Source organism: Pleurodeles waltl, chromosome 2_1, assembly GCF_031143425.1.
Source record: "Pleurodeles waltl isolate 20211129_DDA chromosome 2_1, aPleWal1.hap1.20221129, whole genome shotgun sequence".
NCBI classification, from domain to species: Eukaryota; Metazoa; Chordata; class Amphibia; order Caudata; family Salamandridae; genus Pleurodeles; species Pleurodeles waltl.
Window position 1 is genome coordinate 540851554 of NC_090438.1, and position 144179 is coordinate 540995732.

General features: G+C 44.7%; 1 protein-coding gene across 2 annotated transcripts; it reads right to left on the bottom strand.

Moving 5' to 3' along the window:
- Positions 1-16455: 16455 nt before the first annotated feature.
- Positions 16456-107943, bottom strand: LOC138266015 (C-C chemokine receptor type 5-like). Of its 2 annotated transcripts, XM_069214331.1 has the most exons (3): positions 107604-107943; positions 54572-54635; positions 16456-20013 (listed from the first exon to the last, which is right to left on the bottom strand). In XM_069214331.1, the coding sequence occupies exon 3, from the start codon at positions 20000-20002 to the stop codon at positions 18944-18946; it is 1059 nt and encodes a 352-aa protein (XP_069070432.1). In that variant the 5' UTR covers positions 20003-20013; positions 54572-54635; positions 107604-107943; the 3' UTR covers positions 16456-18943. The 2 variants fall into 2 exon arrangements, with proteins under 2 accessions (XP_069070432.1, XP_069070425.1); XM_069214324.1 differs by lacking the exon at positions 54572-54635.
- Positions 107944-144179: the final 36236 nt, after the last annotated feature.

Here is a 144179-nt window from a genome sequence, read left to right on the forward strand (position 1 = left end):
GTAGGAGCTTTACATTTCTCCTTGTTCAGCCTAAGCTGCTCTGCTATAGCTACCTCTATCAGCCTAAGCTGCAAGAATACTACTAATCTACTAATAAGGGATAAATGGACCTGGCACAAGGTGTAAGTACCATCAGGTACCCACTATAAGCCAGGCCAGCCTCCTACACTCTGCCCAGGATTTTACTTGATCCAACAACATCTTTGTGAAACCTTTTTTGCCAGCGTCCAATAAACCAGTTAAGCGATACTTTTTTGTTTGAGTTGGGTCATCTTTTTTATATATCGGCCTAATTATAGCATCCTTCCAATTCTCAGGAAAACTACTTGTGTCAAGGATTTATTGATATATACCATAGAAGAGATCAGTCCACCAGTCCAAATTTATTTTTATTATCGTAGTGGGGAGGTTATCCGGGCCCGCTGCTTTAGTTAGTTTAAGCCCTGCTATAGTTCCTTTTATCTTTTGCAGAGCAAAAGCTGATCTTACACTCCTACCCGTCTTTCTTTTTCCATATTCTCCCTCCATATCCTTGCTTCCATATATATTGCCTATGTGTTTGCTCTAGTCGTCTTCACCAACCAAACACAGCATATTTCCTGTTGCTTTCCCCTCCTTCACCAACTGCCAAAACACCCTTATATTGCGTGTGTTTATAACTTCTACCATTGCCTCCCAATTTTTGTTTAAATACTCCTGTTTCCGCAGCCTTAAGATTGTTTTACAGCCTTGCCTTTCTAAGCAAGCTTGCGTTCTACATCTAGGGTGCGTTTTTTCTTAAATTCTCTTTCTAATCTCCTCACCTTCAGCTTTTTGCTCCTACACTCTTGATCGTACCAAGTGTTTTTATTTGACTTATTTGCTTCTCCCTTCATCTTACACTCCAAGGCCATTTTTAATTTTACTTTCAAGCAGCCTACTAATAACTCTATTATCCCCTGAAAATATCGTTGGGGTCTTCCTCTATCTTAGGTCTCTATAGTTTAATAAAAATTAATTGAGCATTTTTAGGCTACTTTCAGTAATACAGGTCATTATCCTACGTGGGAACTCTACCTGTAGTGGCAGCACTTTTTCTCTTTTTATTTGGCCATTAATTTCTGAGCCAGTTGTTAACGGCAGGGGCCAATGATCACTGCCCTCGAACTGCACAATCCTGAAATCTTGCACCTCTCTAAAGTGCCAGGTGTTTATAAAGGCATAATCAATGGGGCATATTTGATTGCCTATTCGAAAGGTTTGCTTTGCCAGGCGATCTGTCTTCAGGTGGCCATTAATGCAAAAGAAACCTAAAGATCCTAAAGTTCTTACTAGCGACTTATCACATGGAGTGCAGACTGTGTTGGGGAAAATGCTTTGCAGGATCCGTGCTGCTGTCAACAATTCCTAAAACTGTTTATCACTACTAGTGGGATCAAGTTTATGGTTAAAATACCCCAATGATAATATAGGGAGTTCTGCTTTGCTGGTAAAAATCGCTTCCAGATCTTCCTCAAATAGCCCCCGTTGAACATCATAATCTAATGTCATCCCTGGCTGAATATAGACATTAATTAATCAGAAGTTGCATAAACCCCCCAATAGTATTGTATAGGTCAATGTATCCCTCCAGAATTCAACGACATTTTGTTTTGACTTCTATAAATCTATTGCCTATTCTAGTTGAGGCCAGGGTAATTAGGCCCCCTGAGGTGTGTCATTGGCCCTGACGTGTAGCTCCCTTGAAAAGTCTCATGAATCCATCTACTGGTTAGGGTTCTTCTCACAGCCAAGTTTCTTGGAGGTATACTATATCATACTTTCACAGCCTTCCCTTAAATAAATCTTGTTTTAGATGTTTTTTGGAGCCACCTAGGTTCAAAGAGAAAATCCGAAAGCTATGCAAAGAGGTTAATTCCTAATCCAGGTCATTCAGCAAGGACCCTCACTCTAGTCAGGGTAAAAGAGAATCACCCTCAGCTAACCCCTGCTTACCCCAAGGTAGCTTGGCAGAGCAGTAGGCTTAACTTCAGAGTGCTAGGTGTAAAGTATTTGTACCAACACACACAGCAACTTAATGAAAACACTAAAGAATGACATCACACAGGTTTAGAAAAATAGAAAATATTTTTCTAAACAAAACAAGACCAAAACAACATTACCTTCCGTAACTCCCTCACCTTCCTTTCCCAACCAATGAGGCTCCCTGCCTCCCCCTAGACCCCTCCCCTTTTGAAAAGCCCTCCTCCACCCCCACCACCTCCTGTTCTTTTGTCTAGCCCGCTAGACTTACCTTTTTCTTTCTCCTCCACGATGGGGCCTGGGGGGGCCTCGCGTTGACTCTCGGTGAGCGCAGTGCTTCTCGCGGTGGGTCTCCCGGTGGTCGCTTCTTCATATGGTCGGCGGCGCTGCCTTGGGAGACGCGTCTTCGGAGTCGGCTGATGGAGTCGTCGGCTCTCTGGTGGCTGGGGCTGTACTTCCGGATCTTCGCCTCGCATATGCTGGACTGATTTGCCGGTTGTGTGGATTTGATCTTTATGGTAGGGGGGGTGTTTCTGCCTGCATTTTTTATTATTTTTGGGTTAATTGCTGCGCTTTTCTCATTTGCTGCTTTTGGATGGGGGGGGGGCTTTCTCCTTTATTTTACTGGATGCTGTCGGCCTGTTGGGTACATTTCTTGTTTGGATTATGTTGAGGTAGGTTCCTTCCAAGCGGCACAGGATTGTCTCTTCTTCTTCGGAGGAGGAGGATGTTGCGGTTCCCCTTACCACTCCTGGTGGACACCAGGTTGCGCTGGGAGTTCCTGCATCTCTCATGTCCAGGGAGGAGGTTCAGGACATGATTGAGGTGGCTGTGTCTTGTGCTCTTCAGGCTGGAGCACCTAGGCCTGGACTTTTCTCCTGCCTCCCGTCCTTCGGGGGGCAGCGGAGGGGTCCTCTTCATCGGATGATGACGCCCCTTCTACTTCTTCTGGTGGGAAGTATGTCTGCAGGGAGGAGATGTGGGATGTTCTGACGCATGTTTGGGACAATTTAGGGTTTCCTGTTTTTCAGTCTTTGAGGACTGATTCCCACTTGTTCCCTCAATATCAAACGCCTTCGCGGTTTGCCATGCCTTTCCAGGGCCCTGTTAAGGATATGCTGTTCCGTGAGTGGAAGGATGTGGACAAGTCTCAGGTTCTGCGCTTCCTTCAGAAATTGTACTTTCTGGAGGGGGAGGAGGTGTTGCCCCCTTCCGTTAAGCTAGATTCCATTTTAACTACTTTGATTGGCAAGACGGCGGTCAATCTGGAGGACTGCATTCCTGCTGATGCCACTGACAGGAAGGTGGATTCGGGTCTGAAGAGGGCATTTGCTGCAGAAAATTTGGCCTCAGAGCTGGTATTTTTTCTGCTTATTCTGCCCAATCCTTGGTGCAGGATTTTGATAAACTGGCGGTGGCTGTTCAGGAGGGTTCGGAGTGTTCGGAGCTGCTGGCGGTTCTGGAACAACAGGCCAGGTTGCTGGCTCACATGCCGTCTGATGTTGTCCGTACTTCAGCTCTGGCTTCGGGGCTTTGATTGGGGCTCGTAGGTCCCTCTGATTAAGGATGTGGAAGGCGAATCCAGGGGAGAAGTCTGCTCTCCTGCGGCTTCCTTTTGAAGGACGCAATTTGTTTGGGGATCAGTTGCCTTCCATGCTTTCGAAAGCTTTTAAGGAGAGGAAGCACACCTTGCCTTACAAAGGTGGTTCTTCTTCTGGCAAGGGTTGGCGGAAGCATTCTCGTTCTTCTCCCAAGTTTGATTCCAAGTCTTTTTCTTCCAGGAAGCGTAGTTTTCAGCCCTGTTTTTACTCGTAAGAAGTCTGCTCCTTCGGGTCAGGGTGGCAAGAAGGGTTCCTGACAATCACTGTGGGCCTGGCAGCGGGCCGGTTGGGGGTCGGCTGAGACACTTTCTTCACGTTCGGCAGGAGGATGTCAACGATCGCTGGGTGCTGGACATTGTGAGCAATGGCTATGCCATAGACTTCGACGTGGATCCTCCAGATACAGGGGTTCGTCCTACACCACTGCCTGCGAACGGGGCCCAGAGGAGGGCATTGTTGGAGGGGGTCCGGGACTTGCTCATCAAGGGGGCCATCTCCCATGTTCCTGTGGGGGAGAGGGGTCTGGGCACTTATTCCATCTTGTTCCTGGTTCCAAAGGTGCAGGGGGTTTTCGTCCAGTCCTCATTCTCAAGTGGGTGAATTCCTGGATAAAGACTGTGCATTTCCGTATGCTTTCCATTCAGTCAATTTATCCTCTGGCCGTTCCAGGGAATTTCCTGGGGTCTCTGGATCTGCAGGATGCTTACCTGCATGTTCCAGTGGCCCTGTCTTCTCAAAGGTTCCTCCACTTTGCTGTAGGCCAGGACCATTTTCAGTTCTGTGTTCTGCCGTTTGGCCTCAAATCCTCTCCCCGGATTTTCACCAAGGTGCTGGCTCCTCTGGTAGCTCTTCTACATTCGAGGGTGTGTTTGTCCATCCTCATTTGGACAATATTCTGATTCAAGCTCCCAATCAGGTTCTGTTAAGGAGTCATGTGGCCCGGTTACTGTTGGTCCTGCAAAATCACGTTTTTTTGGTCAACTGGGGAAGTCAGATTTGGTCCCTTCCCAGGATCTGGTTTTTCTCGGGCCCCGATTTCTGACTCTTCAAGGCTTGGTGACTATGTCGGAGAAACGGTTGTTGTGCCTCCTCCAGTCGCAGGTGTTGTCGATCTGGTTGCAGAATGCTCCCAGAGCCCTTCAGTGGTAGCGTCTGCAGGGTCATTTGGCGTCAGTGTTTTTTCTGGTACCTTGGGCGCGGTTTCATCTTCTTTGCCTGATGAACTGGTTTCTCGTTCGTTTGTCTCCGGTGTCGGGATCTCTTCAGACAAGGACTGTGTCGGGGTTTGTTCGCAGGGAGTTGGGTTGGTGGCTGGTGCCGGCTCATCTTCGATTGGGATGTCTTTGTCTCCTGCTCGGCCAGTGGTAGTGACGACCGATGCCAGCCTCTCCAGATGGGGAGCTTGGCTGGGGTCGGCTCAGGTCCAGGGGTTTTGGTCACCTCTGGAGGCAAGACGCTCCTCGAATTGGAGGGAGTTGAAGGCATTTCTTCTTGCTCTGGTTCATTTTCAGGAATCCCTGAAGGGATTGGACGTTCTTATCCGGACGGACAACTTGGTGACCAAATCTTACGTGAACAGGAAGGGTGGGACCAGGTCGCGGTCACTGTTTCGGATTGCAAGGGACATTTTTGTTTGGGCTCAGGAGTGGGTTCTGTCTCTGCGAGCCACCTACATTCAGGTGGTGGTCAATGTTTGAGCGGATCTGCTGAGCCGGGTCATTCCTTCATCCAAGCTTTTCTCCCTCCCATTGTCTCTGTTCCGTCAACTGGTTCGCCTGTGGGGTCTTCTGGTGTTGGATGTGTTTGCCTCCCCAGAGAATGCGAAGGTGAGGAGCTTTTGCTCCCGGTTTCGTTGTCATCAGGTTTGGGCGGTGGACGGGATGTTGTGTCCTTGGCCTCAGGATCGTCTGTACGCATTCCCGCCCTTCCAGTTGCTCTGTGCTTTTCTGGTGAGGATACGTCTTCTAAAGGCCAGGGTTCTCTTGATCACGCCGCATTGGCCACGGGTGAATTGGTTTCTGTTGCTTCGGTTGATGGCCTCCGGTCACATGTGGACTCTCCCTTTCTGTCCCTCGCCTCTGGAGTTTGCTTGCTTCCCTCTAGGGTCGTTGCGGCGGTTGCACTTGATGGCTTGGAAGTTGAACGGAAGGGATTGATGAGCTTGGGGGTTCCAGTCACTTTGACTTCGACTTTGCTGGCTTCTCGGCATCATTCCACGTTGCTGTCTTATGGTCGGCAGTGGAATGTATTTTCTGCCTGGTGTTTGTGGCATCGGTTGGATCCTGCGGCAGCTTCTCTGTTTGAGGTGATGCAGCTTCTGCAAGATGGGGCCCAGTTGGGTTTGTCTGTGGCTTTGCTGCGTGTGCAGTGGGCTGCGATTCAGGCTTTTAGGGGTCCGTGGCATAATCTGTCTGATGAAGGTCATTTGATGCCTAGGTTTTTTTAGGACCTTCTTAACTTGTTTCCTCGTCCGGTGCGGGCCTTTCCTTCCTGGGATCTTTCTTTGGTGTTGGAAGCCTTGACTGTTCCTTCCTTTGAGCCTCTGGAATCATGTGACTTGCGTCATCTGACGTTGAAAACTTTTTTTCTGGTGGCCATTACTTCAGCCCGCCGTTTGGGGGAGTTGGGGGCTATGGGCTGCTCTTTTCCTTTTTGTAAGGTTTTTCCAGATCGGGTTGTGCTTGTACCTGTTCCCTCGTTTGTTCCCAAAGTGAATTCCGCTTTCCATGCTCGGCAGGAGGTTATCCTGCCTGCTTTCTGTCCCGATCCTTCCTCGGCTGAGGAGGTTCGGTTTCATTCTTTGGATGTACGTAGGGCATTGTTTGAATATCTACGGGGGTTGCTCCTTTCCGGAAAGGTGATTCCTTGTTTGTTAATTTTGGTCCACTGCTTCCTTGAGTCGTTGGGTCCGCTCTCTAATTTTGATGGCTTATTCTTTGCAAGGGGTTGTGCCGCCACCGGGGATACAGGGCCGTTCTACCCGGGGTATGGCTGCTACGGTGGCTGAATTACAGGGCGCTTCTGTGGTGGAAATTTGCAGGGCAGCTACTTGGGCCTCTCCTTCTACTTTTGTTCGTCATTACAGGCTGGCGGACTTGGGGGGTTTGGAGTTGGTATTGGGTCACTGTGTCTTGTCCTCTATGATGCAATAAGGGGGTTGTTGTCCAGTGTCCTATTTGGTTGTAATTAAACTTGTTGCAACTCAGTGTCTGTCTCCTGTGTTTCTCTTGCTATGTCTCATTGGTTGGGAAAGAAAGACGAGGGAGGGACGGGAGGTAATGTGTTCATTACTTACCGGGAATGGCATTACTCCTAGTCCTTCTCCCTCGCTTTCCTTTCCGTTCCCTCCTGCCCTCCCAGTACGGAATGCCTGAGTTGCTGTTTGGGCTTGGTTCTGTACAGGAGGTGGTGGGGGTGGGGGGGGCTTTTCAAAAGGGAAGGGAGGGGTCTAGGGGGAGGCAGGGAGCCTCATTGGTTGGGAAAGGAAGGCGAGGGATTAGGACTAGGAGTAATGCCATTACCGGTAAGTAATGGATGCAAAACCCACAATGCACAAGTCAAGTTATCAATTAAAACTCAAAAAGAGTCTTTAAGAAGTTTCAAACACACACTAACACTGTTAGGGTGCAAATGTACCTTGGGTGAGTCAAAAAGAACCCCACACAGCCGAGTGCGTGTCAAAAAGGGCTTGTGATGCGTTGATTCCACTCACGAGCAGGACCATGCGTTGTTTCTCCTTTTGCCGGGTCAGGCGCGTCGTTTCTTCTCCCCGCAGGAGAGCGATGCGTCGATCCAGTCAGCACTCTCAGGTCCGGGCAGGCCTTGCGTTGTTTTTACACGCCCAGCGGTACTTGAGTCGGAAATCCAGCTGCACGATGATCTGAAAACCACGCAGCATGGGTTGCGATCTCCCAGCCTCTGTCAGCGATGCTGCACATCGTTTCTCCTGCTCCGTGCACCGATTCTTCAGTCTCGTTTCCGGCGAGCGCCGATTTTCAGCTGCGGAGTTGGCGGCGCCTTGTTTCTTCAGCCGCAGATCGGAGTCACGTTGATCTTTTCCCCGCACGGCGCCCTGTGCGTGGATTTCCTTTTCTTTATGCTGCCAGCTTCTCCTTTCAGGGTCCCAGGAACTGGATGGGCACCACAGGGCAGAGTATAAGTCTCTCCAGAGACTCCAGGTGCTGGCAGAGAGGAGTCGTTGCTGTCCCTGAGGCTTCAAACAACAGGAGGCAAGCTCTAAATCAAGTCCTTGGAGAGTTCTTCTCAAGATAGAAGACACACAAAGTCCAGCCTTTGCCCTCTGGCAGAAGCAGCAACTACAGGATAGCTCCACAAAGCACAGTCACAGCCAGGGCAGCTCTTCTTCCTCAGCTCTTCTCCAGGCAGAAGTTCCTCTTGTTTCTAGAAGAGTTTTCTACCGTCTGTGGTTTTGGGTGCCCTTCTTATACCCAATTTCTCCTTTAAAGTAGGCCTACATCAAAGTAAAGTCTCTTTTGAATGTGAAATCCTGCCTTGCCCAGGCCAGACCACAGACACTCACCAGGGGGTTGGAGACTGCATTGTGTGAGGGCAGGCACAGCCCTTTCAGGTGTGAGTGACCACTCCTCTTCACCCTCCTAGCACAAATGACTCATCAGGAAATGCAGACTACACCCCAGCTCCCTTTGTGTCAATGTCTAGTGTAAGGTGCAACCAGTCCAACTGTCAAACTGACCCAGACAGGTAATCCACAAACAGGCAGAGTCACACAAATGGTATAAGCGAGAAAATACCCACTTTCTAAAAGTGGCATTTTCAAACACACAATCTTAAAATCAACTTTACTAAAACATGTATTTTTAAATTGTGAACTCAGAGACCCCAAACTCCACATTTCCATCCACTCTCAAAGGGAATCTATACTTTAATCAGATTTAAAGGTAGCCCCATGTTAACCTATGAGAGGGACAGGCCTTGCAACAGTGAAAAATGAATTTAGCAATATTTCACTGTCAGGACATGTAAAAACACATTATTATATGTCCTACCTTAACCATACACTATACCCTGCCCTTGGGGCTACCTGGGCCCACCTTAGGGGTGTCTGACATGTAAGAAAAAGGAAGATTTAGGCCTGGCAAGTGGGTACACTTTCCAAGTCGAATTTACAGTTACAACTGCACACACAGACACTGCAATAGCAGGTCTAAGACATGATTACCGAGCTACTTATGTGACTGGCACAACCAGTGCTGCAGGCCCACTAGTAGCATTTGATTTACAGGCCCTGGGCACCTCTAGTGCACTCTACTAGGGACTTACTAGTAAATCAAATATGCCAATCATGGATTAACCAATTACATACACCTTTTGTAAAGGAGCACTTGCACTTTAGCGCTGGTTAGCAGTGGTAAAGTTCCCAGAGTAACAAAAACAGTAAATTCAGAGTCCAGCACGCATCAACAACCTGGGGAACAGAGGCAAAAAGTTACGAGAGACCACGCCAAGGAAGTAAAAGTCTAACACCACTGAAAACATCAACACAATCTCAACATGAGGATTTGTGGTCAGGCCAGTTTCTGCACTCGCATTCAATCCTGTACACACCATGAAGAACTGCAAGCTCCAATCCTGCAGGAGAACCCCTGCAAGCAATAGAGAATGCAGCAAATACTTTGAATACCTTTTGAAGAACATGTGCCACAATCAATTTCTATTTTCCAGGACTGTATGCATCAGGTGTTGAATTGGAGGAGCAGGGACTCACTTAAACTTAACATCAGCAAAAATGAAGTCCAGCTCATCGCTGGGCGTAATGATGCCTTCTGGCCTGCTCAACTCCCACACCGGTGAACTTGGGCACGAATGTTGACTTTAAGCTGGACCATGACCTTTCTTTAATATCCCAGGTCAATGAATTCACCTTCCAATGGCTTATGATTTTGCGCATATGCTGTAAAGGTCTTCCTTATCTGCCTGCTCCTTCGGGACAAGCTGTGAAACTGGTGTCAATGCTCAGTCTTCCTGACAATTGTAATTTTATATTTTGGACTTTCCTGTATTCATCCTCCAGTGCATTTAATGCTTACAGAATGCAGCTGCTCATTTGGCACTTGCCATATTGTGAAGATCCCCTGCATCTAAGGTTTTCTCGAAATTACATTAGCTCCAGTTTATGTAAGGATTACTTAGGTTTCTACAAGTTAATCACACAACATGGCGACAGCAGTAACTATTAATATATGTATAATAGTTGATAAAAGAGCATGTCAGAAGTGCTGTTGCTTAAAAGAATATGTCATTGCTCTCGTGCTATATGCTGATATTCTAGCAAAAGGTGTGCATGCACTATTGTTAGGGCCACTGGAATTATGCAATTGTGCAGCAGTGACGATTTTTGCATAATTACAGATTTGCCACACTTACCACATAATCCATCTGCTGCAAAATCTGCACACTAACCCAAAAAATGTTTCTAGCTCAAACGGTTCAAAAGTTATCACATTTGCAGAGAGGTGTTGCTGCACAGTGAGAGGTCCTTTGAAAAACTGGACTGGTCATCTTTTTGTTGCTTATTGCTACGTTTAAAATGGTACTTACGAGGTGCAACCAATTCCCAGAAAGTGTTATGACGTTTAAAAATGTTGAAATAATGAAGTAAAATTATTACGAAATGCGCCACATTGTGCCGCATAATTTACCTTTCCTGCCGCATAATTTATGGAACCCTGCCGCATAGTTAGGCCCTCTCGTATCGCATAATTCCAGTGGCCCTGGTTATCGCCAATTGTGATAGTAATACGTAATGTGGTATAACAATGTGAAAAATAAAAAAGAAATCAAAATACAACGATTGCTTTAAAAAATCCATCAAACGAATACTTTAGAAACTCTTCCCCGTGTTTTGAAGGCTGGGTCCTTCCTATATACATTATTGCTTATTCCATTATCTCCCTCTGAGCTCTGCTCCTCCCCATCAATGCTCGGGCCTTCCAGTGTACACAATTACGAAACTCTTTGCAAGGCTGAGCCTGTCTTTGATCATTCCCCAAGATCATGCTGTTCAGATTCAGTAAAACACTACAAACATGGCTGTTTTCTCAGAGCTAGGTTAGTGCAGTGCTTTTCCTCCCCCGTCTTTCTGTTCTAGCACCAGGAAGCCTTCGTTTGTAAATGCACGAATACCTACATTCATGGAAACCACATATTGAATCCGAAATGACTCTGATAGCTTAGCCAACCACAAATAAGCGGAAAATTCGAGCACTGCGGTTTCGCGGAGCTTTGTGCAAGACGTATCCAAAATCTAGCAAGCATTTGCAATGCAATGGGTCTCGTGTTTGCTCGAATTAGAGCTTTTAGGTTGTAAATTCCTAAATTGAATTTTTTGTTACATAAATTGGAAATAAAAAGCAAAATAGTTGACAAAGCCAATTCGCCTCGGGCTGCCGTGAGCGCAAAGGAGGACGCAAAAGGAAAAAGAAGTTCGCTCGAGCAAACGTGCAATTATCCATGTAACAGAGTCGATGGAGAAGGCTTAACAAAACTGCCCCAAGGAAGGACAAACGTAAAGCATTTACCAATTATAACACAGGATGTTTGAAAGGCAAGCCTGTGAAGGAGTAACAGTGATGGGCCTAGTGGGCATGGTGGGCCTACGTGAGCTGGTTAAAAGCCCACAGATAGATTACATCACGTCGGGTCCACGCTCGACCTAAAATGGAATCTTTCTTTCTTATAACTTGACAAAGCCATTTGATCTGACGCTAGTGAGGTGGCAATTGTCCACATTTCACGAGTCAACAAATTGCTGGTTAACTTGGACCGATCAATACATAAATGACACAACAATCAGTGAAAAACGGGGATGGCATTTTGCCCTCTACTTGTAGACACCATGGCAGCTCTGCTGCACAATTAAAGCTGCTTCTGGCAAACCAATGAGAAATGAAGCATGAGTGATTTCAAGCTGTGATATTAAATTTCCAGGAGGTAGTTAAATGAGTACATAAGGTATTGGTTACTTGAAATTTTTTTAGAAAAGAGCAGAATTATAGAAGGTTTGTATTTCGGTAATCTTTCAAACCCTAGTTATAACCTCACAAATGCCCAAATGTTTAGTCGTTTTAATATTAAAAAAACTTTAATTCAACATTTAAGGCCAGAAAAACAAGCAGATAGGAATGTACATTTACCTTAATTAAATACCCAATTAGTAGAGACAATCGTTTTGGCATACGAAGAATTGCAACATGTTTTACACTTCCAGCAACAAAATATGACCGAGCTCCACTGATTACAAAATGCACAAGATGTAACAGAGGAAGGGAGGGTTGCATATTTAACCAATAGAACAAAGAGTATCAGTAGTACAAAACACCTTCCTGTATACTTAAGTGGTGCAATATTCCAGAGTTTCTTTATTCATTAGCCTGCATTGTATACCAATACTCAAATATAACAGTCCAAGAAGCCCTCTTAAAGTATACAGAACATAATGTCTGCGTGCTGTCTCCCAATTGATAGTTCTCAGGTTGATTTTGATTGGGTTTCTGCTGTAAGTGAAAAGGGGCTTAGCAATATTCACACCAGAGTAGGAAAGGGATGGCCAACGCCCCAAAACGTTGTACCAGTGCAGATATGATAGTCCATTAATAAGGTTTTCTCATTAGCAACGAACATATGTGGGTAACTTATTAGAATTTTGCTGACAACTCTGAAAAACTTAAATTGATAAATCTGCTAGCTTACCTGCCATGGGGTCTGTTGGTGTACATACTAGTGGAACACTACATGAAAAGCATCCAAATCACCCATAAAAAGTAGTACTAGGTCTGATGATTGTCTTAATAAGGACATCATGCTGAGTTAAGGGATGACAGCAAAGTCATGATGCAGTGATTTAAACCCTCTGAAGATTCGTCAGAGTCTCCATGGTACAGAAAAAGAGGATTTGGCTGCAATATAGACTCTTAGGGGTTTTGGTCTAACCACTTGCCGAATTATAAATGAGGCCCTTAGTCACCAATTCACAAGGCCTTTTCTGTGGGTAGTTTTGTTTTACCGCTGATTAAGATGTAACTACCGCCATAATTTTGAAGAGTATGGCAACTGCTAATCAAAAAATAACCTTTTATGAGCAAGGCCCTTAATAATCATAGCCTTGCGTTGCATGAAATGTGAGACTTTTCTCCTCTTGAGGTCAACTTTGTCTAGTCGACAGGAGTTGCAGAAGGCATACAAACACCCAAACAACTTGTTACTGAACTATAGGCAAAGTTTTGGTTTGTTTGAGATGCCCATGTCTTATCTTGACCAGATCATGTGTGGTTGGGTTACATGTATCCTGCTACCCTGCCTTCTGTGGAGAAAAAACTGGAAAACGTCAGACCCATCATGGCCTTCAAGGAAAAACAACCCACATTATTTAATTCTCAAACTTGTTGCTGCTAAACTATTTTTTTAAATTGGAAGGCCACCTGCCTCATAATTATTTTTGTTTATTCCTTGTAAAAAGAAAAAGAAATGTGAGAACTAGTAAACAAGCAACAGCTCTTTGTACAGTTTTTAGAAGAGCCCAATTACCTTGGTCCTACCTTCGAGTCTACTCCAACCCCAGTCTAGGCCAGTTACCTTGTAGTTGGAAATCTTGAACAACCTGGTGGTAAGGTGTGTTAATAGACAAATCTATAGAGATTGAGGCCTCGGCTTGGATAGATGAGGTAAGGGATAGGGGTTGTACGGTGGTTTAGTTTGATACTGCGGCAGTTTCTGTCTCATCAGTACGAAAGGTGGCAGTATGGGAGGACGAGGGCAAGCTGGAAATAGATGGCAAAAGACAGCAATATAAAGTTTACAAAATTGCCCATGTATTCCTGGACATCTTACTGCAGGCCAGCCTTTCCATCTACAATCTATTGCACGCTGGAAACTTAGTCCAATTCTTTCAACTGAGGTGAACCAGGGCAACAGCCCCTAAAACGCATTGGGTGTTTATATGAAGACTCAGTGTGCGGAAAAATGTATCCAAAGTGACATGGACTTTATACAGCTGCATCCCTGAAGCAGGAAAAAATAAAGAAATAACATAACGGTACTGCAGTTTGTGGGAACTGAAGATCACTTCCAGATAAGAGATAAGTTAAAAGTTGGGCTCTTCTCTCTGGATTATTCCTGATGAAGTAAAACCAGATACAGTCTCTGACTGATCAGCAAATGGATGCAGGCTGGATCTGCAGGGCAACATGTTTAGAGCAGCATGGGCTGAGTGACGAAGATAGCAACCATTGAAGCAATGGATGCAAGGTCAGTGACTGACAGCTACATCACCACAGTCCAAGGAAAATACGGACCTCTCCCACCTTTTAGGCAGTTTTCAATGTTCTGACAGCAGTTGAAGATAGGTCTCAAGTCACAGAGGATCAGCACAGGAATATATAGTCTCTGGATGAATCACTCGAATGTCAGGTCGAACCAATACATCAGTGGTGTAAAGCCCCCTTGTCTCAAGGTGACTGCCAGCAGTGACGGCCCATCTAAAGAGAGGGGAAGTGCTGGAAGTAATGCATATCAGGCCTACTGTGGTCTACCGCCACAGAATAGTTACAACCCGTTTCGTTCTCCAACTATGAGTCTACTCAGAAGATATATATTATGGTTTCCGATATATATTGTGGTTACCTCTTATCACCTTTTGATTCTTAATTCACCTTCTTACTAAGTCTTTAGAATTTTGACAAGATGAGGCTGCAAGTTACTTTAATAATGTATTTTAACTGTTCTATTGTAGTGGTGCTATGTATTATGTGTATACGATTTTCCCTAGTGTGTATTGTTTAAATTAGTTTGGAAGTACGTTATGCTATGGAATTAAAAATATTATCGTTACTGTTTCGAATGAGAGAGAGAGTCACGAGTATAAGAAAAAAATGTGTGGTCCCATCGGCAGTATTCATCAAAGCACAGAGTTAAACAGGACAGAAATCAATCACATTTGATTTCAAAGATAAATATATAAAAGCTGTGCATGGAGTTAAACATTTACTTGCATTGAAGGCTGAGCTTCGGGTTAGCTGTGTGAAATCCATTTGCTGATGATTTAACATATTACTATGGGGTTCAGAGCCTGCGAGGAGGTCATTAGACTCACCACACATCCTTCAGTAAATGTTTAAGTGTTTTTTCTGAAACAATATTCAGTGCTTAATTTGAGCCAGTGGTTTCCGGTGCAGGGCACCGACAGTTATTTTTGAGGGTCGGCACTTAATTTTCTCTCCTCAAGCTTTTACTGTGAGCAAAAGACACTTATGGGAAGGACGGAGAAAGAGAAAAATGAAAAAGTGTCACAAACGAGAAAACAGAAAGCTGCGAGACTGAACTGAAGTGGCAGGGAGTGGTTGTACATAAATTAAAGAGGCCCTGAGATGGCTTTAGGATTACACTACCTCAGTATTTCGTGCTAGCACATTTAGGCCCGTATTTATACTTTTTGACGCTAAACTGCGCTAACGCAGTTTAGCGTCAAAAAATTTTGCGCCGGCTAACGCCATTCTGAAGCGCCATGCGGGCGCCGTATTTATTGAATGGCGTTAGCCGGCGCAAGCAGACCGGCGCTGCCTGGAAAAAAACCACGTACACCAGGCAGCGCCGGCGTAGGGAAAAATGGCACTAGGGCGTCTTAAAAATGGTGCAAGTCAGGTTGACGCAAAAAATCGCCTCCACCCGATTTGCGCCATTTTTAACGACGCCCAGACGCCATTTACATGACTCCTGTCTTAGTAAAGACAGGAGTCATGCCCCCTTGCCCCCTTGCCCAATGGCCATGCCCAGGGGACTTATGTCCCCTGGGCATGGTCATTGGGCATTGAGGCATGTAGGGGGGCACAAATCAGGCCCCCCTATGCCACAAAAAATATATAAAAAAAAAATATTTATACTTACCTGAACTTACCTGAATGTCCCTGGGGTGGGTCCCTCCATCCTTGGGTGTCCTCCTGGGGTGGGCAAGGGTGGCAGGGGGGGTCCCTGGGGGCACGCTAAAAAATGACGCTCTTTACTCATACTTTGGCGCTAGACGCGTCTAGCGCCAAAGTATAAATATGGCGTTAGTTTTGCGCCGAATTTGCGTCGAAAAAAACGACGCTAATTCGGCGCAAACGGAGTATAAATATGCCCCTTAATTGCAGAACCTGCGTGTTTCAGAGGAGAGCTTTGGGCACCGGCACATTTTTATTTACAAATTAAGCACTAACAATATTGCAAATTAGTATTTGGAAAATACCACTGCCTTTTACTAATTCCAACAGTTGATTTTATTATTATCCTAATTTCCAAACATCCACAAGATGGAGATTTGTTCCTCAATTGTTAATTCCTTCAGACTGAAAAAGATACTAAAATGTAGCTTTGCTTCTTTTTAAGTCGGAATTGATAGCTAATCCTAGCTGGCTTTATGTTATCAATAACATACTAGCGTTAGGAAGCACTACTGAGAAAGGGGTTTTGGATCAGCTCACAAGATGATTTCCTTAATTGGGCTGAAGTTGTTTACTTCCACTGATAAATAGTGATTGTGTGGTGCTATCTGCCTTGCTGGGAGTGTTATGTGCAATAGAGCAGGACTAACAGCCTATTGTGTCGCTCCGGTGGTGCTGTGCGCTCCACCGTATTTACAAGGTGGCATTAAGTGACTTCTTGTGGCTTAACGCCACCTTGTAAATACGGCCCCTTCACACACAGCACTTTGCATGGCAGGGGTGTGCAATGGGTGTTGCTGTGGGCATTCCACAGCAGCACCCATTGCCTTTTGACGCTGCCCCAGAGTTACGAGATTTCATAAATCTGAGGCAGCGCCAAAAACTAAGGCCACCCCAGGGGTTGTGTTAGCATGGCGCAATGAGGAGAAATGCCATTTAAGGTTGTTTTGTGCACAAAAACAATCTCCCCCACAACACAGCCCTCCTTGCAGCATGGCGCAAGGGTGGTTGAGTTGGCACTCAGCAACAACTTTAGCACCAGAGCAGGGGGAAACACAGGATGCCTTGTAGTCCTGTTAATATGGCACATCCATGCGTTCCTAAAGTGACGCAGCGTGGCACAGCTGATTTTGGCGCAGCACCACACTGCGCCACTTTATTGTAAAATTGGCCCTTAGTTGCTTATGCTAAGGAATGACCAAGCCTATACTGATCTGTTTATTATGAGATGAAAAAATACAAAAAAGGTAGTAGGTCTGATTTGTGTATTGCGAAAGCAAATGTGAAAGCCAATAGGCCTTTAAGGACAGCTTGTCATTGCATAACGGTAAAGCATGGTAAAAGGTATGTTTTCTTTACATGGAATCTCACATAGTAGGCATGGGTTTCTATGTTGGGTACCCATTTTTACAAACCTTTATGGTGCACTTTGAAAATCCTTGCTTGTTATGCCTTTTAAGAAGGGTTGTATACATTTCCCAACTGTAATTTGGTACATATATGTGATTTTATGACTGTATAACAGTATAGTGCCTTGTGGTATAGTTGATGCAGAATACAGTGGACCAGAATTGTTCAATGATAACAGCTAAAGTATTGTTCGATTTAAAAAAGTGTTATGTCAGGGGCCATAGATTTAATTTTTTCATTATGCAAATGTACAAAAACATAGATCTGATTTATTTATTTGTTAAAATCATAAGTTAAAACAGATAAGCCTCTGAGGGTGGGTTAATATTAAACTAGGTTAAAGTCTGCTGACCGGTATTGTGCTACAAGGATTCTCAGAGATTACTGTAGTAGGTAAGGGTTTGATGATGCTTTCCCCCTCTGGTTTCGCCCTGTGACAAACTCTGACAACAGCTGTCTCGGGAGAAAGCTAAGGATCGATGTAGTAGACATGAGCTGGTTGCACCAATAATCCAGTGACAAAGGTCACAGGCTTGAATAGTTCAGTAGAAAAGGTTATGTCAGTTGCCATAGATCCTATCTGTTTATTATGAAAAATAACAACAAAGACAGAATTCCTGACTTATCGTTTGTTATTGGAGTTTTTAGCGGTGTTTCCCTTCACAATGAATGGTTGCATGGCTTGCGTGTGTTTTCTTTGAATCCCATGTTCTACTTCAGTCCCTGGGCAAACGTAATGATTTGTCATTTTTAGACTTTGAATACCTGGGACATTATAAATGTCGAGTGCTTTTATGTTATATTTATTTACACTCGAGCAGGAAGCTCAGAATTGCAACCACATATTTCTATGCGAGCATTGCGTCCATGGAAGGCACCAGCTTTGCCAAATAAATGGTGGACAACGAGTTTGGGCACATCCAAGGCCAGAGGCAGCAATCATGTTTCAGCTAACTCTTTGCACAATTGCAAAATACAAACTGACGGTGGTGGAGACAGTATCTCGGAACTAAAAAGTTTAGAAAACGATTACAGTTTTCTTGTTTTCAAAGTTTTGCATTCTCTTACAGGTAGCTCTGCTGCGGATCTTTTCAATATATGTAGAAAGGATTTCAAAAGAGTCAGATGGCACGCAGGTTTATGATGTAAGATAGGCCAGTAAGGAGATATTTTTGAAGAGCACTTGGGAAGACACAGGGCGTCATTTCTATCCAGACACTGTTACCTTCTGTGCTAACGCCAATCCCATTCTCGTTTCGGTTTCCATCATCTGGTCAATGCAGAGTTCTGAGCGCTCAGGGTACGTGCCCTTGCACTTTTTCAAGTTACAATGCCGGTGAACAGTTCAAAACCTCAGGAATCAATATGTGAAACAAGAAAGAGTGCTCGGCCTGACTGGGCTTGTCCTTTACAGCTTTGCGTTTTCGGGAATTTATATTGTTATATATCAAGTTCTTATGGTCATTAGTCACTGCGTGCCCAGAATGATCCAGCACAGAACATTTATTTTTTTAAGGACGAATGTTATTTGTCATATAACGTTCTGATGTGTGCTTTATTTAAACCAACAGATTATAAACATTTTAAACAACACAACAAAGTACACGGCTTAGAGCTAAGGACTGTGGCTCAAATTGTATAAAACCATCAGGGGTATGTTGTCTCATCCTCCCAATCCTTAATCCACAATCTTTAGCCTGTACTCCTATACTTTGTGGTGCTCCATGACCCACAGTATTTTTTCTATTACTCTGTATTTTGCAGTTCTGAAAATCAAAGCTTTGTTGGGTCGTTTCCATTTGGACATACAGCTGGGAATTTGTCTTCATAAAACAGCATAAGAAGGCTTTTGCTTTGATACTTTTTAGCAAGGAGAATGTGTCTGACAGCACAACACATATGTAATTACTGGAATATCAACACCCATCTGTAGCTGAAGTCCATGAACCTGTTGGCCAAGATAGCGGTGGATTAAGTCTACATGATGGCTGAGGTGTCCTGCTCGGTGGAAGGCGTGTATACAGAACTTTGCCGCTCCAGTCTCTCTCTATCAGACACTGGGCAGTAAGGACACATTGCCCATTTTGGCATCAGTTTCATGAGATATTTTCTGAACTTTTCCCCTACAAAGGCATAGATGACAGGATTCAGACAGCAGTGAATAAAAGCAATTGATTCTGTCCATTGCACTGCCCGGTCTAGCGTCTTGCTTATCTCACAGGTATTCAAAGCTTGGGAGTCCTGAAATGTGAACAAGACAAGAACTATATTGTAGGGCGTCCAGAACAGGAAGAACATAATCATTATGATGAAGATCAGCTTGACTGCTTTCTGCTTCTTCTCGTTCTTGCATTTCGATAGAGTTTTGAGTATCCTTGTGTAGCAGAATATCATCATGGCCATGGGAAGTAAGAGACCCAGGATATTCATCTTAAATGTCACAACGAGTTTCCACGTCTTCACATTGTGCAGTGGGTAATGAGGGCTGCAGGTGGTGGTTTCATTTTCCTTTTGAGCTTTGTAAAAGACGAATCCTGGAAGCGATGCGAGCAGAGCCACAACCCAGGTGAACACGCTTGTGATTATACCATATGATACGGTCCGGGCTCTGAAAGCAAGCACGGCATGTACTATTGCTAGGTATCTGTCTAATGTAAGAAGAATTATAAACAACAAGCCACTGTAGAACCCAACAAAGTAGATGCCGGAGAGAAGTTTGCAAAACCCATTGCCAAACACCCACTGGTCTTTAGCATAATGTGCCCAAAATGGTAATGACATAACGAAGAGCAAGTCTGAAATCGCCAGGTTCAGAAGATATATATCAGTCATGCTTTTGAGCCGCTTGTATTTTATCAGAACCAGGATTACTAGAGCGTTACCAAAAAAGCCAAACAGAAACACAAGAGAGTAGACAACTGGTAGAAACTGTGCTGCAAATTTTTTCACATCGCCTTTTTGACATGGCTCTGCATAGTCATAGTTATATTCTGTAGACACCGGCATGTCAGGTTCTGCTTCTGTTGTTGAGCTCATCTTGAAAAGACCTGGAAATAAAGACAGGGAACTATCAGTGAGAGCTTCAATGATATGAACGGCTTCAGAGTGGATCATACTTTCAAGCAGAACTCTTAGACCAAACATTACTGTGTCAACCTCGTAACCATAATTTTTACATCTCTTGAGATAGTTTAATAAAATAATGGTATCCTTTTAAGCAGTGAAATTTGATTTACCTCATGCACTGTAAGCCAACAGTCAAGACTACAATATTAATAATTTCTATGAAAAAATCATAGGAGTGCAGGGCTCAAAACACACATTTGGGAAGATACAATAGGAGTTTTATTGTTGACTTCACACTTTAAAATTGTGTTGCCCATATGGACATGTGAATAACCATAACTTAAATATTGTGGGTGATCATACATTTTCATTGATGGCCTGTGCTCCAAGCTCTGTTGAGCTCTCTTCTGACATCACCTGTAATATCATTTGTTTGCACATCACAGAGGGAGATGTTACTACACACTCCTTATGAGGGATGGCATGAGCCATACCTTTATTTTTTTCTTTTGCATCAATTCTTTATTGTTATTCATTGATGCCACACTCCTGATACAGTTTATAGAGAATATCAGAAATAAAGCACACATTTTCAAAAAAAGTACAAAAGAGAACATCAGACACTCGGTCCGCCAGGTGAGAAGCAAATCCAACAACGCAATAGAGTAACTATAGAGTAACACTATGTAGGGTAGTCAAGCTGAACAAAGAGAGGGCAAGGCTGTCTCCCAATATATGGGATTATAGCTGGAAGATGTGCAGTGGAACAAGGTGTCACCCCAGCAAATGTCAGTGAGTTCTATTCCCGGGTATGGTGTTTAAGGATGACCACAGGCCCCCGCCCAGATCTTAAAAAAAAAAAAGAATTTTAAAATATGGATATATGTACATTCAAAAGGGCTTTCCGACAGCCGTCTTCATCCATTGGTCTTTTATCTCCTTTCATAGTGAGTGATGGCATTTATCTTGAAAGAGTTTCCATTCAATGCAAGAGTTTGGTTTTGCAATGTGTCCTTGTTTTTTTTTTACAAAACGTTATCCTTTTTAACATTGTTTTAAATGTTTTATTATTTATGAAGTCGTAGCAGCTCCCAAGAAACTGCTAGCAGGCTCTTGCTGCTGCTTGCAGCATGTCACACCTAATACATGGGGTGCTTAACTTCGAATGGGCATATTCACCAAAGATGGCTGCCTGTGCATGCACATGATTTCACATGGTTGGACATGAATGGGCATCTTTGAAATTATTTTTATACGTTACCTGATTTTTATACTTTACCAGAAACAAGTTCAAAATGCACACCAGCGCATGTGGTGACATGCACTAGCAACCATTGTTAACTGGTTTCACTATTCTGTAACAAAAAAAGTGCAAGATGTCGCTCCTTCCATCCACATGCTGTCCATGCAGATTGCCATCTTTGAATGTTTTTTGTTGTTCCTGACAAATGTTAGTCAAAGAAAAAAGCACTGGCATAACCTAACACTTTGCACCAAAGACAGTCCTATAGGCATTGCCAGTGCTTGTTACTTTTGCAGTGGTGAAATGTATTGTTAATATTTAGAGAGTCAGATTTGGGGACTGTATCTATTGCCCCTTCTCCCAAAGAATGTGTTGATCCCCCTTTGCCTATGCCTGCAATCCTCCTCCTTCTCTTTCCTCGGTTAGGCGAGTGGGTGTGCTCACAACTGCCCATGCCCACCTGCCGCCAGTCATTGGCTGCAGCTTGTTTTTATCCTATGTCTCTGTGTGTATTCTACTTAACCCACAGCCATTCATTATGTTCTAAGTACAAGGAGTAACTCGCCGTGTTGTTTCAACCCAGAGTGGTACCAGTAGTGGTTGAGGTCTTTGTATCGACCTCCCACCAACCTCCCATCAACTACAGACCTCAAACTCGAAGACTAGTCTTGGCTGATCCTGGCTCAAGTCTGTCTCCTTCAGGCTGCCTGCCCATCAGGTCGAACCTGTTCCAGCTTTCCTTTGTTCTGCGCTTCACCACTGTGAGGCAAGTGCTGCTATCTGTTTAGTGAATGCTATTTAATTTGTAAAGCTTAATGATAGTGAGTGCGTGATCTCACTTTTAGTCCATTACAAAAGCACAATCCCAGGAAGCCCAGGCTTTTAAACATCATCTTTTCAGCATGTATTCTTTATGTGTCTGCGAGTAAGATGCCTACTAGTACAAAGAGACCTGGGGTTGTTGGAAAGTGGTTTATTAGTAAGTGCAGGTAGGTGCCTACAGCTAGTAATAAGGCCACAATCACACAAAAGACCCAGTCAAGGTCTCAATAAATTAACCCTTGCTCAACCCTTGATAGCTTGGCTCATGAGCAGTCAGGCTTAATTTAGGAGACAGGTGTGTAAAGCATTTAATAACACCAAAACATTAAATAAGTAAGACACAAAACAAAATAAGATCCATACAACAATTTATAAAAACATAACTTATATTTTTATGAACAGACTGACACCAAAACTACAAACATCCAACATAGGGAACCAGAGATCTTAATTTATAAAGATTAAAAGTAAAACTAGTGCTTAGAAGCAAATAGTGTTCAAAGGGTTAAAAAGGTTGCGCTGGTCCAGGACAAAGTCAAGAGTTCAGGTCGCCCGCAATGTAAAACTTTTACACTTACTTCCAGAAGTGTTTCTTGATGTGGCCAAGGGTTAAGAGGCTCTGGGTTGCTTCTTGGGGTCTGGGTCTACAACTCCCACAATGCACCTGGTCAATCCAAGTAAAATCCAGGTGAAGCTTGTCAGCTGGAGTTGTGCTTGTGGTTGTTGTTGCAGGTAGCCCTTCCAGCACTTTTCTACCTGTTGCTGATCAGGGAGTCCACTCCTTATCCTTCAAGAAAGACCGTCCTTTTGTTGTGAAGCCTTGTGAGTGCAGCAGGTGCAATTCTTATGAGTGCAGTCTTCTCTTGTGCAGTCCAAGGATCCAGCAGGGCAGGGCAGTCCTTCTTCTCCAGATGTTTATTTTGAGGCTTTGAGGGTCCATAACACCAGCCAAGGATCCAGAAGCTCTGATCTGCCTCTTGGAGATTGGGGACTACAATTCCCATAATACTCCTGGTCAAATTCTTAAAAGTCCACTAGACGTTGTTCAGTTGGGATCATCTTGGTCGAGTTGATGTTTGTGACTTCTTGAAGCTCTTTTGTACCTGTCGCTTACAGGGGGTCTTCTCCTTCCACTTTCAAAGAAAGTTAAAGTCCTTTTTGGCTAAAGACCAATGTGTGCAGCAGGTGCAGCCCTGAAGAGTGCAGTCCTCTCTCATTCAGTCCAAAGGTCGATCAGGGCAGTCCTTCTTCTTCTTGTAGTTTCCAGGCAGGGATCTGAGTTGCTGGGAAGCTCTCCCATTTTTATCCATACTTCTGGGGTGACAAGCGGGGAGGGGGCTTGCCAATGGGATGCAGGGTGCCACCCTCAGGTATGACATCTTCCTCCAAAAGTATGGCATACTCTTGTCGCAGAAAGCACTGTTCTTTAAAATTTAAAATAGGGAATATCTCTATTAGAACTTACGGTCTGGCTAACCCAACCTACTAGTGTGGCTAACTTTTCCTAACATTCCCTTCCAGTCCCTCTGCTAATTCAGTTACTGGGACTCCCATCTGACTGGGGGAGCAGGAAATAGGGGAGGTCTGGTTTCTGTGCCAACTGTCTTTCCTCCTTTGAAGACCAGTATGGCCAGCCCACCCCTTCCTGTTCTGGCCTCTGCTGCTGCAGTTCTCCACCCACCAGATGGTTTCTTTGTCTCAGCCCAGGCCCTATATTATTCCATCTACCAAGTGAGGACATTTCCTCACAATTCAATTTCACAAGTGCAGATATGGCTGCCTCAATTAGGAATTTTGTAGGCAGGCATTACAAACTAAAGGAAAATGTGTCTTTAAATATTGCCCCCCCTGCACATGAAGGAAGAACACGTTTTTCAACATCATCTTATTACCACAATGGGTAAAGTGGAACTCTCCAACTATTTTTGGAGTGCCCAAACCCACACTTGTCTTTGTTAAAGGAAGGAGAGCAGACGGTGGGGAATGAAAGAGTTAAAACTCCCCTAAAAATAACAGACATATATTTGGAATATTAAGGAAGGTCAGCACCGGGGCAGAAAAAAGCTGATGGCTGGTACAATCTCAATGATATGAACACCATCAGGAACCTGGAAATCCAGCGTGATCATCAGCATATTCTATGCTCATGATGGACATGCTCCGTTTAATGCAAGAAACCTTACAGGCTATCCTAGAAACTTTAGGAGTAAATAATGAGGGGGTACAAATAGCGTACTTTCTGCTGAAAGCTATAGCCAGAGATGTAAGCTCAATAAATGCCAGTATGCCTCAGTTAGTGAGGCCACTGGCTAATCAAAAGGTGGATGGAATATAAACAAGGAAATCTATAGAGGGTGGAGAAATAGTGTAAATTTCAAAAGTCCCAATGATGACAAAAAGAATAGGTGAATAGGTATATATATTTAAAAAGTCTTAATGTTGATAAAAAAGAATAGGTGCTCGTTGTGAGAAACTTACTTCCCTAGGAAGATCAGGCTTAAGAAATCTTTCGGGAGGGAGGTTAAATCAGAAACGGGAGCAAAAAAGAGGCAACCTGAACTCAAATAAATTAGAAAAAAAATGAAAATTAGGCAGAAATTCCCAGAATTGAATTCAGGACCTCCCAAATCAGAGAAAGAAGGTAAGACGAGCCTGCCAATTTATGGGTCTAACCATTGAGCCAAGGTGGTGGCACCTGAAGTGCCAAATTAGGAAAGTGTTTTTTGGTATATTACCCAATAGTAGTCACTGTTTTTTTGAATTTTTGCATTCCTGTTAGTGTGAAACAAGGTGCACAAAATCATTGCGTAGCATTTATATATCTGTGTGGTATTTGACTGCCTAGACCATACCCTACTTTGAGAAGAACTAAACGACTTAGACACCACAGTACTGCATTTAATTAGAGCCCTTTAAAACAAACCTTGGCTTACAGAGAAATTGGGCAACCAAGGTACTATGTTTGTACAAATTAAACTAAAAAAATACTTACACAGGTCTTCACTGTCACATCCATGCTATCTTACTTTTTAGGTTGTTGATGTGGTCCACCTTCAGCAGCACGTAAAAAATCGTTCTCTCAAGATTGGATAACATCCCTAAGTCAGTACTAACACATGCAGACAGCATGCTTTTACTAATTCAAATTAGTGTTGTGTTGCCGTTTCTATCTGGTGCATTGGTCAGTTTTAGTAATATGATTTCACCTCAAATTGCCAGCGATCAAAAATGATTACATTCGTTAGAATGTGTTAGAAATGGGGTCTTTGGTTGACAGTCAGGTTACCCCCTCTTCAAGCAAGGACCCTCCCCCCAGATGTAAGAGGTACCTCTACTACACCACTGTTTAGACTCTGCACTTCCCGATCCATATCTTCTGTGTGCCCCCCAGCTTCCTTGACTTTCACCCAGGCCCTCAATGCCTCTTGCAGCTCCCCCTTCCTGGCGGAGCTCTGAACGGGACAGGCAAGATCTTCACAGAACTGTTTCAATTGAGCAACTGAGTACATCTTCAGTTTTCCTAATTCAAACACAGCTCCAGCTGTTGCATCTCCAGATTGAGACATGATGGCAACAAGTGCAAAGTTCCAACGGCAGAAAACAAGTTTCCAATGAAGTAAAAAGAATCAGTCTAGGGATCAGCAAAATCATGGAAGTAGAACAAAAAGGAGTCCCAAAGAGAAAAATGAAAGATCACCAAACAAGTAGTATGTGGTCACGTAGTGGTCTGAGATCAAAACAGTAGTGTACACTTAATCACTGTATGTCAAGTACAAATACAAGTCCAAATCCCACCCGCTGATCACCAATGTTAGAAATGGGGTCTTTGGTTGACAGTCAGGTTACCCCCTGTTCAAGCAAGGACCCTCACTGAGATTGCCCTCATTTGTGCTGCCTTTTAATACAGGGAAGAGTTAGGAAGAGCCAGACCACCCGCCAGTCTAAGCAGTATGAGCACTCTCTATGGGAGTTGGGCTCTCCCCTTTTGCCAAATATATTTGAGTAGGAGGGATGGAAGTGTGGTGAAGAAACTGGCTTCTATCGGGATAGGGAGCTCCTGAAAGAGAGAGAGAAATCTAGACAGGACCGTCATCTTCATTGCCTGAATGTGCCCTAACCAAGTCAAGTAAAGTGGAGCCCGTCTTTTTAGATCTATCTTAAGTTGTTGGAGCAACGGGGGATAGTTGGCTTTAAATAAGTCAGAAATTTGTGGAGTAAGTTTGATGCATAGATATGTTAGTTCTCTCTTTTCCCATTGAAATGAAGAGCCAAGCACCAGGTGCTCCATCTCATTAGAGGACAGAGTCAGATTGAGGATATATGACTTGGTCAGATTAACCCAATATCCCATCACCCTATCAAATTGGGCGAGATCACACTGTAGAGCTAGGAGTGAGGTTGGTGGGTTGGTGGGGATTATAAGGTCAATAGAACATCATCCGAAAAAAGAAAGATCTTATGATTTGCCAAGTCGAAGGGTATACCCTTGATCTCCCCTCCCGTTGCACCTGCGCAGCTGGAGGTTCTATACTCAGCGCATACAGGAGAGGGGAGAGTGGGCAGCCCTGGCGTGTCCCGCTCCCCAGGTCAAACGTTTCAGAACCCACTCCATTCACCAGGACTCTGGCAACTGGAGCAGTGTAATTTGCTCTCACCATAGTGATAAATCTCTCACTGATACCAAGGTCTCACATGGTGTGAAATAGAAAGGACCAATTCACCCTGTCGAATGCCTTCTCTTCATCTAATGTGACTAACACTGCAGATATGCATTTCTTAGTGGCTTTTTCAATTAAGTGAGTTACCCTCCGTGGATTATCATGCGTTTGTCTCCCTTTTATGAAACCAGACTGATCTGGATGTATCAGATCCGGTAGGATTCCCTCTAAACGGTGGCCAGTATTTTAGTGTAGGCGTGTGCATCTGGATTTATCAGTGCTATGGGTCTGTAAAAGGAGCAGTAATGCGGGTCTTTCCCAGGTTTAGGGATGATCAATATAAAAGTTTCACACATAGACCGTGTGACTCCTGGTTCTGTAGCTACATGATTAAGCAGCCTAGTTAAGTGTGGTATTAGTTCCAAATTAAACATTTTATAGAATTGGGCTGTTAAGCCATCTGGTAGGGGCGACTTATAAAGTTTAAGGGAGGCTATTGCTCACCACACCTCATCTTCATCAATAGGTTCACTTAAAGTCTCATTTTGTTCCTGAGTCACTTGCGGAAGGCTAATCCCATCTAAGTGTTTTAGCTGTTCAGACTCCTGCAGTTTATCTGCTGTCTACTGACCTTGATATAAGTCTCGAAAAGCATTCACCTTTTCATGTTCAGCCTGTGCTATCGCCCCATTTCCTAAGTTAATATGTCAGATATAGCTTTTTTCTTGCTTAACCGTCAGTTTCCTTGCCAGCCGTGTTCCAACCTTATTAACCTGCGTATCTGTCACATGTTTGAGGTGTAGTATAGTGATTTCGGCTCTATTAGTGTTAAGTGCATGTCATTTCCCCCTAATACCCGTGACTTTTCTTCGGGCCTGGAAGGAGGGGTCTGCTCATTTTAGCTCCTTTTCTAGTGTAAGGCATTCCGAGTCTTCTGCTCAGAGAGAGCAGACCCCCGAGAAATACATTTCTCCCTAGTAGCAACCTTAAATGCATCCCAAATATTTGCGCTATTAGAATCTCGGGGATCATTCAAAGCTAAAAACTCCCTAATACATTTATGTAGGTAATCAAAGAGCAACCTTTCTCGTGTAAGGGTAGTTGGAAGAACCATCTATGTTGTTTAGAAGCTCCCAGATTCCAATCCAAATTAAGCACTACTGGGGCATGATCAGAAATTACTATAGAGTGGCAGTTTGATACTAAAATAGTAGGAATGAGGGATTGACTGATAAATATATAATCTAGGTGGGAGTAAGTACTGTGAGAGTGAGAGAAATAGGTATAATCCCTTTTCTCTGGGTGTATGTATCTCCAGGTATCAATCAACCCTATTTCTTGAAATAAGGTTTTCAAGGGTGTCGGGAAGCTCAAGGTTTGTGTAAGTGTATGTGTTGGATGGAATCTATCAATAGTCGGGTTCCAGGTTAAATTAAAATCCCCCAAGAGGATGATGTCTCCCTCTGCGAATTCCCCCAGCTGTTGAAGGCAAGACCACATGACAACTCTTTGAGCCATATTAGGGGCATGAATTGTAGCAAACGTGCATGTGCGGCCAGCTATCACACAGTTTAACATTAAAAATCTACCCTCCTTTTCTGATTTGAAAGCAGAGGGTTGAAAGGCAGTGGAGGAATGGAAAAGCAGCGCCACCCCATCATGTTTAGTAATATGTGAAGACTTATATACAGTAGGATATCACTTGTGCCTAAGTCTGTGGTCTTCACTGCGTTTAAGATGGGTTTCTTGTAAAGCTACTACATTGTATTTCGCATCCAAGAGGTATTTCCAGACCTTCTGTCTTTTAGCCGGGGAATTACGACTTCTCACATTCCATGTCAGAGTGACTAACACCATGTTAAGTCATCCCATTTGGTTGTGCCTCATAATCTCTCCTCTCTACCCCCCAGATCTTCCCTCCTCCCTCTCTTCCCACTAACAACTTCTGATAGGAACTCCTGTGGTTTTATTTCACAGATTCTCCAAAGGGAATACTCATGGTGAACAAGAAAATTTACAAACTAGAACATTCAGGAACTGAAATCCTATAAGTTGTCATACTATGTCATAACAATATAACATCACTGGTGGTCCGGTCAGTTCCCGCCTTCGCCTTCTTAACATGTAATCAGATATGTAAGGCGTGGGAGTAACAATAAGGTGAGCCATTGCAAATAGGTCAAGACCCCTTCCAAAATTGCTCGAGGCTCCAATGTGTTGCAAATTTTACTACCTCCCCACTGTCCAGAAATCCTCCCCCGTCTCCCATCTCATGCGGCACCTCAAAAAGAAAAAGGTGGGGGGGATAGCACCTGTAAGCCCTAAAAGCTTGATTGCCATTAGTTCACCTAGGGATGTCTGAAGCCTCGCGGTTTTCTCTTCTGCCCTAGTTTTTATTACGTTGTGGGATCTGCCATGTACTTCTGTCTCCGTTGGTAGTGGATTTCATAAGGTTGGTACCACTGGTTCCTCCTCGATGGGCATCTTTTGGTAGCGAGAGGCCCAGAAGAGTCTCTGCCTCTCCCACGTCTGTAAAATTAGGTGGTTTGTTCAGATCGGAGAAAGCTAGCCCAAAGGAAAGGTTTATCTATATTTCACCTTGATCTTGTGTAGTTCGTCTGTTACCAGTCGGAATTGGAGTCTTCTAGCTAATGTGGCGGGCGCTAGTCTTGGTAAAGCGAACAGGTAACCCTCTGGAAGGAGATTGCCTCTGTTTTCCCGGCTGCTTAGAGTATTGCCTCTTTCACTTTAAACAAATGTAGTTTCACCAAGACATCGCTAGGTCCCTACCCCAGCATTGCAGGCCCCATCATGTGTACTCTCTCTATTTTGATTTGTGCTTGAGAGTCTCCTAAGATTTCGGTCAAAAGCCCCAGGATGAAAGCCTCTAAGTCTGGCCCTTCCTCTCCCTCCTCTAAATTCCAGAGGCGGACGTTGTCCCTCCTCGAGCGGTTTTCCAGATCTTCACATTTTAAGAGGCCAATTTGTATATGATCTCGAATCTGGTTAGAAGAGTCTCCCATTTTCTCAATGCCTGCTCCATTGCCTGGCATTTTGTTTCCAAGTCCATTGTGCACTCTCCTACTGTATCTACTTCTTGCCTCACCATTGTGAGTCTGGTAGTAAGGTCGGAGTGAAGGGTCTCCAGAGAACTATCCATGTCCACCTTTAACTCCTCCGTCAGTTCTTTCTTAAACTCTTGTTATCAGGCCAAGAGATTTTCCTTCGTCAACGTCATAGTATCCCTTTATGGTGGCAGTGGATGTGACTCCCTGGCTTCTGCAGGTTGGAAGTAGCTAGAAACTCTATTGTGCTGCTGTTTTTGGGTGGGATATAGAACCATAGCTGATCAGTTTATGACTGGGTGTGAACATCAAAGCTTGTACACACTTTACCCTTGTCCTGCCAGATATTTAGGTATAGTGCTCTGCCAAGGACTGAATTCAACAGTGCTTTCATAGGTCACAGTAGCACTATGTCAAGGGGGTACAGCCTCGCCTGGGGGTTCATATGTCCTCCGTATGTTCCGGACCTCACATCTTTCCCCAAGGCTCCTCAGAGACCCCCTTTCATCAAACGTGCATTGATCAATACTGTTCCTGCAGTCAAAAGATTATTGGGCCCCTGATGTTGTTAGCTCTCTCCCTCTGTCAGTCGCCACTCAGAAACGCCTTCCCCTGGGTTAGGCAAGGGGCCCTACAAACAGATGGGACACCAGACCCCCCTAGTTCTGAGCTTGAGGAGATATGAGTGAGTTGTGGGGGCTGTCGATGTGTTCCACTGGTACTTTCAAGGTGGTAATTCGCCTCTGGCACTTCTAACTGTCACGATGCCCTCTCCACTGTCCCGGCAGATGTCATCTTAGAGTCAGGCATCCCCCTCTGCCCTTTTGATGCCACCCCTCTGGATTTCTCTATAGTGGGGCATTCTGCCTTGCCTCTTAACAAGTCTCTTCTCCTCTTGCCTGCAGGTGAGATGGTCCCTTGGTTCCAGTTGCCCTGCCTCACTCACACTCATTGCTCCTCCTCATAGATGTAGGAAATGGTGACTGTGGCCTACTCTGAGAAAAGCCCCTCTCTGCTCCAGTCCATGTGTAGTGAAATAGGAACCTAACCCTCTTAAGTGCTGAGTCCCAGGAGTACTCAAGCTGTTCTGACCAGCGTTACAGGCACTTTATACATGCATAAGCTCCTACAGCCTCCATTTTTCTGATGTATGCGGCGGAGTTCGGGTGGATTAGGTCCACACGGCCATGGTGTGTGGCCTCGCCCCACCAGTGACTGTTTAATGATTCCAAACTCCAGCCTGATCTGCGCAGGCAATAAATAGGAAGGTAGCTGGAAGATTGACCTGTATACCTTGAGTAGCTCTTTGTCTACTCTTGCACTGTCCCGTGCCTCACCTCTGTAGGTCAGTGATGAAAGAAGCTTTGCTTTGGACACCTGCAGAATTGGCATGAATGATGATCCTTTCAATTTTCTAGAAAGTGACCCAAGGCTGAAAGCCAGGGCCCTTTCTCTTGATTTCTTCAATCTGTTCGCCAACTCTCCTATTTTCATTGAAGTGAACACCAAGATACGTTTTTACTAGCCCTAGTTTTTCTTTGTCCAGGAACCACATGGGCTTTTGATTTCAAGAGCCTTTGATTGCTATGATTTTTGTCATGTTTCTGTTGATTGTCAGACCATTCCTAATAGAGTAGGCCAAGGTAACATCAAGAAGGTGCCGGAAGCTGACCTTGGTTCTACTAATCAGGACAAGGTTGTTCACATACAGCAGATTCAAAAGCCAAATGCCCTATAATTTAGGGAAATGGAATTAACTGCATTTAGAGACAAGGAGAGATCTAAAAGGAATAGGTTAAATATTGTAGAAGCAAGGATGCAGCCCTGCTTGAGGCCTTGTATAGTTTGTATGCAGAAGCATGAGCGCCCTCAACAGGACATCCCGGATGATTTGGTTGTCCAGGTTCTGCCACAGCTTCCCCCTATAGAATCTATCAAATGCAGATTTGTAGTCGGTGAAGCCCAGATAAACTGGCTGGCTGTAGGACATTGCTTGTCAGTTAACAGGGAGAGTGACGTGTTAACTGAAGTCCCTGTATTCCTTGTGAAGTCAGGTTGATTTGGTGGAATAATGTCATTAGCCTCAGCCCAGTGCTGCAGCTCTTTTCGTAGCATCCCTGCAAAGTATTTAGCGTCATTATTGATTAAACTTCTACTGATTCTCTTGTGATGCGGGAATTGCACTTGCAAGTTGGGTAAAATCCCTCTCAGGTCCTAAGCATATGGAGATATCTCATTCTTGTTGCTGAGTTCGAAGCTAAGGGTAGGGTGAGGCCCCTTAGAGCAAGTATGTAATCCAGAGGACGTTATTCCCTGAGCTGTCGACGGTTGCTGGAGATCCACTTTGCCAGTTGCTACTGACTCCGTAATTTCCTGTGAGGCTGTTGCTTGTGCAGTTTTGGCCTTGATGGGTGAATGCATCATTGGTCACCAGAGATGGACCCATATCTGCCAGGACCACCGCAGGGACCCTGATTGGTTCGTCTTGATCTTGATCCTGTACAGAGAAAGATGAGCTTTTCCTTGAGGGAAAATTTAGGTGAGCTGCCAAGTTGTGGTCTGTTTTTATTGTGACCCTTCCTTTTGTTTTGCTCTCTTATGTTTAGGCTCCCCTCCCATTGCATTCCCTGACAGGTTCCCAGGTACTTGGGGTCTAGGCGGGTGTATCCCCGGGGCTAGTTCCATTGGTAATCACACTTTGGCAATTGTGTTAATTGGGGTTATCCCTGGAGTTTTCTAGATGCCATGCCCCAGCCTCATTTATAGTTGCATCAGTTATAATATCTCTGTGCCCTGGCTGGTTTATAACCGCTCTCTGCCCTAACTGGTTTCCAAGAATGCCATCACTTCCTTCTTGCAGGTATTCTGTATCTTTGCTGGGCTCCCTGCTGACCACATCTTTGAGTTCATCAAGTAGCTTTAACATAGTCTCTGATAATGTAGATAAGTTGTCAGTTGCACACCTGATCTTGGGCCTGTGCGTCCACTTGTGCTCTTTTGATTAGGTTGTTTAAGTTGGCAATCTTTTCATCAATTCCAGCTACATACATTGGTATTGTATTCAGGAGCCTGATCTGTAAATCCATTTTATTTGCCTGGAAATTCATTGCTTCCACTGATCTATGCAAATTCTAAGCATTGTTTTCCAAAGTGGCTTTTGTGGCCAGTGCGGTTCTTTAATTCATTTGTAATGGGGCTGGAATTTGTTGATGCATTGTTGCCGTACGTTGTCAGCATGTTTTCCCATTCCTTGGAATGTAGGTAAGAGAGAGCTTTAGAAATGACATGTGAATCATCCACAGATGGGCTATTTGATCAGCTCAGTTTTCCTGAATGCAGGCTGACTAAATAACCCTGCGAGTTAGAGGGATGGATGCTAATGGAAATAGAAAGAGGGAGAGTGTCAGAGTTCTGACTTTCAAAGGGCATGAGATTCAGTCCAAAGCTAAATCCTTGATTCCATGGAGTCTGCACTGTAGAATGGAATGGTTGATGATATCTTGACTACTGAAAGGTCCAAAATATTAAGGACTGAAATAAGGCATACAAGCCACTAATGAACTCATCCAGCATGGCAACCACGGAGGATATAGTACTGTGGACAAACACATTTCTTATGTCATTGAGGAGTGGAGACTACTCGTGCATTTTTAGATCTGGGGAGAAACTCCTCATCCCATGATGTCTACTGATATAGAAGGATATGTGGATCAAAAGGCAGTCTTTAAGAAAAGGGATCAAAAGACCCCATGTAAAGGCTACTTGAACTACTACCGATCTAAAAGGTCAGAGATGATTTAGAAGGTATTTTATGGGTAGAGCAATAGGTTGTGACTTTTTTAGTGTTTTACTACGAAATGGGCAACCTGGACTTGATAAAAACAATGTCTTTCTTCTCCTCTGCAGCGTTTAAGTCTAAGAATAAAAGAGAGAAAAATAATTTCAAATTGATGTCTTGCCTCTCACGCTGGCGTGGAAAGTGGCAGCCTTTCTCCTGGCATGTGGAAAAGCCTCCCAAATTTTTCAAATTGAGCGAAGGAAGAATTCATAGAGGCCCGGATAAAACAAGGATTCACATAATTTTTTATATCTTTAAATGAATTTGAAATTGATCCGCTGTGTCAATGACTTAGAACAATGGCCTTGCTTGCTTCAGCTAGCAGTTTCCCACCCCAAAGCTTTTACTGTGCACATATTTGGTTGTGCTTAAAAATCATAGTATAGTTGTTGAAAGAAATGCATTGTCTCACTTGCAAATATTGAGTTATCCTCATTCCACAATCATATAGTCTACTTTATATCCTTTCCAAAGCACATGGCCTCAGCGAAAAAATACCTCAAAGGAATATAATACCATGAGTAGTGCTTGGGGGTTAATCTGGTGGTTTATGGCAAGCAGCAACAAAAGTTTGTTTTAGGATAAACAACAGTAGGATGTGTTTCTAAGGAGATATGTTTTGGCTGGTGTGGTAGTTGTGGCATGTCCTAGTTCTCGTTCCGTTGTTGTGATGCAATATGTAATATTCTGGTTCCTTGTAGCTGGTGGGATTAGAAAGGAGATCTAAAGAAATGCGACGAAACAGGAGCCACAACAAGGCAGAAATACAGTCTTCTCTCGAGTCACAGTTGCCTGCAATTTTATTGAGTCATCAATGAAACCACTGAATGCTTCGAGTTCTCAAGGAATAATACAAATTCTCAGAGAAACTGTTAAATGTTATGGGGCCGTTCTTGGCTAGAACAACTTGCTTGGGTAATGCACCTTTTATTAGGAGAGTCAGGTGGAGAAAAAGTTACATTAAACGCGCATAATTCTACTAGAAATGTGGAGATGCTGAGCTATGGCTCGGTCCCTACCAATGAGAAGTACATATAATTTTCTAAAACGGACACTGTCTTCCAAAACATATTTATATTCATTGTGAGTCAAAAAGGGCTAATTGTGTTGTTCCATGGTAACAAAATCGCCTCTTCCTCTTTTGGTTATATTTGTGGTTAGCAATAGTAAAAAGTCGACTTTACTTCCTCTTTTCGCAACAGTGGAAAACACAGATTCATCAATTTCTCTCAACCCTATCCATTATTAGGTCTGGCTACAAATAGCTTTAGCATTTTTTGTTGTGAGAGCTCATATCATCACCTTTTCAAAATAAACAAAATTAACTATATGGAGAGAGCAGGCTTTGGATCAGCTTCCCTCAGCCTTTGGCTTTCCTGCTTTTTTATGAGTTAGACATGGTTTGGGTGGCGTGCCAAACAAGTCTGCAGCATTTCACGGATGTTTACATTGTATCCTTAACTTTACACTACAGCTTTGGTGATGGTGTAAAAGCAGTCCCTTACTGCGGCAGCACCACTTTCGCACAGTCTTTTTGCACTATGGTGAATCCTCGCATAAATGGGCACATCATCAACCAGCAGCGACGCTCTGGCCTCTTCAGAGCCACCATGAACCCTCCGATGTTGGGCCACTGTGAAGCTCCTTTCAGTGCAGAGCCTTTCAGGCTTGGATTTGAGTGCCCTCTTCTCTTCCTCCATTTATGTTGCTACAGTGTGCTGATCCTCCCCATGCATTTGGTGAACACTGTGGAGTCACCCTCCATACACCTCTCCTCATATTGCTCCAAGCATTAAAGAGTGTCACCTCTTCAGCGTGGGTGTGCGCACTATGCGGCTTCGCCGACTCTTTCCGCGGCTAAGCTGCTTCTCCTGCTGTCCTGCCTGCTCACCTCACTGGCCGCATATATCTGAATTAGAATGCCCCAGGAAAGAAAGCATTAACTAGTGATGCTGTTGGGTGGGAGGAGGTGTCTGCCATTTGGGTTCTCTGCTCCTCACACAGTTAAACTTGCTCATCCCATTGGCCAGCCTGGTCCTCCTTTTGGCGGCTCAGTACATATTCAGACATTCAGAATATGTGGCAGAAGCAAGCATTAAATAGTGCCACCCACTACCACCCAACTCTTTACAGCGTGGGGCTCCAGGGGCGTTTGGTCAGTGCTGAAGTTTGACATAGACCCCTGTGGTAAATAACTTGATGTTCACAAAGTCACATCACGTTCGCAAGTAGAGAATAACTATTAATGTTTTATGATGTTCAGTAAACAACGGGAATGCGCACCTTTTGCAGAGGTTGAAGTATAGTGTGTTAGTAACAAAGGCAATCCAATTAAGGCCAAAGTTATGAATGTTTTGGGTCGCCCTTGTGCCACACAAGAAGACGCAAACCCTAGATTCAGATTTACTGAGCCACGCAAAGCCACCTTGCGTCACCCTGTGTGGCTTGGCAAATGTGGTGTAGCACAAGGCAACGCAAGTCACTGTCTTGAATTACACTACAGGTATGGGTGTTACATGGTAGAGTGTGGGTGTTCTCTCGCATCCATCCATGTGTTCTGATGCTTTCCCAGATACACCAACAGTGGTAGACCTAGGCATGGGTGAGAATTGTGTCTTTCCACCAGAGGCGCAGCGTGGAGAGGTATCTTCATTTCTCCTCATTGTTTCCTCTTTCTAAATGGCACAAGGGTGCCTGCATTGGTGCAAGGCAGCACATTGTATGCTAGCACAAGGAGAGAACACGAATGCACCATATAATGTTAAATATGGTGCATTCCTACACTCTCCCTTTCACACATCGCAGTGCAGCAAGGTGTTTCGCTACTCTGTGATGCATGAAAAATTGATAAATCGGCCCAAAGTGTTTTAGACACTGTATGGTCAGAACCGATTGTGAGATCAAGGAAACTAACAAGTTTATCTAGTTTTATTTGTGCACAGGCTTTTATACTGAAGATTTCTAAAATTGTGAATTTACACCCAAAGCCAGTATCACCAACCAACCCATCTGTTATAATGTGGAGGTTTCATGAATTTCCAGGAAATGTTTGGAGAAATGACATGACCCCCAAATGATATAATGTTGGGAGAGCATAGAGTGTCAATAACTGTCCTTGATCACTGAGTTGGTCCCTGTGATAATTGGTGTTGGACATGGCCCTTAGGGAATTTTACTGAAATGTTTTGCTTTTTCCTTCCAGTTTCTGCTGACTCTCCTTGCATGGCCTTGGACTCTGGGCACTTTCCCACTGTACTGCAGCGGGAAAGTGCACACACCATTCCTACTCATGCCAGGAAGGGGCGCTTACATGATTGGTTGAGGTGCTGTACCCAGGAGTGCCCTATAAAAAGGTACACCACATACGCAGGACAAGAATGGCACTGGCCACTAGTGAGATGCTGCACTCAGTGTGTCACCCACCAAAGTAGCATGGCCAACATGTAATAGGCCTTATAGTGCAGGCCTGTGGAGGTGCAATCCTTTGTCAACACTGAGTACCCCTAGAACACCCCCTAGAGGGCAGAGCAAGTGGTTGGCAGGGCATCTACACAAGTGTGTCCCATGCCCTGGTAAGGGAAAACCCCCACGTGAGTTTCCTCAACTTCCCTGAGGTTTTACTGATCCTTTTTGTGTGGCCTTAGGGCACTGGATGCTTTCCCACTGTAAGTGCAGTGTGAAAGTGTGCACCCCCTTCCTACATATGTTAGGAAGTGGCGCCTACCAGTATGCGCACACTTTCACAATAGTGGTTTCATACATACTGGGCTTGGCACAGCTTGCCAGCATGTGCACATTTACACAATGGTGTTGTCATATATATACTTAGTCTGGCAAAGCTTACCAGGATGTGCACACTTGTACATTGGTATTTTCATGTGAGCCTGACATAGCTTACTAGTATGTGCACACTTGCACAATGGTGATTTCATACATACTGATGCTGGCAGAGCTTGCCATCATGTGCACATTTGCACAATAGTGTTTTCATATATATACTGAGCGTCAAAGAACATGCCTGTATGTGCACCTTTGCACAATAGTGTTTTCATATATATACTAAGCCAGACACAGCTTGCAAGTATGTGCACATTGCACAGTGATGTTTTCATATATATATTGAGCCTGTCACAGCAGGCCTATATGGGCACACTTACACCTTAGTGGTTGTTAGAAATGGGGTTTCTGGTTGGCTAGGGTATGCACCTCAGCCAGAACTTACCCACTCTAGTCAGGGCAAGGGAGTTACACGTCCAAGATAACCCCTGCTCACCCCCTTGGTAGCTTGGCACGAGCAGTCAGGCTTAACCCAGAGGCAATGTGTAAAGCGTTTGCACAACACACACAACACACGTGACGCAATATTCCCACCACAAAGGAAAAACAACACCAGATTATATGAAAATATACTGTATTGTACACAAGGCAATTATCAGACCAAACATCACATATCAGTACTATCCTGCTGCCTTAGCAGTTGTCAGAACGTTACACATTAGTTACTCTGCAACCTAGCAGTGGTCATACATAACACACAGGTTACTCAGTATTCTGCAACATAAGCAGTAGTCAGGAAAATACGTTATTACATCACAGCACTTGTCATAAGAATATCATAAAATGCCCATAGTAGGAACATTAGAAAACATATGGCAAGTTAGAAAAACATATTAGCAAGCATGTCCATAAAAGGAACATTTGCATACACATATGTAAAAACATCAAACGCAGGTAGGTAATATATGAATCAAACAAAAGTCTGTAGAAAGAACTTTGGATTGCAACTACTGTATATTGGTCCTTTAAACAGTACCTGGTTGGATGAAGGCACCTCCAGTGCCTAGAAGGTGAACAATGGGCCCCCCGGCGCCCCTATGCGCAAAACGGGGGCCTCCCTTATACTCTGGGTTCAGAGGAGGGCGACATGCACCTCCTCTCTTTTATAGACAGGCCCCTCGGGGACTGTGATTACTGGGGGCCCCCCAGGGCCTCAACCAGCCCTAACGAGGGGGGCCAAAGCCAGCAAAAACAACTTAGGGCAGGAGGGGGGCACCACTCACCCCCTCCGGTTTAATGACAGGCCCCTCCCAGAACGCGCGATCTCTGGGGACCCCCCCCGAGCCTCCACTGGCCCTTCCACCAAGGGGGGGGGGGCACAATAATGCCCGTTTTACCTAACAGCAGAAAAGGAGCGTCCTGCTCCTAACGCAGAGGCCAGGGGGGAGGGGCACTCCCCGCGCCTTCCCCTGGTCCTGCCGTGAAGCCACAAGAAGATCGGACCCATCCTGGGGCCGGAGCAGACACTTGCCTGCACCCGATGCGGTGCACGAGTGTTCTTCCAGCTTCCCGGGCCGCTGCGGTGATCTTATTTAAAGGGGCACAATGCAGCAAGGAGCCTACGAGCTCCCAAGGCTCCATAAGCGTGCTTCAATCAGCGCTATGGCAGCCGCAACCACAGAGAAGCACCCCTCGTGAAGAAATGGATGCAGGGGTCAGGGGCCACAGCACCCTGCCCCTGGGGAGCAGAATCTTAAGACAAGGTCCTCAGGTGGAGGGCCCAGCTACAGGCCAGCACAAGGGAAAGGCAGCAAGTGGCAAGTCCTTCACAGTGACTAGGCAGGTCACAGGTCAGCACAGCAGCAGCAGTCCATGGCGGTTCCCGGTGAGTCCTTTCAGCCTTTGGTGTCCAGTTCCAAGATGATTCCAAGAGTCTCCAAATTGTGGAGAAAATTCCCCTGTACTGATAGTCAGTTCTTACAGTGTTTTACAATGGTAGGGAGAGGAGGTTCCAGCCAGTTACAACTGGTTCTGGGAGCGCCCCCTCTCTCCTTTCAGCACAGGCTCCAAACATCAGTGGGGGGTTAACGACCCTATTGTGTGAGGCCAGGGCACAGTCTTTACAAATGCAGGTGTGCCCCGCCTCTCCCTTCTCTCAGCCCAGGAAGACTATTCAGTATGCAGATGCACCTCTCTGACACCTCCACCCTCCCTGTGTACAGGCTGTCTGAAAAGTATGCACAAAGCCCTAACAGTCACTCTGCTCAGACGTGGATTGGAGTCAAGCTGCAAAACACCAGAGTCATAAGCACAGATAAATGCGCACTTTCTAGAAGTGGCATTTCTGTGATAGTAATAAAAAATACACCCACACCAGTAAGCAGCATTTATTATCACCATCACAACCATACCAAACACGCCTACGCTACCCCTCATAAATCAGACAATACCCCTTACACATAAGGCAGGGCATTTCTAATGCAATCCTATGAGAAGGCAGCACTCACAGCAGTGAGACACCAAGTTAGGCTGTTTGTCACTCTTAGGACAGGCCATGCAATATGGCACATGTCCTGTCTTTCTACATACATGGCACCCTGCCCATAGGGCTAGCTATGGCGTACCTTAGGGGTGACTTACATGTAGTAAAAGGGGAGTTCTGGGCCTGGCAAGTAAATTTAGATGCCAGGTCCCTGTGGCAGAAAACTGCGCACACAGGCCCTGCGCTAGCAGGCCTGAGACAGGTTTGAAAGTCTACTTCAGTGGGTGGCGCAAGCAGCGCTGCAGGCCCACTAGTAGTAATTAATTTACAGGCCCTGGGTATAGAAATACCACTGTACAAGGGACTTATAGGTAAATTAAATATGCCAATTAGGTATAAGCCAATCATACCAACTTTAGATGGGAGAGCACCTGCACTTTAGCACTGGTCAGCAGTGATAAAGTGCTCAGAGTCCTAGAGCCAACAGCGAGAGGTCAGAAAAACCAGGAGGAAGGAGGCAAAAAGACTGGGGATGACCCTGCGTAAGGCAAAAAGTCCAACAGTGGTGTTCTTAAAATTTGTGTCCAATCTGTAGGCTTATGCGTGCACCAGGGCACAGGGGCTCAAGAAATGAGAAATACCCATGTGTGTTTTGCATGAGAGTTGCTTTGCCCATAGGTTAATATGGGGACATTTTTACAATGAATCCTAACTGATACAGTGGATTGCAGTGGATCGGCCTCATAATGTTTACTCTCATTGGATTTACAATTACATAAATATTTTCCAGTGGTAAAGTTGGCTTTGTCATTAATGCCTTGGAAATGTCACTTCTAGAAAGTGTGCATTTCTGTATTCTAAAACGCTTTTTGTGCACCTTTTTAATTCAGCTTCATTCTAGGTGGGTGGAAACACACCTGTGCATTCCCCAGCGACAGCTATAAAACTTGGGCAACTGGGACAACAGACTTCTGCCATTTGAGGGCCTGGCTGAATGGACTGTAGGCGAGGTTTTGAAACTTGGCCTCTTGGAGCCAGATCATGGACTCATTTAAGATAAAGATCTGCATTCCACGGCCCTATGGCAGACAGGTCTGAAATTTAGAGAAGTCATATGTTGTTCAATGAGGAACCCTTTGAACCACTCCCAACTTCAAAGGCACGAAAACTGAGAGATATACTTACAAGAAAGTGGAGCAGAGACCCTGAACTGCGTGGTGCATACTGTCAAAGGCATCTGTTGTGCAGGGAGTACTTACTGTCCTGGGAAGGGACCGTGCACACTTCCTGCAATGTGGCTGGCCTGGGAAAACTGCTTGCTGCAGTGTGGTACTCTGAAGTGTACTTTCCAAGGGCTTGTTTGCTTGCCTTTTGTTCTTTGTGGAGGTCTGAGGGACATCAAAGACCTTTTGCAAGGGACCCACACTTCTACATGTGTCATCTGGAAAGCGGTGTCCTCCTATGCCTGTATGTTGCCTGCTGGATTCCACCGGTAGCAGCAGTCTGAAGGTAGAACTAAGCAATTGTGCTTGGAGACCAGATTTGCCTGGTGCGGAGCCTTCATCAAGGGGTCATGATATGCATAAGCGTCTCATTGGTAGTGAGCAGATTCACCAGTTGCAAGACCCCACAAAGTCCACTTTTTTATGGTGCTGCATTTCTCTTGTGCAATACCTGACTTCCTGCTCTATGTGTGAGGTGTCCATGTCACTGGTTGCGACCCTCAGAAGTGAGAGCGTACCCGGAGCAGTGTCACATTCTACCATGTGCGGCACCACTGAACTTGTGTCTCTGTGTGTGTGACCAGATTTGTCTGGTGCGGCTCAAGTCATTGTGCACCAGACATTGTGCCTCATTCCAAGGATGTACGGAATTGGAATTTATCGTGTGTTCAGAATTGCCAGGTGAGACTCAAGTTACCAGGCACAGGACTTTTGTGATTCATTCCAGGGAGGCGCTTTATTGAAACTATTCATTTGCATACTGAATTTTCTGGTGTGACTCAAATTATCGAGCACTAGACACTGTGCCTCATTCCAGGGAGGGGCTGAATTGGAAACATTTTGTGAGCAAACGGAATTGTCTGGTGTGACTCTAGTTATCATGCTCCCGATGTTGCGCTTTCTTTCAGGAGGTGCAAATTTGGTAACTCTTTGTGTGCAACAGGGATGCCTGGGGCAGCTCAAGGCATCTCGCCCAGACGTGGTGCCTCCATTCCTGGGAGGTGTGGAATTGGTAACTATTTGTGGATTGGAGTGCCTGGCTTGGTTGGGCACCACTGAGAACAGCGTGTGTCTGAAGGCAACCTCCCCTCATGCTTTGCAAACCAGGGCCCGTGAAGGAAGGCCGACGTGGAGACCCCTGAGTGAACTTCCAGAGTTATGACCAAACCTCCATTTGTCAACTGCTGCCTAAACAGCCATTCTCTTTTTCTTCACCTTCCTTTGCCCCGGGATCCTGAATAAGTGTATCTACCGACCATGAGAAGCCTAGTATCAGGTGAAAGGTTCTGCATCTTTAGCTCTTGGGGCGGGAAATGGTTGGAAGGTGATGGAAAGTTTGGGCCCAAGAGGAATCTGGAAACTCATTGACAACTCACCTGCCAATTGTCAAAGCACTGCATTAGGGCACTGGAAGTGAGTGTGGGAGATTGTGTGTATACTAGCCTGCCTGATATCTGTGGTACGGCATGGCGCTGCATAGTGAGTGTGTGGAATGATTGCCTGGGATTGACCACACCGCTTGGTGCAGTGCACGTTGTTAACTGTTACTGTTGACTTTGAAGTTTACTTGTGCAGCCTAGGCTGCGGAGCCATTTTAAAAGTGCTGAGATTCTCTGTATGTACACATGGCTGCTATCGTTGAGCAGCAGGATGCATCCTATAGCTGTCTGATCTTGAATTGGGAGTGATCCCTAGGGTGGATCTCATGCTGCCAACATGGTTGCACAGCATGAGGGTGTTGGGAGGGAAAGTATTATTGTTTTTCTCTTGTGTACATAGTGGTAATGTCGTCTTACACCGTTGAGCCTAGTACTACCAGTTATATTTTTTAATGTGATTGAGGCTCAGATTCACATGATGTTCTTGTTGTGTTAATTAATGTGTGTGTTGAAATACAAACTTGATTTACATACACCTCATGTGAAGTCTCTTTTGTGTCACTCAGTGTAGTTGTTGTGTGGTAATGCTATGCCAATGCTTTACACATTGCCCCTGTGACAAGCCTGACTGCTCTGTGCCAAGCTACCCAAGGGTGAGTGCAGGTTATACAGTGTGTGTAATCACCCACCCCTGACAGGAGTGGTAAGTTCTGCCTGGCTAGGGCCTCGCCTCAGGCAACCACAAAGTGATGCCTCCAAAAGTGGGTTAATATTTTGATTTGTCTAACCTGGGTCAAAGTCTATGTGCATGTGCAAAGAGGAAAAAACATTGATTAAACTACAATGCCAAAATATACCCACCAAGTGACCGTGACCAACTTGTTGAAATGAATGGCAGTGTCAGGGGAGACTCCTCCTGTGAAGGCTAAAATATTTCAAAACATTTTTTTTAGAGGTCTGATTTCTATCTGTGCTATTGTTCTATTCATAAGTTGCCAGGGATGTAAATCTCAGATCATTAGAAACACTTTTTGCAAACATATAAAACACCAAAGAATTACAAGTGGATAGAGTTTAAAAGCGGAAAGCTATGTTGCCAGAAAACAGTGTTGTAACAGCAGTATTTACATGGATGGAGAGGTAGTGCCCACTGATAAAAAGACGAACAACTTCTTGCTCAATTATAGTAGCCACTAACCTCAGTATATTCAGACAAAACCTCACATACGTTATACACTATGTCATGGACAAATCAACCCTGCATCTTATCAGTTCCACTGACACTGGGTTTATTGAATGGGAAGACCTAACAGAACTCCTTACAACTGGGATGAAGACAATAAATTGGATCTAACACTTCCATTTCCATCCCAAATGCCATAGCAGAACCAAAAGCAAGGTTCTGCTTTAGTTCCACTTTGTCTTTTAAGTGGGGGAGACCTCAAAAGAGACCTTTGAAGATCACAAGGTCCCTTCCTTCACTGGATCCACACACTCTACAGGTGATATGCAGCCCTTTGTGTGAAGAGAGGCACTGCCCTATTCAAGTATAGGTGCCAGCTCCTCCCTCCCACCTAACCCAGAAAGACCCATCAGCCAGATGATGGGCCATCAGGATGTAAATGTCACACCCAAGCTTCAGTTGTATGTGACTGCCTAGAGGTAATGCACAAAGTCCAGCTGTCACTTTCCCCCAGATGTGTATTCAGAGACAGAGAGAGACACAGACTGGTTAAAGTAAGAAAATGCTGACTTTATAAAAGTGGCATTTTCAGACTTATAATTTAAAATCCGATTTCACCATAAGTTGTGTTTTTAAATTGTGAATCAAGGGACACCAAACTCCATGTTTTTATCTCTTCCCAATTGGAAATTACAATTAAAGAATGTTTTAAGGCAACCCCAATGTTAAGCTATGGGAGAAATAGGCCTTGCAGTAGTGGAAAAATAATGTGAGAGGTTTTTACTTTCTGGACATGCTAAACTAAAAGGTACATGTCCAACTTTTCAAATACACTACACCCTGCCCATGGGGCTAACCAGGGCCCACCTTAGGGTCTGGCAAGTGTGTACACTGGCCTGGTTGAAACAGCAGTTTAAAACTGCAACCACAGGTCCTGCAGTGGCAGGCCTGAGACATGTTTGAAGGCTATTGTAAGGGATGACACAATCAGTGGTGCAGCCCACTGGTAGCACTTAATTTACAGGCCCAGGGACTTACAACTAAATCAAATATACCAAATGTGGATAAGGTAATGTTACCATGTTTACAGTACAGAACACCCGTACTTTAGCACTTGTCAGCAGTGGTAAAGTTCACAGAATCCTAAAAACCACAAGAAATGAGTCAGAAATAAAGGAGGTTAGAGGAAAACAAGTTAGAAAGAACCACACCAAGGTTTCCAGGCCTAACAGTAAGGTTGCACAATCACACCATATAATAATTCACATTTCTCAGATAGTGCTTCATAATTCAAGCTTTTGTTGCTCTGAAACTCTCACGGATTGCAGAGGTGTGGTATTTTATTTATATGAAGCAAGTTGCGTGGTATGTTAGATCTATTGGGAGTGGGATGAAATGCACAGAAATAATCAAGACACTTAGGGGCATATTTACAAGCCTCAAAGTGCCACCATAACATCACTTTTTGTGACGCTTGCGTGGCGCGGTGCACTAAGAATATTTATAAGGCGGTGCTTAGCCACTTTTTGTAGCTTAACAGCGGCTTGTAAATATGCCCCTGATGCAGTTTTCTGCAGCAGAGGGGTGTGAAACAGGTGTTGCTGTGAGCATTTCATTACAACACCCATTGCTTTTGAGGCTCCCCCAGATTTACAAGAATCTGTAAATCTGTGGCATTGCCAAAAACTACCACCATAAGGATTTTCGCTTCTGCATTACACATAGAAAGAGGAAACCCACCATAAATAAGGGACACCTTCTTGAACATAAACAATCAATCCCCTCAACGCAGACACCCTTGCACTATGGCGCTGGCAGCTAAATTTAGTGCGGGTGCAGGGGAAAATGCTGGGGTGCAGCATATTCTTGTAAATATGGCACATCCCTGTGTTTCAGAACTGACGCAGCAAGGAGCTGCTGATTTTAAAGCAGCACTGCACTTCTCCAATTTGTTGTAAATCTGCCTCTTAATCGTTATTGTTAGAAATGGGGTCTTTGGTTGACAGTCAGGTTACCCCCTGTTCAAGCAAGGACCCTCACTCTAGTTAGGATAAAAGAGAATCACCCTCAGCTAACCCCTGCTTACCCCCTTGGTAGCTTGGCAGAGCAGTAGGCTTAACCTCAGAGTGCTGGGCGTAAAGTATTTGTACCAACACACACAGTAACTTAATGAAAACACTACAAAATGACACAACACCAGTTTAGAAAAATAGGAAATATTTATCTAGACAAAACAAGACCAAAACGACAAAAATCCAACATACACAAGTCAAGTTATGATTTTTTAAAGGTTTAAAATAAAAAGAGTCTTTAGGTAGTTGTAACAACACACTAGCGCTGCTAGCGTGAAAATGTACCTGGTTTGCGTCAAAAATAACCCCGCACGGGCGGTGTGCGTCGAAAGTAACCCTGCACGGCTGTGTGCGTCGAAAACAACTCGGCACGGCGGTGCGCGTTGAAAAAGCCAGCCACACGACGATCCGAAAGTCCCGCGGCGCAGGGTGCGATCTCTCAGCCTCCGTCAGCGATGCTGCGCGTCGTTTCTCCTGCTCCGGGCGTCGGTTTTTCGGTCGCGTTTCCTGCGGCGTCGTTTCTCAGCTGCGGAACCGGCGTCGCGTCGTTTTCTCAGCCGCGATCGGATTCGCGTCGATCTTTTCTCCGCACGGCGCTCGGTGCGTGTATTTTTGTCCTTAGGCTGCCAGCCTCTCCTTTCAGGGTCCCAGGAACTGGAAGGGCACCACAGAGCAGAGTAGGGGTCTCTCCAGAGACTCCAGGTGCTGGCAGGAAGAAGTCTTTGCTATCCCTGAGACTTCAACAACAGGAGGCAAGCTCTACATCAAGCCCTTGGAGATTTCTTCTTCAAGATGGAAGGCACACAAAGTCCAGTCTTTGCCCTCTTACTCTGGCAGAAGCAGCACTGCAGGAAAGCTCCACAAAGCACAGTCACAGGCAGGGCAGCACTTGTTCCTCAGCGATCAGCTCTTCTCCAGGCAGAGGTTCCCCTTGATTCCAGAAGTGTTTCTAAAGTTTGTAAGTTTGGGTGCCCTTCTTATACCCATTTTAGTCTTTGAAGTCACCTTCCTTCAAAGGGGACTCACACCCTCTTGTGAAATCCTGCCTTGCCCAGGCAAGGCCTCAGACACACACCAGGGGGCTGGAGACAGCATTGTCAGAGGCAGGCACAGTCCTTTCAGATGAGAGTGACCACTCCACCCCTCCCTCCTAGCAGAGATGGCTAATCAGGAATGCAGATCACACCCCAGCTCCCTTTGTGTCACTGTCTGGTGTGAGGTGAAAAACAACCCAACTGTCAAACTGACCCAGACAGGGAATCCACAAACAAGGCAGAGTCACAGAATGGTTTAAGCAAGAAAATGCTCACTTTCTAAAAGTGGCATTTCCAAACTCACAATCTTAAAATCAACTTTACTAAAAGATGTATTTTTAAATTGTGAGTTCAGGGATCCCAAACTCCACATGTCCATCTACTCTCTAGGGGAATCTACACTTTAATCATATTTAAAGGTAGCCCCCCATATTATCCTATGAGAGAGACAGACCTTGCAACAGTGAAAACGAAATTGGCAGTATTTCACTGTCAGGACATATAAACCACATTACTATATGTCCTACCTCATCCATACACTGCACCCTGCCCTTGGGGCTACCTAGGGCCTACCTTAGGGGTGCCTTACATGTAAGGAAAGGGAAGGTTTAGGCCTGGCAAGTGGGTACACTTGCCAAGTCGAATTTACAGTGTAAAATTACACATACAGACACTGCAGTGGCAGGTCTGAGACATGATTACAGAGCTACTTATGTGGGTGGCACAACCAGTGCTGCAGGCCCACTAGTAGCATTTGATTTACAGGCCCTGGCACCTCTAGTGCACCTTACTAGGGACTTACTAGTAAATCAAATATGCCAATCATGGATAAACCACTTACATACAATTTAAACAGGAGAGCATATGCACTTTAGCACTGGTTAGCAGTGGTAAAGTGCTCAGAGTTGAAAAGCCAACAGCAACATGTCAGAAAAATATAGGAGGCAGGAGGCAAAAAAGTCTGGGGATGACCCTGCAAAAGCAAAAGTCCAACACGACCCCCTACCAGCCTAAAGCCAGGGGAGAACAATCAATACCTTGATGTACTTCCCTGATTGGGGCGATAGAACAGGGACCCAGGCCCACAACAGCAGGGGCATGTTCCAGTTCTACGCCTTCCTGACTCCAGTTGAATCCCTCTGTCCATACTCTCAGGGCCCACTAAGCTAACCCATGGGGAACCCTTCTCCACATCTACAGACACCATCTGTGCAGCACCTAACTTTACTTTGCTCACAGATGAATTGCAATGGGCAGATAGTACCACCAGGGCCAACACAGTGGAGTTGCCCACTCCACCCCCGGGGTGTGACTCTCGTCCTCCCCCCCCCAGGGGCAACTCTGTCCACCAGGACAGCAAGCCACAGTGGCCCCAGACAACTGTCAGGGATGAGAGCCCGACCTCAGGCCTCTCTAACCACTGTGACTGTGGAGAGTGGGGGGTGGTAGCCCCAGGTGCCTGGCACCCTTTGACCACTCTCTCTTCCACCAGGTCAGGGATGACAACCTGACCCTGGTCCTCCCCTCTGGGGCTCTGTACCCTCCCTGCAGAAGCGGCACCCCCAGAGTCCAAAACTGTCAGGGTGCTTGTAGAAGCAGTCCTGCACAATTCTTCCATCAGTGCAGGAATGTTAACCTGCAACTGATCCTCCAACCTGGGGTCTGTACCTTCAGGTTGGACCAGGGCCAGGGGTGAGGCTTCCCTCCCCCTGCCCTCTCTTCTGGGGTCCTGAACCACCCAACTAGGAGCGGCCCCCCCAGAAGACAACATGGTAGGGGTACTGTTAGCAGTAGCCCCTTCCTCCAGGTCAGGGGGGACACCCTTAACCTGGCCTCCCAATCCAGGGTCTGTACCCACAGACTGGATCACTGCCTGGCAACCCAGGACTTCCTGGGGGGCATACCTACCCCCTACCAGGTCAGAGTTTACCCTCTGAACCTGGTCATCCAACCCAGGGTCACCACCCTGCGGTTGACCCACTGCCTGGCACACCAGGACTTCCTTGGGAGCACACTTACCCCCCATCAGGTCAGAGTTTACCCCCTGAACCTGATCATTCAACCCAGAGTCACCACCCTGCGGTTGAACCATTGCCTGGCACACCAGGACTTCCAGGGGAGCACACCTACCCCCTACCAGATCAGAGCTTACCCCCTGAATCTGGCAATCCAACCCAGAGTCACTACCCTGCGGTTGAACCACTGCCTGGCACACCAGGACTTCCTTGGGAGCACACGTACTCCCCATCAGGTCAGAGTTTACCCCCTGAACCTGATCATCCAACCCAGAGTCACCATCCTGCGGTTGAATCATTGCCTGGCGCACCAGGACTTCCTGGGGGGCACACCTACCCCCCACAAGGGAAACACTTTCCCCAAGGGCCATACAAGAGTCTGGCTGGCGCAGGTCTCCTGACCTCTGCCCATCTGACAGAGTCTGGATTCCCCCCAGCCCAGAAATGGTCTCACCAAGGTCATTCCTGGGGGGCTCTGCACTCAGAGCTGACCCCTGACCCTCCAGGTTCTCCACTGGGGCCCGCAACCCCCTCTCAACCCTCTGTCTGGACTTCTGCAACCCCTCACTAGGAGTGGTACTGCCAGACACCAGAACTGGTGGGACGCTGGCTACAGCCGCCCCCCCAAGTTCTCCTGACACTGTGGGGTCTCCCTCAACAGATGGCCCTATGGTACAGGCTAGGCTCCCCTCCTGGGGTTCCCGCAGGGAACCCTCCAGGACCTGGGACCGGATCTCGGGCACCTTGGGCCTCAACCCATCCCCATTCCCTCTCCTCTGAGACTGGACATGGGGTCCCTCACCCATCCCACTACACTGGGACCTACCTGGGACACTACAATCCTTCCCTACCTCACCTGGTTGGGAACTACCTAGACCACTCCTCTCAGGAGCACCCCCAAATGCCTCTTCAGACTCTCTGGTACTCACCCAGAAGTCTGCCTCCATTGTAAGCTCCCTGGGGTCAGAGAACTCACACTCCACCTGGTGTTGGCATAGCTCTGGAAAATAAGGACTAGACATATGCTCTCCAGCAATTACATCACTCAGCCCCTCACATGAATTAACCAAAGTACCCTTCACCCAACCATCCAGTGACTCTGCTTTGAAAAAGCACCCCACATCACCCTCCTGAGACTGGTGAGACAGTACCTGACTGTCCCTGACACTCAACCCACACTCTTCTGGGATGTTTTCACACTCCATAACCAGGACTTCTACCTGGAGGGAACCCCTCTCCCTGTCACTCTCACCTAGAGTCAGTAGAGTGTCCCGCCCACCAGTAGGAATATGACTCCCCATGCCAGTTCCCCAATCCACCTCAGGGACCCTGTGCATCACTGGAGCTACCTCATACCCCTGAACCTCCTGGTGTGTGTTAACTCCCTCCTTCAAGTAGGGTACCACATCTCTGGGCATGTGCACTTCTTCAGCAGTACTGGATACAAGATTTTTGCTGCCACCATCTGAACTGGACTCAGCCCTCATGGCCTCCAGCTTCAGCTCTTCACAGCTCAGCTCTTGAGCTGCAATCCTTTCTTTTTCTAGGACTAAGGCTCTCTCCTCCTCAGCCCTCTCAAGCTCTGCATCTAGCTCTTCCAGATTCCGGATTAGAGCTAGGAGCCAATCATCTCTTTCTGTTCCCTCCTCAGGGCCACTGCCCTCCTCCTCAGAGTAGTTATCCTCCTCAGACTTATTTGGTGGTGTTGCCTGACAACGTTTCAATTCATACTGAAACAGGGCTGACTCAAGATCCTCCCTTCTGGATTTCCTGTTCACAGCCAGTCCCCTTTCCATGCAGAATGCTTTAAGCTGCCACTTTTTATACATAAATAGGTGCCAGAAATTGACTTCCATTCTGCCAAGGCTTCACAACCAAAAAAACAAAGTCCAAAAATATTAGCAATACTTCCAGGAGGACATCAGAGAACAAAAAGCAGAATCACAAGACAAGTAGTATGTGGTCACGTAGTGGTCTGAGATCAAAACAGTAGTGTACACTTAATTACTGTATGTCAAGTACAAATACAAGTCCAAATCCCGACCGCTGGTCACCAATGTTAGAAATGGGGTCTTTGGTTGACAGTCAGGTTACCCCCTGTTCAAGCAAGGACCCTCACTCTAGTTAGGATAAAAGAGAATCACCCTCAGCTAACCCCTGCTTACCCCCTTGGTAGCTTGGCAGAGCAGTAGGCTTAACCTCAGAGTGCTGGGCGTAAAGTATTTGTACCAACACACACAGTAACTTAATGAAAACACTACAAAATGACACAACACCAGTTTAGAAAAATAGGAAATATTTATCTAGACAAAACAAGACCAAAACGACAAAAATCCAACATACACAAGTCAAGTTATGATTTTTTAAAGGTTTAAAATAAAAAGAGTCTTTAGGTAGTTGTAACAACACACTAGCGCTGCTAGCGTGAAAATGTACCTGGTTTGCGTCAAAAATAACCCCGCACGGGCGGTGTGCGTCGAAAGTAACCCTGCACGGCTGTGTGCGTCGAAAACAACTCGGCACGGCGGTGCGCGTTGAAAAAGCCAGCCACACGACGATCCGAAAGTCCCGCGGCGCAGGGTGCGATCTCTCAGCCTCCGTCAGCGATGCTGCGCGTCGTTTCTCCTGCTCCGGGCGTCGGTTTTTCGGTCGCGTTTCCTGCGGCGTCGTTTCTCAGCTGCGGAACCGGCGTCGCGTCGTTTTCTCAGCCGCGATCGGATTCGCGTCGATCTTTTCTCCGCACGGCGCTCGGTGCGTGTATTTTTGTCCTTAGGCTGCCAGCCTCTCCTTTCAGGGTCCCAGGAACTGGAAGGGCACCACAGAGCAGAGTAGGGGTCTCTCCAGAGACTCCAGGTGCTGGCAGGAAGAAGTCTTTGCTATCCCTGAGACTTCAACAACAGGAGGCAAGCTCTACATCAAGCCCTTGGAGATTTCTTCTTCAAGATGGAAGGCACACAAAGTCCAGTCTTTGCCCTCTTACTCTGGCAGAAGCAGCACTGCAGGAAAGCTCCACAAAGCACAGTCACAGGCAGGGCAGCACTTGTTCCTCAGCGATCAGCTCTTCTCCAGGCAGAGGTTCCCCTTGATTCCAGAAGTGTTTCTAAAGTTTGTAAGTTTGGGTGCCCTTCTTATACCCATTTTAGTCTTTGAAGTCACCTTCCTTCAAAGGGGACTCACACCCTCTTGTGAAATCCTGCCTTGCCCAGGCAAGGCCTCAGACACACACCAGGGGGCTGGAGACAGCATTGTCAGAGGCAGGCACAGTCCTTTCAGATGAGAGTGACCACTCCACCCCTCCCTCCTAGCAGAGATGGCTAATCAGGAATGCAGATCACACCCCAGCTCCCTTTGTGTCACTGTCTGGTGTGAGGTGAAAAACAACCCAACTGTCAAACTGACCCAGACAGGGAATCCACAAACAAGGCAGAGTCACAGAATGGTTTAAGCAAGAAAATGCTCACTTTCTAAAAGTGGCATTTCCAAACTCACAATCTTAAAATCAACTTTACTAAAAGATGTATTTTTAAATTGTGAGTTCAGGGATCCCAAACTCCACATGTCCATCTACTCTCTAGGGGAATCTACACTTTAATCATATTTAAAGGTAGCCCCCCATATTATCCTATGAGAGAGACAGACCTTGCAACAGTGAAAACGAAATTGGCAGTATTTCACTGTCAGGACATATAAACCACATTACTATATGTCCTACCTCATCCATACACTGCACCCTGCCCTTGGGGCTACCTAGGGCCTACCTTAGGGGTGCCTTACATGTAAGGAAAGGGAAGGTTTAGGCCTGGCAAGTGGGTACACTTGCCAAGTCGAATTTACAGTGTAAAATTACACATACAGACACTGCAGTGGCAGGTCTGAGACATGATTACAGAGCTACTTATGTGGGTGGCACAACCAGTGCTGCAGGCCCACTAGTAGCATTTGATTTACAGGCCCTGGCACCTCTAGTGCACCTTACTAGGGACTTACTAGTAAATCAAATATGCCAATCATGGATAAACCACTTACATACAATTTAAACAGGAGAGCATATGCACTTTAGCACTGGTTAGCAGTGGTAAAGTGCTCAGAGTTGAAAAGCCAACAGCAACATGTCAGAAAAATATAGGAGGCAGGAGGCAAAAAAGTCTGGGGATGACCCTGCAAAAGCAAAAGTCCAACAGTTATAAATTAAATGAGCTTGTTGTGTGCTTAAAAATAGAAACTAAGAAGAGGTTCAAACATCTGATTTACAAACTGATTCTTTCTTTTTTCATTCATACGTTTATATTCTGCATGTTTCTATTTGTCCTCCTTTATAGGTGAATGGTCAAATAATTTTAGGCCTATCATTATGCCTCTTTCTTGATTTCTTGTGTATTGTGATTTGCGGGAGTCAAACAAACATTCACCTCTGTTTAACACAAGGTCTTGTGCTTTAATAAAAGAAATAGCCATGATTTTTTACACTAATTATAAAAAATAAATTAAATGAGAAAAAAGTAATACAAAGTATTATAGAAAACAGTATTATAGTCCTTATAAATCAGTATTAGAAGATATCGTAGCCATTGGTTAAATAATTCTTTCTTTGATGTTTCCTTTGGAGACTGATGGAACTATTAAAAAATTGTATGCTTTTGTAACAATAAATGCATAGGAATATTGTGGCATATTTTGTTTCTTCTCAATCTTGTTAAATCATTTTTAATGCTTACATATCTTTCTCCACATTGGTCAACGTGGTTCAACATTGTTACTATTTCTTTCCAAAGGGCATTTGTCCGAATAGGTGGCTTGCTATAAAAAAAAAATATTTTGAGGCTCAAGACAGAGCAGTGTTATTGCCTTGTTAATAAAATAAATAAGATACTTCTGAATGTATGTTCCTGGCTTCAGTGTAGCAATATGATGTGGAAATTCACTCCTAGTTAGGGTCGAGCATGCAAGCACTCTGTCCCTGTTGTAATCTCTCTGTGGGCTTTTAACCAAGCCCATGTCATGCCCATCAGTTTAGTTGGTTCATGGGTTTGCCTTTTAAAATTCGCTTAATTTCATTAATGAAAGGCATGCATATGTCATGTCTTTTCTGGTGTTTAGCCCTCCTTAAGAGCACCGGCCAACTACTGAAAACGTACAAGGATCCATGCTTTCCATACGGTTTCTGGACTACTTTTTCTCTTTATTTTGTAGGCAGTGTGATCTCGCTGGGCAGTAATTGAGTGCTTTTTATGACTACCAGTTTAATTCTATTGTTTATCCTAGCGCTCCTTTGCGAAGTCAAGGTTTTACACAGTGCGATCGTGCTTGTTTTTTTTTTTATTGCTATGAAAAGGCGAAACCGGACCAGTCTTTTTGTTCTGATTAGTCACCTTCAAGCTCATAGCATGGCGCTTTAAATCGCTTTCCTTATGTGAAATTGTATTACTTTTCATGTTCAGTTTATGTGGCAAGAAAAGTCCAGTTAGGAGTTTACAACTCTAATAGCTCTAACTCGAGCAAGCAAATGCTTGTTTTTTATATATTTTGAACAGTGTTGTCAGCTTGAATCGCCGAGACTGGAAACACAGTAAGAGCTTTCAGACAGATCCAATACAAGTGAAGATTCAAAGAAACACAGTCCATCCATGCAAGAGAAATGTACCAGGTCCCAATCAAATGCAGACAACTGCATCAAACAATTAGAAATCGCCCCAACTGATGGGCCCCACCAATTGGAGAATTTGCCATCACTTGACCAGAACCACTCACCTATTAATCTTGATTTAGAAGGCTAGTGCATAAACGTGACTGCAAATGTGACACTGCATAACCCCTACAAAACACAATAAATAAATAAATATATGATGCTCCCATTACGTAGTTCCAATGTAATTACATTGAGCTAATAAGACTGACCTACAAGTCTACAATTATGATCACTAGCATATAATATTGTGTTGATCTGGGCCTAACTCCCACATTTTATACCCCCATTAGCAGTGCTTAATTCATAAATAAATAAATGCCAGGACTCTCGTCAAGAAGCCACTGAAGCTTGCACCACCCATTGCTCCTACCAGCCCCATCCATGACAGTACCAGCACAGCTGCTAACCATGATACATTTAGAAGTGTGACATTTTAGATTATTCCAGGCCCCAGAAGCTATGAGAATGTCTTGGGAAACACATATTAGTCATTTTTAATGTATATTGAATTAGAAGTAGACAAACAGTGCTACCACATGGCAAACTGTCATAAGGGCCAGTGTTGACAATTAAGTGCCGGTGCTCAGCACCGAATAGCACTGGCTCAAATTAAACACTACCCACTGGAGTTCCTAATAGGACAACAAGGCAAACAAGTATTTGCAATGCAATCTGTCTCACGTTTGCTCGAGTTTCTTTCCACCCAAACTGAAAATAAAAAGTTAAAAAGTTGACATAAGCTAGCCGGTTCAAAGTGCTGCTGTGAGTGCGAAGGATAGAGACAAAAGGAAAAAGAAGTTTGCTTGCAGTCAAAGTTATCAGCAACAGTGAAATTATCCATGTAACAAGGTCGATGGCCAAAGCGGTAACAAAACTGCCCTAACGGGGAACAAACGTAAAGTAGTTACCAACGAAAATAAAGGACTTTTGATAGGCAAGCCCAGGAACAAGTGATAGTGATGGGCGTGGTTAAAAGCCCAGATACATACCAACACGTTGGAAAAGCAGCGCTTGTGCGCTGCTAAGCTCGCCCTATAAACAAAGAGCAGAGACTTGGGGTTTATTTAGCCCTTAAACACAAAGTAACCAAAATAATGTTATTATATCCGGGGTTATAGAGTGGATATGAGCCAAAAGGATTCAAGTCAGAGGAAGCAAATTGTATGAGCCCGGTACTTTTGTGCTCATGTTACTCAACATGTACAGCTAAAAGAATTTGCCTCTTCCGTTTTAACTTTGATTCAAATTCCTCCCTATATGAGGGTTCTCCCTGTACTCTAGGGGCAAAAAGTCAACTTGATGAACTTTCACAGAGATATGAGTGCTTGTACTGTTTCCACATGTGCCTTTCATAACTCTCTGACAGACATCTTTACCTCCAAAGGGCTTCTTCACCAGTTGGTTTCTGAAGAAGCTGTAAGTGTTGTGATGTGAAGCCCTGTGTCTTTGTCAGGGCTGCCATTGATGAGAGCTTTGTAATGTGAGGGTCTGCATTGGGGGTGGGTCAAGCAACAGCTGTTCCAATGGGGCTGTGGGCTGCAATGATAAGTCTTTAAGTTAGGAAAATCCGCGCAGCAGAGGAGATGCCCCGGTTCTGCTGGATCCACAGATGGGCTGGCAGACCACCTGCTGTGACCACCTGCTGTCCCACCTCCAAGGTCTGGGTTGGCCCCATTTAGCAGGGTAAGACTTACAGTTGGCAGAGTCCAGGTGCTCAACTCAAGACTGTTGGAGCCTTCTGACCCTGATGCTCTAGTCAGGAGACCAACCAACTAGCCATTGGAGTCATTCTGGGGTTCTAGGTTCAAAAGATGCTAACTTCTCTTTGTCCCGCTGTCTGGGAGCAATACACAAAGACCAACTGCCAGCTACACCTAGTCATGTGACGGAGGATCAGGCTGATAGTGCCAAATAGTTAGGATATGAAAATGCCTGCTTTCTAAAAGTGGCATTTTCAGAACTGTGATTAAAAATCCAACTTTATCATTAAAGAGCACTTTTAATGGCGATTCTTCAGATGCCAAACTCATCTAATCTACCTGCTCCCCATTGAAAGTTATCACTTACTAAATGTGATAATGTAACCCAATATTATCCCATGGGAGAGATAGGCCTTGCAGTAGTGGAAAACAAATTTAGGAGTTTTACACTACCAGGACATGTAAAACTTAAAAGTACATGCCCAGCGTTTGAAAACACTGCAACCAGTATGTAGAGTACTAAAAGCCAACATAAAATGGGTTCAGAAAACAGGAGGGTGATAGCAAAAAGCCTGGGGATGACCCTGCAGAAAGGGCCAAGATGCAACAATTATGCTGTTTGTAGTTTTGTTATTATGTAATTCATGTACAATATGACTAAATAATATCACAATGTCCCCGGGCAACCCCCAAATAAGTTTCTAAAGAAAAGTAAGGGGGTTAAATTGTTAAAAAATTCTATTAGAATTTGAAATATGTGGGGGGCAAGGCCAAGGCCAAGTGAGCCAACATGGTGGATGCATAATTCGGTGCTCTGCATCGGCCCACAGCATGCTGACTAATCCTGGTGGCTGCAGCGGACGACCGACAGCACTACTGCCTGGCTGCCACTCGGGTGACCTGAGGACTGTTTGTAGCTGTTTCGTGCCGCTGGAGGAGGTGTGACGGTGGAGCGAAGCAACAGTGTGAGCTGGGTCCTGTGTGGCCCAAGAAAAAGGGCAAACAGGTGAAGGCACGGGGGACTGGCATGGACTGAGGCTACACTGTTGGTACGGCGTTGTCTTCCCTGGCTGGGCCGACAAGGAGCAGAGGGCCCGGCTGGGTGAAGAATGAGCCTGGTGCATAGAAACGGGTCACTGGGATCAGTGCTGCACTCTGCAGCACGCTGCTTGAGTGAGGCAGCGCCCTACAAGGAATGGGGGAGGATCGGGGGGATGCCTGGGCTGGTGCACAGCATATTGCTGCCCACCCTCGGAGCCAGAGGTGAGCTTCCAGCCCACCGGAGCCCCGTGTGAAGGGCCCAGGAGGCAGTGGTGAGTGCGGGGCTGAACGCCGTGCAGAAGAGAGGCCTCACCGTGCATAGGCAGCGTGGGGCAGGTGACAAAGGTAACTGCCTTGCAACCTAGCAGAGCAGGTCGTGGGAGCAGAGATCATGCACCACTGCCCATTTGAAGAGCTTTGGGGGCAAAGGGGAAAAAGCAAAAAAGGGGAAAAGCAAACCTACCCAGTGAACACTGGACACTGCCCCGTGGGGCAACTCTCCCGCTGTGACTCTGACACTCCCTTGCTTCTATATTACTGCAGATGGCTACACAGAGGGACTGATTGCACCTGGAGGTCACAGGCCATTGTTTCCTCACTGTATGCCGACCAGTCAGAGGTGCAAATTGCACAGCAGAATTGTGGTGCTTGGTGCTAAATACTGACAGTTGCTGGCTGCCCATGACCCTAGAATGGCAGAGTGCCTAGGGGAGTCTGCACTGTGTTCCTGGACTTTCGCCAAGCAGGGAGGCACTGGCACTCTTGGCGAGCTCATGAGATGTGGACATGCGAATGTGCTGGGGTCCACCACTAAGCTGTGACTCTTCTGCTTTGCGGGGAAGCCTCTTCTCCACAGCACTACTGGCCTGCCTGGGGCTCTACACTGTGGATACTGTGCGTCTGGACTGTTGTGTAGGGGTGAGAGCTTGGCGAGGGGCTGCAGCCCTCAACAGCGATAGACATGGGGAAATTGCAGCCAAAAACACAAGGGCAACCCGGGCCCTGGGATGTCCCACAGGGAACCCTGGCCACTGGGACAATAGGGTATCCAGCGTCTGAGGGAATGCATGAAATTTTCAACAAAATACTGGGGGCCATTAAGGATTCCAAGCTCACATTACAGCAAGACAGAGGCAAGGTCTCTATTGAGCTGGGCAAATTACGTGCTGATCATCAGAAGCTTTCGGATAAGCTGAAGGTTGTGGAGACCTCAGTGGCTGACCTGCAACCATCCTATCAGTCACTGAAGCTCCAGGTGTCGCAGCTTGCAGACAGAGTAAATTGGTGGGAACACCGGGCTTAAGACACCAAAGGACGCAGCTGATGTAACAAAACCTGCATAGGTGGCCTGCCAGATGGCATGGAAGGAACAAATATGGTGGGATTCCTGGAATCCTGGCTGCGCAGCCTTATGGATATAGATAGCCTCACCCCCTTTTTTGCCTTTGAGTTAGCATACTGGGTCCCGGTGTGTCCGCCACCTGGTAGGACGCCTTCCTGTCTCTCTAACTCAGAGGAGGCGGTTTGGTTCTGTAGAACATTATGACTATTACGCACAGTTTGGGTGGCCGGCTGTGGCCGGACTCTCCTTGAGTGGGGAGTTGGGATTCTGTTTGTTTTCTTTGTCCTATGCAGTCCTTGGGGGAAATGTGCCAATTGTCTAGTGTTACTAGGGGGGTTATAAGGGGAGGGCCGAAGGCCTAGCGGCTGGCAGAATGGCAGTAGTACTTATACATACCTGAGATGCCGTCTGCACTCACTCTGATGTCTTGGAATTTGCAGGGACTAACATCCTTGACTAAAAGTTACAAAATTCAGTCCTATTTAAATAGGCATGGGGTGCTGGCATGGCTGGTTCGTCCACACTCCAGGGGGACACCTATTACCTGGATCAAATTGCCAGGTGGCTCTTTGGTACACACACCTTTGCAAATTGATTTAGAATTCCAGGACTACCTAACATAACTGAGCCCCACTAGGAGCGGTGGTGAATGAGGGCGAGATAAAGGCAGCTATTACAATGCTGGTGGTGGGCAAAACCCTGGGAACAGACAATCTCCCCCGGGAATTCTATAAATTGTTTTTTGGCACCGTAACCCCAAAGTTGTGGGAAATGTATGCGGTGGCATACAAGATGGACCTTTTGCCTGCATCGACCAGAAAGGCCATGGTGATCCCACTACGCAAGACCCCTCATCGAAATGCAGCAGTTACAGATTTCTGACCCGTTTCCATGCTCAACACATGGAAAATCCTTAGTAAGGTATTAGCTTACAAACTACTGTCACAAGCAGGATTTGATCCATGGTGATCAATGCAGGTTCATACCTATGTAAAGCACCTCCCATAATCTCTCTAGACTGTACACTGTGTTATATGATTATTTCCAACCACCTGATCTTAAGGCAGTGATAGTGTCAGTCGACCTCGAGAAGGCCGTTGAGACAGTGAGATGGGATTATTTAGAAGCTACCATGCGTCACATGGGGCTGGGTGAGGACTGAATCAAATGGGTTGGCTTGCTTTATGCCTCCCCAATGACGAGAGTTAAGACAGGGCCACAGATCGCTGACAGGTATGGCATCCACCGCAGCACCAGACAGGGATTCCCACTCTCCCTTTTGCAGTTTGCCATGGTGATAGAACCTTTGGTGAAATGGTTGCGGAGGGAGAGGAAAGTTAAGTAAAGGAGGCGTAATGCACATTTTATCACTGCAGATTTACCTGCGGGATGGGGAGCTGACTCTTCCTTTGACTCTACATACACTGGAGGAGTTTGGTCGGTGTTCGGGACTATGCCTTAATAGAAGAAAGACGTGCATATTCCAGGTGGTCGCAGAGTCTGCCCCTCCCTCCACCGGCAGACATTACATGGGCACCATGTACATTAAAGTACCTCGGTATCCAAACCTTCAATGGCATGGTGGATATTAGAGAGGGCAACCTGGTAAAAACCCACAGATCGCTCCATTGCTGTGTCAGATTTTGGCACACCCTTAAGCTGCCCCTTATGAAACACATCTCACTATCTAAAATGATTATCCTCCTAAAGCTCCTGTACTCTTTTTTACCAACTTGCCAGTGACCATCCTTGGTCAGGACTCTAGATATGTTCTAGATATGCTCCTTCGGGAACTGATATAGGATGGTGGGCATCAAAGAGTCGTTCTAACTACTCTTCGCCTCCCCCAGACACGGGTGGACCAGGGTTTCCAGACTTTGAACTTTATCGTGTAGCGGCGCAGCTCCAATAATTGGAGCCATGGCTTAATGATGTTGTTCTGATGGAACTGGAGTGGGATCACGGTAGACTGGGCAGAGAAATGTTGTTGGCCAGAATGTTTAGGCTGAAGCTCAGAGCCCCCCAGACGGAGGTTCTCCTAACCCCATACATAGCCCACCTCCGGTCCGAAGTAATGGATGAGTGGGAATCCCTAGATATAGTAGATGATGCTTCACCGGAAGTTAGTACACATACAGTGACTGATGAGCTACACTCCAAACAATAGGGACAGGGGGGATACACTCAATAGAGGTCGATCAGTGCTGTGATAATGCTGGTAGCTGTGACTGGAGATTCTGGAGAGCCACGTTATGTCCAAATTCCCGGACACCTCAAAATGTAAGACGACCAAGCGCCCCTGCCACTGCCTGGCTCTCCCTGCTGTCTATGCCATGTTGTATCCTTCCTACAGTCATCCACACTAGCTACACAAGCACTATCATAACACACATCACTGTCACTGAGACGGCCTATTGATCTCGGGGATCACATGTTGCTGGGATACGGTTTAATAGTTTTGTAGTTTATACTCATGGATAACTTTTTTTTCATTTATGATATGACATGAATGTATTCTGAATAATTAAACACCCCATTGCCAACAACAGCGCTCATAGATGGCTCTGTGCATAACGGAGACTCAAACCCAGAGCATTGTTAGCAGAAGCCACGCGCTGCCCAGTACTGTAAATATGGTTTGGATTGAGCCAAACTAATTAATGACTGCAAATGTACACGTTGATGAAAACACCTTCTGCACAGTGACAACAGTAATTTGATATTCTCAAATAATTGTTTTAACTATTGTGCATGCCAATACAAATATCTACAAAAAAATGTAGAATACGAATATGTGACTTTAAATGTACAGATATAAAACAATTTTTGTTACATATTTGCTTAACATTGTGGATTTTTATGGGACGCTGCCTAGCTTTGTTTGCCATTTTCTGGATGCAATTGTGGGTGCCTGATTCATAAAAAATCTATTAATTGTAGATTTCCTCCTAAAATTTGTATATATGCATATAAGTGTGTCCATGGATTCACTCAAAGCCACAAGGTAACACATGAATATTTACTCTATCTTCAGGTTTCCGTGCGTATGTGTACCCAAAACTGGTGAATTTTCAGCCAGTGGAAAATCTGCTGTAGTGTGATTCCGTTTAATGTGCAAATGTACCTTAACATGTTTGATTTTCTCCTGTTGAGTGAAAACATGTTTCTTTGTCTCTCCCCTCCATCCTACTAAAACATAGAGCGCCTGATTTACATAGGTAAATGTACACCTCTTACAACTTTGTTTAAGGTACACATTTTTAGTATTCACAAAACTGCACTTGAATTGGAAGTTTACAGATGTGGAGACACCACATTTGAGCAGAGAATCTGCACATTAAAAAAGATAGGCCTGTCCTATCTGACAAGCAAATAACCTGTAAAACTTGCTAAATTGTACTATATAACTTTCAACCATAAAAAAACAAGTGGGATCCTCAGGGGTGGGAATCCTGGCTTGAAGATCCCAACCGCTGGGGGTCAACAATGCATGGGTTGATGCAAATGGATGTCAGGCTGTGATATGCGCCGGTACTACAGTAAGAATGTGGTGCTGGGGTCCTGGTACTTTTCTCTGGGCTTAAAGTCCCCAGGCTGGGAACGTTTGGGGACCTGGCAAGCTGGTACCTCAGATGCACTGACCATTATCTGGGGTGACCTTAACCTAACTCTACAGGGGGGTCTGGATAGAGTGGTGAGGATGGACAAAAGGTAGAAACCTGATGCGCGACTGGCCACCTTTGGAGGCCATAGGACTGGTTGAACTATGGCGGGAGACACACCCAGGGCGACGCCAGGACTAATTTGAAGCTAATTCACTGAGTGCCTTGTCCGGAATGGATTACCTGTTGATCCCCAAACATGAGATGGGCAGATTCTCTGGCACAGATTTTCTCCCATGTGACATATTTGACCACTTGCCCTTGACCACAGTGATCCATATTTAATTGCCGGGTAGGGCAATGACATAGAGATTTGATGGACAGAGACACCAGACAGATAGTGATCACTGCCATGGATCAATACTTTGCGGAGTATGAGTGCTCTGTTCACTTGGTAGTTGACCTGTAGGAGGCCTATAAAATGGTCATGAGAGGCCAGCTAATTGCATGAGTGACAAGCAAGAGAAAGTATAGAGAAGAAGAATGCAGGAAACTTGAGGAGAAATTAATGCAATGGTAAACTGAATATGTTGCTGCTCCATCTAGAGACCTGACCCATAGAATAGAGGAGGTGAAGTGAGGTGGTATTACATGGCTGTGCTGCGTCAGGAGGTGAGAATCCAATTCTGAGTCACTCAGAGCAGGTTATACAGAGGTGGGTAATAAAGCTAACAAGCTCTTAGCATGGTTAGTCAAGAAAGAAGAGGGACAGTGATGGGCGTGGAGATCAGAACGGTGGAGCTGGGGTTAAGAAAAACCCCTAGGGAAATCACACAGTCATTTGCAGCATACTTAAAGAAGTTATCTATGGCCTGCGCCATGGCTAACTGGGGGAATCTAGAGAGCTTCATTGAAGATCTTCCAGCCCCTTGACCTAAACCTGACCAGGTGGAGTTTCTGAACAGAGAGATTCCAGAGTGAGAATTGGCTGAAGCTATCTCCCAACTAAACAGTAGAAAGACCCCAGGCTCCAATGGCTTTCCCATTGAAGTCTTTAAAACTTTAACCTCTAAAATAGACAGACACTATTTCTGAATATTTTTATCAAGGCTAAATAGATGGGTACTCTGCATGAGGCCCTAGAGAAGCAACGATCGTCCTGATCTATACGGATGAAAAGCCTACAGAAGACTGGCTTCCTATATGCCTAAATTACTTATCAATGTTGAAACAAACGTTCTAGCTAAAATCCTGGTGGGATGCCTCACACAGATGAGAGACTCCCTGGTCATCCCAGACCAGTCTGGATCTATGCCTTATAGGGCCATGAGGCACCATCTAAGGAGGCTGGTGGTTTTTTTAACACGCAGTTAGAGACTTTGTGAGTCAGGAGCCCCTTTGACCTTGGTCTCTGAAAAGGCCTTTGAGTCACTAGAATGGACATATACAATGGCAATACTTGGCAAGGTGTGATTTGGACCATCTTTATTATCCTGGGTTGGCTTACTATATGAAGACCAAGTGCTGAGATTTTAGGTTAGTAGCTCACTATCCAATAGCTTCGGGTTATGCAAGGGCAACAGACAAGGCTCCCACTATCGCCCTTATTATTTGTGGTGGCACTTGAACCACTAGCATCAAAGGTACAATTGGATGCACAAATATGAGGCCTCCGCTGGGACCCTGAGTGGATGATGTTGCCTCGTTGTGCGCTGATGACATCCTCCTGTACCTGGCGGACCTCCTGAATTCTGTGCCAGGAATCCAGCATATCCCAGAGATTTTTTGGACCTATGCAGGACTCTGAAGTAATTAGCACGACTGTGTGGCCTTCCAAGTGGGAGTGGAGGACCCGTACTAGGGTTAGGATGGCCCATTTTGGTGGGCGACTCTAGGGTTCTGATACTTAGGTATCTTTGTCACTGTGGATCAAGAATTGTTGCTTCAGGAAAACTTAACGAGTCCTGGGGGCCTACTGCCAAATTTGGAGAGGTGGAATAAACTCCTATTATCCCTTCTGGGATGTGCAGCCCTATCCAAAATGATCTACTTGCATAGGTTCTTTTATACCCTGCAGAACAGCCCCTTCCCCGGATCCAGGCAAATTCTTCCATATGGTGGACAGGACTACGTGGGTGCTACTACGGGGTGGTGGGGTTCCTAGGATTGCCCTTTCACTACAGACTCAACACCCGGCAGAGGGAGGCATTGTCGTCCTAACCATCCAGCTCTATTACATGGCCTCACAGTTGCTCGCTGTCATTGGCTGCTCATTCTTGTCCCAGCAAGAACCAACCCTGAGAGCAGATTGGAATGCTATGGCTCTGAAGGGTTACCTCTTATGACTTTATGGGGGAGAGAGCTGCCCCCCTCCTTTTCCCCACGGGATCGGTAGTCAATATTTGGAAGAAGGCAATGTGTACTTTAGGATGGCATGGCAGACTGACACTGGAGACCCCGCTCTGGGTCTCCAACACCTTGAATGGCTTCCGTTAGGTGGAAGGACATAGAAAGTCAAAACTGGGCGATGTGTAGAAGGATGGAGCTGTGATCTGGTTTGCTGACTTAAAACTTAAATGTGAGCTGACCGTGAGCCAGGTCTTGAGATGCCAGCCGATGCAATATATTTTGGGAAAGTGTGAAGCCCTCCCATGACGACCAACCTCCCATGGACCCCCGCCCCACATTTTTCCTTTTTAATCTTTTTTATTTCTTTTTTGCTGTATTGCATGTACTGCTGTACTCCCACCGTACTGTCACTCAAGCTTCACCTGTATGGTCCTGCTGCACCACATAGTCTTCACTTACTGAAACTTGTGCAGTAGCATGTAATGCCGCCTGTGCGGTGGGTCCTGTAGGAGTATTGCAGTACCTTATGGAAGGAATACCCATGGTACAATATATTTTTTGAGGCCCCTGGAGATCCCTTTGGGTTTCCCCCACAAGTGCCAGGCGACCAGGGTGTCCCTTCCCCGCCTTCTTATATGTACTTTTAAACAACTTCAGGACATAGGGCCAGTTAACCAGCCAATCAGATTGCTTGGTACCACAGGACTGGTACCGGAACCGTAGGAACTGAAATAGACGATTAGAAAAAAACTCCTTCAGAGAATCAAAGGCCCTTATTTTTAAATTTATAGTACAGCGGGACTACTGCGGTATTCCCACTGGACAATCTGTCCATATAGCACTATGGTTTTAACCCTTTGAAGCCCACCCTAGCACCTTTTTAAAAAACACAATTCTCAAAACAGATTTACACCAAAAGCAAAAAGTAGGCTTTCTGTGTAAAGGTCAAATTTTCTGGCAAACTTGGTGATTTGGTATAATTCCATTCAGCCATTTTTTACGTATCCCTTCCCAAAATTTCCTATGGGAATTAACTTGGGAAAATGTTGTCTTGGGGCCCTTCTTTTTCTTGACCCTCTCTTGACGCATCACACTGAAACTTTCTGAGGTCGATGAACTTATTTTTTTAATGTTTTGGGAAAATTTGTCAAACATCGCAGAAGTTATTAGTGGAGCGAAAAATGCTATTCCCATGGAAACTGCAACCTAACTATACCTACATAGTGGTGGTCACTACTGTGGATTACATATGTATGTTTGTGTATGTATGTGTGTGTATGTGTGTGTGATCAACATGCATAAAGGTTAACATATGGCATGTATGGGCTCTGGTGAAATCATAAACACCCGAACTGAAGGTCAGACAGTTCTAAGTGATTCACAAAGGTGACACACTTTTGAATAATTTAAACTTATGGATCTGGTATTCAAAATGAGCTTGAGAGGATGCTGAGGGGGAAACGTTCTGGGTGTGCAATAGAAAATCATTACAAGGCCTTTTCCCTAAAGAGGTGAGTGTTGAGGGTTAGGATGCGAGGCGGAGGTGGGGTATCATATATATCTGTGTAAGAGTGAAGAACTGATCAGTAGAAGAAGTAGAGAAGGACTTCAGGCAGGTAGTCAGCTTAGGATGGATGTGGTTGGAGGAGGTCAGAATTGAGGGGAGTAGAAAGGCAGCAGAGGACAATACTTTAGGAATCAGAGATCTTTGACATATATTAGGTAGAACAATTTAGGGCAACTTGAGTTAGTTAAAAGCATGCTGGAGTGAGTGAAAAGAGAGTTGAAAATAGCAAGGTTGATGATCAAGCAATGATCTTGCCATTTTTTAAAACAGTGTCAGAAAGCATGTAGAAGAAAGGGAAGATTAAATAATATTTCTTCCATATAAGATGTTGGACTGGAGAGTTAAGCAGTTCTTTAGAGAGAGTTTCCACCCAGAGGTTTGTGTCATATTTAATCTGTTTTAAAGCTCTCTTTACAGCAACAATGGCATTGGTTGGCAATAAGTGGACTAGGATACCCATTGAAGGTTTTATGTTCAAGATTTTGTGCTGCATATTTAGGGGGTAAGTGAAACTTCTCGACAGACATTTGAAGCTGGGTTAGTGAACTGGAGGTTCCATGCAACAGAGTTAATGCAGAGAGAAAGATGAACATGGGAGATGAGACAATGAGCAAAACAATAGTCACAGCAGGGATGTCAGGCGGGTTTCAGAGGTTGTGTGTCACAGAATCAATTTGAAAACCTATTTAGTATGAAAGGCGTTAGAACACCAGACCACCAAACAGGAATATTCACTGTTGTCATTAAAAGAATCAATACAGTGAGAGAGGTATCACTAGTAACATAGTAGAACCAGAACACTGAGGAGTGACAGTGTGACCACACTAGAACATATACAAGTTTCAATGAGTCTGAGTTATTCATTTGAGCTTGAGCAGATCACCCTTGCCAATATTAATTTGGCTGAGCTAGAGGCCAAAAACCACAGCTAGGCACTTTGAAAAAAACAGATCAGTTTTCATAAGAAAAATTTGATGTGTCCATGTTGTGTTTACATGGACACATCACATTTTTACATTGAAATCTGACACATTCTTTGGACCAAACCTGTGCATTTTTTAAAACTAGACACCTAGGGGAATCCAAGATGTGGTGACTTGTGGGGCTCTCACCAGGTTCTGTTACCCAGAATCCTTTGCAAACCTCAAATTTTTGCAAAAAAACATGTTTTCCTCACATTTCGGTGATCTGGAATCTGAGAGAAGCCACACATTTCCTTCCACCCACCATTCCCCCATGTCTTCCAATAAAAATGGTACCTCACTTGTGTGGGTAGGCGTAGTGTCCGCAACAGGAAATGTCCCAAAACAAAGAGTGAACACATCACATTTTCCCAAAGAAAACTAAACAGTTTTTTGCAAAGTGCCTTGCAGTGGATTCTTGCCTCTAGCTCAGCCGGCACCTAGTGAAACCTAGCAAACCTATACATTTTTTAAAACTAAACACCTAGGGGAATTTAGAATGAGATGACTTGTGGGGCTCTCAGCAGGTTCTGTGACCCAGAATACTAAGCAAACCTCAAACTTTAGGGAAAAAAACACTTTTTCCTCACATTTCGGTGACAGAAAGTTCTGGAATCTGAGAGGAGCCACAAAGTTCCTTCCACCCAGCATTTCCCCAAGTCTCTCAATCAAAAAGGTACATCACTTGTGTGGGTAGGCCTAGTGCCCGCAACAGGAAACGGCCCAAAACACAACATGGACACATCACTTTTTTACATTGAAAACTGACGTGTTTTTTGTAAAGGGCCTAGCTGTGGATTTTGGTCTCTAACTCAGTCGACACCTAGAATAACCTAACAAACCTGTGCATTTTTAAAAACTAGACACCTAGGGGAACCCAGGATGGGGTAACATGTGGCACTCTCACCAGGCTCTGTTACCCAGAATTATTTGCAAATCTCAAAATTTTACAAAAAAACACTTTTGTCACATTTCGGAGCTGCAAAGTTCTGGAATCTGAGGGGAGCCACAAACTTCTACTCAGCTTTTCCACAGATCCTCTGATAAAATGGTACCTCACTTGTGTGGGTATCCTAGTGCCCGTGTCAGGAATAGATCACACAACTGTCAATGTTAGTCCTTGCATGAGGGCAACTGTTGACTCTGGGGTAATCCATTCCTGAAGCAGGCCCTAGGTGCAGGCACTCAAGTGTGGTAGCATTGTTATCAGGACAGGTGGGGAAACACTGGGTGGTAGGAATTATGTGGATCCCAGCATATTCCTGTAGTTTATGTGACAGAAATGGAAGAAAAAAATTAGTTTTTATTCAACATTTCACCTTTGCAGGGTATTCTGGGTCAGAAAACTTTGGGGAATCCACACAATCTACACCTCTGTGGACTCCCCCGAGTATCTAGTTTCCAGAAATGTATGGGTTTGGTAGGTTTCCGTATAGCCGATCCCAGACCAAAAACGCAGGTGCCTGCCTTACGAAAACAGGTTGTTTTGTGATAGATAATTTTGATATCTCCACAATACGATTTGGGTGGTGGAATTTGGGGCTGAACTAAATTGGGGAGCTCCCAAGAGAGCACTCTCTCTGTGCTTGCTGCCGCATGCACCTGCTCTCTGGGTTGGGCTAAACCGCTACTGTCCCACTGCACAGACTGTGCTTGCGAAGGAACAGCAGGACTGTCCTCATCACCTCCCTCAGAATCACTGGAAGAGGAGTTACTGTATGGGACTCCTCTGACTGAAAAATCACTCCCAGAGTCTGCGCCATTGTCCTGTCCCTCAGATGCTGTCTCCGTATCTACTGTCTCAGTCTCTGATCCTACATCAGAGCTGTCCTTTATAACCCGAGGTAGGGCCTGAGCAGCAGTTATCCAACGAGACGCCATCTCTGCTACTGGTTAAATTGTCACTTTAAAACACTAGCCTACGTAGACAGCAATTGCGGCTCGTGGGTCTCTGTGGGGGTGGGGCAGGGCGCACAGGGGTGCAGGCGACACAACAAAGAAATCTTTTTTTTTAAAATGTACCCCTGCTCCCGCGCTGCGTCGCACTGTTCCTCTCCTCTTCGGTCTCACTCCTCTACAGGCTCCCAGCCTGCCCTGCGGCCAGTCCTGACGCTGCTCAGAGCAGCTTCAGGATTGGCTTGGAGCAACCAGTCAGGGAGCTCCCAGGCAGACTGAGAGACTGTGCAGGAGAGGCCCTTCTGTGCATGTCTGTTTGGCCAGCTCAAGACGGCCGACCAAACATACATATGCTGTGAGAGGGAGTGCTGAGCACTCCCCCTCTTTGCTCGTCACACCGTGGCCCGTCCCTTTTCACCAAAAACTACAATAAACATAGTTTATTATACTTTTTGGGGAAACGTTTTGCAGCTGCCGCTACTGGTTCAAAGGGCAACACTCCTCCGCCCTCATGGAGGAGCTGCCCCTGGTAGACAGTCATAAAATTGCTGGTGGGTGTGTGTGTGTGATGCGTGCAACAGTAAAGGTCACCTTACCTTCACTTCTTCCCTCAATCAGCACCTTATCTCAAGACACTCAAAAAAACAAAAAAGACATACAATTGCTTCACCTTCTCACATACCAATCAACACAGTCTGTAGCGCCTTTGGCGCTCGGTCAAGTAATCATTATTGGTGCTCCCACTCCCATGACCTCCTCTTTGGATTCCCTCATTACAACCCAGCAAACGTGCCCTTCATTTCTCCCTATCCCCCCCTCGAACATATATTTCATTTGTAATATAACACAGTTAATGACTGGCTTTGCTAATCCACTCAGCTATTCACATAAAATACAGATTTGATCTGTGCAGTAGGCATATAAAACTTCTATGCTACTTTATGGCATCAAAACTGCCACAAAAGTCAGATCCTTTTCTAGCAGAAACATAATCACAAAAGTTACTTTACTTTTTTATTGCTGCCTAAAAGCTACAGTTGAAACACGTCAGTGTAAGTATGTGCATTGCTTTGAAGACGCAAGCTGCAAGAAAACTGGTGGAGAATATATATATCAATATATACATATATAATAACCAATATATATATATATATATATATATATTTATATATATATATGTATATATATGTGTGTGGAAAGAGATCACTTTTAAATGTGAAGCACTCGAGCATTGACAAAAGTCATCTCTCTCTCTCTCTCTCTCTCTATATATATATATATATATATATTCACAATAAAAGTAACCATAAGGCCGCACACTCAGGAAATCATAAGTAGAGAGTATTTATTTCATACACAACGCGTTCCGGCTGACAAGCAGCCTTGATCACATGTATAATTTTAACCCATATACACAGCCTTAAATACCCAACAAACATAGTCATAGAAACAGGACTGAGTTTACTACCTTTATTTACAAATAAATTAGATTTCGAATTTTAAATTTAAATTAAATTAAATTGAGGAGCTGAATGAGTAAGAAATAAATATATGTATATTCATGTAGAGATATCTATCTCATTAATAATAACTTAATCAACTATACAGATGCTAGACACTTATATTACAATAAATACTGAAAATATCAATGTATATAAATAGATATAAATATAAATATAATTCGCATGTATACATTCAGTACAAAAATTTATTGTTAAAATTACTAGATTAATTAGATTTTGCTTAAATATGATTAAAACTAATATTAAAGTATCTAGGTGTCTTTCCCTCCTGTAAGAGATGATAAAATTCACATACCATATATATCTTTGTTATTTCAAATCAGAATCCCCCAATTATCAAATAATATCAATAATATATTTTATATATTCTTCATATTGAATCCTTATAGAATTCTAGAAAGAAAGAGAAAAGGAACAACCCAACACTATTTCTATGATATTAATATGCATCACCACGTGATAAAGCAAGCAGTAAATAATTCAGGAATCAGGAATCCAGCCGGACCCCACCATTCTGAAAAGACATAATCAAAGTAACATAATAAAAATAAAATCTAAATCAGAGATAATCAGAGGAACACTGCTCCTCACACTAAAAAACTGCTATAAAGAATGTAATGCATCATCAACAGTTCCATATTTCAGAACAAATTCATCTTATTAATCATTGAATAGATGGGTGTTTAACTCTTCACCCATATTCAAACCTTTCGGTGTCTTGGTCTCCAAATCAACAATATGTCGAGATTCTTTTTTACGTAAAATCAGCTCCCTGTTCCCACCTCTATGATGAGATGGCACATGTTCAATACCAAAATAAAATAATAAGGTAATGTCAGAGTTATGATTATCTTGAAAGTGTCTAGCTACAGGATAATGAGGATCCTTTGTTGTAATAGCACGCATGTGTTCAAGAATGCGTTTTTTCACTGCATGTTTAGTGCTTCCCACATACCAAAGATGACATGGACATTCCAATACATAAATAGTGAAAGGAGTACTACACGTCAAAAATTGTTTGATTTGTCTATTTGTTCCTGGTTTACTAGTCGGGTACTCTTTCCTGACCACACTATTACGGCATGCTTTGCAGTGACCACATGGGAAGAATCCCTGTAAGTTATGTTCTCTTAGTTGGGAGATAGAGGTAACATCATTTGATCTCAGCCTATCATGAAGATTACGGCCTCTTCTATAAGTAATCGAGGGCCACTTCTGGATCTCTCTACCAATAGTAGGGTCACACTTCAAAATATTCCAGTGTTTAGAAATGATCTTTTTAATTTCTGTGGTATCTTCATTATAGGTTAAGATCAATCTGATGTCCTCATCCTTCTCATTTTCCACCTTCACAGTATTATCAAAAAGAGTCTGGATTCTTTCTACATTCTTGATTTTATCAGTGGCCTTTTTGATTACCCAATCCGGGTAACCTCTTTGTTTAAACCTCATGATCATTTCTTTCTGTTCACGTTCAAAAGCCTCATCAGTATTGCTGATTCTTTTAGCCCTTAGTAATTCACCATAAGGGATACTCCATTTAAGTTTATCAGGATGTCCACTAGTTGCGTGCAATAAACTATTTCCTGCAGTAATTTTACGGAAAAGTTCAGTGTGGATCATCTTATCTTTAATCATAACTTTGGTATCCAAAAAATCAATTGATGACCGGCTGATGTTATATGTCAGTCTAATATTGCAATAATTTGTATTAAGTTTATCCATAAACCGCATAGCCTCATTCTCCGATCCTTTCCAAATTATAAAAAGATCATCAATATACCTAAGCCACAAAATGGCCTGGGTAATTTCAGGGTACTTTTCTTCATCTTTAAAAATCTCTTCTTCCCATAAGCCCAAAAATAAACAGGCAAAACTGGGAGCAAAGCAGGTTCCCATAGCAGTCCCAAGGACTTGTCTGTATAGTTTGCCGTTGAAAAGGAAAATATTGTTAGTCAGGCAATATTTTATCATCTCAATGATCATGTCAGTATGGGCCAAATATCTTAAAGACCTTGTATGTAAAAAATGTTTACATGCATGTATGCCTTTCTCATGATCGATGATGGTATACAGAGAATTTACGTCTAATGACATGAGCAAGAAATCATCTTCCCAAATAATACCTTCTAATTTACCTAGAAAATCCTTAGTATCACGGACATATGAAGGTAAACTCATCACAAAGTCTCTCAGAAAAAAATCCACATATTTAGATACATTTTCTAAAACGTTCCCACACGAGGAGACGATTGGTCTCCCTGGAGGATTGTCTCTATCTTTGTGAATTTTAGGGAGGATATATAGTATGGGTAACTTGGGAAAATCTTTTTTCAGGAAACAGTATTCTTCCCATAAAAGTAATCCTTTATCCTTCCACTCCGATAACTGATGCCAAATTCCGGTAATACTATTCATATACACTTCTTTAGATATTATCTTATAGAATTGCGTATTACTCAACTGTCGCATAACTTCATCAATATATTTCTGTCTCTTCCAAAGTACTATATTACCTCCCTTATCAGCAGGGCAAATAATAGTGTCATGATCTTCAGCTAAAGATCTAATAGTCTCATTTTGTCTGTAAGTCATATTGTTATTATGTCGCGGCTTAAACCATGTTCGATGTCAAAATTGTGTCAAACTTTGCACTGCCATATCATAAAAGGTGTCAATATTATCGTGATTCATATTTGGAAAGAATGTTGATTTGGGTTTAAAGCCGGAAGGGGCTGTAAGATCATATACAATGCCCAAATCATCTAACGTTTGATATAGATCTTTCTTATCAGTCTCAACTCGTGAGTCTTGTTCTAATTCATGAAGAGTTACTAAAGTGTCAACATCACCAATGGCTAAGATATTTTCACCATTCTCATAAGTTGTAGGAGATTCTAAGGAATTTACAGCATTACCTTTCAATTTAAACCATTTTTTAAATTTCAATTTCCTTATAAATTTAAACAGATCAATACGAGTTTCAGCATAGTTAAATCGTGCAGTTGGACAGAAAGAAAGGCCTAGACATAATGTTCTTTTATCTTCCTCTGATAACTGATGGTCTGATAAGTTAATAATAATTTTATTCACCATTTCATTATCCATTATATCGGAGCATTGGAGCCTCTTATTATTTTTCCCATTTGCTCCGAATTTAGATCTCTTCTTGTTACGGTAGTTAAGTCTTTCTCTCCCCTTTTGACTCCGGCTCGTCTTCCTCTTCGGCCCATTGATCTGCCTCTGTGACTGTGTCCCTCTCTTTTTTGTTTGTACATCACCTGTCTGCCACGTCGCAGCAGGCGGTATTCGTCTAAAAAAGTAGCCGGTTTGTTGGTAATTTCGACAGTGGAGATCTCACCATCAGTTGAACTTAAGGAATCCATCTCTCTCGCACTTTCTAGTTCACTTTCAGAGGTTGAGGGCTGACTAACAGGTATAGAGTAATTTAATCCTGGTTTATATAGATGATCATATTTTCTACTATATGTTAAGATCCTTCCGCTTTCATAGTCACCTATATCTCTATGAAGTTTCTGTTGTTTTTTGATCTTTATTTCATCCTCATGTTTTTTTAACTTTATCTTCATAGTGTCGAGAAAACTAGAAATGGTTTCTTTCTCAGGTCTAGAGGCAAGCTCCTCTTTTATTTTCTTAATATCTATCAGTAGGACTTCTCTATCCCGCCATGCAAATTTTACCAAAATTTCAAGCATATGTTTGGAACTAATTGCCGAATTCTCCGCCCACTCTTTCAACATCTCCGGATTAGGTGATTCATATGCTGGTGTAATAAAGATTCTCAGTCCTCTCGGGACCATATCTTGATCAATATAATTTTGTAAGGAAGTAGCTTCCCACCATTTAGAAATTTCTTGCTTGCACAATTTTTCTAATTTATGTAATAGTGTATTCAATATCTATATATATATATATATATATATATATATATATATATATATATATATCCACATACATATCTATATATATATGTATATATATATAGATATAGATATATCCATATACATATCTATATATAGATATATTTATCTATTTATAATTATGCATATCTATATAGATATATCAATATATAGATCTTTACATATTTAGATCTAAATATATATTTTTAATAGCTGTATACAGCTATTAAAAATAATTGCCCCCACAGGGGGTCAGCCCTGCTCACGGGCGTACCCCTGTCAGTTTCAGTTTAAAAAAAAAAATGTTTTAACAGGATCACACCCCCCAGGGGTAAATAAACATTTTATAAAAAGATATATGCCCCTGGGGGGTGGCCCATTTTCAGAGGGGACAACCCCCCCCAAGTGAAATCAACATTTAAGGTTGCTCGCTGGGACCATCACGCATCGTCCTCAACGATAAGGGTCAGGGGTGAGAAGGCATGTTGTTTGATATCAAACATGACCCATTTTAGCAGTACCATAATGGAGGTAGCGACCTCTGATTTGCCCAGGTGCCAGGTCTAGGGAAATAAGAGGCCTCCTGTAAAGTAGTATACCAGGGAGCAGATCCAGGAGAACCTAAATCAGAACAAATGCAATGGCACAATGGCTGCCTACCCCACAAAATTACATCTGCATACCTCAATGCACTGTACCACCTGTCTTTATTCAGAACATCTCTGTTTTTGTTTTAAACTATTTTATTAGCAGACTTGACTTGCATTCAACATTATAGTAATATTTCAGTATGCAACTGTTACTCCACATACTTTCAAAGATGCCCCCAGTAAAGGCAACTCCATAAACAGTTATTATCTAACAAACACCCCTCCTATTCTCCCTCCCTAATGAGCCAGGGCCAATAGGCCTGGGATGTTGTATATTGGTGGATTAGCTAGGGCTAATATTTCTGTAGGTGGGGAAGGGAATCGCCCCACCCAAGCCTGAGCCGGAATACCACGAGGAAGGCATCAATTCTGAGAACTGTTTAGGGAAGGGTCAGATGAGCTCTGGGTCAATTCTTTAATGCAATCCACCATGGTCTCCTATGCCCATGCCATATCAAGTGGTCTCAGAAGAGAGAGTCCCCTTCGCATGTTGCCAACTTCTCTAGTTCCTTTTTCCACCTAGTTACCTTCGGGCCATGTGGATTTTTCCAGTTCATGGTAATTTCCCTCTTGGCCAGAATATAAGACAGGTCCTGGAGTCAACTAGTTGCCTTCGTTTTAGGTGTATGCGGTAACCATCCCAACAAACAATGGCCTAGCGTGCAAGGGACTTCCTTATCTATAATCTCAGCCACCTTATGAGTTACCTCTTCCCAGTATGTCTCCAGCTGTGGGCAATCCCAGAACATGTGTTTGAACTCCACCCCTAATGTTCCACATCTTGGGCACTTCGCCCCTGTTGTAGTAAAATTGCGGATAATCTGCCCCGGTGTCAAGTATGCTCTATGTAATATAAAAAAGTCAGTAGTTTAAATCTAGCATTTCTTGAGCCTTGGGGGTTCTTTCCAATTTGATTTTCCATGAGTTATCTGGAATGTGGGTTCCCGAATCCTCTTCCGATTGGAGCTTCAGCGGCTTCAAGAGAAGGGTTGTATCTGTTCTTATTCTATTGTATAAGTTTGTGACTGCCTTAAATGTTCCTGACGAAACCACTAGACAGGCACTAGAAGCCTGTGTGTTAGGTTCAGCCAAGATGGCACTCCAATGGTGTCGAGTGACTGCAGTAACTGAGTCATGCAACAGAAAATGCCCTCTTGGTAGATCAAACTCAGCTCTTAGATCCTCAAAGGGGGTCAGAGTGCCCTCTCTAGATAAATTACCAATTGCTAACGCCCCCCCTGTTTTCCAGTTATTCAGTCTTTCCCAATTACCCACATGCTGCAAGGTGCGCAGGAACAATATAGGGATGTTCTGCAAGTAAGGAACTTTTGTCTTAGTTTTGCACAAATAGCGTGCCCAGCACTGATTAAGTACTTTCACTTAGGGCATTGCATCCCTCCTGGTTTGTCAGATTCCCAACAAGACTTCTATCAGTCTCATTAGTGTAGGAGTAAAGGATTTCACAAGTGCTCCGGGAGCTTGCCTACTCACCAGCCATTGAGGGAACCATTGCAGTTGCGCTTCGAGAAAATAGGATACAAAATCAGGGACTGCCAAACCCCTGTCCATTGACTGTCTTTGTAGTTTAGACAGAGCCACCTGTTTCTGACTGTGTCCCCATAGGAATGATATTACCAGATGACTCTCTAAAGTTGGGCTTGGGAATCCACACTGGCAGTACCGAGAAGTAATACAACAGCTTTGGCAATACTATCATTTTAAGAAGTCCCATCCTGCACATACAAAGTGAGAAAAGCTTTAAAGGTAGTCTAGGCATAGTATCTGGTACTGGATGGGTATTTTTCCAGTACAAAATGTATGATAGACGCACAGACACCCTTGCACTATTGTGCAAAGGTGTGTGTATGTGGCGCACAGCAGCAAATTTCTGCACCGGGCTAGGGAGAGGGGAGGAGAGTGCCATATTTCAGTAAATATGGCCCTCTCCTGCTCTTTCCTTCTCACACAGAGCAGTGCAGCAATTGTTGCTGCTAGCCTGCATGACAATTTGATAAATCTGGGCCTCAGAGCCATAACCAACAGCTTCTAGAGCTAAAATTGTGAGGGTGACCATCCAAAAAGGGCACTTTCCTGCAATCCTAAATTTACAAAATCCATTATCTGCAAAATAATGAATACACATTTAGCATTATGCAATTTACTACTGGTTAAATGCAATAGCTTTCCCACTACTGATAATACCTCAATACTGCAAATGAGTTAAGCACAGCAACAGGTTCTGCCTAATAGAGTTCTTAGGCCTCCGGATGAGTGCAGCACTGAATTTGTAGAAGTCAACAACAAGACTTCAGTATACAGATCAAAATACAAAATCAGATGAATACTGTAGAGGGTAAATAGTAAAACCCCAGATGACTGCAGGATAAAGTTCACAGCACAAACCCAGATGACTCCAGTATAGTGTTTACATCATATAAACAGATGACCCCAGTATGGAGATCACATTGCAAAACCAGAAATCTCTGGTATAGCTCATATATACAGTGTTATCCAGTATACCTGAATCACTCTGACTTGAAAACCCAATGCAATCCACCTCTTGGCAACAAGAAATTCAGCTGCTGCAACACAAAGAATAAGTGTCTACTAATGAATGTCACACAATACTAGGTACTTTACCCAAAAGAGCAAGCCTGCCGATGCTGCTGAAAGTCTCGAGAGTCCCCCAGTAACTTGGGAATTGTAGTTCATCAGAGTTCTGTTGTGTGGTTCATGTAGGGTAGGTTTCACAGCCTGAAAGCTTCTGTCCAATGGCTCTGCATATAGCTATGGTCTCCTCTGAAATTAAGAACTTGGATGTTCATGAAGTTCAGAGGATTTCGTTTCCACACTCACCTGACACCCAGGGTGAATTCAGACCATGGATCATAGAGAGCAGTCTTATGAGGCTGTGCATCAAAATGATTGAATTTGCATTGCAGGCCCTCACATCCTTCTTCGATGGCAGTATCAAATATGACACCGGATTCTGTGCTGCATCCTCACCACATCTCGGAATGGATGCATCACTTTGACTACACAACACATCTTCATCAAAGATCCTCGCAATTCTTCGCAAACACGATTTAAGGAAATTCATTAAACAGGACTACCTCGATCCCTGAAGCCGACCCACACCATTGCGGTTGGCTTGAATTAGTGACTTTGTCCCTGTCTTCTAAAGCCAGATATCCACATTTGTCTCTTTGTGCTATTTAGTGCTATTTTCACTGAAATCTTTAAACCTGCATATCTCTAGTTCTACTGATTGGGTTTTTGTTGTTCTGGCCTTGTTTTATTTATTAATAATTACTCTATACTTTTAACTAGGAGTAGGATCCTTTTGTGGTGTGTTTTCACTGTTACTGTTTGAAGTGTTACACAAATAGTTTACACCTCTGAGTTAAGCCTGACTGCTGTGTGTCAAGCTACCCGAGGGTTGAGCACAGGTTAATTTAGGGTTGTGTGGGACTTCAACCTGAGGGGAACTCTGGTAGCTGCTGGAGAAGGGTTCACCCCCTTCAACCAGTAACCTGTTTTCTTACATTTGGTCTTCTGGGACTTTTTATTTGACTCGAGCATGGAGGGATGACTGTTTATTTCATTGAAATAATTGTATGTATTAGTGTCACTATTATTATTAATGACCAACCTACTGTTGTTAATTGTGCCAAAAAATAGTTAAAGAAAAATGAGGATGTGCCTAGGTTGTTCTCTCTGTGAGGTCATTGTTGTGACCTTTGACCCTGTCACCAGGCAGGTCGCTCCCCCCATCTGCCACGCAGCCCCCTGTGGGTTGAACCTCCGTTGCCGCTTTTGCCGCCTGACTACTCGCTCCCTTTTCTCTATTCCCCTGAGCTTGTGCTTCTGTGCCACTTGTTTTTTTCATTCTGTGCCCCTGTGTTTTGCTTTCTGTACCCCTGTGCTCTGTTGTCCCTCTCCCGCCATCTTTTCCCGCCGTTTTTTCCCCGGGTTTTCCCCTGGGGTTTTCTCCGGGTTTTTCCCTTGCTGCTGAGCCCCTGCTGCCCCGCCCCCTTCACTCCCATTGGCCGCCCCGCTCCCACCTCCCAGCTGCTCCTCCCTCCCTCTGCCCTCATATGGAGGCCGCGAAGCGGTGGTAGAGAGTGACCTTTGACCCTATCACCAGGCAGGTCGCTCCTCCCATCTGCCATGCAGCCCCCTGTGGGTTGAACCTCTGTTTGCGCTTTTGCCGCCTGACTACTCGCTCCCTTTTCTCTATTCCCCTGAGCTTGTGCTTCTGTGCCACTTGTTTTTTCATTCTTTGCCCCTGTGTTTTGCTTTCGGTACCCCTGTGCTCTGTTGTCCCTCTCCCGACGTCTTTTCCCGACGTTTTTTCCCCGGGTTTTCCCCTGGGTTTTTCCCCGGGTTTTTCCCTTGCTGCTGAGCCCCTGCTGCCCCGCCCCCTTCACTCCCATTGGCCGCCCCGCTCCCACCTCCCAGCTGCTCCTCCCTCCCTCTGCCCTCATACGGAGGCCTCGAAGCGATGGTAGAGAGTGACCTTTGACCCTGTCACCAGGCAGGTCGCTCCCCCCATCTGCCATGCAGCCCCCTGTGGGTTGAACCTCCGTTGCCGCTTTTGCCGCCTGACTACTCGCTCCCTTTTCTCTATTCCCCTGAGCTTGTGCTTCTGTGCCACTTGTTTTTTTCATTCTGTGCCCCTGTGTTTTGCTTCCTGTACCCCTGTGCTCTGTTGTCCCTCTCCCGCCGTCTTTTCCCGCCGTTTTTTCCCCGGGTTTTTCCCTTGCTGCTGAGCCCCTGCTGCCCCGCACCCTTCACTCCCATTGGCCGCCCCGCTCCCACCTCCCAACTGCTCCTCCCTCCCTCTGCCCTCATATGGAGGCCGCGAAGCGGTGGTAGAGAGTGACCTTTGACCCTGTCACCAGGCAGGTCGCTCCCCCCATCTGCCACGCAGCCCCCTTTGGGTTGAACCTCTGTTGCCGCTTTTGCCGCCTGACTACTCGCTCCCTTTTCTCTATTCCCCTGAGCTTGTGTTTCTGTGACACTTGTTTTTTTCATTCTGTGCCCCTGTGTTTTGCTTTCTGTACCCCTGTGCTCTGTTGTCCCTCTCCCGCCGTCTTTTCCCACCGTTTTTTCCCTGGGTTTTCCCCTGGGTTTTCCCCTGGGTTTTTCCCTGGGTTTTTCCCTTGCTGCTGAGCCCCTGCTGCCCCGCCCCCTTCACTCTCATTTGCCGCCCCGCTCCCACCTCCCAGCTGCTCCTCCCTCCCTCTGCCCTCATATGGAGGCCACGAAGCGGGCGCGCCAAAGGCGCGCCTAAGGCAAGCCCGTCTGCGCCCGTCCGCGCCTGGACCGCACCCAGCACCAGAACCCCTGGAACCCGCACCCCCGCAACACCAGGCTGCACTACGACGCAAGCACCCTCCACGCACTCAACACCAGACGAGACCACCCCTGCTACCGGGCCACCCCGAAACGCACCCAGGGGCCTTTCACCTGCCGGAACTGCAGATTCACCAGCCTCCAACCCTCCACACCACCAGCCAGAGAACCCAACCACCTCAGCTGCATCCTCCTCAACACCCGCTCTGCTCGCAAGCACGCCATCGAACTTTGGGACCTCCTAGACTCCACTGCCCCTGACGTCGCCTTCCTGACGGAGACATGGCTGAACGCCACCTCAGCACCAGACATTGCCATAGCCATCCCACAGGGCTACAAGATCTCCCGCAGAGACCGCACTAACGGAGTGGGAGGAGGAATCGCCATCATCCACAAAGACTCCATCAAAATCTCAACGAACACCGATGACACCCTCACCACCGCCGAGCACATGCACTTCCAGATCCACACCGACCCCAACACCACCCTCAGAGGAACTCTCATCTACAGACCTCCCGGACCCCGCCCACAATTCAGTGACACCATCGCTGACCTCATCAGTACCCACGCCCTCGCTTCCACGGACTACATCCTCCTCGGGGACCTGAACTTCCACCTCGAGAACAACAACAACGCCAACTCCACCGCCCTGATCGACAACCTCGCCAACCTCGGACTCAAACAGCTAGTAACGACACCCACTCACGCCGCTGGACACACGCTCGACCCCATCTTCTCCGCAAGCCCCCACGTCTCCTTCAACCACACCACCGAACCACACTGGACCGACCACAGGTGCGTCCACTTCACCTTCAGAAAACCCACCACACACCACCGCACCCAACAGTTACCACGCCGCTGCTGGGGCAAGGTCACCGGGGACCAACTGACTACCGCCCTAGCCCTGAGACCACCCACCGACCCCACCGACCCAGACACTGCCGAGACCAACCTCACACAGTGGATCAACGACTGCGCCAACACCCTTGCCCCTCTCAAGACCTTTACAACCAACCACACCAACAAAAAAAGCCGCCTGGTTCACAGAGGACCTCCGGATCTCCAAGCACACCTGTCGGAAGCTGGAGAAGAAATGGCTCCACGACCGAACACCAGACAACCACACAGCCCTCAAGAGCGCCACCCGCAGACATCACCAACTCATCAGGACTGCCAAGAAGACCGCCTTCAAGGACCGCCTAGACAACAACGCACACAACACCAAAGAGCTCTTCAGCATCGTGAAAGAACTCTCCAAACCCAGCTCCATCACCAACGACATCCCGCCATCTCAAGACCTGTGCGACTCCCTGGCCACCTTCTTCCACCACAAGATCACCGACAGCCTCAACCCCGACCCCCCCGAACCCACCACCGAGTCCACCACCCCTGCGACTACCACTCGCACCAGTCGCCTGACCGTCTGGTCCAGCGTCAGCGACGAAGACGCCATCAAAACCATGAACTCCATCCACTCTGGATCCCCATCGGACCCCTGCCCTCACCACGTCTTCAACAAAGTCAGCGCAGCCATCGCGCCCCACCTCCGGAAAACAATCAACTGTTCCTTCGAGACAGCAACCTTCCCAGAAAGCTGGAAGCACGCCGAGATCAACGCCCTTCTGAAGAAGCCCAAGGCGGACCCCAAGGACCTGTAGAACCTCCGTCGCATCTCCCTGCTCCCTTTCCCGGCAAAAGTGACCGAGAAGATTGTCAACAAACAGCTGACCCGCTACCTCGAAGTCAACAACATCCTGGACCCGTCCCAATCTGGTTTTCGCAGTAACCACAGCACCGAGACCGCCCTCATCGCCGCCACTGACGACATCCGGACCCTGATGGACAAAGGAGAAACAGCCGCCCTCATCCTCCTGGACCTATCAGCAGCCTTTGGCACGGTCTGCCACCGCACCCTATCAGCACGCCTCCATGACGCCGGTATCCAAGAGAAGGCCCTGGCCTGGACCACATCCTTCCTTTCCGGCAGAATCCAGAGCGTCCGCCTCCCACCCTTCCGCTCCAAAACCACTGAGATCATCTGCGGCGTCCCACAGGGATCCTCCCTCAGCCCGACACTGTTCAATATCTACATGGCCCCCCTCGCCCACGTCGCACGACAACACAACCTCAACATCATCTCCTACGCCGACAACACCCAGCTGATCATATCCCTCACCGAAGATCCCCACACCGCAAAAGCTAACCTCGACCGAGGAATGAAGGCCATAGCCGACTGAATGAAGGACAGCAGACTGAAGCTGAACTCAGACAAGACGGAGGTCCTCATTCTCGGACCCACCCCATCAGCCTGGGACGACTCTTGGTGGCCCACATCACTAGGCACAGCCCCGGAACCCACGGACCACGCACGCAACCTGGGGGTCATCCTCGACTCCACTCTCTCCATGACCAGGCAAGTCAACGCCATCTCCGCGTCCTGCTTCAACACCCTCCGTATGCTCCGCAGGATCTTCAAATGGATCCCGCTCGACACAAGAAAAACCGTTACCCAGGCCCTCATCACCAACAGACTTGACTACGGGAACGCCCTCTACTCAGGAACTACAAACAAGCTCCTGAGACGACTCCAATGCATCCAGAACGCCTCGGCCCGACTCATCCTCGATGTCCCCCGCCGCAGCAACATCACACTCCACCTGAGAGGCCTGCACTGGCTCCCCGTCAACAAAAGGATCACCTTCAAGCTCCTGATCCACGCACACAAAGCACTGCACAACACCGGACCCACCTACCTCAACAACCGACTCAGCTTCCACACCCCCACCCGAAGCCTCCGCTCAGCCAACCTCCCCCTCACCACAGTCCCCTGCATCCGAAAAACCACAGCTGGCGGCAGATCCTTCTCCTACCTCGCCGCCAAGACCTGGAACACTCTCCCCACCATCCTACGACAGACCCAGGACCTGCTGGCCTTCAGAAGACTCCTCAAGACCTGGCTCTTCGACCAGTAGCACCCCCCCTCCCCAGCGCCTTGAGACCCTTGTGGGTATGTAGCGCGCTTTACAAATGCAGTGATTGATTGATTGATTGTTCACTGCTGTTGCTGTGAACAAAGAACATTAGCATGCTGACGCTCCGGGCTTTTACCAGCCAGTAAAAGCCCAAAGCACTCCATTGTCTCCAAAGGAGGTCCCAACATTCCAATGTCCTAATGCTCATTAGGTCACTGGACTGTTCAGCGCTCCATTGAAGAAGGTGTATAGGCTCAGAGGCAATAATGGCTGGTACAGACCTTCAGATGCAAAATTCCAAAGTTTGTCTTTCTAAAGCTCTCTTTTCAATTTGGTACGTTCTACTCCAGTGTTGCAATGTTCTAAAGGTTTATATCCTCTCTGCCTCAGACTATAACAAATGTTAAAGTTCCTTACTCTTGGGTGTGGGGCTTTTAACAATGGAAATTTTCTTTGCAGTGAGCGGAAGGTTCACGTAGTATTTGGGCAGTATATTTAGCACCTGCTTCCCACTAAAGTCACTTTTTACAGCGAGACAAACAAACCAGCTGTACCTATAACCTGTATTGTGTTTATTTTTTCAAAACAATTTTTACTGCCATTTTCATTGTGAACATGGAAAATACACAGCCCTGTGCGGTTTAAACAAATGCAGGATATAACTGTACAATTAAGTCATCGCTTAAGCAGAAACTAATTCCTTTACTCTTGATAGCCAACCAAAGCATTGAAAAAGAGCATCAGAAAAGGTTTACGGGTCTCTGAGAGTGTGAATTTTCTAATGTGTTATTAATGATTTTTATACTAAAATGTGTAAGGAATTAAAGTGAAAATCGAGTGACTTTTGAAAACGTTCGCTTTTTGGTTCTTAGCTGAGAACATTCTAACTAGAAGCTGTGGTTATTTTACATGATTCAAAGGCTTACATAAAAGTGTTTTCGACGTTTGAATAGATGTGTTCACAGCTACCCGAAGTGGGTTGCTGCATTATGTCTTACAAGGTCATGTTTTAACCAAGCACTGCATAAGTTGAAATGTCCTATTGTTTGAGAATGCTACTAATATCTGGTCTTTTCTCGAGGATGGAATTGAGTTGAAACAGTAAAAGTTTCTTCCTGAGACAAGATATTCGAGAGGCGATTAAACAATGGAGCTACAAACGAGACGGAAGAGGAAATGTTATTCTTGAAGAAAATGTTATAGTTAGCGTAGATTTGCTGTGTTTTAGGTCTACAATTTAGTTGTTGATTGGCTCAAATGAAACCACCCCATAGATTGACCAATCATAAGCTTATTAGGATTTAGTATAATAATTTGGGTAGAATTTGCTAGTGTTTAGTAGTATTAGTATTATTATTATTAATAGGGTTTTGAAGAGCAGACTGGAGCAGATGAGGTTTGACTCTGATGGTTCAAGACTTATTGACTGAGTGGGTTTAGCTGTTGGTAGGCCTAAAACTTCTGATTACATAACTGATGGCGTCCCCCAGCTGAAGCAAGCTACTTGCTGTTTCTACTTTTACTATTGGTAATGTATGTTGTTGTAATGTAATATGTGTCTCTTTTGCTTTCTAGGCACCAGCTGCAACTTATGACTTAATTTCTGCACATTAATAATATATTTTTATCGTTAACTGAGATAAATAGTTTTTTTTTCTAAATTTGTGTTACTCAATTCTTTTCACATGAAGCCCAACATGTTAATGCTAATTTGAGGTTAGTGAGGGAATAATTTGCTCATGACTTATTTTGAAATCCTTTGATGCTGAACTAATGTATACTTTGCCATTATTACTGTTTTTTGTATTGTTAATAAGTGTGACTCTTTTAGAGATAATTTTTTTAATTGTCTTGATCAAATTGAGATATAGAAGACGCTTTAACCAACCACTATTGATCTGATTAACATTAGCATTGTTAATATAGGGAAATAAATCTATGAATTCTTCTTAATAAAATGGTGTGGTTATTGATTGGAGTTTAATAATATTGATTGTTATTAACCTTTGCTGATACTCACGTCGCTCATTGATGACATCCCCTCAAACCTATGTTGCTTCGATCCATCGTTCTCTAACGAAGAATCCACTATTCACTATAGATAATAGCTAGGATTTTGTGGTGTGTTAGCAGTTTTTGGTAGCAGAGGATGGTTACATCATTGTTTTGATGAAGTAATAATGAGGTAGTGAGGTTTGGGTGTGTTGAATTGATGGTTGAATGGTTCTTTCTTTTCTTTTCTTTTTTTCAAATTATTACATGGACTTAACATGATGAGTTGCTAGTTGTATTAAGTGACTTTCCCCGGTTCTTGGAAACCTCCTAGGTTGAAGGTTATGTTCCTGGCAGTGTTTGGTCATATTTAAATGAAGTGTTTTTGCGCTTGCATAGCTTTAGCTAATTTGCAGATGGTTGTGTTGGATAGAAGAATAGAAATACTCAAATTAGTTGATTAGATGGAGTGGACGTACTCCTATAGGTATAAGAGTAGGGAAACGGCGTTCTTCATTTGAGTGTGGTGCTTGATGCAGGAAAAATTATCCATGTGGTTGTTGATGACAGACCTAAGGAGAGAGGTCTGGGACTCCGGAGTATATTGATATGTGTAGAGCGACACTTGGTATATGTTGTAATTCGTTCATTTAGTAGACCAATCGGTTGTGATTGGTAAGTCGAGTTTGTGAGAAATTGGTGTGAATGGAATTATATTGAAGACTTGGTGAGTACTAAGTGCACTAGATAACAATCCAAGGAACAGTGGAGAAGTGAAGTTCGCAGGTCGAATTTTGCTCACGGTTGTGGGGACTGTGAAAAAGTAGTAGAAGAAAGCTGAAGGTTACTTTGGAAGGTTCTAAAGAGCTTTTGTTACCCTACCTGTAGTAAATAATTGAATTTGTTTTCTTTATTTTAAGATAGCTCGCAAATTAATATTGGTTAATTTTACGTGTGCGTTGTGAAAGATTGGGACGACAGATTTTGTCAGCATCTCAGTGAAAGGGGGTGAATGTATGAGTATGACGTAGTTGGTGCCGTGATGGGATGGGTCAATTAGCAAAAACAAGAAATCGCGCACAGATTGTTAATCAGTCCGACAATAGAGTAATGCGATTGGAAGGCGAGGGGGGTTGCAGAGAATTGTGGGATCGTAGTTACTTTCTATTATTGGTTATTCTTTCTATATTCTTTGTTTACTGTTTGTATTTGCTTGCTTAATTGAGTTGGAGAATAATTTTTGCTGTAGACATCAGGGTTTGAATAAATTGAGTCAGAAATGAAGTTTTTCAAACCTTTGAGAAGTGCATTGAGGGGTTATGAATACATTCTGGCATTCAAAGGAGAGGTTTGCCCACCATAGAATACACCAGCATATATTGTGTTTGATGAGAGAGGTGCAGCAGCATGTCTTTGTTTGAAACATTGGGTCAAGATTACAAAGAAAGAAGGTTGTCTAGCTTTCCCAAAACCTTACAGAGGCCAGAGCAATACGAAGCATTGGCAATATGGGAGCTGGTAGCAAAACAGCAGCAGGCTTTAAAATTTGAAAAGAAAATGAGAAGAGTAGAAAAGACGTCTGAAGCTATATGGAATGAGGAGCAGAAATGGTGGAGAGTAGAAACATTACATGGGGTCAGATTATTTCCTGCGAGAACAAAGGAAGATGAGATTGAGACAAAAGATGGAAAGAAAAAGAAGAAGGGTTCTCAAAACATAAAGGAGCCAAAGCACAGTATGTTTAATAATGATGAAATGGAGAACGATGAGATAGTTACTCATATTTAAGAAACATATTCTCCATCAAATGTGAGACAGCAGAATGATAACAGTTCACATGGGAGTGGAATTAGTAATACAATTCCTACTGCACCATTAATTTCAGAATCAGAAACCAGTATCCTGGACAATGAGAGAGTTCAGATGCAAAGTAGTTTTAATGATCTATTGAGTAACAGACAGCAGTTTGAAATGAACATTCCTGAGACTCAGCCAGAGGCTCAGATTGTGAAAACAACTACTAATTTAGTAATGTCACAAGGTCACCAAGGGATGTATTTAAGAGAACCTGTACATATACAGATTCCACAGATGCAGAGCACGGGTGCAGGACAGACACAGAGAGTTGGAATACTGATTAATTCCAGATGCAATTACTGTACCTATTACGATGGGTCCGGTAACTCAATTATATGTTCGTATGGACAATAGTGGAGAGAATTCATTGATAAATGTGCAGAATAGACAAGGATCAAGTTTAAATGAGACAAATTCTTTAATAGATTTGTCACCTGTTGAGGATTTGGGAACAATTGCTCCGCAGCAGAGTACGAGTTCAGGGCAAGAGCGAGTAGTAGGTGTGCAAGCCAATGGAGTATCTTTGAAAGGCTTTTCTGCACAAGAAATCAGAAAATGGCTGGAAGATTTAAATGATTCAAAACAACAAGCGAGAAGGGATAAAGAGGAAGAGACAATAAACAAGGTGAGATTAAACATGGAAGGGAGTGAACTTTTAGAAGTGACCATGGGGGTGAACAGACTTGAATCCTATACCGAAGGGCAATTGAGATATCTATGTAAAGTCATTACAAAGGGAGCAAACAGAGTTTATCAACAGTTACAGGATGTAGCCGATTATGACATTGACTTGACAAAAATGAAAACACTAAAAAGAAGTTATAGAATAAATTTGGAGGAAGAAGACTCTATTCACTTGAGATCTGCGGGGATGAGAATACATCTTAAAGAATTACTTGAGAAAGTGCAGGTTTGGAGGGCATTGGACAAATGGGAGAGTAAATGGGACAAGAAAAGAGAAAGACCAAAGAAAGATGATGGGTCACAGACAGGGGATGCAGTTATATTTTTACCAATGAGAGAAACGCCAGGAGAGAATTTTATACATGTACCCTGGAATAGAAGTGATATTATAAGTTTTACGAATGATTACCCTAGACTGAGGGAGAAGCCAGTGGAGTGGTACCATCAGACAGATAGGTTTGTGAAACTCTCGATGTATCTGTGGGAAGACATTAAGACACTTTTTGACATTGTGGTTCCACCAGATTTGTGCATTGAATGCAAGAGAAGTGTTGATTGGCCGATAAATGAACCGCAAGGGGATTTAAAAACAGGTACGCCATCTCCTGAAGTAATGAACCATTACTATAAAGTTATTGAGTTTCTTAAAATGAGGATTTTGCCGAAGAATGATGATTGGCAGTGCATAGATAGAACACAGGAAGGGAAGGAATCAGTTCATGCGCATTATGAAAGATTGTTGAAGGCATTCAAACAATTCAGTGGAGCAGAAACAATTGAAAGGGAGAGCATGAATCATTTGGTGTTCAGAGTTGTTGATGGGTTCAAACCAAAAGTAAGTCAGATGATTAAGAATCATTTGATTTGCTGGCAAGCAAAGCTGATTGATGAAGTTTTGCAGTATGCTAAATACTGTAGTGATGAAATTGAGTTGAAGCAAAAAAAGCTGAAGGAGAAAGCAATGGTGATGCATATTAAGACTGCACAGACAGGATAGCAAGGACATTTTCAACAACTGCCACAGGAAAATGGTTTGTTTTCGAGTCAAGGTTGAGGTAGAGGTCGAGGTGGAATGATGCTTCCGGTAGTTAATCGAAATGTAGATTTGAGTTCAGTGGTGATGCAAGATGAACAGCAAATGGCGAAAAGTGTTACCTTGTCACATTTGTGGATTGGTGGGACATTGGAAAAGGCAATGTCCAATGTTGAATCAGGGAGAAATGGTTCAGCAAACAAATGGTGTCAATTAATTTCAGGGCATGAGAGGACCTAGAATGAGAGGTCAAAATAAAAATTTCCAGAACAATGTAAATAACATGCAAGGTTTTCAGCCTTTACAGCCGGTGCAACAAATGTAAAATGTACAACCTCAGGTACAAATGCCACAAATACAATAAATGCAGCCACAGGTGCAGATGGTGGCTGTACAGCAAGTGTACATACAGAGACAGGTTCAAATGATACAGAGCCCAATGGAACAGCAACAGGTTATGCTTTCGCAAGTGGTCACGAATCAGAGTAAAAACAAAAGTGCAAAAACAGTTGAACAATTTCCCTTACAAAGTAAGAATGAAATAAACGCTGCATGGCCGTTGGATAGTTCAGATGAGGAGGAGTATATGATGGCTGCATCATTAGATGTGGATCAAAAGGGTCCTTATGTGCAGGGTGAAGCACGTGGTCATGAGGTAAATTTTTGGGTTGACACAGGAGCAACACGCTCAACGATAAGGACAATAACGTTTCCAGACATACTTGTTTCTGAAAGGACAGTGCAGACAGTAGGCGTTGCAAATAAACAGTTGGTTAATGCTCTTACGAAACCATTTCTTCTGAAAATTTGAAATTTTAGAGACTATTATAGTTTAGTTTGTGACTCCAGTCCAGTATCACTATTGGGAAGAGACTTACTGTGCAAGATACATTGTTTGATTTTGTGTTCAAGAAAGGGAATCACAATGGAGACCATTAGTGATGATGAGAAATATTTGCCAGTTGATGAAAAGAAAAGGATGATGTCTTGTGAATTAGATTCACTGAATGTTGAGGATGATTAGGCAATTGACGAAGAAGAGACGAATGAAGGGCACAATTTGGAAGATTTAATTAATTTCTTTCCAGTTTTTGAGAATAAATATTTGCCGAATGATTTGCAGGAAAGGGTTAGACCGAAGGTTTGGGATTTTTCAGGAAAAGACATCGGTTTGATGAAAGGAGTTGAAGGTGTCAAAGTAGCAGTGAAAGAGAATGTGTTGTTTCCACAAACTGCTCAATACCCAATGACAAATGAAATAGTAGAGGGGATAAGACCATTGATAGACCAATTCTTGAAGCAAGGAGTTTTGAAAGAAGTGATGAGCAGTCCGTGTAATTCATCAATAATGGGTTTGAAAAAGCCGAATGGGAAAATACGCCTGGTTCAGGATTTGAGAAAAATAAATGACATAGTGGGGAAGATATGTCCAGTTGTATCAAATCCAGCAGGAATAATTTTTCAGATTCTGTGTGATGCAGAATGGTTCACAGTCATTGATTTGTGCCAAGCTTTCTTTTCAGTGCCTCTACATGAGGATAGCAGATATCTCTTTTGTTTCAAATTCCTGACTAGAGTCTACTGTTGGTGTAGAATTCCTCAAGGGTTTTCAGAATCACCACTGATTTTCAATCAGATCCTGAAAACGAACCTGGAGTCATTGGTAATGCCTTATCAGTCGACTTTAGTGCAGTACATTGATGATTTGTTAATAGCATCAAAAACAAAGGAAGGCTGCAAAGAGTATACAATTGCATTGTTGAATTTTCCGGGACACAATGGTCATAAAGTTTCTCCTGCTAAGTTGCAGTATTGTCAGCAAGAAGGGAAATATTTGGGCCATAATGAAAATGAAAATGCCCAGTTCACAAAAAGAGTTGAGAATGTTTTTGGAAATGGTAGGATATTGTCGTAAGTGAATCCCGAATTTTTCAGCTGTTTCAAAACCATTGCAAAGGTTGACACATAAGGATGTTTCAGATCCCATAATGATGGATGACGAATGCGTGAGAGCTTTTACTGAGCTAAGAGAGAGTTTGTGTCAAGCACCAGCTTTAGGTATGCCTGATTACACAAAACCTTTTCTATTGTTTTGTCATGAGAGAGATGGATGTTCATTGTCTGTCTTGACACAAAAACATAGTGGTGTCAATCGTGCAGTAGCATATTTTTCAGCTACTTTGGATAATGTTGCAGCAGCCTTACCTGGATGCTTACGAGCAGTTGCAGCAGTTGAGCAGAGTATAACTCAAAGTGAAAATAATGTGATGGGTTATCCTCTGACAGTGATGGTACCTCATTCAATAGAAATTCTATTGACCAGATCAAAAACGCAATATCTGAGAAATGCAAGACTGACACGATATGAAACAGTGATTCTTGGGGCACCCATTGTAACAATAAGAAGGTGCACAGTGGTCAACCCAGCAACTCTATTGCGAAATGAGGGGGAAGATCTGTCAAATATAGATGATGTTGAACATGATTGTTTGGAACTGACAGAATTATGTACCAAACCAAGAGACAATATCAAAGATACTTGTCTGGAAGACAATGATCAAATTCTTGTTGTTGATGGTTCTTATTTAAGCGAGAACAGAGGTGCATGAAGAGCAGGATATGCAGTGTGTGCAGCCACAGGCATATTAGAAGCTTCATGGCTTAAAGGAGTAATATCGGCACAAGTCTCAGAGTTGGTGGCTCTTACTAGAGCATGTCAATTATCAGATCAAATGAAAGTGAACATCTACACTGATAGCCAATATGGATTTGGTATTGTACACAACATTGGCCAAATGTGGTCACAAAGAGGGTTCCTGACTTCTTCAGGGTCACCTGTGAGAAGTGGGGAAAGAATACATGATTTTTTACAAGCAGTATAGAAACCCGAGAAAATTGCTGTGGTTAAATGCAGTGCACACCAGAGAGGGCAAGATTATGTAACATTGGGAAATGCTTATGCATATCAAGTTCCAAAATGTTGTGCTCTGAATGGGATTTCATTCAAAGGAAATTGGAAATTGATGTCTGAAAATGAAGAAATGTATGCAAATTTTACTATGCAGATAGTGGAGACATTAGGTGAGTTGAAAGCAATATAGAACAATGTTCCTGAAGAAGAAAGGAGAGATTGGATTAGGCATCAAGGCATACAAAGGGAAGATTAAATTTGGGTAACAGTAGAGGGAAAGGTAGTCTTGGCAAACAGTTTGTTAACTCAAATGGCTAGGTACTACCACGGTCAAATGCATATTGGAAAAGATGCGATGATCAAGAATTTTAAACTCTTCTGGTATAATCCAAAATTCAGACAAGTGGCAGAGCTGGTGTGCCATGGGTGCATAATTTGCCAACAGATGAATGTCGGCAAAGGAACAATGGTCAACATGGGTCACATAGGTATGGCGGGAGGTCCATTCAGTAGAATGCAGATGGATTTTATTGAGATGCCTGCATGTGCTGGTTTGAAATATGTGCTAGTGATTGTGTGCATTTTCAGTCATTGGATTGAGGCTTACCCAATAAGGAGAAATGGTAGTCTTACAGTGGCTAAATTGCTTTTGCGAGAATTAATTCCACGTTTTGGTTTTCCGGTCTCAATAGAATCAGATAGGGGTACACATTTCAATAATGAGGTGAAAAAGTTGCTTTTTTTTGGCATTAAACATTCAGCAGAGACTACATTGCAGCTATCGCCCAGAAGCTTCAGGTCTTGTAGAGCAAATGAATGGAACATTAAAATCACGATTGGCCAAAGTGTGTGCCTCAACAAATTTGAAATGGACAGATGCTTTACCTCTACTACTAATGTCAATGAGAAGTACACCTGACAAGAAGACTGGGTTGTCTCCGCATGAAATCTTGATGGGGAGAGCAATGAGATTGCCAGCAATACCTGCAAATGCACTTGTGAATATTACAGATGATATGGTGCTAGATTACTGCAAAAGCCTGGCTGATGTGGTTCGGTCTTTTTCTCATCAGGTGGAAGTTGCAACAGCTCAACAAACGCAAGGTCAATGTCACAGTCTGGGAGACGGAGACTGGCTGCTTATATGAAAGCACGTACAAAAGTCTTGCCTTGAGCCACGGTGGAAGGGACCTTATCAGATCGTGCTCACTACAACAACTGCTGTGAAGTGTGCTGGTTTGCCTAATTGGGTGCAAGCAAGTCATACGAGAAAAGCGCATGATCCAACAGAAAGAGAATAGAAAATGTTGAGATTACCAACAGTTGAGAACATTGAAAACAAAGAAAGAGAAAGTGAGAAAAATGTTGAGAATGACAGAGATGTACCTACTCCTATAACAGATGAAAAAGAACAAAGTAGTAAAGAAGTTGAACAAGCTGCAGAAGGTGTAGAAGAATCAGTTCAAGAAGAAAGAGATAAGACTGATTTCGATCTGAGGAAGGTGTCCTCGAAGGAAGGTGAAACACAAGAATCAACAAAGGAAAGATCTGCTGAGAGGGAGGAGACCTCAGCAGCAGGTGGTTTGACAAACCAAACTGAAGAAAAGACAGACCCCATTGGGAAAGGAATTGAGAATAGTCCCACCCAAGTGGATTATACTCTTCCAGAACCAATTGTGGGAACGTCCAAAGAAAAAGGTCCAAAGGCAAGTGAAGACTCAATACTGAGAAGATTACTGACAAAAGGAACATTGAAAGGAGACAATTGGCCAGAGAAAGTTGCATAGAGTGGAAAAGTTGACGTGATACCACCGATTCAAGAGGAAAAAGAATTGCCTGGAGAGGAACACACTAGTGGAGAAGATAGTGAAAGTGGAAGATGACCGAAAAGGAAAAGAGTTGCAAGTAGGAGATATGCTGGACTTGAATGGATATATTTGAATACAAGTGACTGTCAAAAAGAATTTTTGAACTATTGCTTTGACAGAGATTTAGAAAATTCTTATTTTGAAATGTGAAGACTATCAAGAAACTTACTCTTTGGGTAAAGAGAATGAAAATTGAGTTTGAAAACTCATACTGAGGAGACAAAATAATAAAACTTACAGGAGGAGACAAATGAATTACTGAATTAGACAAGCTGCTATACTGAACTTGACAAAGGAACTGTCCAAGACTGAATGAAATAAAATTAGGAGCGATTGTTGATGTTTTTTTTAAAGTGTTTTTTTGAAACTTTCTTTTTTTAACATAGAAAAAAAATGAGTAACTCACTTAACCAAAACTGTCGGATTAGTTGTTGTAAATTATTGAGTATTGGCTTAATGGTAGTGAGCGTGCTAATATGTTTATTGTTGTTCGTAGGAGTGTCTGTTTACGAGATGGATGGAGCCAAGCAGACTATACTACAGATTTGGTTGATAAGCCACTAACAAAAGATAAATTTAGGATAGATGTCAAACACTTACACAAAGAGAAAGAGCTTGCTTCTAATGTTTTCCATCGCTTATTGCATGAGTATGTTGAGGTGGTGGACGCAAATGATTGTTATATATGCACACAGACTCCGATTTCAGTGGAAGGAGGAACTACTTATCATAGCTTGCCCATGACTTTTGCTATATGTTGCAATCTTTTGATAATGCTTTTCTATAATCAAGAATATATCCAGTATTTGTATTCAAACTACGACATGGTATTGTCTTTTGTACCTGTCATAGGTTATTTGAATAAAATAGGCAAAGAAAATAACATAATAATTATGAGAGATTTCTTTGAGCCTACTATAACTTTTGGCACAGCTTTTGCACATCGAAACAACTTAACTTGTTTATTAACATCAGTAGAAAAGAAGTTCTTGGATAACACAGAAGATAGAAGGAGAGAAATAAAGGCAAAGATAGATAAGGGAATCATAAGTATAAAGCCTGGAATAGATTATGCTTATAGTGACATCACTAAACAAGGAAAACTAATAATAGATGCCAATCATGTAGGAAAACTTTGTATACATAGACCTTGGAGTAAAAATGATAGAGTGTTTGTTGGAAAGAGTGAATGTAGACATGTTTTTATGTTTAGGAGTAAGTGGGATTTTATGATGAATGGACAGGATCCTCCAATACCTGGAATTTATTATATTTGTGGAGGAAATGCAAATTACCAACTCAGAAAGCTATTATAGCACAGAGTTATGGTGAAGCCAGACGGGGGGAAGGGAATTACGGTAGGGAACCGCAGGGAGTGAGATCTGAAAACAAAAAATGGTTAAGCATGTATGTATATACTTGTTCATAAACATTAACATACAATTATACATTTAGGCAAAGGCGTCTCCATGAATGCAAGTGTTGAGACCCTTATGGAATGAACATAATTGTCTTAGTGGATGCAAGAATTGAGACCCTTATGGAATAAACAAAGGCGTCTCTGTGAATGTAAGAGTTGAGAACCTTATGGAATAGACAAAGGCGTCTCCGTGTGTACAAAAGTTGAGACCTTTATGGAATAAACAAAGGTGCCTCGGTGGATGCAAGTGTTGAGACCCTTATGGAATAGACAAAGGCGCCTCTGTGTGTGCAAGAGTTGAGACCCCTATGGAATAAACAAAGGCGTCTCCGTGGATGCAAGAGTTGAGACCCTTATGGAATAGACAAACGTGTCTCCATGAATGCAAGAGTTGAGACCCTTATGGAATAGACAAAGGCGTCTCCGTGTGTGCAAGAGTTGAGACCCTTATGGAATAAACAAAGGCGTCTCTGTGGATGCAAAGGTTGAGACCCCTATGGAATAAACAAAGGCGTCTCCGTGAATGCAAAAGTTGAGACCCTTATGGAATAGACAAAGGTGTCTCCATGGATGCAAGTGTTGAGACCCTTATGGAATAGACAAAGGCTTCTCCGTGGGTGCAAGAGTTGAGACCCTTATGGAATAGGCAAAGGCGTCTCCGTGAATGCAAGTGTTGAGACCCTTATGGAATAGACAAAGGCGTCTCCGTGGACGCAAGAGTTGAGACCCTTATGGAATAAACAAAGGCGTCTCCATGGGTGTAAGAGTTGGTAGAATCATGATACTTCAGGATGTCATGAGCATTTAGACAAAATTGGGCGTGGCCCTTCTCTGAATCATGGAACAAGAACAATTTGGTAGAATCATGATACTTCAGGATGTTATGAGCATTAAACAAAACTGGGTGTGGCCCTTCTCTGAATCATGGAACAAGAACCATTAGTAAAATCATGATACTTCAGGATGTCATGAGCATTAAACAAAACTGGGCGTGGCCCTTCTCTGAATCATGGAACAAGAACAATTTGGTAGAATCATGATACTTTCAGGATGTCATGAGCATTAAACAAAACAGGGCATGGCCCTTGTCTGAATCATGGAATAAGAACAATTGGTAAAATCATGATACTTCAGGATGTCGTGAGCATTAAACAAAACTGGGCGTGGCCCTTCTCTGAATCATGGAACAAGAACAAACTGAGACCTCTGAATCTTGAGAAGGCAAGGGCCTAGACCATAGACATACTCTGAACATCAATCATGCAACTATTATGCATTAATAAACATAAAACGTTTGGTCTCAGTCTAGAAATTCGCAAAGACTTAAATATGTATCTCACATATCATCAAAGACTTAAATATGTCTCTCACATATTATGCTTCCAAAAACAAGGAAACTATGATTTGCTTATCTTTGAGATGTTTTCACATTTGCCACCTAGGACTGAAAGTTTTACTCATGCAAACTGAAGTGCCTTGATTATTTGACCAAGGACGCTTCACTCATATGAACTGAAGTGCTTTGATTGCTGTGCGAAGGGCGCTTTACTTCCAGTGAACTGAAGCGCTTTGAATGTCGTGCCAAGTGCGATTTACTCCTGTGAACTGAAGCGCCTTGAATACTATGCCAAGTGCACTTTCCTCCTGTAAACTGAAGCGCTTTAAATACCATGCCAAGTGTGCTTTACTCCTGTGAACTGAGGTGCTTTAAATGTCGTGCCAAGGGCGCTTTACTTCTGTGAACTGAAGCGCTTTGAATACTATGCCTAGTGAGCTTTCATCCTGTGAACTGAAGCACTTTGAATGTCGTGCCAAGTGCGCTTTACTCTGGTGAACTGAAGCACTTTGAATACCATGTCAAGTGCGCTTTACTCCTGTGAACTGAAGCGCTTTAAATGTCATGGCAAGTGCGCTTTACTCCGGTGAACTGAAGCGCTTTAAATGTCGTGCCCGAGGCGCTTTACCACTGTGGCCTGAAACGTTTTGCTCGTTATGCTAAGGGGCACTTTACCTTTTGGAATTAACGACTTCCTTCAAACTTGGATTCAGCAATGCCTTACCGCTACGAGTATGACCTACTTGTTTTTGAATGCACCATGGAAACAAGGATACTTCGGTTGGATGACACTCTGCCATTCAAGAACTCTGTTCTTCTCCAAAGATATCCCCAAGAGGTCTGACTGCATCGAAGTCTTCAAAATAGTGAACAACGTGCTTGGGTGTGGCTGGGCTTTATAGGCCTGCCACACCCCAAGATGGCTGCTGCCTCTAAAAACATGGGAATTGTAGTCCCCTCATGGATTAGCACTTATAAGTGCATCTTGTCCACCAATGACCTGAACCTGCAGCTCTATGAGCTTTGCCACAGGGCAGACAACATTTATTGCCACCTTTGGAGCAAGAGGGGATGACAAGTGGTGCACAGAAAGCGGCGCAAAGCCGCGCAGCGAAGTTTCGGGCGGGACCTGGACCGCGCATGGTTCTATTTCAGACATTAGGCCTAAGACTTCTGAAGCCATAACTGATGGTGTCCCCCGGCTGAAGCAAGCTACTTGCTGTTTCTACTTTTACTGTTGGTAATGTATGTTGTTGTAATGTAATATGTGTCTATTTTACTTTATAGGTACCAGCTGCAACTTATGACTTTATTGCTGCATATTAATAATATATTTTTATTGTTCACTGAGATAAATAGTTTTTTTTCTAAATTTGTGTTACTAATTTTTTTTCACATGAAGCCCAACATGTTAATGCTAATTTGCGGTTAGTGAGGGAATAATTTGAAATGCTCATGATTTATTTTGAAATCATTTGATGCTCAACTAATGTATACTTTGCCATTATTACCAGTTTTTGTATTATTAATAAGTGTGATTCTTTTAGAGATAATTTGTTTAATTGTCTTGATCAAATGGAGATATATAAGACACTTACACCAACCACTATTGATCTTATATGCTTATCATTTGTGTTTGAGAGTTATTTTCATGACATTAGCATTGTTAATATAGGGAAATACATCTATGAATTCTTCTTAATAAATTGGTGTGGTTATTGATTGGAGCTTAATATTATTGATTGTTATTAACCTTTGCTGATGCTCATTGATGACATCCCCTCAAACCTATGTCGCTTCGATCCATCGTCCTCTAGTGCAGAATCCACTATTCACTATAGATAATAGCTAGGATTTCATGGCGCGTTAGCAGGTCCAACCCTACACTCTGGAGTGTTCTGGGCTTATACTTTCCCATCTCGTTCTGAGTGAAGTTTAATATGTGGATGTCATAGCAAGAGCAGTGTCATATGGAGAGTGGCCTGAACCATTTAGGGTATATTGATTGACATCCTGCTTATCTTGTCACAGACGAGGAACACTGCCTAAGGAGGGCCCTTGTCTGGACCTTTTGTAAAGGGAATAGGGGAATACACTGAGTGGACCAGTTGGGCATCAATGAGTACAGTGACCAATAGAGTGGTTTACCCTGAATGGTGTCAGAGGGGTGTTAGCAGGAGCTCTGGGGGGGCCATATCGGCGGCACTTTTGTGGTCTTTAAATTCAAGCACCAATGCATTCCACATCACAGCAATTGGTCGTCTGTGGAGACCTTGTTTTTCTTCCCGGCGGATTGCCTTACTCTTGGCCTCTAAACAATGCAGGACATCTGTGTTTTTTCCTACACCAAGATGGGAGGCAGGGTAGAGCAGACTTCTAATTCCTGGTTATGGTGCTTTCGGCTTATAATAGCATACAATCTGTGAACTTTGTTGTCTTCTTGGCTTTCCAGTGACTGGGATATATGCCTAATAGACCGCTTTATGGTAGTCAATTGTGCATTGCCTGTTACATCAGAAATCCTAGCTTGGACTGTTACCCAAATCAAGAGGAGCCATGGGCAAATCCACAGCAAAAGGGGAAACATCAGCTGGAGAGTGTCGCCTTATAGTTAGCTGTGTCTGTGTTCTGGGGTATATCTGTCCCAATTTGTGGGTTGGGAGAAAGGCTTATAGCAAGATGTTGAACTGTATAAATTTGAAACAGGCAGTTCTAGAATGTTTCTGGGCATTCTAGTCCATTTTACCATTCTTTGCCATTGTAGGCATGGGACAAATCTACCTTCCATTGTTCCCTAAGGAACAGCAGAGATAGTTCAGCGTGTTTCTGCACTGCTCTGCAGATCAAAGTAACTAGCTTACAGTCATGGTCTATAGTGCACAATGTTTGTAAGAGAGTGTGTCTAGTGTGTTCAGTAGGGGAGGTAAAACATAGCTATTTAGAAGAGTGTGTGATCCTGTCATATAGCAGGAACTGGCCTTACTGTAGGTCACAGGTTTCTGTCAGTGTCTGAAAATCGAGGTGTGTTCTTTTTTGGTAGAGGTTGCCCAATGTATGAAGGTCTACTCTTCTCCACTGCATCAGCCATCATGGTGTACAAGCACCGGACCTCATGGGAAGGCCTTGTAGAGCGAGTCCCAGGTGTAAATGTGTTGAACTCATATATGTCAGTCCTTGTTTCACGTTGTTGAGTGCCACTCAAAATAGAAGGTGCAACTCCCTAGGTGGCTTTGAGCCAGGGAACAGCAATTGTATATTTCCCCTCCTTGAAACTCAAACATAGTAAGCCTTGTTTCACTCAAGTGATAGCTAGCTATCTAGTTGGCTATCGATTGCAATTTTCTTCGGTGAAATAGCCATAAAAATCATGGGGACCATACCTCCTTTTTTGGGGGGAAGTTTTGGCTTCACTAGACTCACCCCGCCCCTTCCACTATCTCATTTAAACTCTAGCGGCAAAGTATCTAGATGCCAGAAGTAGGATATTGGGATTGAGAGATGGAAATTCACAAAATAATAAAGAAGATGCAGGAGCATAATCATTTTTGAAACAGCTATTTGGCTTGGGAGCATCAGGGGCAGTTGAGACCAAAAGGCTATTTAAGATTTCAGTGATCTTTGTACTGCCTCTATCTATCCATTTAGTAGGTCTGTCTGTCCATGGTAGACAGTAAGCTCTAAATATTGAAAAGTGGGTAAGACCTACTGTAACTGCAGGGTGCCTAATGATATTCCCAGCTGTGAGGTGCATCTGGAGCAGCAGAAAAATATATGATTTGCTCGAATGCATCCTTAGACAGGCAATGCCATAAAAGCCTCTGTTACGCCTCGGAAATATAACATGTCATCTGCATACAAGGAGATGGCATGCATCATTTTCACTGGTGGCCTGCCCTAGGATGAGCTCTGTTGGAAACGCACCATTTGTGAACTCTAGTCTTCTACACATTTTGGTTGGCTCAGTCAATTACAGCATTCTATGCAATGAACTAATGACAATCATTGCATGAGTTAAGAGAGCAAGGAAAGGAAGCTCCGATCCCATTCTCTAAAAATAATCATGAAATCTTAAGGAGACATGTAATGTTCTGCATTTTCTTTTGAGTACTGTATATACCCTTCTTCTCTTCACCCACTTCCTTGAGAGAGTGTGTGTTTGTGTGTGTGTGTTTGTGTGTGTGCGCGCACATGCTTTCGTTGTCCCCCCCTCATGCATGATCTTTGAAAGTTGGCATGGAAATTTTGGGCAATTAGGAAGTCATGAGGCGAGTGACAGTTGCTGCATTTGTGAGAAAGTAACATCTTTCTAGCATGGTTACCCACACTTTTGGCCTGTTTGTGAGTGTGTGTCAGTGTGTTTTTACTGTGTCACTGGGATCCTGCTAGCCAGGACCCCAGTGCTCATAGATACAAACATATATGTCACTGTGTTTTGCCTGTCTCACTGGGATCCTGCTAGCTAGGACCCCAGTGCTCATAGTTTGTGGCCTAATGTGTATGCCTGTGTAGTGCCTAACTGTGTCACTGAGATCCTGCTAATCAGAACCTCAGTGCTTATTCGCTCTCTGTTTTTAAATTTGTCACTGTAGGCCAGTGAATTCATTTACCAATTTCTATTGGCATACTGGACCCCCCTTATAAGTCCCTAGTATATGGTACCTAGGTACCCAGGGCATTGGGGTTCCAGGAGATCCATATGGGCTGCATAATTTCTTTTGCAATCCATAGGGAGCTCAGACAAACCCTTACACAGGACCATTGCAGCATGCATGAAATAGTGCACACACTATTTCACAGCCATTTTCACTGCACTTAAGTATCTTATAAGTCACCTATATATCTAACATTCACTTGCTGAAGGTTAGGTGCAAAGTTACTAAGTGTGAGGGCACCCCTGCACTAGCAAATGAGCCCCCACATATTTCAGGGCCATTTCCCAGGACTTTGTGAGTGCGGGTACACAATTACATGCGTGCTCTACATATAGGTTAATGCCTATATGTAGCTTCACAATGGTAACTCCGAATACGGCCATGTAACATGTCTAAGATCATGAAATTGTCCCCCTATTCCAAATATGATATTGGGGAGCCAATTCCATGCATCCTGGGGGCTCCATCAAGGACCCCCAGTACTGCCAAACTAGATCTCTGAGGCTTGCACTGCAGATACAGCTGCTGCCACCTCACAGACAGGGTTCTGCCCCCCTGGGGTCTGGGCAGCCCATTCCCAGGAAGGCAGAACAAAGCATTTCCTCTCAGAGCAGGGTGTTACACCCTCTCCCTTTGGAAATAGGTGTTACAGGTCGGGAAGGGGTAGCCTCCCCCAGCCTCTGGAAATGTTTTGAAGGGCACAGATGGTGCCCTCCTTGCATAAACCAGTCTACACCGAATCAGGGACCCTTTCTCCCCTGCTCAGGTGTGAAACTGGACAAAGGAAAGGGGAGTGACAACTCCCCTGTCCATCACCAGCCAGTGTGTCCCAGACTTCAGCCATCTTGCTTTGCAAGGTGTGGGGGCACTCTGGGGGCTCTGAGTGGCCAGTGCCAGCAGGTGACGTCAGAGACCCCTCCTGATAGGTCCATACCTGATAGAGTAGCCAATCCCCCTATCAGGGCTTTTTATGGTCTCTCCTCTGGGTTCTCTTCAGATTCTGGTTGCAAGTTTCCTTCAGGAATCCTCTGCAACAACTTCAGACTCTTCTGACCTCAAATCAACCACAGCCAGAAACGCTGTAACTGCAACAAAGTGTCTCTACAAGAGACACTTTTCTTCAGCAAACCTCAGATCCAAGTGAGCAACTGCAACAGTTTCCACGGTGTGCATGCTCTGGGGACTCCCTGTCTTCATCCTGCACCATAAGGACCGAAGAAATCTCCTGTGAAGTGAAGGAGTCACACCCCTGCTCCAAGCAGGCACCCTCCAAGGTGACGACTGGTACCCTGGGACTCCTCTCACGGCGACGAGCATGCTTCTAAGGACACAGAGGGTGGACATCATCGACATAGACTGTCCTGAGGTCCTGCTGACGCAATTTGGAGGAGGAAAGACCTTACCTTCCCTGAGAACTACGGTACCCTTGTGTATTGTCTTCTTCGCCTCCTGAGGCCTATGTGCACTCTTTGCAAAATTCCTTTGTGCACAGCCTGGCACAGGTCCCCAGCACTCCATCCTGCGATGCTCAACTTGTTGAGTTGTTTTCCGGCGGTGTGGGACCTTCTTTTGTTGTGCTGCATCAACCGCATTTTGCACCTCCTTTGAACCCAGATTCTGTGGCTTCTGGGGGTGCTGACTGGCATCCTGAGGGCTCTCTAAGGTGCTGAGAGCCCACTCTTCCTCCTCACATAGAGTGGAGGCCCCCAGGTCCCACCTGTGTCCATTCAGTGCCATTTTTATGAAAAACACACTTTTGTTGTAGCCAAGGCTTGTTGGAGCCTTCCAACACGAAATCTCATCTACAACAATCTTCACACCGTGGGACAGCTTTTGCATCATGTGGGAACCCGCTGACATCTTCCTAGGGTGCATTTCTGCAGTCTTCTACTAACCAGGGACTCTTCTTTTGTACCCTCTTCTGGGTTGGCAAGGACTCCTGTCCTTCCTGGAACTACTTTAGACTTCTGGACTTGGTCCCCTTCCTTTGCTGGTCTTCAGGTCCAATAATCCAGCAGTTGTTCTTTGCAGACTTAGCTGGCTGCTGCAAAATCCCAATAACGAGGTGTAGTGTGTCCTAAGGAAACTTGCAGTACTTTACTCCTGCTTTTCTGGGCTCTGGGGTGGGGTAATTTACTTACCTTTACTGTATTCTTACTCTCCTAGCGAGTCTGCACACACTACACTTGTCTAGGAGGGAATTTGTGATTCACATTCCACTTTTTATAGTATATGGTTTGTGTTTCCCCTAGACCTATTTTCTCCCATTGTATTCTATAGGATTTCCTACTGTTTGCATTGTTCTATGACTATTTACTTTTCTAATTTTGATGTCTAGTGTATATATAGTGTATAATACTTACCTCCAGAAGGAGTATTGTCTCTAAGATATTTTTGGTACCGTGTCACCCAAATAAATACCTTTTTTTTTGGTAACACTGAGTATTGTCTTTACTTGTGTATAAGTACTGTGTAACTATAAATGGTATTGCAGGAGCTTTGAATGTCTCGTGGTTCAGCATAAGCTGCTAGAACACTACTACTTCACTAATAAGGGATAACTGGGCCTGGTGTAAGGTGTACGTACCCAAGGTACCCACTACAAACCAGGCCAGCCTCCTACAGCATTACTATGTTCTCCAATACTGTGCGCAGCTAAATTAAGAGCCCTCTAATCCACACCTGTCTCGGCACATCAGTACATTGTTTCTTGGTGACGAGCACAATATTGTAGCTTGTGCCACCCTGTGCTGCCTGTCATCATTCTGTAGTGGTAAGCCTCTCTTTCCAACCATCAGGTCCCAATGATGGTTCACCTTGCCATTGCTGTGTTCTATTGGTACTGGTCTCTATGCTGAAGAGAGGGAACTATGCTCTTGTAGAGGCCTTCAATGTGTCGTTGTCACAGAGTTTTACCTATTATGTAGAGTTTGCCCTGTATGGGCATGTTTTCCTTTAATGTAATATTTGTTTTTCTGCTTATGTTCCACTATTGCATTTCATATACCCATTTATGTGAATGCTGATTTTTCATTTACAGATATATGCTGAATTGATTGCACGTTTCCCAACCCTTCTTTGGTAGCTGTCAACACAAAAGCGCCTCAACCAAGTAATAAGGAAGCACTGTCATTCTTTTAAAGATTGTGAGCGTATAATGTAGATTTATAATGAACTATGCTGAAAAAGCAGAGTCATGTGGAAACTAATGAAAAAGAACAAAGACTTTTTATGGAGAAATACTTGCAGAGTCTGCATTGGTGAATTAGAAACATACTGCAAGAGGCACCATCCTTACAATCCTTTGAGGAAACCTTAAAATCCATTGTGATTGGGGATGCAAATCAGTTAAAGCTTGGGGCTGTTTTGAGAAAGTGGGACCAAGTGACGAAAGGGTGATAGCCTGTGCATCACATAAACTCAGGTAATCCAAAAGAAATACACTGTCATAGAGCATGAACCCATACCATGTGTGTGGACTGTACCAAATGTAAGAGTTTTGTTGTCGGGCTCACCGGTCCATATCCGTGCAGCCTAGAAGCCATTGGTGAACATTCTAGAGAAGAGTGGTTCTGAGGAGTTGTCCCCTGGCATAGCTAAACTGGCATGTAAGTTGTACAAGTACGTGTTCTCTGTGGAACATATTCTAAGGAAAACAAATCTTACTGCTAACTTTTGGTCGCAAATGCTATGAGACCTCCGGGTTTGTGACAGTGTATGGTGTGAAGGTGATATGAATGGGATAGTTCTGTGCTTGTCTGATGAACCAAGTGCTGAGCTAGATGTCACACTATGTGAATGGATGAATGGCACTACAAGTCAGTATTCCAATTTCTTTGCAGTACATTGTAAAAGAATGGTCTAAGCAGAGAGGGCTAGAAATTAGCTTTTGACCATTTTGGAATGTAAAACAAGAGCTAACAAGTTAAATTATCTCATCATAATATACTATATGATAATAATGATACCTAACCACTGAATTAAGGTCTCACCTTCTTACTCTTACCCCTTAAGGTTTTGTATGCATGACAGGCAGGAAGAGACTCATAAACGGCTATTGTTGGCCGGCTGTGGACCAAAATGTGGAAATACATTTGCGTGTTATTGGTAGGTGTGCAGTGTGTCTGATAGGACACTCAGGGTTTGTGTCCATCTACTTACACATTTTAGGTTACCTGATGAGTCATAGCAAAATGTTTGCATAAACACCATAGGACCAATGAAATAGCGACTACTTTCTTTGTGCTATCCCATTATGTTGGTAGATTATTGAGGTTCGAATTGGAGTTTCTAGAACAACCATTGGCATAAGAGTGTGTAGACTTCCCAGCACAATTGTTCATAATGGAAGGGTTCTCAAAGCATATGGCCAGTGACAATGGCACTAAGTTTATGTCAGCTGCAGTCTCTGCCTTTTTTAAGGGGTGATGATGGAGCCTCATTAAGGATTCCGTGTACCATTCCCAAAGTAATTTGCCTGGTGGACACCTCAATAGATTATTAAAAGAAAACACACAGTTAGCTTTGAGCAGTGGTCTACCTGTGAGAGAAGTTCTAATATCTTGCTTGTGAGCATATTGCCAACCCTCCACACCCACCGCTGTGATAGGCATACCCCCATGAGCTCTTTTGGACTAGAATAGCTGCTTCTAAGCTCCATCCTCTTTGGTCCGATGTGGAGAACACAGTAAATCAGAAAAGTGGCAGCAGGGGGTCAGTAGTATGCGTGAAAGAGTGTCCAGCAAACAGAAAGTGATGAGAAAGTTTTATAACAAGAGAAAAGTGATTGCTGGTTGTATGGTGTCTGCCGGGTATTTTGTCAGGATTAGACAGTCACCTATCAAAAATCGGGCTACTAAATTTGGCGGTCTCCTTCAATTGTGAAAACAAATGGTTCTTGCATCACTTTGGGAAATTGGTCAATGGAGGAATGGGGCATGTGTATTGTGTGTGCAAGTATCCACCATGACACCTCTGACTGAGAATGAATGTGGTGTGAATGGGCAAGCATATGAATGTATTGATGATATCGCAAAGCCCAAGATGACCAATGACATGCCTGCCAATGAGCAAGTTAGTGAGCAAATACATCAAGCTATTGAAATATCTTGTAGCATGCCAAGTGATAGTAGGAATGATTGTAGCTTTACCATAGCAGGGTGGATGGTTGCATTTTAAGTAGTAAAGGTTTACTGACAAAATTCAAAGATTGGTTCATGGGCGGAACTTTTTCTGAAAAGGGGAGATGACATAATGTCCCACATTTTGGACTATGTTCTGAATATACCCTTCCTCTCTTCCTGACCCCCATCGCCCTTCAATTCCTTAAGCATGTGTTGCGTGGCCCAGTCACATGATGCCTTGTAATGTCAATATGGTACATTCAGGGTAATTAGTAATGTTGGTGGCGGTTAACCATTGGGGCATGATAATAGTCTCAGGCACTGTCCATGGTTAAATAAATTGGCTCCTGTTCCTCGACTGCGTCTTGGTGCCTCACAACAAGTGACAAAGAAAATAATGAAGGAAAGGGCAGCACAATGATTAAAGCAAATGGTCTGCATCATTGGACATAGCTGTGGTTGTTCATAGCTCATACATTTCTATTCAGCCCAGAAACGTCCAGTGTTCTACCACTTGTGAATTCGGTAAAAACATTAGCAATTACTTTGTTCCATGATAAGGAGTAGAGAGCCTGACTTCAGTAAAACAATCGTTATTTGGCCTGCCCAAAGCAGAAGACACTTGTATTATGATCACAGAAGCAAACACCTCTGCAAAATAATCAACAAGTTACACAGGTATCATCATATGCGTCGGCCTTTCATGTGTTAACCCAAAATAAAAAAAATATTAATTAAACCTTTGAATTTTAGTCTCTGCTTCTTTTATAGATCTGAATTAGTCACCCAACTATTTATTACATGACGCAAAACTATTTTTACTTACGTTTTGGAAATAAATTGTCAGTTATAAAAATAGCGTAGAAGTCAATAACAAATCATCAGTGAAATAAAAATAAAAACTCTGGCGGAGAAGAATACCATAAAATTCCAAAAAAGAAAATAATTATTACAATGCTAACCAGAATAAAAAAAGATAAGTGAAAACAATGATTAATGATTCAATGAACGTTTGGGATACCAAAGCCCAGCTTCCTTATGCTCTGCAATGAAAATGACATAAACAGAGATGCCATACTCAAGAACTTGAGAAAGCACTTAAACACGAAGTTATACTCTCTACCTTTGTACCGCATAATGTAATTCCATCAATAACCCGTTTAATAAAGAATACATAATTAATACTTTCTTTGTGTCCCTTCCGGCACAGAATATAATTCCCTCAGCTCCTGCAAACTCACAAAGATCAATAAGGGAGGGCTAAGAAGAAATGCATTTAATTCTACCCAAGCCTGCATCACTATCAAAATGAAAAAGGACTAAAGTTGTAACTTACCAATGAAAATTCTGAGGCGAATATCAAGTATGCTGTCTTTGATAAAGTTCAAACACCTTGCGGTTGCTGTGTATTCTTCTTACTGTGACATTTGCACAGCTTCTTCATTAGCCAGACTAATCTGTGCTATGAGCGAGGTTCAAGAGGTTGTGAAAGAATGTGCACTTCGTCTCAGGTCGACCTACCCGCAGTGGTTGCTGCTCGCAATGTGCCACTGAGCACAGCAGGAAGAGGTATGTCATTGCTTCAGCGGACTGATGCGACTAGTTGCACAAGAGGTAACAGATTCAGCCCCTGAGCTGTACCATTCTTGATGGGGTGAGCCATTGAAACAGCTGCCATCGATGAATACTTCTACAGAAATAAGCAGAACACAAGGAGAAAAACGAAAAGCCTAAGAACAGCACATAAAGCACACAAGCACACAGCAATGTTAACAGATTGACTTGACTTACAATAATTGGCACCTGTAGAAACCGCCATGCAGGGCACGTATGCTGAAGCAAAAAGAAAACAAATACACTGTGACGGAAAAGCAGAACAAAAGTGAAAGGTACCAGATCCCGGGCACTTGTGAGAAAAGCTGAATGAAAAATAGCTCTAGTAAGACAAGAGGGAAGTACACCAGATTGTGTATTTGGGAATAGAGGAAACGAGGAGGTTCTCTCATTCTTAACCTTGTAGATCCCTTAGGTTCGCCTCAAAGGCTCAATTGTGACTTGTCCTGTATACAGATCATTTGGTGGCAGAGCTCTCTCTGTGACCTCTGTGAATACGTGAATCTTCTACGTGGTTGTCTCTCACCTTCACAAAGAAGTTAAAAACATGACTACTTGTCTGCTTATACCTCCCTATGTGCAGGCTGCTAGGCCCTGCACTCATTTTAATATTAGAGCAAGCTACACATTTGAATTGAATCAATTCAGATCAAAAGTAACTGTCTCTTAGAACAAAATTACAAATATTGAACAAAATAATGGACTTCACAAACAGTGAGAAAATTGATATTTGATGGATTTACGTATTCCAGGGTTCGTACCCTTTCACCACCTAGATCTACCCAGAACAAGCAGAGGGGACACCACCCTTCAGACACCTATCTGAAAAGAAATACATCTTTGAAGCTACCTTTATTTTTATTAATTACCACCTCACCAACCATTTCCAGCACCAAAGATCCTCTCCTTTTTCTAGAGAGATACTCACATACTCACATCAATCTTATTCCTGATGGGATTTCTGTTGTGATCATCTCTGGCTCAATGCAACAGGCAGTGTGTTAACAGTAGGCAAGAATGAGAAGCAGCGTGCTGTTTTGGCCCACCTCAGCAAACTTTTTATTGAAAAAATAAACTCCCAAAGTGGTCTTTTTTAAACAATAAATATAAAGAAACACTACAATCCTGTGTGTTTGTCCCTTGCAAGGGGACAGGAGCGAGGAGAGTCTGGATCAATGTATCACAATTTTATTTCTCTGTCAGTTACCCCCATGCCTTTTCTGGTTGTCCTGGGTAATGAAATCTTGTGACAGTAGCCCTCCTCTAAAAATGAGTTGCAGGTCAAGGGTCCCCTTTGATAGAGTCAGTTGAATGGAGCTCTGTGGTGCTTCTACCTCTAAATGAGCTAGGGAGCACAGGGTTTGGCAGGGCAGGCCACCAATTTATGTTAGTCCACCCCTTCCGCCAAATTCTAAATAACCCTGATACACCTAAGCCAATGGAGTGACCCAAATTGCAAAATGCAGCTAGTAACAAATAAAAAAAAAACAGAAAAACAGGAATCATGCACAGTAATACCACACACTCGACAAACATCACTGCAGGAAGCACTCAAATAGGGCTTACACTCTGAACACTGCCCTCTTCCACTTGTGCTTTTAGAGGCTTGGGAGCTAGACACCAGCCATGATCTCCATCGTGCAGACCAATCCACTCAAGAAGAAGAATGCCATGTTAAACTTTTCATATGCACTTTTTATATGCACTAGTTATTTCTGTGCAATATTTACCTACTACACTAGACCATGCTCTACTGAAATCTGATTCGGAAACAGCAACATCTTACCTTTCAGACTTGAATCTACAAGGTATTCTCTCTTTCAGGAACTATCGCATGTATCTAGCAAGAGCATTTCCTCAGTTTTGGATGTATTGAGTCAGGTTATTATGTTACCTATTGAGTCAGGTTATTATGTTACCTATTACTGCTGCTACGAGTAACATGTTCTTCTCTGGTATGAAAGGGTAGAACCTTATTTCTGCAAATAAATGCAGATACAAGAGACTCAGGGCTAGATGTACAGTGTGACAGACATCCTGTCAGCCAGATTCTTGGCCTTCCTTCCTCTTTTAGAGAGGGGTGGATCATAAGCTTTTCAATATGTGTTCCCCTGATGGAAAGTTTCCTTTGATAGCCCCAACGGAGCATGGCTGTCAAATTCTGAATTAAGCAAGGGGTAGTTTGTAGATCCTACAAGGGTTTCCTACAGAAAATAACAGCTGAAATAATAAAAATATTGAAATTGAGGTAAAAAAAACAGCCATTTTTCTCCACGTTTTACTCTGTAACTTTTTCCTGTGATGAAGATTTTTGAAAGCAATATACTGGTACATCTGCTGGACTCTTCTGGTTGCAGGAATATATAGGGCTTGTTGGTTCATCAAGAACCCTAGGTACCCAGAGCCATATAATGAGCTGCACCTTGCAAGGGGTTTTCATTCTATACCTGGTATACAGCAACTCGCTTGCTGACATATAAAGAGTGAACAATAGGTATCAAGAAAACCTTTGTATTTCCAAAATGGGCACAAGATAAGGTGTTGAGAAGCAGTGGTTATTTGCACATCTCGGAATTCCGGGTTTCCCATACTAGCGTGTGAATTACAGGGCAGTTCTCAAATATACATATTTTTTTACACTCTGTCTTACATTTGGAAGGAAAAAATGTAGAGAAAGACAAGGGGCAATAACACTTGTTTTGCTATTTTGTGATCCACCAAGTCTCCCAATAAAAATGGTACCTCACTTGCATTGGTAGGCCAAATGCTCGTGACAGGAAACGCAACATGGACACATCGCATTTTTACATTGGAATCTGATGTGTTTTTTGCAAAGTCTCTAGTTGTAGATTTTGGCCTATAGCTCAGCCGGCACTTAGGGAAAACTATCAAACCTGTGCATTTTTTCATACTAAACATCTAGGGGAATCCAAGATAGGGTGACTTGTGGGGCTCTCACCAGGTTCTGTTACCCAGAATCTTTTGCAAACCTCACAATTTGGCCAAAAAAAGCTTTTCCCTCACATTTTAGTGACAGAAAGTTCTGGAATCTGAGAGGAGCCACACATTTCCTTCCACCCAGCATTCCCCCAAGTCTCCCGATAAAGATGGCTCCACACTTGTGTGGGTAGGCCTAGTACCCGCAAAAGGAAATGCTCCAAAACACTTTCTGAACACATCATAAATTATCAAGTACGAAACTATCTGTTTTTTCTGGGGGGGGGGGCAGCTGCTTTTGTGGTCCTGGGCTCAACAGCCATACAGGGAAACCTACCAAACCCAGACATTTCAGAAAATTAGACACCCAAGGGACTCCAGGGATGTGTGACTTGCGTGGATCCCCAGGTGTTTTCTTACCTAATCCTCAGCAAATTTCAAATTTAGCTAAAAAATCACATTTTCCCCACATTTCTGTGTGAGATCGGCGTTCCGGGACAACTTTCCTACCACCCAATGTTCCCCTCAGTCTCCCTGTAAAATGATACCTCACATGTGTAGGTGGGCCAAGTGCCTGTGACAGGGAAGAGCCAAAAACATGTTGAAATTGAGGGGGAACCAAAGCTGGTCCAAAAAGGCAGCTGGAAAAAAACATTTTTAGGCTGACAAATGTGGCAGAATTTTTATCGGTATAGATAAGACAATGCTGGGTGGTAGGAATTTTGTGGATTCCTGCAGATTCTGGTAGATTCCATCACAAAAGTGAGGAAAAAATTTGTGATTTCCAGTAAAGTTGGAGGTTTGCAGGGCATTGTGGGTAAGAATATGATGCGGGGTGCATATGAAGCACACCACCCTGGACCCACCCAGATGTTTAGTTTTCAGATGTGTCTATGTCTTGTGGATTTTTCTACATGGCAGTGTCCCAAATTCCAAAAAGTTAAACCCTCACCATTCCAAGTGGGACGATTTTGAGAGTTAGCTCTCATGGCCCAAATGTAAAACCAAAACCCAAAATAATCAAATGTCCTCTTGCTTGCCATGGGATAAGATGTTTTAGTGTGTGGGGGGAGATGTGAAAGACTGTTACCCCCTTCATTTCGGGTGGGGGCATAACCAGGCCCATACTGGCTGGTAGCCACCACCCCAATATTTCTTTTTTTTAATTCCCTGGCATCTGGTAGACTTTCTGCCCCCCCCCTGGGTGTGGATCGGAGGTAATTGCCCTATCTGCCCACTGTTAGGCAGAACAACTTTTGCCCCATTTATTAGGGGTGGGGGTATGGCCATACTCCCCACCCTCTTGGAAAAAAATCTTCCCTGGTCTCCGGTGGGCTTTCTGCCCCCCTTGGGGGCAGACGGGCCTTCGAAAAATAGGCCAATCTACCCCCCCAAGGGGTGAAGGTATTGCCTAAAGTAATGTGCCCCCATGTGGAGTGACCCTTGTCCAAGGCGTTGCCCCCCCAAACGAAACACACACACCAGTCTCTGGTGCCTAATAGAAATAGGCCAGTCTGCCCAAAGAGGGAGCAGAAATGGCCTAAAATAAATTCCTTCCCCAGGGTGGAGACCCTTGCCTAAGGGGTTGCTCCCCTTGTGTGAAATTGGCCCAAAAAAAAAATCCCTGGTGCCTAGTGGTTTCTTCCCACCTTGGGGGCAGATTGGCCTAATGAAAATAGGCTGATCTGCCCCCAAGGGGGCCAGAAATGGCCTAAATACAATTTGCCCCCTAGTGGAGCAACCCTTGCCTAAGGGGTCGCTCCCCATATATATAAAAAAATAAACGAAAAAAATGATCCCTGGTGTCTAGGGGGTTTCTGCCCGGGGGGGGCAGAAACGTTCTAAAAATAATTTGGTCCCCTGGGGAGTGGCTCCTGCCCAAGGAGCCTCTCCCTTCATGTCAATAACCTTAAAAAAAACCTCCCTGGTGTCTAGTGGGTATTTCTGCCTCCTGATCGCATCGCTATCGGGCAGCAGAAATGCTGAGAAAGACATCAAAGGAAAGGAAAGGCCTTTCCTTTCCATTGATGCCTCTTTGGACCTCCACGTGATTGGAGGAGAATTGCAAAAGCATTTCTCCTCCGATCAGTGCTGGAAGCTGAGCTTCCAGAGCGGAGGGGCAGGCCTCTGATGAGACGGGGTGGGGGTGGAAGGGGAAGGGATTCCCCTTCCATCCCTGCAGTAGGAGTGCAGAGGCAAGGCTCATGGGGGGGAGTGATAGCCAGTCCAAGGACGTAACATCCTTGGCCCCTCAGCGTCGCAGCAAAGGATGTAACTGTTACGTCCTAGGCTGCAAAGGGGTTAAATACTTTATTGCTAGCCACTTTCTTGATTTCATGCTAGTCAAGTATGAATCTCACATTCAAGTCTATTCCTTTATAGGTGGCTGCCCAATCAGCCTCAGTAACACAGCTACTCATAGCAGCAAACAATATTCTATCTGGAACATGTGAGCTCTTGGCACCTTTGTTTCCTGTTACCCAGGCAACAATGTATTGCCTAGTTAGCGCCTTCTCCTTTTCAAGGTAGCCAAGCAGAATTATCCAACCATCAGTCAGCATCCTAATAGCCAGCCTTGAAAGTTCGTCTTGGCATCCACTAAGCATCAAGAAACAATCAAAGCAAGCCAGGACTATATGTGCTTTTCAATCATTTCATAAAGAAACATAAGTGTTGCTGTATTCTATTCATGGTTATGAGTTGTCAGTGTATCACCAGCGTAACAAAATCTGTAAGTAAAAAACAGAAAATATGGAAAAACAGAATGACCCTTTAATCTAATGTGCTTATCCACTAACCTTAGATAGCGACCTAAGTTTGTAATTGCCATATATTTGCCTCCTCTCACCCGTGATGGTGGATAAGGATGTTAAGAATAATTTACTGCCTTCATTTATTTGTTAGCTAAAAAAGTGTACACAGTGAAAATGTTTCATAGGTATTTCAACCAATGACATGCTTTGTGATATTCATGAACTTTGGGAAAACACATGTGTTAACGTGCCTTGTCCTTAGTAAATAAACTTACAAGGGGACGCGTATAGGTCGATGAACCTTTTGGATCGCATAGAGTATCCTAGTTAAGTATAGTGAGTAAAAAAAGACATTCAAAAGAATTCAATCCAATCAATTTTAAGTATCATGAACTAATCTAATCAGAAACCATCATCACTCATAAGAAGGTTAATTATTTTTATTTCCTATTAGTTACAATTCTAATAAAAAACCTTTATTCAGCAAAAACCATGATTTCCAAACTTTATTAGCAACATGAACAATGAATTCTCAGCACTTTATTAATATGCAACCAACGTTAAACAAAGCATAGCAATTCATGAGCAATTGAATAATTCAGCAATATAAGTCAGTCAGTCAGGTCACCCTAAGTTGCCCTTGTCAGCCTACCTATCTCCAATTAGCATCAGCATGTGGGTCTTCATGCAAAAACAATTTTGTCAAAAACATTAATTTGTAAAAAACTCTAACTAGGGAGAAAAACTTTTAAACAGCACAGTTGGTACCTAGAAAGAAAAAGCATTCATTAGTCAGTCAGGTTATAGCTACCTATCCAAGATAGATCAGCAACAAGTCAGTCTTCGTCTCCAGGTCTTCAGTCATCACCAAGGCTCAGGCTCACAGAAGTAAGCCCAAGTTTCAGCACTTCGGACAGCGTCTCCTGACATCATCAACTTTCGCCTCTCGGTTCAGATTTTTCCCTTCATGTCATGACTTTTTATTAGGGTCTCTCAGTCCGTCCCACAAATTGCCCATTGGTCAATCTTCTCAGGGGTTATGACTCTAACCACTTGTCTACATTATTTTGAGAATCAAGTTCCATTAACAGATTGTTCCTTTAATCGATGAGAACATCATCCGGCTCTTCAGGTAACAAAATTGTTGCTCCCAGCTCTTAGTCTGTAGCTCCATTGTTCAAGTCCTGTTTAGCCTACTCTACATATAGTTGTATCAATTTTTTCTGATCGTCTCCTGTCCACTGGTGAGTTTGAAAATTTCTCTAGCAGAGCTCATCGTTGAACTCTGTACAGTTCAAGGTCCCTTTCTCCAGTTCCAGTCTGCGGCAGCTCATCGCGTCTCCATGTTTAAGCAGGCAAGGCCCAGCGCTGACTAGGCCTCTGGCTAAGCTAAGAACATATGGCATTACAAAACATAGATTATATAGTTAATTATGATATATTAATACAACATTTTAAGTCATTTCACATTACCTAGTACTGTTCACACAGATGGTGACCACTCTCCGTGGGTACATTTTGCACATTACACGTTATTTTCATTTATTAATATTGTTCTTCTCATTAGTATGTATACACAAATCATTAGCATATACTCATATTAGCATATCTGCTGCAACACATGCAATCACAGAATTTCTTTTACCTATTCAAATCGTCAAGATTTTCACGATTGTTTGCGTTGTGTTTCACGAATTACCTTAAGCTGGGGGAACGAAAATACACCCGAGCAATGAAAAGCATCAAATGGTGGCAAAAACTGCAGGCTTGCCAAACATATTCACTGTAATTTAGTAATTATTTTCATGGCTAAAGTTAATTTTTGGGAGTTTTCATGTTAAATTAGAAAATTATGCTTTGTGACCCTACTTGTCCCCTTATACACTTTCATTCTTTGGTCAATCTGCACCAAATCTGGCAGGTTGAAAATGATTATTAGTCAAATTTAATGTAAATTGGTCAATTATGCACATATGGGTTTTCTTTTGGGCGACTGTGTCAAACTGAACTACAATATGTGTTGTCCATGGAAATTCCTGGGGAGTGTGAAGCTTTTGATGCTTCAGATACAATTACATCTGCTTTGCTTCACTCTCACATATTACACAGATTGTAAATATGTAAACCTTTTGTATATTGCTTATTTAATGGGATTAAAGCCTAGTGGGCTTCAAGGTGGATCCACACTTGCTATGCTCAACTGTAGTTTTAGCCTAAGGGCCATGTGTTGGTGTACGGCCTACAGGATAACCTAATGACTGACAGGACAGGGTGTACAAGAGAGACAGCATCCTGTTTGGGGGAAAAACCAGTTCATGACCTTGTCAAAGACCTACATTTAGCCTGGGGTTACGATGCCCGTTGGCAAAACAATGACAATGCTGAAGTCAAGTGGACTGGACATTTCAGTCACTGTCACACCATGCCTTTGTGTACAAACCTAGGGCCAAATGTAGCAAAGGGTTTTTCCCATTCCTTGTCAATGGGAAAATGTGTTCGTACATATGGCCCCTAGAGTGCAGCTGGACCGTTGAACATCCCAGGTACTAAAGGATTCTAGTCTGTGTCATGGATTCTGGCTGTGATCTGGAAATGAGGCATGGAGAAAAGAGCAGCTTAAACAGAAACAAGCCAACGGTCGAATGGGTCACGGGCAGCTAATCCTGTCTCTGCTGTATAATAGCTGAGACCCAGTACTACAAACCCTGAGACTACTGGTGAGCGGTACTTTGGAGCAGAGATGCCATCCAATGATAGTAAACAGTGACCCCCCCTCCACCCCCCAAATCTAAGGAATATTTTTCCTACAAATATGATTATTTAAACAGTTTTAATGGGGATGACAATAAGGAGATGGTGCTGGCCTTATTTATTGAAGCCCTAATTAATATACCTTTAAGAGACTTCCAGAGCACAACAAGTCACAGTGAGTGCAGGATGTCCTTGACAGAGTGGTCCTCAGAAGAGGTAGAGTTGTTTCTCAGTCACAGAACATGAGGTGGAGAGTCTTAATCATGCCACCACAGCAGGAGAAAAATCGTTGGTGATCCTTGACTTATTACTTTGGAGGTACTAGAAATCTGAGTGCTGCACCTGCGCTTACATAGCAAACCTAGAAATAAAATAGAAATGCGGAAAAATATGCCAAGGCCACCAATCAACACGTTTTTTGGGGTTCGGGCCACGGCTGAAGTAAAGGACTTGCTTACAGGTGTCAAGGAATATAGCAATGCATGGGGATACCGCACATGCAGTGACTGTACGGAGGGTTCGGGGTTGCCTAAGCATACCCAATAGGAAAGGGATGAGGCAGAGGAATGGTTCTAGCTAAATAGGACTTTATGCAACAGTACAAAAGGTCCCTAAAACTGCAGCCAAAAAAGTGTAAAATAATATTAAATTATTACAGAGCTCATATCTTTCCAGAGCTAACCCTTGTTACTAGTGTGACCACCTGTGCATTATTTACATGGCCTGTCCATTACTTGGGGCAATAGTCTATATTCTGTAATTGATGCTTTTGTGAACAGCAGCTGTCAATAACTTCATTGGCACCTTCTGATAAACAATCATGTGACACCCACCAGTGGTGTATTATCTGACCTCGGAATGGCTTACACATCACTCAGACAGTTTTGGCACTCACCATACATACCATGCCTGTGCTCATTGATCCCTAAGCCTGGTCTTCGGGGGTAACTTTAGTGAATCCCAAGGCCTCTTTTGGATGCCCTTGAGACAGTGTGGAGAACGGTGGTGACACTTTTTTATTCTATGTTTGTTCTGAAATGCATGTTAGATGTAAGCCGGTGGGTCTTCAGCATGTTTTCTGCCCGTGATTTCACACAAGGTAAATGTGGTGGCCTGACTGGAGGCCGGGTTGTTTAAATAAAACAGCATTGTAAGACCACACTGCCGTCTCCAGTGACTTATGTGCCTCTCAGCATCCATTAGCTCAACAACACAACAATTCCCAGTGTGCACACAACGTCTGCTGCCTGCACTCTTTGCTGACGTACCAGCTGCAGTGTATCTGCCGGTGACTACTGGACACTGTCCCAGCCCAGAGCTTTGGCATAATGGCATTTCTGACCTGTGTCTGGCCTGCTTTGCTTGTTTTCAATAAAAATACTTAACCCTAAATGCTATTTGACTCTTTAGCTTACAGATGCTTTACTGGAGATGTGCTTCGTTGCACACGTTTTATAGGGCTTTGGTTAAACACCACAATACGTACGTTTCTCAAAGGAAGATTAACAGAAGCTGTAGATTGACAGAATTATTGTTTTTTGCTTTAAAAAGTCACACTTTGTTTCATTCAGGAAAACACCTGACAGGTTTAGAGGTTAACACCTTGTGCATCTGTTCACACCTTTCAGAGTAGCATCCTGTTCTCATTTCGCTTGAGCTTGTTTACTGCAACATGATGCTATGAAGCTTCCTTCCCTTGTATTCTCTGGGGTCTGAGCACAGTGTGGCGGTGGACGGCAGGCCTCAGGGCATCGGCCTGGGAAAAGACACACACACAATGCACTTGTAACAGTAGATTGCCGAACAACCACGAGGTCCTGCCGGCTCCTTTATTTATAACCTGTGGACTGGAGCCCATCTTCTTGGGCCGAGAGGCAACGAAGTATAGAAGAGCCTGGGTGGTTCTCTACATCCCTCCCCCATTTAAGTCAGAAACAACACCCCATTCAACAGTGTAACAAGACCAGAGAGAGTTGGAAAGAGAAGGAAAAGAGAAAGAGAGACAAAGAGACATAAACATAGCAACTAGGCATGGCAATACACAGGATCAGCACATGAAGTCTAGTAGCCGCTGACTAGGCACCGGGTTGTGCCGCAGCTTGTAGTTCTCACAGCGTTCAGGCAGGCCCTTTTCTCATCTACCAGTTCAGAACGAGAGGGTCTTGCCCGTTCAGGTGAGGTGCTATGTCTCTCACCCAGCCAAGCCTCATCATGAGACGGCGTCTGCAAATCGTCGCCTCCTGCATCCTCCTCACCCTCATCTCATAGCAAGGTGCTGGTACCCCCATCCTGGGGCACCACCCTTCGGAACCAAGACACATTGCGGGTGACACGCCGTCCATTCCAGCTAGCCATGACCATGGTTCCCTCAACTCTCTCCACCACCCAGACATCGGGCTCAAAAGGAGTTCTGAATTTCCACACGGGATGGTGATCCTTCAGGATGACTGGATCCCCTACCCGCAAATCGGGTTGTATCGCTCGCCGGCCTTCAAGTTTATTTGGAGCCTCTTTCTCTGTGCCCCAGCCACATCTAGTGTAGCTGGTTGCCACTCCTCCTCGGCCTGGATGCAGTCACAGGGTGGCCACCGGAACAACAGGGCTGCGGGGGTACACTCGGTTGTGCTGTAGGGCGTTTGTGGTAGGCTCTCAAGAATTTGTGCAGACAGCACTCAGCATCCTTGCCTTGGGCTACACCTACCCACAGGGCTTGGTTGAGGGTTCTCAAAAAACTTCTCAATGTCGCCGTTCACCTGTGGCCACTGTGGGGTAAGTCTGCGGGGCCTGATGGCCAGCTTCTACTAATAGTCCAGAAGCTCTTGTCCATGAAAGGGGGGCCTGTTGTCAGTTCGCATCTCGTCCAGCAGCCTGAGCATCACAAACGCCTTCTCCAACACTGGTTGAACATGCTCAAATGCGGTGGAGGTCACCAGCTCTACCACTGGGAACCGGGTGTAGGAGTCAATCATGACAGCCGTCAGCCGGCCATCTAGGAAGCTTCCAGACTTATTAAGGACCATGGCTGCGTGCTCGGTCATCACAGGAGCAGGGGAAGGATCCCGGGGGGTTATAGCACATGGGTGGCACGTCCTCACCATCTGGTTGACAAGGGCATTCATACTTGGGAACAACACCTTGCTTCTGAGCAGGGCCTTGGTTTTTGAAGCCCCTTGGTGTCCTTGATGGGTCAACTCCACCACCTGACCTTGCAGTGACTGCGGTATCACCAACCGCTGGCCTCGAAGCAGGAGCCCCTCATGGCTCACCGATAGCTCGGACCTCACCCTCCAGACCAGTTGCATGGTCTTGCACTCCTTGTGATCGAGGGACCCTGCACCATCTAAGAAGCTCTTCCATTGACAATTCGCTAGTGCTTCCTTGCCCTTGCTAATGACTGTGTCCTCCCTGGAGACGTCGGCGTTCTCCTGCACCGTTAGGGCCATGTGGCATGCTGGTTGGACCACCCTTCTTACTAAAACTCTCCATTTTCTCCTCTCCGAGTTTGTGTAGGGGTGGCAACTGGGGCTGTCGCAAGAGGTAGTCTGCTGGGTTGTTAACACCTAGTCGGTAGATGACTAGGGCTGGAGGAGCACCGCCCACCTTTCGATCCTCGGTGGGGCAAGTCTTGCAGTGCCAGCAAAGCGGAGTACTCCGGCTCAATCTGTGTTTACCGGGCTTCCGTTGCAGACAGCGTGCTGCTCGCATAGGGCAATGGGCTCACTCTTGGTGGCGGTGTTCTTGGAGCAAGACTGCACCGAGCCTAACGGGGCTGGTGTCTACCACTACTTCCGTCCTCCTTTACAGGTGAAAATAGGCCATGGTCACCTTGTCTAACAGGGCCCTTTTTATGGCTTTGAATGCACTATCAGCTTCTGGGCCCCATTCCCACTTGGTGTCAGCTCCCATGAGTTGTCGGAGAGGTTCAGCCATGGTGGCCAGTTGGGGAATGAACTCCCACAGTAGGTGGCCATGCCAACGGAGCTCCTTGCTTCTGTGGCCCTCTGTGGAACTGAGGCTTCTCTGATGGTGTTTACCTTCCGGGGATCGAGCTGCAGTCCATCTCTTGAGAAGATGTACCCAAAGAACTCGACAGAGGTGCGATAGAACGCACACTTCTTCTTGTGTAGCATTAGGCCTGCCTCGGCGAGTCACTGGAGCATGGATCTCAGGCACTGATGGTGTTCCTCTAGTGTCTCTGAGAAAATGAGGATGTCATCGCTGAGATTGATTACACCCACCAGCCCCGACAACGTCTCTCTGTTTGTGTTTTGGAATATTTCGGTGGCTGAGGAGACCTCAAAGCTGAAATGCTTGTGGCGGCAGAGCCCCACATGCATGGAAAACATGGTAATGTTGCAACTCTCAGGGTGCAGCTGTAGCTGATGGTTCTCTGAGTTCAGGTCTAACTTGGAGAAACACTGGGCTCTGTTGAGGTCCGCAATTATGTCGTCCATAGTGGGGGTGATGTGTCTGCCCTGTGATTCAAGAGTTCACCTCACTTTTGCACTGTCTCCACTCTCTTCCTTTTTTTTTGGGCTCCCAGTCTGATGTACATGTTGTATCACACTCAGTCTTAGTGTTGCTGCTCAGGGATGGGGGGCAGTTGCTTCCTCTAATCCCACCGGCACCACAGAGGCCAGCTTTGGAGTCCTTGCGGGGGGAAAGGGTGGTGGGCAGCCCACTGACCTTTTCTGTTGTGTGTGCGAGGCATGCCGTCACTCATGGGTGCGATGTAACCTACGGCTGGACACCTTCTTTGATCCATCCCCAAGGTGGGGCTAGGGCATTCCAATGTGTTGCAGCAGCCCACTAGGCACCAAACCCGGCAAGCCAGCCGTGGTATGCGCAGTGCCTGCTCTTGGCATCCAGCCACCTTCGACGAGGTGATCGGACGAGGCAGCTGCAGCTCAGAGCCCACCAGAACATCCACAAGTACGCCAGAGGGCCTAAGAGGTGAGGGTAGCGATTCACCCTCGTAGTCAACGTGACAGTACGTGGCAGGCTTCAGGGCATCGCAATTCCGTGTGCGGGCTGGCAGATGACATACACACAATGCACTTGTAACAGTAGCATGCCAGACAACCACAATGGCCCACATATAGGTCTTTAACCTGTAAGTATGGCCTAGTTCTTACTTGAGCTGCCTGGATGTTTTAGGGTGCATGTTACAACCATGAGTGCACCTCTACTTATTGTAGAAACATAGAACCCAGACCACCACCTGTGCCAACGTCCTAGGTACCCCAGATTCTTAATGGGTGACTTCCATTTCAAATACTTCAACTTCTGCCAGCATACTTTTCTTTATTTTCAAGACAATGGCCCTCATTACAACCCTGGTGGTCTGTGTTAAAGCAGCAGTAATACCGCCAACAAGCCGGCGGTAACAAAAATGGAATCATGACCACAGCAGAAACCGCCAACACAGACAGCCACTTTAACACCCTGATCGTCCACGGCGGTAGACACAAACACTGTGGCGGTAACCGCCAACAGACAGGCGGAAGACAATGTACCGCCCACCTCATTACAACACGCCCAACCGCCAGCTTTTCCATGGTGGTACTAACGCCATCAAAAGCACAGCGGAAACAGTACTTGGAAGGGAAACCACTCACCTCACGACACTCAAAGAAGAACCAGGACACCATGGAGCCCAAGCTGCACGTCCTGCCCATGCTGGTGTATCTTCTCATCTACCAGGAGTACGAACGGCAGCGGCGACGACCACAGTGAGTACTGCACCTAGCACACAAGGAAGGGGGGAGGAAAAAGAGAGTGACACACACACACACGTAACATGCAACACCCCAGCCCCACCCCAACACTATAAACACAAACACATGCAGCAACATTACATATACACCCCATAACCCTCAGGAATAACGCAAGGATAAAAGGAATGGAGTCAAATTAGTGTTATATTAGAAATAGTCAGCTATACGTAATAAGTTTAAAAACAGTATTTACAAAAATATGCAATATGTACATAAAGCGGTACATTGTCCACTCAAAATGTCTGTGGGTCACTGGGCCAAAACACATAGACCAAGCCCACACTACTGCGTCAATACAAAGAGAACACTGCAGGGGCATCAGGTCAAGAACACACAGACACCTCAGGGATCAGGGAATGGGGGGGGGGCACCTCAGCCGGAAGATGGGACAACGCCACTGCTCCTATAGGGGACTACATGCCCACAGCGATGTCCTGGGGAGTGCAAGGCCACAGTCTCTCAAGTCTCTCAAGTGGGTGGTTTGGCCACTGCATGGTCCTGGGGAGTGCAAAGCTACAGTCTCTCAAGTGGGTGGTGTGCCCACTGCTTGGTCCTGGGGAGTGCAAGGCCACAGTCTCTCAAGTGGGTGGTTTGCCCACTGCTTGGTCCCGGGGAGTGCAAAGCCACAGTCTCTCAAGTGAATGCCTTTCTCCACTGGTCCTGGAAGGGGCTTTGTGCCCAGTGTGCCTCATCCTGCTAACGATAGGGTGAGTGGATGCCTTTCTCCACTGGTTCTGGAGGGGGCTTTGTGCCCAGTGTGCTTTAACCTGATAAGGATAGGGTCAGTGGATGCCTTTCTCCAATGGTACTGAAGGGGGCTTTGTGCCCAGTGATGCAGCCTTTGAGGAGTGGCAGCCCCTCAGCTGGCCGTCTGAGCCACGAGATTTGCAGAGCCCAGGATGCATGATAGTCCATGGAGGCAGGGCTAGAGTCCATCCGGTGGCGGCTGCGGGCTGCACAGTGGTGGTAGTGCCGGTGCTGGTGGGGGTGCTGCCAGTGGTGAAGGGAGGCTCCAGACCCTCTCCTGCAGCCTTGGACGGCTGCCCACTGGGGCTGCTGCTGCTGGCAGTGGTGCTACTGTCAGCGATGCAGGTGGCGGTGCAAGTGGCGGTGCAGGTGGCAGTGCTTGCAGCGGTGCTAGCAGTGGGGCTGCTGGCGGTGCTGGATGCGGTGCAGGTGGCAGTGCTGGCGGTTGTGCAGGTAGCCACCAGGCCTTCAACTGCAGGCTCGGATGGCTGAAGTGCCTTGGGTGGTGTTTTGTGCCCCTTCCTGACCTTGGCAGATGGTGGTGTCACCTTTGGTCTGGCAGCTGGAGTCTTCGAGGTGGCCTTGCTGGGTGGTTGTGGCTCTTTCCCCTTGCTGGATGCTGTCCCCTTCTTCACCTTGGCAGGTGGCGGAATGGTTTTTGCCTTGTCAGGGGTTGTTGGCACACTGGCTGGTCTGACATATGCCCCCTTTGAACCTCTGATGGCTGCAGGGACCACAGCAGACGTGGATTTGGTGGCTGAGGTTCTGGGCTGGGTTTTGGCCACTCTGGCCCGAGGGGATTGACAGGGGGAGGGGTAGGGATGAGGTCAATGTTTGCCAGGAAAAGCTTCTTAGGGACACTGGGGTGGGAAGAGGGAGAAGGTTTGGGAGTGGAGGAAGCGGGAGTGGTTGTAGGAGGTGTCTGTCGGCTGAGTTTGGGTGCAGGTGCATGGGCAGGGTGCTGCTGTGAGGTGGATGGCTGTTGGGTGGGTGGGTGCTTGCGTTTGTGTACTTTGGGAGGAGGGGTCACGGACACAGTGGGAGAGGACACAGGGGGCGTGTGCATGGATGTGGGGGTGGTGACTGCCAGCGAGGGGCGTGAGGTGATAGGCGTACTGGAGATGGAGGTAGTGGATGAGGATGTAGTGCATGCAGGTGTGAGTGGAGAAGCTACTGGGAGGGAGATGGACGAGGAGGGGGAGGGGGACACAGTGGAGGACGTGGATGTTGGTGTGTCTGCATGGCGATGGTGCTTGTGTTTGCCTGAGCCACTTCAGTGTGTTGATTTGGGTGAATGCTGGGCTAAAGATGTGCTTGAGATAAGCTGGTGTTGAGGGGATTGAGACTGGGTAGAGGAAGCTGGAGAGGGGAGGCTAGAGACAGGGATAATGGCTGCCATCAGTGCTGAGGCCAGAGCCTGAAATTCTCTGTTGGGCCGCCACGCGAGAGTGAATGCCGACCAGGTATGCATTTGTTTGTTGCAAATGCCTCTTGACACCCTGGATGGCATTCAGAATGGTTGACTGTCCAACAGTGAGAGATCTCAGTAAGTCAATAGCCTCCTCACTGAGGGCAGCAGGGCCGACTGGGGCAGGGCCTGAGGTCCCTCGGGCGAAGGAGATGCCCACCCTCCTGGGTGAGTGGGCACGGGAAACACGCTGAGGGGTTGCTGGGAGGGTGGTGCTGGTAGGGGTGGTGGTGGCTGTACCTGTTGTTGTGGTGGGCACAGAGGTGTCTGCCACCACCAGGGAGCTTCCATCGGAGGAGGAGTCGCTGTCTGTGGTGTCCCCTCCTGTCCCCATCATGGTGCATCCTTCGCCTTCCTTCCCACTGGTGCCCTCACCGTTGATGGATTCGGCCTCCAGGCCCATGTGGGATGCAGCTCCCTCCATCGCCGGTGCCTCTGCTCCTCCGCCAGATGATGCTAATGCACACAAGGACAGGGTGACAAAACAAAAAAGGGGGGTAAAGACAGAGGATACACTTGGTCAATTCCAGCAACATCACTACCGTTGGCGTACACAACTCATAGGGAACAGCCCTATGCACTAGGCCAAGCACTACCAGTTACAATGCTAGACACCAGCCCATAGGGTACAGTGCCTAACACCATCAGCTGTACACCTGAAACCAACAGGACCCTGCCCAGTAGTTGATGCCCACTAATACTATTGGGGTTGGAGTGCTTCAGAGCCTGCCCAACAAGGGACCAACCATGGCATGTTTACCCTGGCCTAGTGTCACACACAGTCCACATCCACACCCAGGTAAAACCAGAACGCGTGCAAAGTTATGAATCTGAATTTGTACTCACCCCATTGTGGCTGCTGTGATGCCCTCAAGCGCCCCTCCAACTCCAGGTAGGCCACGGCCAGGATGAGGAACATCAGGGGGGTCAGGGTACGACGGGGACCCCTTCCTCGTTGGGAGGCCAGCCCCAGCTGGGCCTCCGCCGTCTTCCTTGCCCAGCGGCGCAGGTCCTCCCACCGTTTGCGGCAGTGGGTGCTCCACCTGTCAAAGACCCCCATGGTCTGCACCTCCTTGGTGATGGCACGCCAAATACCCTTTTTCTGATGGGCGCTGACCTGCAGGAAAGAGACAGCAGAACAAGGAATTAGTTACCCGTCCGGACCGTCACACTCATGGCCCACCATATCCCTCCCATCCCCTGAGGCATGTACATTGACCACCATACATGCAGCACTCTGGCCAGGATGCCTCAGCCCCCCCTACACATGGCTTACACACACAGCACTCCATACATTCATGGCCCACGCATCATGCTCACAGTGTACTCACCTGTTTGTCTGGAGGGCCGTAGAGTAAAGTGTACTGGGGTAGGACCCCATCCACCAGTCTCTCCAACTCCTCCGCAGTGAAGGCAGGGGCTCTTTCCCCAGACACATGAGACATTGTTGCTTCCAAACACAGGTCACAGCAGCACTTGCACTGTAGGTCCTCTCCTGTTGAAGGTCAGGTAGCAAGTGAGTGAATAGATTGAAAATGGTGGCCACATCCACGGCGGTATGTACCGTCACCGCGGGCGTACATCGCCATTGGCTCCTGGAACCCATAGGGCCCAATGATAACCAATGCGAAGTTGCGCGGCAGTCATCGACTGCCTACTGCAATGGCGCACAATGCTAGCGGAATTACCTCATTTCTACTTGTTTCTCCTCACAGGTCAGGCAGCCACCATTTCAGGGGGGCACAGGCCATGGCACCTAACTGTATCACAGCAGACATTGGCACAGCAAATTACTCCCGGATTCACATACTGGTTCTGTAAATGAAGAAATGCATCATTATTGCAATGAATGTATGCTTATGACCCTCTGCTCACTGTTTTCCTCCATAGGTTTCAACCGCTGAGGATGAACATGAGATGGCGACATTCTCCAGTATACAGACCCCTGGTGGACCTTGCAACAATGGAGGACAGACACATTATACTAACATACAGACTTGATTGAGCCACAATCCAAGAACTGTGGGCCATATGTAGGAACATTCCGAATTGTGACCCGCAAGTCACAATTCGGAATGTTGGATGGTGTCCCTGACACCATCTGTGACACGCAAGGGGGTCGCAAAGGCCCAACACATGAATAATCATGAGGTGGGTTGCAATTTGTGACCCCCTTGCGAATGGCGGCCCTCACAGGGATGGTGGCCTGCTGCGGACAGCACCATGTCTGTTTTTTTTTTTTGTGATGCAGCCCGTTTTCCTTAAAGGAAAATGAGATGCATCACAAAAACGAAAAATGAAACATTTTCGTTTAATTTTTTCAGAGCAGGCAGTGGTCCATAGTACCACTGCGTGCTCAGAAAAAATGTTTGCAGTGCCATTCACAACGGGGAAGGGGTCCCATTGGGACCCCTTCCCTTTTGTGAATGGGTTTCCACCCATTTCAAAAGGGTGCAAACTGCGATTGGTTTGCGACCGCGTTCACTTATCTGAGACACGTGATTTAACTCTTTCTGAAGGGTGCATGGCGTTTCCGATGTAATTTGTTTCAACTAACTATGTGGGCATGGTCCAGACGAAAAGGCTGTACCTTTTCTACTGGAGTAGGTGCAAGACTGATTTGCATATGATTAACCTTAGTCTGCTAAAGCATGGCAAGCTAAACAAGCATTGAGAAAGGCAATAGATCTGGCGTTGTCCACCAGTCTTTAGCAATTCTTGCTTTGTTTTGTCATGTTTTTTGCAAACCTTTATTGTTCGAGAAGCTGTTGGGCCCACATCAATCTAAATACAAACATTAGCAAAAGGTAATACTGTTGTTTTGGTCTTAAAAAAACACACATTACCATAGCACTCCCTGGCATTCCTTGGCCCTGAAGGCAACTAATTTGTGTGCTCCTTGTGACTTAAGTGTAATAAGGTAACCAAATGTCTTTCTATGGAATAGGTAGGCCTCACAGTAGATATAAACATATGTAGGAGTTTTTCACTACCAGAACTAGTATAATGTAAAAGTGCATGTCCAACCTTTTAATTACAATGCAACATGCCCCATGGGCTACCTACGGCTTACCTTAAGGGTTATTTATATACAAAAAAAGGGGAGTTTAATCCTTGTGAAGGGATTTATATTGCCAAGGCAAATTGGCAGTTTAAAACTGTATTCAGACTGCAATGGCAGACTTGGGACATGTTTTAAGAGGCTACTTAAGTGGGTGGCACAATGTGTGTCGCAGGCCCACTACTAGTACATACTTTACCCGCCCTGGGTATAGGGTATACAAGTCTAAAAGGGACTTACAAGTACATTATAATGCCAATCAGCTGTAAGCCAACTAAACCAATGTTTAGGAGAGTGAGCACAAGCATTTTAGCACTGTCAACAGTGGTAAAGTGCACGGTGTCCTAAGGTCAACAACCACCCTGAGGCTGACAGGTCTAACACGTATTGAGTCCTAAATTGAACAGTCTATTCCAGATTATAGAATACATAGCTGTGAATAGTAACTGATGGTGCCAGACTCTCTGTGAGGTCTTTCATAAGTGGAATTGTGTCAGTTAGTATCTGAGCTGAGGCCATCTAAATTCTGTTAGGGACAAAGAAAAGTGTTCAATCCATTGTTATTGGAGATGGGGGCTCAACATTGAGATGCTCAAGAATGAAGGCATGGGTGATAGTTTGATGTTTTGTTGGTTGTTAGGATCAAGGTTAGGTGTCTCGAGGAGGGGCGTGATTTAACCAGATTTTTCCCATGATGACAGTATGTCCTCTCCAGAGAGGATTTGGTGGCTTCCAGAAGTAGAGGAGAGATGTGTGCACACATTTCAGTCAGAGCAGCTGGGACTGTACCTTTGACTTACGATGAACGTTGGAAGATGATCTGCTTTGCATAATGGATTTTCGATAGGTTATTTGCGCATAGACAAGTGTGGTATGTTCCTGTCCTGGTACACAGTAACAAGTTCCTGGAGCTCATTAATAGTTACTGGGATTACTGCATTCCTTCTCTGTAGTCTCTGGCAATCCTTCACGTTTGTAAGGATGTAACAACAAAAGAACGAGCTATTACTTGATGAATCATTACTTATTATTTTCTCTTTTGTGCCATTGAACATATTTTCCTACAAGGGTGGACGATGCAAGTTGATAAACAGTACAGGAAATGGCAGAGGTTACGTTTTCTAATATGCCCCAGGAGGAAGTTGAGTTGAAAAGAAAAAAAATGCAATTTTTGTTTCTATGGGGGTTAAGGCAATGGTGCCTGTGTTGCAGTGTAGTCCTGAAACATGATAATCTTTTTTTGTGACAAGAAGTGAACACACGTCTTAGTAACAACTTCCAGTAATTTATCTAGACGGTAATGGTAATTAACACGTCTTGAAAATATTTTGTTTCACGAATTTAGATAATAGCGCGTGTTGAGATATTTATGTTTTCTTGCTGCACAAGCAGCGTTAATGTGGATTATTATTTTAGAGAAAAAAGTAATACAGAAAGTAAACCAGACCCACTGCAGCATGATAGACCCGAAGCCTTTCCACATTTGTAGTCGGTGAGCTCAATGGCGTCTTGAGACAGCAATAGGTGAGCTTGCCTCACTGCCTGATAACCGCAGACAGGAAGTATGTGTCTATTTTAAAAGTACTGCAGTTTTAGCAGAATATTTAGCAGGCCCAGGTCTCCTCTGAGTGCAGAACTTATTTTGCAAAAATAAATCGTGCTAGGGAAGAGGGGTCTTATTAAAATGTACCTTTTTAGAAACGTACAGTTCAACCGATGACAACGTTAATTTTGTGTTGCACAAAGGTTTTTGAAATTATGCCTACGTTTGTATATCAAGAGGCGAGAGGCAGGTAGCTTTACTCAATTGTTTTCGATGAAGCTTGCTGGCACTTCTCTCGTTTCCCAGCCCCTCTTTGCCCCGCCCCGTAAAATCCAACCTATGAGATACACCATCCCATGCACATGCTCAAAATAATATGTAGGATTTGATTTTATCACAAAAAGTTTCTATTTTTGTTGAAACCATGCAGTTTCCCCCCTTCCCTTATGTAACAATATTTAACTTTTCAACATTCTAAAATGTATTTTCAAAGTCTTAGGGATAAGATGTTTCTGGATAAAATGTTTTTCGAACTTTCAGTCATCCCAGATAGCTACGTCTTTTATAAAATAATGTGAATCAAAGTGTGAAATGGATGCAATAAAATATAAAAAGACACAAATGAGCCCAGTCCAAGAATCAAACTGAGGCTGGTACATTCAGCCCAACACCGAAATCAATATCAAGGAGCTTCAAATGAGCAGGCACTGTTAGACACTGAGTACCTCCACTTCTTTTATTTGAAAAAGAGAGGACCTGCACTTCTGATCAGGATTGCAATGTTTACAACGGGAAAGTATCAGCAAGAAACCCTAAATTAACCTGTGTTCAACCCTCTGGCAGTTTGGCACAGAACAGTTAGGCCTATTATAGAGGCAATTTGTAAAGTATTTGTGCATCACTTCAAACAGTAATAAAGTGACCACACCACCACAAAAACAATCCCACACCGAAATAGAAAAACAGAGTTAAAAAATAAAACAAGACCGAAACAACAAAAATCCAATCAGTAGAACTGGAGATATGCAAATTTAAAGATTTTAGTAAAAAGCACAAAGCGATAACTGTGGATATCTGGTTGCGCAGGACCTCGGCATAGTCACAAGTTCAGGATGACCGCGATGGAGTGCCAGCCGGCTACACAGACTCAGTTAGGCCAGCTAAAAACAGGTTCCAAAAATGTTGGCTTGCAGAGCATTGTACAATCCCACACCAAAGGTGCGTCGCTCAGCTGAGGTGATTCGTCAGTTCCGAGGAGCAGTGAAGCTATGATTTGAAGTCATGCATCGACGTTGAGGATTCTATTAATGAAGGCTTGCGATGCGAAGTCCGGTGTTGAGGAGGAGTTGTGCATTTGAGGCAATGCATCTGTTTCTAAGAACTGTGAGGCTGAGATGGGAGAACCGACAAGATCATCGAGGCTGCCATCGACAAGGGGTTTGCAATAAAACGGCTTGGGTTGAGAAATCTTTGCACAGTCAGCAGCTCCTATGCAGGCTGAGGGATTGATGCAGATTCCTTACATAGAGAGAACCCTCACAGCAGAAGTGAGGCATTGGTTTAGAAGGCAATGTATCGAACAGCAACAAAGATGTGCCAGTTTTGCTGGAGATGCACCTCAATTCTGAGAGGATGCATCATTTCTACAGGGTCCACAGATGGGCTGGCAGAGCACCTTCAGGCCCACTTCCAAGGGTCTAGGACTGGGGGGCACGACTTAGCAGGGGAGGACTCCAGATGATAGAGTCAAGGCGTTGAGTTCAAGCTTGTTGGAGCCTTCTGTCCCTGAAGCTCTAGTCAGGATGACAGCCAAATCAGCCTTTGCAATCACTTTTTGTTCCTGGGTTAAACAGATGCATGTCCAGTCCTTCTTACCCAGGGATGAGGGCAGCAGGCGGCAGCAGGCCTGCACAGCAGGGCAACAGTTCTTTCAGTGTAACAGTCTAGCAGAATGGCAGTCCTTTCAGCAGTACAGTAGTCCATCTTCCTGGTACAGTATCCACAGGTCCAGAAGAGTTGGTGCCTGGGGTCTAATATTTATACCTGGGACTTCCTTCAGAGTGGAGGAAGCTTCTAGATGTTTCCACCCTCCTAAGGTGTTAGGCACCCATTCCTCCCTGCCCTAACCCAAGCTTGTCTGGGGTCATGATCGACTAGTGAAAAGCCGTTTGTGAGGGTGTTCAGGCAGAGCCTTAGTGATGTGCAGGTGTAGTAGGTGACAGCTCCTGCAACTTGTTAAACCAGAGTGGCCCATTCTGCCAACAACTATCTTCCCTTTGTCTCCCTGTCTGGGTGCAATACATAAAGATCAACTCCCAGGTACACCTAGTCATGTGAACCAAAATCCAGCTGCAGGCACCAAATATTTAGGACAAGAAAATGGCAACTTTCTGAAAGTGGCATTTTCAGAATGGTGATTAAAAGTCCAGCTTCACCATTAAAAAGGGCTTGTAATTACAATTCTTTAGACACCATACTCAACTTGTCTACCTGCTCCCAGTTGGGAGTTACAGCTTGTCAAATGTGTTAAGGTAATTCCAATGTTATCCTATGGGAGAGGTAGGTCTTGTTGCAATAAAAAATGACTTTAGGAGTTTCTCACTATCAGAACATATAAAACATAAACGTACATGTACAACTTTCAAATGCACTGCACTCTGCCCTATGGGATGTTCAGGACTTAACTTGGGGGGAGCTATATGTGTTAAAAAGGACAGTTTGGGCCAGGTAAAAGGTTTCTTTTGCCAGGGTGAAATGGCAGTTTAAAGCTGCACACACTGGCTGCAAAGGCAGGCCTGGGACATGTTTAAAGAGCTACTTAATTGGGTGGCACAATCAGTGCTGCAAACCTACTAGTAGCATTTAATTTACAAGCCCTGTGTACATGTAATATCACTTTACTAGCAACTTTACTAGCAACTTACAAGTAAATTAAATATGCCAGTTTGGTCCAAGCCAATTCTATCATGTTTTAAGGAGAGAGCACTGATTAGCAGTAGTAAAGAACCTTAAAAGCCAGCAAAAATTAACTTAACAAAAATAGGAGGACTGAAGGCAGAAAGGTTGTGGATGACCCTGGAGAAAGGACCAAGTCCAACACTCACTCCGACAAGGATTGTGTTCGTCACTTGAGTAGGGTTTCACCCCCCTCATTTAGTAACCTAATTTCTTACACGTCCTCATTATTATTATCTGAGGGTTTTTAGAGTCAGCCTGTTTTACATATTGCAATATATGGTGATTGATTTTCTTCAATTCAACATTCTTAGTTTACCCCATATTTCCACTTCACATGGGGCCAATTGTAAAAAGCATTTTGCATGGTGCAAACTGCGAAAATCGCAGTTTGCGCCATGCAAAATGCCTTTTGCGATGCACATTCCCAATTTGCGAGTCGGTACCGACTCGCAAATTGTGAATGCGACTCGCAAATAGGAAGGGGTGTACCCTTCCTATTTGCGACTCGCATCGCTATGCTAAATTGCTTTGTGACTGCGAATGCGGTCGCAAAGCAATTCGCAGTTACCACCAGTGTCACACTGGTGGTAACCCATTCGCAAAAGGGAAGGGGGCCCCGTGGGATCCCTTCCTCTTTGTGAATGTTGCCAATAAGGGTTTTTCAGAGTAGGCAGTGGTCCAACTCCAATGGACCACTGCCTACTCTGAAAAACCGAAACCAAAAGGTTTTGTTATTTTTTTTATTTTGCAAATCATTTTCCTTTAAGGAAAACGGGCTGCAAAATAAAAAATAAAAACTGCTTTATTTAAAAAGCAGTCCCAGACATGGAGGTCTGCTGACTTCAGCAGGCCACCATCCCTGTGAGTGCAGGGACTCGCTATGGGGTCGCAAAATGCGACTCACCTCATTAATATTAATGAGGTGGGTCTTTGCGACCCCATAGCGACTCGCAGTCGGTTTCTGAGACACCGTACAGCATCCGATTTTGCGAATCGGAAATTGCGAGTCGCACCGACTCGCAATTTCCGATTTGCAAAATCGGAAATTGCTACATCTGGCCCTTAGTGCTGAGGCCTGAGCATGATTCTATGCTCATATTCACCTATAAAATGTGCTATTTTTAGAATGTATGCCTGACTTTTCCTTGCTCTCTTCAAAGTTAGACTTCATGTTGATCCTATTAATATCTCTATACTTAGACTTTTCTCTTGATTTATGATATTAATGCTGGTCTGAAATTATCAACCATTTGATGTTTTTCCTTCATGTAATGATCCTTAATTTTAAATAAACCATTATAGTTTGAACTTTGAATTTTGTCTTGTGTGGATTTTCTTTATTTGCCCAGAACCCTCGTCCTTTGGGACTCACTTGGCTCGATGCGTCAAAATCAGCCCTTATATTAATGGATAGCACTGTAAGCATCATTGAAGAGGGAATAGTTGATGTCTTTGCACTTCTGATTCTATGACAATATTTAAAGAAGGAGGCCTCCCATCTTTATAACATGGCTCAAGCCCCAGGCAGCCCAGGGTGACAAAAGTCTTGCCTCTGCAATACTTATACTGTCAGCACTGGAAAGCACCTTAGCAGAACATCAGCAAAATCTTGAATCCTCTGTAATATTTACAGGTTCATCCAGTGGCAGCTCTTAACAACTTGAACACTGGTGGCACATAGGCCAGAAACATCCAAGATCTATAAAAAGAAGAGGGCAGTAAGTGTACTTTAAAGTGATGCTAACACACATGTGAGTGAGCGAGAGTACGGGAGCGAGAGACAGAGACCTGAGAACTGTTATTTGAAAGCAGGCTGTACAGCTCTGAATATTGCTCCATACTTTTGCACATAGTTGCACAACAAAATAGAGTCAATATGATAAACTACAGAATGAACCCAGTACCCCATAAACAATAAACAACATGATCACGAGTCAATCTTGCCTCATTACCTAACACAGGTTTGCTATCACCAGCTCAAGTTTGAAAATGGCTGTTCAACAATTGAACCAGGGATGGGCAAAGTAATGCCCACACCTGACATTGTCATGAAGATACCATAAACTGCACAGGTAGGATTGCTTAAGCACAAACAAACTCATCAATTGGATTTTGAGTTGCTTCATGTCAGAAATTGTTCTTCGCGATCAAAATAATTTCTGTTCTAGACCATCAAGAGGGACATCACAAACCTAGCAGCCAATGGTAAGTGTTCCCCTGAGGCACACCACTTTACTATCACTTTTAAAGCATCTGCAGGAAGAAAGACTGCATCCTACAAAAATTGTCAAGGCATGGACCTGTCCAGTGCTCTTGAGGTGTTCACCAAGAATACCCTCATTGTGGGTAGAGGACAACTGCCCCTGTCCTTGGTATAGCGCATAAAGTGGTAGAGGCAGTGATGTAGTAGTGGTGTTGTGGATGATTGAATAATATGACTAGACCTTTTTACCTGTGTCTATGTAACTCCACTGTTTTGCATTTGCTGAGAACCTTAAACTTACATCGTGTATATATGTTGAGGGCATGCTCATGTGTAGTGTGGAATACTACGACTGTGATGTGAGTATGTACATACCAAAGTCGCATCTCACTGCTTGGCAACCGATACCTGCCAACTGAGTGACACAAATTACATTGGATCACCAAGTGATAATGTTTCTATTTTAACATTACAAAGCTAACGTCTCTGTTATAACAAGTTTGATGTGCATCAAACCCCATGTGGTGGGGCACAGGGCAGACAGGGGCTATAAGGGCCATGTCCTGGTGGTTCAGTTTTTTTGCCACTGGTGTCCTGGGGTCCATCCTGCTACTTTTCTGCAAACCAGGCTATACACAACTCAGTAAGGACTTCACTCGCAGGTTAGCTAGCAGTCACAGACTTCCCAGGGAGATAGTGTGGAAATATCTAAGTTCCACTGTTCTGCATATGCTGAGAACCTTGCACTTACATCCCATGTATATGTCGTAGGTGTGCTCTTGTGTAGTTGTGCAGTACATGTACAAGTACAGTGGTTGTCAATGTCTTTGAGTAAGCCTGAGTACAGAAGCTAGTGGGATCCATTTTGAATAATATGGAGGATGCTTCCCCAGACGCAGGAAATGTACTGCCTAGACTCCTGTGGCTGGATGGAGAGGAGTTAGACGCTAAAGTATGAAAGACGGAGATAGGGCTACCTTTTAAATACTATGAGGACTTTTGTTAGCAGGAGGGCTGCAAGAGAGTTCTTCTTGACCACGGCCATTTGGTTGAATTGTACTATAGGAAACAGGACTTCTGTTTCTTTTGTCTAAGGTGAAGAAATCTCTCGGCAGACTGACCTTTTGATTATCAATACAAAGAAAGGTAGTGTTGCAGAGATTACTCAAAGGACTTTTGCGTGGCCGGGCTATTGTCTGCCTGACAGCCAGCCTCCCAAAAGTGATAGGACATGACTTGAAGTCTGCACTTTCTGCTGAGGTGGAGGGGGAAGAGAGTCCATGAATACTTAGAAGACTTCTCGTCTGCTAAGACCTATGCCAAGCTGCCTCTCCTTTCACTTGTTCACTGTATATTCTCCTTTGACCTGTGCAGTGTGCCAATGCATTTAGGATAGGTGTGTGCTATACAAATACCACATACATGCACATTCATTGAACAAACAGATATGCCAATTGTGGCACATACTCTCAGTGCTGCCAGAGGAGCATCACTTGTGAGCTGAAGCCAACTGTTTAGCCAATAGGTGGGCTGATGTAATTTTTTATTTTCAGTGGGACATGCTGTGCAGAAAGAGACTGCAAAAACCTCAGAGGACCATTTTATCAGTAGATTAAAAAACAAACCATCTAATGCACCATACATATTTTCTCTCTCTTCAAGAAGGATCAATCACAGAGAAATAATGTCCATCTTCCTTTTATGTTGCTAAAGGTGCCCTAAGAGGCCCGGGTATGCCCAGGCATGAGTCTCTCGCCCTCTGTGCCACTGGATTCAAGCTAGTCTGGCTGATGAGGGGTGATATCCCGAAACTCGTCCAAGGATGCTTATTTCTGGGCCAGGAAAGTCCTGGCCTGGCAGTTCGGGCTGGACTGTTCAGAGGGGAAGCATGGTCAAGACTCATTTGCATGTGACTGGGTCCAAAGTAGGGTGGTATGGTGAGCAAACTAGCAATGGATTTAACCCAGATCTGGGACAGGGGGGAGTGTTTGAAAAGTTTCAGCACTCCATCTATCATCCTTTTGTGTTGCTAAAGTGCTCATGGATCCGTACCATCAGGGAGCTGTATTACAAATAAGGCGCACTGTTTTGTTTGCGCTGTGCATACCTATGCATGCCGGGCACAAACAGGGGCTGTAAATTGATTATGCAGAACTAATACAGATAGTAAACTTAAAGGAGCTGTATTGAAAGCCTCTAAAACCAAAGAAAGAAATTTCAGCTTCAGAGGAGCAAGTGGATTGATGTTATAGATCAAGTTGTGGAAATACTGAGTAGCCAAGACCATATCTTGAACCAGCCCATTCCGAATTTCTAGGAATGATCCTCCTAGCAGTGACTAACAACATCAAGATGCTTATAGCTAGCGGGGCAATCTACAGTATTGCTCCTTCTGGGAAATTTTGTGCTGTGTTCAACATGGTATCTTATTCTACCTTAATCTCCAGCCTCTTCAACATGAGTAAATGCAAGAGCTTCATGAACTCAAACTGCTTCCCTTACCCCCTACCATTCTGATACCCCTGCAGTTACCCGCAGAGTAGCTCAAGGATTTTAATTCAGCTGCGCACTGTTTAATATTTACATCAGACCACTGCTCTACATCATCTGGTTGTTTGGTACGAAAGCAATATCATATGCAGACAACAATGAAATCGATTTCTCTGTCACCAAGAGCTCTGTGGTTACAGCTACCTCCTTCTGTCAATACATTTGAACTGTGGCAGGATAGATGTCCACTAGCTGCTTTCTGCTCAATGGGGAAAAAACTGAGGTTGTGGTCTCTGGCAAAAACCTGATAGATTGGTCTCCCTGTTGGCGGCCACAGGAACTTGGCCCAGCTTCTTCTCTTACATGTTTGGCCACACATCTCAGTTTATAGTAGACAACCATATCAGCTTTGCTTAACAATTGGGGAAAGTGGTGCCTCCTGCCTCGCGCTACTCAGGATGTTGAGATAAATGCTGCCTGTCCTTCCAGAGAACACAAGAATGTTGTTGTCTGTGTACTCATGGTCTGCGGACTTGACATTGGGAACTTTTTATACTTGGGAACTGTGGACTATTTGGTCTGCTGGCTCCAAGTGGTGCGGAATGCTGCAACCAGGTGGCTCTGAAGCTGCTTGGCACCATGTTTGCTTCTATCTGAAAAAAATCTTCATCGTTTGTTAGTTAAGAAGAGGATCTTTTTTAAGTCCCTCTTCTCCAAACCCACCCATTAAGAGTCATCTGGGCAGTTGCACCTTATGCTTTTTAGTCAGTAAAACATGGAATGCCATGTTGTTTAAGCTCCAAAAGACCCTGAATTGTCTGTGTGGAAGAGTCCTCAAACCCTAGCTTTTTATCTTTGATCGTTTTCCTGTGCTTCTCCTTCCTTTTTTTTGATGCTAGAATGAGGACGCTTCCTGGGGTAACAGTTTATGCTACATTACATAGACCTTCACAGGCATAGACCTATTGACCAAAGATCAGATATCCTGCATGTTGCTCATCCAAAGCCAATAGCAAGGTGTGGTAAAGCAAGATGATTGGTTAGTCAGACAAAACTGGAGTTCCTGCTTACTAGCAAATTCCTGCCTCACCCTGCCATTAAAAATTACATCAGCTGCTTTACCCTTGGTAGATGAGCACCTGGGAGCTAAGAGCAATGCTGTAGCAGAATGTAAGCACAATCTGGGATGGAACACTCTTACTGAAGAAACCAATCAACAGGTATAATTAAACAATTGAGACTGAGGTTTGTGCAACTCATCAGACAGTGACTCAGCCATTAGAATGGGCAATTGCCTATCCATGTGGGGCATGATGTGTAAAAGTAGTCAACACTTTTGATTAATGACCCATGAACAGTGATTCTCAGTGGCTGAGAGGAAGTGCTTGTAGCCATCGCTGCAGAGCAAGTGAAAACCCACGAAATGTCAGCAGAAGCATTGTGGTAGTCCATTGGCTGGGCTCTGATTTCCATCTGCTCGACATATTGGCAGAAGTAATGGGGGAGAATCACATTTGCTACATGAACACTACTTTCAGAAAATCCCAAAAAAGGTTTTACTGAAGAGCTGACACAAATGCCTGTCAAACTGAAGGATTGCAACACTGGACTTCCCAGACCAACTCAACTAGGACATAAACAAATAGATTAATAACTAATTATAGCTCTCTTCCTCTGACTTTCCCTGGAACAACAAACATGTCATAAGCAACTGCTAACAGTGGAAATCTTTGATGAATCACTTAGGAGTTGCGAGGTCCCTCTTAGGCTGCACTGAGAGTTGTGGGATGAGTCTCCTGTGCAAAAAAAGGTACCAACACACGCCCTTGTATATTTAAACTACCAGCTCTGCTGATACTGCTACCCACTCGTTGGCATGCACATGATAGTGGGGTTTCTTCCTCAATTCTTGATGTCATCATGAATTGAATTGGGGCTAACATATGGTATCAAGTGCTTCAAGATGGACAGAACATTGCAATTACTGATGCAACAAACAAATATGCTAGTGCCTTCTGGTGGCAATGGTGCTATGATAAATAAGGAGGCAGAGGGTACCCCCACCCGCTGATAAATTAGAAACCATTCCTTAAGCTATCAATAGATTTAGTGAACCCAGGAATTGAAAATGGACACAATGGACCAACAGAAGATTGCCTATAGGGGTATTGAGACAGAGTCCACTTTGACCTCAATAAGCCCCTCTGTACTCTGAAAAACTCCAGAAGCAGTTTACAGACCTCCAAGAGTGTTTCTGGTTTCTGAAGTAAAGAGCCAAAGATTTTAGGGCTTCTGCAGGAGGACAATGTACAAATTGTCAGACTAACAGGCAAGATAGAAGGACTTAGGCCCTCATTTTAACTTTGACGGTCAAAAACACCTACCGCTGCGCTGCCAAAAGACCATTGCCGTGGGTACCACCCGTCCACCTTATTATCACCACAGCCAGATTTCTGCCACCAGAAGGACGGAAATCCGGCTGTGGCCATGTCAGCGCATGGCGGTTAGGCTGGAGCTGCTACCACCAGCAGCGCTACACCAGTAGACCTCCCCCCCCTGTGAAGGGGGCGTGAATATGGGGGGGTGGGAAGGTTTGGAGAGGTGGGGGGTGGGAGGTTAACTGGAGAGGAAGGGGGAGACCCCTATCAGTAACAGGGAATGAATTCCCACTTTTTAAACCACTTTTCCCTGCCCTTTCTGGCACTTACTGGCCTTGATAGTGAGGCCTGCCTTCTACAGAGCCCCAAGGGCCTTACCTAGTTGGATTATGTAATTCTGCCAGGTAGAACTATAAACTGCTATGTTATCTAGATAAGCTGTACTAAAAGAGTCCAGTCCAGCAAGGACTTGGTTCACCAACCTCTGGAAGGTGGCAGGTGCATTCTTTAGTCCAGCGGGCATAACACTGAACTGATAATGCCCACTAGGATTAGAAAAGGCTGACCTCTCTTTGGCCCCTAGGGTCTGACCAATCTGCCAGTACCCAGATGTCAAATCAAAGGTACTCAGATATTAGGCTCCCCTCATCTGTCTATGAGCTCATCAGCTCTTGGAATTGGGTGTGCATCAGTTTATGTCACAGAGTTAACGTAGTCCACACAGACCCTCATTTCCCTTTCCTCTTCTCTGGATTGAGGTTTGGGGACTAAAACTGCTGGGGCAGCCCAGGTACTCTCAGAGGGTTCAATGACACCCAAACCCAACATCGTTTTAACTTCTGCTTGAATACTCTCTCTAACATGGTCTGACTGTCTATAAATCTTATTCTTGACAGGCAGGCTGTCACCAGTGTCCACATCATGGGTACACCAATTTGTCTTTCCAGGGTTCAGAGAGAACAACTCCCCATACTGGTTGAGGACTTGCCTGCAATCAGTTTACTGTTGTTTTGAGAGGGTGTCTGATAATACCACTCCATCAACAGAACCATAATGTGGGTTGCTGGAGAGGAGACCATGGAGTGGCTAACTCTGAACCCCCTGTAGCATGGTCACATCAGCTCTGTCATAGAAGGGTTTTAGTTGGTTGACATGTATAATTCTTTATGGGTTTTTGCAACTGCCTAGGTCAACTAGATAAGTGCCCTCCCCTTTTCTTTCAAGTATGGAATAGGTCCCATACCATTTGCCCTGGAGGGCCCTTGGAGCAACAGGCTCCAACACCCAAACCTTCTGGCCTGGTTGCAACTCCACCATAGCAGCTTTCTGGTCATACCAGAGCCTTTGCAGCTCCTGGCTTGAACCTAGGCCAAATACATAGTCCACGATGACTTGTTTGAGCTCTTTGAGGGGCTTTTCCCAGCCTTCCCTAACAAGACTTAGAGGTCCCCTAACAGGGTTCCCAAATGAGAGTTCAAATAGAGAGAAACCTATTCCATTTTGTGGCACTTTCCTGCAGGCAAACAGCAGGCAAGGAAGCAGGAGATCCCATCTCTTTCTGAGTTTTTCAGGGAGTCCTCCAATCATGCCTTTAGAGTCTGGTTAAATCTTTCAACCAGCCCATTTGTTTCAGGATGGTATGGGGTGGTTAACTTTTAGGTCACCCCACATTCCTTCCACATGTGTTTTAAGTATGCAGACATGAAATTTAAACCTCTGTCTGATACTACCCCCTTAGAGAACCCAACACTGGTAAAGATACCTAGGAAGGCCTTGGCCACTGCAGGTGCAGTGATTTTCCTAAGGGGAATAGCCTCAGGATACCTAGTGGCATGATGCACTACCACTAGTATGTATCTGGGTCTAGATGCTGTTTGAGGGTCAAGGGAGCCAACAATGTCAACCCCAGCCCCTTCAGTGGGTAGTTTCAAAGAAAGGGAGCACACTGCCTACACTCCAGCAACAAAGTATGACCCCAAAGCATCATGGTAAATGCAGTCGAATTCATAGTCCATTCAAAAAGTAATAAAGTCTTTCACCTCTGTAGGTGCAGCAAGTGCTATATATCCCTGTACACGTGTTTCTGGGTTTAGCCTGTCATCAGCAGGGAGCAGCATGGTTTAGGGACTTGCTTGAAATGCCGCCAAATGTCTTCTCGGGTTTAAGTGCCACTCAGGGTGCACAGGTGCCTCCCAAGGCTCTTCAGCCGTGGCTCAAGGGAGACGTCAATATGACAGTTTCAAAGAAAGGGAGAACACTGCTACACTCCAGCAACAAAGTATGACCCCAAATCATCATGGTAAATGCAGTCGAATTCGTAGTCCATTCAAAAAGCAATAAAGTTTTTCACCTCCGTAGGTGCAGCAAGTGCTGTATATCCCTGTACACATGTTTCTGGGTTTAGCCCGTCATCAGCAGGGAGCAGCATGGTATAGGGGCTTGCTTGAAATGCCACCAAATGCCTTCTCGTGTTAAAGTACCACTCATGGAGCACAGGTGCCTCCCAAGGCTCGTCAGCCGTGGCCTCAGGAAGCCGTCAATAAGACAGTTTCAAAGAAAGGGAACACACTGCCTACACTCAAGCAACAAAGTATGACCCCAAAGCATCATGGTAAATGCAGTCAAGTTCGTAGTGCATTCAAAAAGTAATAACGTCTTTCACCTTCGTAGGTGCAGAAAGTTCTGGATATCCCTGTACATGTGTTTCTGGGTTTAGCCTGTCATCAGCAGGGAGCAGCATGGTATAGGGGCTTGCTTAAAATGCCACCAAATGCCTTCTCGGGTTAAAGTACCACTCATGGCGCACCTGTGTCTCCCAAGGGTCGTCAGCCGTGGCTCGAGGAGCCATCAATAAGACAGTTTCAGAGAAAGGGAGCACACTGCCTACACTCCAGCAACAAAGTATGACCCCAAAGCATCATGGTAAATGCAGTCGAATTTGTAGTCCATTCAAAAAGTAATCCCTGCAGGATTTCTTCCCCCAGGGTGGGCAAGGGCATGGATTCTGCCCCCAAATAAGAGTGGAACTGAGGAGCACTGTCCCTGGTGAAAATGCTGTATGAGGGAGCACCTTTGCGCTCCCTCAAAGGTCAGAGGAGGATCCCTGGACCCCATTCTGGGGCCCGCAAAGAAGCAAAGTGGGGGATGGCATCAGGCCCCTCTGTGAAGAGCCCCGCAAAGAAGTAAAGTCAAGGGACACCACTGATGACAAGAGGGAGTCCCGACCCCTTCTCAGGGCCCCACAGCGAAGTAAATTTTGGGTACACTGTTGTGCCCCTGCGAAAGTAAAGAGGGGGGCTTGGGGCCAAATCCCTGCCCCCGATGGCCAGAGGAGGAGGGAGTGACACTGAACTCCCCCATGTAGCCAGCATGGTCACAGCACCACACGCACCTGCCCACTGGAGCAGGCGGACTCCCACTGCAGCACCCGAAAGTGCTGGCTGGGCGAGGAGCCATTGAGAGTAGCTGGAGGTGGTGTCCTTGACATGCTCTCCAACGCTGTTGAAGGCTGTGGGGTGTCTAGGTGGGACCGGACACCCCCCCACAACAGCCAAAGCAAAACCAAGGAAACCACCATAGCAGCTCTTCCCAGAGCAGCAGGAGAGCCACTTATTTGTTATGCATGCTCCTGAGGGAGCATCCCATAATGCCTTGCGACGCAGAAATGCAGAAAGGCCAAAAAAGATTGTTTTGGCTTTTTGGTCATCACCCAAAATCATCACTATGTGCTGAGGGAGCTGCAGTAAGAGTGCAGCCTCCCTCTAAAAAGTTAGCAACTGTCCCTACCCTCCGTTTCAGGGCACTTGGAAAGGATAACTCCTTAAGGGTTCCAATCTGTTTTCAAGCTCTGACCTGGCTGAAAATTTTGTTTCAGGGTAGTGGAACTGCGCCCTCTAGGGGGAAAGATCATGGCTGCAGTCCTTGTGGTCCGAATGATGTTAATCACAGATTGTTACACTGGTGAACATCTTCAAGGGGTGAAAGGCTGTAATTACAGGCATTTTTACAGAAATTGAGTCCTTTATGTCCTATGGTTAAAATGGTAGCATTTCCTACTATATGTGAATCAAAATGTATGGCTATTGTATTCTGGCCAATGATATGACTAGTGTAAGGTCATATGAAAAGGTCCTTTCTAGGGATGAAAGATGGTATTACACAATGATTAACAACCAAGTGGTGTCCTTTACGGACTGCGTCTTCTGTGCATCATTTTTATGTTGAATGTTTCAATGTAGAATATGATGAACCTTGGCCCATGCCAGGGGTGTGGGTAGACTGCATATATTATGCTGAGAGTACTCCCAACAGCACAAACCCCTCTAACCTGCCTAGACAAGTTCCTTGTTGATGTGTATTTGAGTAATGAGGCTGACAGCCAATGGTGATCAAAGTAGATCTACGTTATTAGGTACTCTCACCCCAAGTTACAGTCAAATATTGCATTGGAATACAAGTGAATGTTTTGTCATGTGGGTTGTTGGTTTATATCTCCCTTTGGGTGAGACAAGAATGATTACCCAATGTAATCCAAAAGTAGTTCCATCAGCTTGTGTACTTTTGTAAATTGTTGCATTGTATTGAGGAGTGTGTGAGTAATAAATGTACTTTTACTTTATCAAAAGAAAAAGCACAGACTAGACAATCATTTATTGAGTGTTAATCTTGTGTGCTTGTGAATGGTGACTACTAGCCCATACCATGGTATAATTAAAATGTACAACAATGTATCAATTCAAAATACCTGTTTTAGCAGTTTGAATGGGGGAGATACAGCTTACACGCTGCACATATTTCAGGAACGTTCTTTTGAGATTGAATTGAGTCATTTATGACCACAATACCGATATAAAGTTGAAGTAAGAGAGAAAGGAAAACATCATGGGTGTCACATGTAGATCATAAGCCCTAAGGCAGTCCTTTTTATATGGGCAAAAATGCATTGGCTGTATTTTATGAAGGTGATTTGAAAGATTATTGGAGATCTGTCTGTTTCACTACATCCTTTCAAGGCCTTTTGCAATTTATTTATGGACTATCTGAATTAGTCCTGGGACGTTGCCGCTCCAGTTTTGTGCTTTTCCAATTATTGGGGTGACTGAACCAAGGAGATTGGCAACTAGCTATCTACAAAGGAGAACAAACTGGTTGGTGCGTATAGTTGGTATAGTTGTTTGTAACAATTAAAAATAGTATTAAACAAACAAAGGGGCTTGTTTCATAATCATGGCA

What these genes read in the sequence shown, in the direction of transcription:
- LOC138266015 (XM_069214324.1), bottom strand. Translation starts at nt 20,002, where the DNA reads ATGAGCTCAACAACAGAAGCAGAACCTGACATGCCGGTGTCTACAGAA.